The sequence below is a fragment of the Melitaea cinxia genome, chromosome 27 (genome assembly GCF_905220565.1).
Source record: "Melitaea cinxia chromosome 27, ilMelCinx1.1, whole genome shotgun sequence".
NCBI lineage: Eukaryota > Metazoa > Arthropoda > Insecta > Lepidoptera > Nymphalidae > Melitaea > Melitaea cinxia.
In genome coordinates this window covers 3,659,547-3,780,155 of record NC_059420.1, presented here as the reverse complement: position 1 = coordinate 3,780,155, position 120,609 = coordinate 3,659,547, and the positions used below count along the sequence as shown (strand labels likewise).

The window sequence follows — 120,609 nt, the reverse complement described above, 5'->3', positions numbered from 1 at the left end:
AAATAGAGGAATATACAGACTACATCTTATACCAAAAAGGAAAAATAGCTGGGCAGTATGGAGTTGGTTTCCTAATTAAACGTCACCTGAAACAATATATCCAAGAAATAATAGGAATTTCTGATAGACTAGCAGTACTCAATGTGAAACTACCAAAGTATAAAAAGCCGTGGTCGATAATACAAGTCTACGCTCCTACTGAACAATCAGAACAATCTACATTAGATCTATTTTACGACGACCTATCTATAACAATACGTAATTATATGCAGAACCACATTATCTTAATGGGTGATTTTAATGCACAAGTAGGGGCAAGACTAAACCTCGACGAATACGTACTGGGGGCGTTTGGTCACGGGAAAAGAAGTCGCAACGGACAGAGACTGGTCGAATTTCTAATGGAACACAATTTAATAATACTTAATTCCATATTTAAGAAAAAACCAAACAATAAATGGACCTGGATGTCTCCTGATGGATCATACAAAAATGAGATAGACTACATAATAACCAACCACCCAAAAGTTTTTACAGACACAAATATCATATCTAGGCTGAACTTCAACACCAACCACCGCATGGTGCGAAGTTCATTCAGGAAAGCTCCAGAAAAACTATCACGGAAACATATAAAAGTAAATGTACACAATCAATCAATGGTACCCTACAAACAAGATGAAGCCAACTACCAAGAGATTTTAAAACAAATAAACAAAACGATAGATCCGTTACAGAAGTATGAAATCCTGGAAAAACACCTAAAAAATTACTGCACTGCAAACAAAAACCAGAAGACTCAGAAATACCAGCTAAGCGATCAAACCCTGCAACTTATAAATAAGAGAAAAGAGTACATAACACAACAAGCTAAAAAAGAAAACATCAAGAGAATAGCAGAAATCAGCAAGAAAATCAGAGAAAGTATTAGAACGGATCGCAAAACCAAACGACTCAAAACACTCGAAACCCACATACAAAGAACTGGAGGTACTAAAAAGGCTTTAAAGGAACTACGCGAAGCAGGAAAGCAATGGATACCAAAACTAAAACGAAGAGAAAAACTAATTACAAATCGGACGAATATCAACGAATTAGCCACCCAATTTTTTACCCAACTTTACACAGACCAGGGCAAAAACACAAACAAATATACCGCGAATACCCACAATCTAACAACTCTCAGAACCACAACTGACCCTGTCCCAGATATTTTACCATGTGAGGTCGAAAAAGCAATAAATAGTCAAAAAATGGAGAAATCATCAGGACCAGACAATATTACTAATGAGCTGATTAAAGGAACAATGGCGGAGCTAATTCCCATTCTTACAAACGTATTTAACAACATTCTAACAAGCGGCAGCATCCCGAAACAATGGGCGAAATCCCACATCATCTTATTACACAAAAAAGGCAATAAAGAAGACATCGAAAACTATAGGCCAATAAGCCTCATGTCAAACGTTTACAAAGTATTCGCAAAAATCATACTTGACAGGATGAGTCCCATGTTAGACGAACAGCAACCAGTGGAGCAAGCTGGCTTCAGGAGGGGCTTTTCAACAATAGACCACATCCATACTATTAAACAAATACTTGAAAAATATAATGAATATAACAAGAATATCTATATAGCTTTTATTGATTACACCAAAGCCTTTGACAGCTCGAGCCACAACTACATATGGGACACACTAGAACGCCAAGGGATACCCGCTATCTACACTAACATAATCAAGAATATCTACGCGCACAGTCAGGCCAGCATACAGCTCGAAACAGTGGGAAAGAATTTCTCAATCAAAAGAGGCGTCCGACAAGGAGACCCATTATCACCAAAACTGTTCTCAGCAGTCCTTGAAAACATCTTCCGTGAGCTGAACTGGGGAGGCTTTGGTCTGAATATAAACGGATCTAGACTGAGCCATCTTAGATTTGCGGATGACTTAGTCCTTTTTGAGGAAAAGCCTGAAACCCTAGAGCAAATGATACAAAGCCTTAACAGGGAAAGTGAGAATGTAGGACTGAGAATGAATCTTACTAAGACCAAAGTAATGACTAATTCAACAAAGGTGGACATAACCGTGAACGGAGCGACCCTAGAATTTGTTGACGAATATACCTACCTGGGCCAGCTTATCTCTCCAAAAGACCTAATAGCAAAGGAAATAAATACAAGGATAGCCAAAGGTTGGAAGAAGTTCTGGTCACTTAAGGAAATAATGAAGTCACAGGACCTGGGCATGGCATTGAAAAGAAAAACTTTCAACACATGCATCCTTCCATGCTTAACTTACGGATGTGAAACATGGGCACTAACCAAATCTCTAAGAGACAAACTTGCCAAATGTCAAAGAGCAATGGAGCGCAGTATAGTAGGGACAAAACTTCGAGATAGAGTCACAAATACCGACATCAGGATGAAAACTAAGTTAACTGATATCCTACTACGCATCGACCAACAAAAGTGGAGGTGGACCGGACATATGATGCGCGACAAAAAAGGAAAATGGTGTAAGGCAGTTTCAGAGTGGTACCCAAGAGATGGGAAGAGAAGCCGTGGAAGACAGTGCTTAAGATGGGAGGATGACCTCAAAATGACAGCTGGCCCAAGGTGGAGACGGGTAACTCAGGACAAACCACAGTGGAGGTTATTAGAGGAGGCCTATGTCAAGAGGCACGCTGTGATTAGAGATATTATATAAGTTATAACTGATGCAAACGCGTACATCATCTTTAATCTCAGAATAAAGGGCTTTATTATTATTATTATTATTATTATAATTAATTTGATTAAATTCTACAACAACCAAAACAGGTTTCAACTTCATAAATCCCAATCCGCAGTTTCCTGCCACAGTGCATGTAATGGTTTTAAGTTTGAATACCATATGACATTGTTAAAATTAAAGATGTGTTCAAGGTTGATAATATTTTTATAGAAGTTAAGTTGTTAGCTTTTTTTAAACAAAAACAGATAAGTTTGCATTTTATATTATAATTCCAGATCACTGGGACGTCATTTTCATGACTTGGAACTGTATTGAGCCGTAACATTTAAATGTTTTTTCCTTAAATAAGGTCTTTGGGTCTTACGAGGATAATTTATTTATATGAGCATATCCTTACCTCGATGGGGCACACAAGGGGCGACCCACCGTCTCCCTTGCACGTGTCCTGCCCCAGTCCTCCCGCACACATGAACGATGAATGCAGTTCGAAGAAGTGCCCCAGACGTGTCTTACGGAGGGCTGATTGGCACTTACGTTTCTCGACGACTGGTAATTCCACCTGACCATAAAATTTACTTATTATTAGCGTTTATTTGACGCCGCGTTGGCGCAACGGTTACAGCCATGGATTGTGCTTGTTGCGCTGGCGGTTGCAGGTTCGATCCTCGCACATGACAAACATTTGTATTGGCCATACAGGTGTTTGCCGTGGTCTGGGTGTTTGTGCAGTCCTTGTGGGTCTCCCCACCGTGCCTCGGAGAGCACGTTAAGCCGTCGGTCCCGGTTGTTATCATGTACACCTGATAGCGATCGTTACTCATAGTAGGGAATATATCCGCCAACCCGCATTGGAGCAGCGTGGTGGATTAAGTTTTGATAAGGATCACCCCATGTAAGAGAAGGCTCCTACATGGGGAAAGAAGGGCTGAAGCGTAGCGTTTATTTGAATTGAAATATTAGTGCTGTGTTTTTTTTTACTTTAAGATTGATTTTATAATGAATTAGTTACATAAGTAGCTTATTTAACTACTTACTCACTGACTTACTCATATTTTTTAATAAAAATAAAGAATACCAAATGAGACAAAATCATTTTTTTTTATATGGAAATAATTTTTACTGTTTTTTATTTTTTATTTTATTTTTATTTATTTATTTTGCGAGGAACAACAGCTGAGAAATACAATGTACAGAATTATATAGAAATAAACAGCTACCAATAGTTCCCCACTGGTAGTCACAGAATATTAAAAAGAAAACTTACGCTACATATAAGCCGTAGTAATAAAAACACGTATAGATTACAAAATGTGGTTAGAGAAATGATGTAAGCAAACAGAGCTAGGTGCAGTCAAACTTTAGATACAATTATAAAACTATACATATAAAAAAACTATAAAACTATACAATTACTTATTAAAGAAAGAATTACTGGTTACGTTTCTTGCAGCCGCACAACTAGTGTTAAATAGATCTAAGTCAATTTTTGTAGAATATGCATTAAATTTACTACCCGCCCGCCAGACAAATGAGTACTTATCTCTTACTCAAACAAATTATTAAATTATATTTGTTTCATATATTTTACATATAAGTGTTCGACTCCTAACTCCTTTCCTTCAAATGGGGGTTCTGTAGGTGTCACGATCACGTTTCGCGTGAAAATAAATAGTTCGTTAAATAGATTGTTAGTATATTTGTTAAAGCTACATAATTTTTTCTATAAACATATATACAGATTATATATTATACGGAAATTGAACCCACAATCCCCTGAGCAGAACGCAGAGTCACCACAAACTGCGCCAACGATATATACTGACCTTTTTAAGAATAACTTGGTAGCGACCTTCCTTGCCGAACTTGTCTTTGCCCCAACCTGACGCAAGGCACGGTAGCCCGTCGCGCGGAATATCGCGAGACGGCGGGAGACACGCTAACCCTACGTTGGGCGCCATTTCCATGGGTTTTGCCAGGAATAGCAGGGCGATGTCGTAGAAGAGATTGTCTGGTAACAAATTTATCATTAAATAAATTAATAAATGCACGCGTCACGTTCAGCGACCCCAACGCTAGGGTTTACTTCTCTTTCAGAGGTCCGGCCTCACAAACCGCACAACCGCCGGGACCAAGACAATCATCTGTATGACCAATTCAAATGTATGACATGTGGAGGTTTCGAACCCGCGACCGCGAGCACAACAGCCACAAGCCAGTGCTGTGACCGTTGCGCTAACGAGTAGTTTTGTTATCCATTAGTAAAAAACAATTTTTTTTTTAATAAAATTAGTTGCAGAGCTCATGTGTTGCAAAGAGCTAAACTAATATGCGGGTATATAATTGATAAATAATAACGTTATGTATAGAGCATGAATCATGAAAAAAATACTATAATCGTATATACCTATCCCTAATCATTAGCCTACATACATATATACACACACACACACGCACACACACACACACACACACATATATATATATATATATAAACCCGGAATGGGGTCTCCGTCAAGCATTCGTGGAATAGCTCTAAAATGCGAAAGACTCCTGCAGCCGAACTGGCTCCACACGTATCGACTCGTCGTTCCTGTGGGCCTAGCCAGTGAGGTCGAGAGGGCGGCGCAGAGCTTAGGCAAATCTGCGTTTTCCTGAAGAGTGGCTTAGGCGACACAGTGTCTGTCTGACACTGTTTAAATCGTCTGCAATAGACGGACTAAGGCCAATGATGATGATGATAAATAAATGAATCAGTGAAGTGTATGGAGGCGCATTACTAACCACAACAGTACAATAAGCATATGAGCACTATGTACTATGGATACTGTATATTTAACCCATTTATTATTTCAATAAAGTAGACTACGGCAACAGTTCTCTGATTCACTCGTCTCCTGGACTTGTTTTTTTTTTTTGTGGTCGTTGAAGTCAGGACTACGTTATAAAATATATATATTCACAACAGAAAATATAATTCAACTGAGGTATCTGCATTGCAGGAAATATTCTGCTTAAGATCTGGACCAACCCGACTAGGGAAGCACCTAGACCTTACAAATGATCACAGCAAAATAACCTGCTCTCAAATAGTTGTGTTACTATGATGAGTAAGGTGACCAGAGCATCTGGTGAGGTTAGGGGTAGGGTCAGCAATGCGTTTGCTATGCTTCTGGTGTTGCCAAAGCTACGATAATCGATTACCATTATTTGAGCCGTACGCTTGTTTACCGACCTAGTTGTAAAAAAAAAGTTATAATAAAATATCTTACTCTTATTGAAGTCCTTGTGAATAACGACGGATTCTACATCCCTATCCTGGTAAGGGTAGATTTCGTTCGAAGTCTGGGTGTCCCACTCTCCCGCCCTGACCCTCAGGGTCTTGCTGACGGCCACGTAGTGGGCGGCAGTGAGGACCACGCTAGGGTGGATCAGGGAGCCCCCTCCCACGTAAACGTTCAGCTTCTGACCCTCGGGATCATCGTCGTTCACGGGCTCGATCCTGGGATCGACATAGTTCATGCTTCGTGTAAGTTTAATAGGAAGATCTAAAACTGAGTTGGAGTATTTGCAAATTTTTTTGTCTGGTTATCTGTCTGTTTTTATATACTAAATGGATCTGGGTAATTTAAGATTCAAAATGTGTGTATTAACTTTTTGGTATTTATTATTGTGGGGGTTTTAAGTTTAAAAATTTTATTTCGAAAAAAATATATTAGAATTTGAAAATAAAATATAATGATATACAGAAAGCTCAAACGAAGTCCTTCGAGCCGGATAATCAATAAAATTTCGACAATAAAATGATCAGAAAAACAATTTCATTAATTTACTTTGATTACACAGTGTATAATTTAGGATCGAAAATTATTATTTTTTAAATAAATTATATTTACTAGAATATAATATAACTTAAAATATATAACTAAAAATGAGCTAAAACTACTATCATGCTCATAAATGCATATTATATCATGCTAAACAATGCTTACTTTATAAATTCTACTTCTACAGCGTAACGATGTAATTTTCCAGGACATGCTTAAAGAAATATGCCCGAGATTATACCCATATGCTTAGTGAAATAACCAAAACTTAAAACCTTATGAAATCACATAAAATCGTGCTTAGTTTTCTAACTTTTAAATAACAATATTCCCTTTTTAGGTGTGTGAAAAATTGTGCCTTGCTTAATTGGTGCTCAGTTTTTGCGCTTCGAGGCATAAAGTGCATTTTTGGTGCTTAATGTGGTAACTCCCGTTAAAAATTGCAAAGTCCCGATAAGCGTATGTATAACTTATGGTAATAATACTTACTTAAGTATGGCTACCATCCATGGGAATTCACCGAATTTCGCCTCGTTGTCAGTGTCGCCTGTGATACGGAATCCTACACCATCGGGGTTCCTCCAGCCGCAGCCTTCGTGCTGGAATTCGATTATTGTAAGTAAATCAGCTCCAATCCTATGTGGAGCAAAAGGTCTATGACCAACAGCGGAATGTTACTGGCTAAATCGATCGATCGATCGATTGATTGAAATTACAGTATTGAGGTAGGGGGCACGTCTCGAAATATCCTGGTCCAAATTTGCAGTAGCCTGACTGAGAGAGTACCTCGACCTTTCAGAAGATCACAGCTAAATAATAATTCTTTCAAACAGTGTTGTGTTCCTGTGGTGAGTAAAGCGATCAGAGCTCCAAGATTAGAGATTGGGGGTAGGGCAACGCGCTTTTAATGCTTCTGATATTGCAGGCGTCTATAAACTACGATATACCATCATATAGGCCGTAAGTTTGTTTGCCGACCTACTCGTATAAAAAAATGAAATAAAATATTTATTTCGCCATAGGGTTATTATATACACTTAAGGGAAGACAAGAAATGTAAATTTGTAAAAATAAAATTAAGTATGTCATGGTAGTAAATCAAGTAACAATTTCCAAATTTCTACAAATGTACATTAGGTACATTACAAACTTAGGTAATGTACCCAGTTGTTATGCAGTAATATTAAGTAAGGCGACCGCTCTGGAGTAATGGTGCGTGTCGGCGACGCGTAAACGCCGACGGTAACGGGTTTGATTCCCGCTCGGAGTGGATGTTTGTGTTTATACAAATATTTATTTCTGGTCTAGTTGTGAGCTCTGATCCTTCTCCTACATGGGGAGAGGCCTATGCCCAGCTGTGGGATATTAGAGGCTAAAGCGTAATCTTAAGTAAAAAATAATGTATATTAAGTATATTCTCTATCTCTCTATTCTGTAGTGTCTCTGTAGAAATGAATACATTTTCTTACTGAATATATTTATGTGCTAAATATTTGTATTTGAAACATAAAACTTAATTTTATCAAGAAGGTTATTTCACTACTTACTGATAAGTTATTGCTACTTCTCAAATCATGCTAAGTTGTAAATAAACTAAGGTGTCGTCTCCTGTCAAAGATTTTCATTGTAATATGAAACTTTAAATAGTTACGGGTTTCTGTAAAGAGCTCACTATAGACGGCGCCACGGTCGCTTGGACCGAATATAAAATCATCATATCAAAAATTTCGATCTAGCGGGTACATCGTTCCATAGCTTGATTGGCTAGAGCGCCGACACGGTCAGTCGGTAAGATGCAGGTTCGATCCCCGCTGGAACGGTCGATTTTTGATATGATATTAAAAAATGATAAGTTGCAAAGTTCAGTTTAAGTTGTAAACTCGATTTGATACAGACAGACGACAGGCAGAAGTGCCTTAAACAAAGGTAATCAAAAATTATTTCAATTTACCGAATTGAACCTGTTATATTAATATTATTAATAGCTAGCTGGTCCCGCGGTTTCATCTGCGTCTATTTGAGGAACAAAATAGCTTTCCTTCTTCTTAAAGCATACGTAAGCTTCCTTTTTAAATAGTTTAAAATTTTCCAGTTGTTGTATCTATAAAATGATATATATCTAAGTGGAGTAACTGTGTGGTTTTATTTAAAAAGGTAGGCAAACATCTTAATCTTAGCGTATTTATATGATGATAGCTAACCCGGTAGATGTTGCTATGTTTTGCAAATTGTCGAAAGCGTGAAGTTGAAATAATCGTTAGAAAATTCTAAAATATTTCGAATTTCCGAGCAATATATCTTAAACTACCGTAAGAATTGTTTACAAAGTATTAGAAGACATTAACAAACACATCTGTTAGGAATTGCTTGAGACATTCTCGAGTTTAGCGCTTAGCCATAATTTAGTCATTCATTATTATTTCCAGAGAGGTTGCCACCGAGCCGTGCCCTGCGATTTTATCCGTGATAATTTGAGAAAAAAATGTACTAAACATTATATATCCTTAGCTTTCTTCGTTAAATAAACTTCATCACATCATCATCACAGCAGCCATTCGCAGTCCACTACTGGACATAGGCCTCCACAAGTTCACGCCAAAAATGACATATATCCTTAGCTTTCTTCATTAAATAAACTTCATCACTACCGGACATAGGCCTTCACAAGTTCACGCCAAAAATGGCGTGAACTCGTGTGTTTTGCCCATAGTCACCACGCTGGGCAGACGTGTTGGTGACCACAGGTCTGGCTTTGTCGCACCGAAGACGTTGCTGCCCGTCTTCGGCCTGTGTATTTCACAGCCAGCAGATGGATGGTTATCCCGCCATCGGTCGGCTTTTTAAGTTCCAAGGTGGTAGTGGAACTGTGTTATCCCTTAGTCGCCTCGTATGACATTCACGGGAAGAGAGGGGGTGGCTATATTCTTTGAGACCGTAACCACCCAGCATAAATAAACTTACCAACAAAAAAATAATGTTTCAATTCGAACCAGCACTTCCTAAGAATAGCACGTTCGAACAAACGAATACTTAAGTTATTTGATAAGTTTAGTTATAAACTTAAAAGTTTCATCGACCCAATACCTGAGGTAGCTTGTCTGGTGATGGGGTGATGGGGTTGTCGGGAGTTCTCGTGTCTGGTGGGATACAGCACACGTCCAAGTAGTTAGTGCATTCGCCTTCTTGTACCCTGAAATATAATAAATTGAAGAATATACCACCAAGGTTTTCTTTTTGCAGTTGAACAATCTTCGTTTGAATATTATATGGGGTCTTAGATCTTTAATTTTAGGAATGTATGTACGTATATATTTTAAAAATTAATGTATATACATATACCACATATAAATAATACACCACGGCTCAGGGTGAGAAACGAAATCGCAACACTGTACCGGAGTCGTGAGGAGTTACCTAAGCATTAAGTTGCTAATCTTATAAACAGACGACCGTGTGTATGTGTCAAAGATATTTATTTATTACTAACTGTGCCCGCGACTTCGTCCGCGTGGAATTTATCAAAAAAGTTATTGTTCAGTTTGCAGAGTTATAAAATAAATAAATTTCGAAATAAAAGTAGCCAAGTTAATCCTTACTATATCAGCTATCTGCCAGTGAAAGTTCCGTCAAAATCGGTCCAGCCATTTCAAGGCTTAGCCGGAAGAAACAGATCGATAAGACAGACAAAAATTATAAAATATATTATTTTGGTATATGTACCGTATATACATCCATATGCATTTAATAAAAAGCGGTTATTTTAATATTACAATCAGACACTCCAATTTTATTTGTTTGTTTAGATGTACAGACTAATATTACCTTATATCAATGAGGGTGGAACCGTCAGTGATTATTGAGTTATTGGTGTTACACAAGTAGTAATGTGTGCACACACCATCGACACCTTCGGCCGTCTTGCAGGATAAATCAACTTCGTCAGAATTTTCTGAAAAACCAATCATAGAAATAAACGTCTGGACAAAATTTTATAATACAGGTTGTAATCAAACTGTGTCGGGTCATTAAGAACGTAATGTTTTATAGGGGCTTCCCTAACCTGTTGGTGATATATCGCGATGTTTAGACTACCCCCGCCCTATACCAAAAAATCGCATGTATTTCTTTTTTTGAAAAGTATAATGTAAAGTTTTGAAGTTCTCAGAATTTTATCTTTTAATGCAGGTAAAATCGGAATTACTTTTTTTTTAATTTAAGCATCGTGATACAATTATCCAGGCATTAAGATTGCTGGTTATTTGTTTTGGGTCTGTTGTTTATTTGGTTCAGAAAACGCGCATTCAAAGAAAAATAACGCGATGTCATTACAAACTCCCGCCACCCCCCCACCCCCGTAGCGTGCATTTCATATAGCCAGAAAGGCACTGCCTACCTTGGCATGTTACTAAAAATGATATATAAAACATGAACATTACAATTATTTTTGAATACATATTTTTTAAAAAGACATACTTCATAATAATTCAATTTAAATCCGCTTTAAAAAAAACCCGCAGTCATATATGCGATATCTTAGTTTTCTAATAGCGTTATCGATTGTAGATTGTCAACTTGGCTAAGCCCGCAGCGCTTCGTGCGTATCGACGACGGGCCTTTTATGAAACTTCTGCCTATAATCGCATAACAAATGTTAGCAATGACAGTAAGACATTATAGAATCATATATATCAATAGTTTACTTGTCTGTTCTTGAAATTATCTAAAAGCCTCTATTCCCAATAAAATTGAAATACATTAGGAAAAAATTGCGAGTAAGTGCAGTATGAATGTTCATTTTTTTTTTTGACTGCCTACCCTGTCTAAAAACTTTATGCACGCCACTGCTCACCCTCCCCCCCCTCCTATCCTCCTTGTGATATTTCGTGATTTTCCGGAACCCCTACCCTTTCTAGACACATGATCAATGAACGACCCCTTGACAGTTTAGCGAATTTTTAAATTACAGCTAAATATAACTGCTCTCAAGCTCTTTGGCTTTTAGGTTCTTGTGATGAGTATGGTAGTCAGAGCTTTTGGACAGAGCCAGTCAAGGGTCAGCAACGCGTTGTGATACTTTTGGAATTGCAGACGTCTATAGGCTACGGTACCTTACCATCAGGTGTGTTGTACGCTTGTTTGCCACCCTGGTAGTATAAAAAATAGTATTTAACTTACTGTTAACAGGCGGAACAATCGTCGAGGGTCTAATCGTAGTCGTCATCACAGTGGTCACCACAGTTGACTGTCCAGTCGTGTCTTGGTTCGGCTTGCCGAAGATCTGCTCAATGATCGAGTCCAGATCACCTGATGCAGCTTGGGGTGCGGCCCACGCCAGCGAGACGATAGACAGACATATTATTAACTTCTGCATCTGGAAATAATATATGGAATGGGTGGATTAATTATATTATCAATCTTATATTAAAATACATTTTTTTAAGAGTAACTTCGAAGTTTCTTTTTAATCGATTCGAAAGTGATTCGAAGGTGATTTTGAGGCCTATTTGAGTAAAATAATTTGTAGGTCTATCGAGTAATATTTTTTATTTTGAATTTGGTTCCGTGAGTTTTTGGTCGACAGTATTAATATACAATAGACAAATATTGTACTGCTAAAGAATAGATAATTGTTTTTGTTTTTGATGTTTATTTTCAAACGCTAATTGGACTTTCTTAATTAATTTTGAAACAACTTCGTTAACTTTTATGATGTATTCTCCGTTATAAAGATACTATGGGGTTAACTTAAAGAAATAGCTTATTGGCCATAATTCCGCACATTATGTAACTAACCTTACCTTAACCTTCGAATCGTGTTGTGGTGCAATAAAGAACTAAATTATGTAAATTCGTGCAACGCGAATGCTTAAGTTTACTGTGAGTTGTTTACGAATTTGGTAATTAAGCTTGAGATTTTTTTTTCTATTTTAATTGCATGTATAATATGTATCTGCTCAAGAATTAATTTCTTATACTACTTTTATTAAAGATTGCCTGGAAGAGATCGCTGTGAGCGATAAGGCCGCCTTTGCATACATTATTTGTTTTTGTATCAAATCGTTCTAAAATGTATCTTCTTTTTTGTGTGTGCAATAAATTTTGATAAATAAATAAATAAATGTTTGGTTAATTTGTCAAAAAATTTGAATATATTAATGTGTAGCACAATTATTGTTTTGTAAATAATGTTTGTTTTCGGAATAAAAATAAAAATAAATGTCTTTTAGCCAGATACTCGTATAATCATTTTGTTTTATTATCATACTAGTGACTTCACTAGTTTATAGTAACTGGCTTAAACTTGTTAGTAAGAGTTATCCAACCGTGTTATGGCGATATGACGATTGTTTACTTCATTAGCAAGATGAACTAAGTAAATACACAAATACTGTACAAGAGATATCTTTAGATGAGCTCATCGTACAATCTAAGACAAATGTCTTTACTTGGAAAAAAAAATTAAAGCCTACAGTTAAGATTTTTTTTTTTAATAATCACTGGTCTATTACAAAATTCCGAAATCATTTAATCAATCATTACTTTTCTGAAGTACGGCCCCGCGGGAAATATTTTGCTCGTAATATGGATCAGCCCACATGGTGAAGAAGGTACCTTAACCTCACAGAAGACCTTTTTTTACGTGGGGAAAATCTATCATGGATACTCCTCCCGAACCCTCCAGCGCGGGGACGCCAGAGGGTTATGTCAGACTCCTACCGACTAAAAACCACCACGTGTGAGCAGTCGTCCGCCTGGGTGGGGCGAGATGGGGTCGCGCTAGCATTCGCCACCTCGCCCCGGAACCTCACAGAAGACCTAACCTAACCGAACAGACAAATAATACTGTTCAAGTAGTACTATTTTTGTGGTAAGTAAGGGAGCCAAAGCTCCTGGAGAGGCGCTGTATCGACAGCGGAAGTTGGGACCAAGTGTTGCAAACCTCAACCGACTTTTTAAAAAATATATAACTAGGTCGGTAAACAAACGTACGGCTCTGATTATAAGCTATTACCGTAGCTTACAGACGTCTGCAACGCCAGAAGCATCGCAAGCGCGTTGCCAGCCCTATCCCCAATTCCCCCCAGGAGTTCTGGTCATCTTACTCACCAACAGAACCACAACACTGCTTGAAAGCAGTATCATTTAGCAGTGATCTTCTGTAGCTGTCTCTTCTGGTCGAAGTACTTTTTTTTTTTTTTTTTTGATATCGCAGGGTAACCCATTTACGGGTGATATCCAGGATGCCCGGGTAGGCATTCCTAGACCGTATGTCGGCTTAGCACTTGGGGGTGCACTACCGACCAAAACCCCTGCGGGAGCCTTCAGCCGCTTTAATTGGAGGGTCCCGGAACTGCAAGCAACAGGATCCCTCCAGCGACAGGCTGGCCTCGGCGAAAAGACCAGACTTCTCCTCCATGGGACTGTCCGGCTCACCTCTGAACAATCCCGACGACGCCATGTCTAGCTGGACCGGGTTCCCATCCCGGCCCGACATGGGCACAGGGGCGTTACTGGAGACGCATTAAGTAGCGCCTCCTACGCACCCCCGTTCGTCGCCTGCGGACGGAGGCCTCGTCGGCGGCCCCCTCTCTCATCCGCTCGTCGTTCTCCTTCTGGGACATTACTGTCTCGCAGAAGGAGACCATCGCCTTCCAGGACTCGTCGTCACCGAGCATCGCGGTGATAACGCTCGGCAGTGACAAGTCCCCTCCGAGGACTGTCGTCAGATCGCGACGTAGCGCCGCCCATCTCGGGCACACCTCGAGGGTGTGCTGGGCAGAGTCCACCGCCGCGCCACAATCGTGACATTCAGTCGTCGGCTCCCTTTGGGCCGTCCGACACAAGTATTCACCAAAGCAGCCGTGCCCGGTGAGAACCTGCGTCAGACGGAAGGTGAGGGGTTTGCGCTTACGGCGCATCCACCGCTCAAGGACCGGGCGCAAGGCAGCCGTTACGCGTGTGCCATACGGCTGCTCCACCAGGTCCTCCCCCCACCTCCACATTAATGCTTCTTGCCCCATCCGGCGCACCCGTAGGATCCCGTCCAACGTGAGGTTCTCACCGAGAGCCCTCCTACCCGAGACGTATGAGTAGGTCTCGGCAAGGACCTCCGCCACGAGCTCCCACGGGGGGTCGCCAGCTAGAGCAGTAGCTGCAGCCCACGATACCGTACGATACCCCCGAATCACCCTCACCGCGATGATCTTCTGCGCCGACCGCAGTGCGGCCTTATTCTTCGCAGTGAGGCGATCCGCCCAAACCGGGGCACCGTACGTCGCCGTACTCCGGCAGACTCCGGAATATAGCTGCCTGCAGGCGGCGCTGGGTCCTCCGAGGTTCGGGCTGGTCGAGGTACTACCCCAGTCGGTCTGCTCCATATTTTGAGCAGGAAATTCCTGCTGTGCCCTACCTCTGTTATACAATGTGCACTTAAATTAAAGGTTTGCACAACATTCTTCGAACGCTACTATAATCAGACATTAATCATATTTGGGTAAATTACCGAAAAAATAACATTTATTACAATAAAAAATAGAGAGAAAGAAAAAACAATACTATTACAATTAGACATCAAAGTCCATCAACACTTTAATTATTTTTCTCTTAAATTGGCTTAATGAATCTGCGAAGATGTCTGTCTATGTTAAGTATATAACAACCAATAAAAAACTAACGTTAATTACATTTAAAATATTTATCAAGAAATATTAAAATTTAATTTTAATTGTACAAAAACAACTTAAAATAACATACATTGATTTTTGACATCATTGACACAAAGTGTAAATATTGTTTCATTGATTCTGAGAATTCATACACTTACATACATAAACAATGTATGTGAATATGCAAACAGAATAACATTATAAGGTACTTTAAATAATAATTACTTGCAAATATACTATTTGTAGTAGTAGTTTAGTGTCTGTCTGTTTGAAGTTTGAACAAGTACAAAAGCCAATCTATACAAAAATATAAAATTGGAGTGTCTGTTTGTAATATTAAAATAATCGCTTTTTACTTAATGGATGTTTACACCATACATACATATACCAAAATAACATTTTTGTATGATATTTGTCCGTCTATCTATCTGTCTGTCTGTTTGTCTGTTCCGGCTAATCTCTGAAACGGCTGGACAGATTTTGATTGGACTTTCTGGATGGGGATACAGCCATAATTTACATTTTAAAATATTAAGTTAACAGAGATAAATTGAAAAATTTATAACAAAATATTTTTTTTCTTCAACTTAACTAACTTCTTAGTAAAACTTCTTAACGTGCGCTTGACTTGGGGAGTTAGCTGTTGAATTCATGACGAGAGCGTTACGAAAAGTATGACCAGGCGAGGCGAACGGAAGTTGTGAGGGAGATTACGAGAGAAAGAGAGAGAGTTACGTTTCGTAAGTTTCACTTCAGTCTTGTGGTCTAAAGCACACTCGTTTTTTTTTTTTTTTTTGTATGATTTTCTCTTCGTTTATTATATCTTTGGTCCTTAGTGTATGCCGTTGTTAGTAGTATAACCAAAGTACCCGTTACGATTTCATATAGTTTTATAAAATGAGTTTTCCTGGAATTTGTCATGCTATAACTTGAATAGTTATACGTCAAGTTCTAGGGACGTAATCAAACTGATAGGGGCATCAATTTTTGAGGCCCCTGATCTATAGGGCTGTCGAAGTTTTATAATTTCCTAATTTCTAATTTCCCTTATGAAAAATGACGGTACACTTAAAAAAATACAGACAAATTGACATTCTTCTCTATTTTAAATTTGCTCTCAATTGAAATATATTTATTTATATTTTATTCATATAATACTTATCGAAACTTATAATGAATCAATACTTTCACTTATAACGCATCATCATTGCAGATGTAGGTATTAAAATAATTTTTGCATTGGTATTGTATAATAAGTAGTGATACTTAAATTACATTCGTTTTCATTTTTATCTGTCTATCTATCTGTACCTTGGACGTATCACATCGAAACCACTTAATAGATTTGAATGAAATTTGAAATTGTTTTATATAGAAACAAGAAGCTTCGTTTTATCCCAAAATTCTTTACGGTATACGGAGGGTAGATGAAAAATAAAACATGTCTTCGCTAAGCCGGTATGGCTTGCTGTACAATATGTAAATGAGGAGACTCCAAAAAAGTTAGCAGAAACCTAATTACGAACTATCTAAGCCACTAAAGGAACGTACCCATTCTACGTGACCCGTTTTTATAGTCCCTCCCCCCTGGTCCACCCGTCGTATTTACTAGGACTCTCCCCTCGAGTTTTCACTTAGTAATTCAGAAGTGATTTTTTTTGGAAACAAACTATAATAACGTCAATATACAGAAATACAAATCGCAATAGTATCACTTAACCAAAAATAGTTTCCGATATTTAAAAAGAACATATAACAAAGTTCAGAAGAGATGCTTAACATTAACAGTTCCGAATAAAAAGCTTAATTAATAATAATAATAAAAACATTACCTACTACAAAAATAATTAACAGCCAGAGAGAAAAAAAGTAAGCAATAAAGAAATTCTAAAATAAATAAAGCTACAAGGAACAAAAAAAATAAAAAAAAGTTAAAACATCACAATTATAAAAATTAATAAAAATGACACAATCAAAATCATAGTTAAAATAAAAATCGAAAAATTAAATTAAATTAAAAAATACATCACTAATTTACTCATATTTGTTTGAAAATGTAATATAGCTTATGTCACCCGCGGATAGTGTAGCTTCCCAACAGTGAAAGAATTTTTAAAATCGGTTCAGTAGTTTCGGATTCAATGCAAACCAACAAACAATCAAATCTTTCCTCTTTACAATATTAGCATAGATTAAGTTTTTTATCGACTACCTACGTCTTATTACTTGTCTATGTAATTAAAGTCGGTTTTATTTTCGTTTGTGAGTAGACACAATTAGAATTAAATAATTCATAATTCGAACCACGCCATGATTCATTTATCGAGTGTTATAGTACTCATTACTTATTTTTTAACGTCATTATTTTTTCAATTTAAGCTTCTTTCCCTTCCTTGTTTTGAATAATATACCCAACCGCATTTACAGACAGTTACAAAAGATTAATTTAATTCATACATTTTATTTTAAACATTCCGCGCTAGTCGATTCAAATAATAATGATTATAAAAAGCCATTTAGCGGCATTCAAGGTTAAGCGAATAATACTATTATAGCTTATTTTATATGAATACTACATCCTGTGTCCTCTTGTATTCTATAGTAGCTGTGCTCCGCGGTTTCATCCGCGTTAATTTGAGGAAAAAAGAAAATAGTCTGATTGGGTAAATGGGCTATTAAAAAAAAATTTGAACCAGAACTTCCTGAGATTAAAAAAAAAATCTTTAGCTTTATAATAATAAATGTAGGCACATAGTAGCCATAGTGCCCAGGAGGAATATTGTTTATATGTTTTTTTTATTCAATTAGGTCGGTGAACAAGCGTACGGCTCATCTGATGGTAAGCGATTACCGTAGCTTATAGACACATGCACCACCAGAAGCATTGCAAGCGCGTTGCCGACCCTACCCCCAACCCCCCCCCCCCCCCAGGCGCTCTGGTCACCTTACTCACCAACAAGAACACAACACTGCTTGAAAACTATTATTTAGCTGTGATCCTCTGTAAGGTCGAGATACTGTAAGAAAATAAGACTACCGACATCTAGCGCTATTTTGATTTATACTCCGTTCTTATTGGTCGTAATGTTATGGGATATAGTACCAGAAGTGCTGACCCTAACCCCGGTGCTACTCATCAGCTCTGATGGACTCATCACAACTGGAACGCATTACTATTTGAGAGCAGCTATTATATCTATACAAATAAAATTGGAGTCTGTTTGTAATATTAAAATAACCGCTTTTTAATAAATGCATATGGATGTATACGCGGTACATATACCAAAATAGCATTTTTACAATTTTTGTCTGTCTGTCCTTTTGTTGCGGCTAATCTCTGAAACGGCTGGACCGATTTTGATGGGACTTTCAGTGGCAGATAGCTGATGTAGTAAGGAGTAACTTAGGCTATTTTTATTTTATAAATTTATTTATTTTATAACTCTGCAAACTGAACAATAACTTTTTGTTAAATTCCACGCGGACGATGTCAGCGGGCACAGCTAGTTTAATTGATAAATATCTTTGTCATTCACACACAGTCGTCTGGTGTGTTATATGTAACAGATGACTCATATAGGTACAAATTATTCGTTTTTGATAAATTTATACAAATAATTTGTTCCTTTAAAAATAAAAACATGTATTATACCCAGACTTGATACGGCAAACAAACCCACAACCCCCTGAGCAGAAAAGAGGGATACTGCAAACTGCGCCAACGGTCACTGTCATTGTATCTGACAACTGATATTAACGACATCGATGTGTGTGTTGTGACGTGACGCAGAATGTCATACAAGACATGACTAAACTTAATTCTACGTGACATTGGCGATATCATCTGTGCTGATTTGGCACTGTTGGAAGCCATTAATCTAAATGAATGAATGTCTAAACTAACAATGATAGTTCAATGTATATTAGATTCTTCTCATCAGAATCTGCATTCCGAATTGGTGGTTGCTACAAACACAATTAATTTTTAATAATTAATATAAAGATAATTTTAAAAAGCGTAACTGAGGTACAGCATAGAATTTAAGCAGCTCGACTGGGGTAGTTCCTCAACCTTACAGAAGATCACAGCTAAATAATACTGCTTTCAAGCAGTGTTGTGTTTCTATTGGTGAGTAAGGTGACCAGAGCTTTTGGGGAAAACTAGGGATGCGGTCGGTAACGCGCTTGCGGTACTTCTGGTGTTGCAGATGTCTATAAACTACGGTAATCACTTATCTTCAGGTGAGCCGTACGCTGGTTACCGATATAGTTACATAAAAAAAGCAATCTTGAAGCCTACTTGAGTAAAAAGATTTTTTGAATTCATTAGATTTATAGAAATAAAACTTCGTGAATTAACTAAATGACCTCTTTAAAAAAAATCGGTAAAGTCCCCTGTTACCACCCAGTAACTAATAGTGAAGTTGTTTAAACATTTATCACAATTATACCTCAAGAACCGGTCTAGATGAGACGGTTTAACGAAGGTCAATCTAGCCAGTTTAGTTTTTAAGCAATAAAAATATATATATTAAGAACCTGTTCATATTTAGTTTTCTATGTTTTACTTTTGTATTTATGGTGTTAAATCAATAAGTCTTAAGAGCCATTTCACAATTTTACGCTCTGCAAGTTTAGGTAAATTTGGTCGCATCGCGCGAGTCGTACGAGCCGCGCGATCTTTGTGCTAGTACGTATAGTGTGACAACCAAAAGACCATCGTGATCATTTTCTGATGTATAATAAAAATTATAACTATGGTATAAAATGTTTTTTACATAATTAATTTGTTAAAAATTTCAAGTATGTTATATAACAACAGTCAATAAATTTAAAATAAAATAAAAAAAAATCAATTTTATGAAACAATTTTTTTAAATTGATTTAGTTTTTTCAGTTTACGAATGAATCTAATATTTACGATATGAATAAAAAAGCATTTAATGACATCGACACGGACAATCATATTAATTAACAAATAACAAGACAAACAGATTGAAATGCCTATTTGTATTGATAGTGTGAGAAAAGAAAATTAAATTATACATTTGTTTACAGAAATTATCATTATATTATTTTACAGTCATTTTCGTAATATGTTTATTTTATTATGAAAGTATCAAATGCGTTTTATCCGCTATAACAACAGGCGCTTGACGCGTGTGAGCGAAAGAGACGGCTGCGCAGAATTTGGCGTGGACCTTACCTCTAAGAGCGCTAGCGCTCGACTGATTTACCGGGCTTGATGCGTGGCAATATATACTATCTTTTTATTATTTAATATAAAATGTATTAAAAATAATTACATCTTTTAATTATTTTTTTTGTATTCCTTAATGATGTAAGTTTACTTTGATGAAGATAGTTCGTTAAAATTTCTTAGTTTTCTAAGAGAAATATCGCTTTTAAAATTGTACTTATTTGGAAAATATTCGTAACTTTAAATTTTTTTTATCGTTTAATAGAGATACAAATGGAATAAAAATCTATGATAGTGGACAACAAAATTATATTCCACATATTATGATATTTTTTTAAAATGGTTTCAACGTAGAGGTTATTGAAAAGTAGGACTTCAAAGTATACATTGCGACCGTTTACCCAGGGAGAAGGCTGATGAAAAGGTTAATAATTTTATACACATAATATAAATCAAAATTCTGATCTGACTATGGACTACAACAAAGGTTGCTCTATTATATTTCAAGAATATAAATTACATTATTGCATCCAACACTGAGATTAACGACGTCAAAATATTACAATTTCGCGGATTGTTACCGTTTTTTGTGAAATGGCTCTTAAACTCACGTGAACTCTCAACGACGTGTAATTTTACCGGATTGAATCGCTTTGTCAGATATAGTTTTTTTTTTTTTTTTAATAATCAATACTACCAATATTTATTTATTTCTCCATACATACGGTATTTAAAAATCGAGACTTCAAGTAACACTAATCCTAAAAACTTAATTGATGAATACTATTTGTAGAAAGATACAATTTATTTGACTACAACTTTGACAATCAATAAAAGAGTATAATATGCATGTGTTTGTTAAACACATGGTAGTGTGTGTAATGTTTTTTTTATTGATTTAATTTATTTTGTGCAAATAAATTAATTTAATTATTATTAATTTATTTTAATTCATTACATCGAATAATAATAACTCTTGCCTTTGAAATAAGACAACTTTTTCGGATTTTATCGCGGTTTATTAACTTTTTTAGATGCCCGACCTTTCGGATACTTTCCAGCAACTATGGTCACGGGAGGACTACCCTTTTTTTGTCAAATGAGTTAAACGGAACGTTATTTATACAACTTACTCATAAGTTGAATCGATCCCATGATCGATGTTGTGATATGATAATCGATGTCCCAATCAAAGGTAGATCGGTAAATTTTTATACCACTAATGTGTCAAAACAAGCGCACACATGATGATAAGTTGTTACCGTAGCATATAGAATCAAAATCAAAAATAGCTTTATTCAAATAGGCTCCAAGAGCACTTTCGAATCGTCATTTTACAAATTAAAACTTTAAAAATAAATTATTATTTTTGTAAAAGTGAATCTACCACCCATTCGGAATGTAGATTCTGCAGAAAAGAATCGGCAAGAAACTCCGCAGTTACTCTTTTGAAAATAATATATAAACTGTGTTTTAGTACAAAATTAGAGACATGTTGAATGCATGAAATACAGCGTCACTAAGTCCACACATCTTTATCAACTATGTAATCCTGCTATCAGCTATGTAATATAGATGCTTGTAATACCGGCAGCTTCGCAAACGCGTTGCCGACCCCCTTTTTTTGGTATCGCAGGGGAACCCATTTACGGGTGATATCCAGGATGCCCGGTTAGGCATTCCTAGACCGTATGTCGACTTCAGCACTTGGGGGTGCAATACCGACCAAAACCCCTGCAGGAGCCTTCAGCCCTTTTAATTGGAGGGTCCCGGATCCGCAGGAAACAGGATCCCTCCAGCGACAGGCTGGCCTCGGCGAAAAGGCCAGACTTCTCCTCCATGGGGACTGTCAGGCTCAACGCGTTGCCGACCCTACCCCGACCCTGTCCAGGAGCTCTCTACCTTACTGAACACAATACAGCTTAAGAGCAGTGCTATTTAGCTGTGACCTTCAATAAGGTTGAGATACTTCCTCAGACGAGATGCTCCAGATTTTGAACAGGATGTTCAAAATCTGGTTTGCCCTATCTCACAAACTTATCACAAGACTATATTTTATAATATTTAACAATATTAGCCAGCGCTATCATTCGTTTTATATTAGTTTATAAAATATATTAAATTTGTATCGTTCCTGAGAAGACCTCTGAGAAGTTGCCCTATTATACAAAGCCTGAGCTGACTCGGCAAACGTTGTCTTGCCGCTAAACGCTATTTTAAAAAAGGGGTTGGTGGTAGAAGGGCGAAAATTTAGGGTTGTATGTATTTTTCAACGCCAAATCATAATAAAATAAAAAATAAATATTTTATCTAAAAATTAAAAAAGGGGTGGACTACCCTTAACATTTAGGGGGATAAAAAATAGACGTTGTTCGATTCTCAGACCTACCAAATATGCACACAAAATTTCATGAGAATCGGTCAAGCCGTTTCGGAGGAGTTTAACTACAGACACCACGACACGAGCAATTTATATATCTATTAGATGATTATATGATTGTAAAGAAACATTTTCAATATCTCTCAAGAGATCGTTATATGAATATTTTGATACGTCAGTTGTTAGTTTAGTTTTTATTGAAAAATTTAATAGGCTATAAAATATCACGTTACGACTCATTGAAGCAGATCTTTAAATAATAATAGTAACGTGAATAAAACTAACACATATTTTGAACACAAGGACCGCCTTGTATTGTTATTACTAATCGACTTCCTATTGCCATTATTGGAAAATAAATTACTTTGATTGTAGTTGAAACAAAAAATTAATTACAATATCTGCTCCTATAATTAGAATGTACATATATAACTGATGAAAATGCACTTTTAAACTGAGGTAGGGCACAGCAGAAATTTCCTGCTCAAAGAGCTCAAGGAGCAGCCCGACTGGGGTAGTACCTCGACCTTACAGAAGATCACAGCAAAATAATACTGTTTTCAAGCAGTATTGTGTTCCTGTTGGTGAGTAAGGTGACCAGAGCTCCTGGGGGGATTGGGGATTGGGTCGGCAACGCGCTTCTGATGCTTCTGGTGTTGCAGGTGTCTATAAGCTACGGTAATCGCTTACCATCAGGTGAGCCGTACGCTTGTTTGCCGACCTTGTGACATAAAAAAAGAAAACTTTTTAAGTTGACTATACCTGAGACCACCCAAATCAGGTATACGATTTAGCTTGTGATATTCCACTGCTGGACATAAGCATCTTTCCCTATGTTGGAGAAGGATCAGAGCTTAATCCATAACGCTGCTTCAATGCGGGTTGGCGGATATATTCTCTATTATGAGTAACGATCGCTATCAGGTGTACATGATAACAACCGGGACTGATGGCTTAACGTGCTCTTCAAGGCACGGTTGGGAGAGCCACAAGGACTATACAAACACCTAGACCACGGCAAATATCTGTATGGCCAACACAAATGTTTGTCATGTGCAGGAATCGAACCCGCAACCGCCAGCGCAACAGCCACAAACCAGTGCTGTGACCGTTGAGCCAACCCGTCAATCATGCCTGATTGACGACGGGTGTTTCCATAATAATATTATAAAATGAAATTAGTTTACGTTATTTTTGGCGTAAACTTGTGGAGGCCTATGTCCAGCAGTGGACTGTATAGGCTGTAATGATGATGATGATGATGAATATTATAAAACTGAGTTCGTCTTTCGTGTATTCTCCATTCTACGTGACATTGGCGAAATCATCTGTGCTCATTTGGCACTATTGAAAGCTATTTTAATCTGAAGAAGAAACTGAGTTCGTTTGAAACATACTTTATTGTACAAAAAAGAATGTGCAGAAAATTACATGTAGCGTTAATAACTACGGCGGACATATCCCTAAAACAGATCTCTTCCAATCGACCAATAGTCATGAAAGTGTGTCATGTCAGTGGGGTGGTTCGCGTATTAATATGCAGAAGATTCCTTCTTTTGAAAATCTCACTCCACTAACACGCAATACAGCGAAGGTTACAAAGCTTATGGCATTAGACGTTAGTATTAAATGCCTTCAGCGTCAGACCACGTTCTAGTTGTATTAGGCAGTCACAGGACTGTCGATTTGCAGTCTTAAGTAAAATCGCCTATAGGATAAGCGTAACGTACTAGATCGTTCAATAAGTCCCGAGACTAACCTGGAAATGGCGCATATATTAAAAACTCTTTTGATTTTTAAAAAGTACTGGCTATTAATACAAGAATATGTGTCAAATTTTTAAAAATGGAACAATAAAATTATTGATTTTGAAACATTTAAGTGACGCTACGGTTGTAATTTCGATACAATGGAAAAAAAACGAGTTTCGCGTGTTGATAAAACATTGTTTTTTAATGGGAAAAAATACCGTTGAAGCACAGCAATGGCTTATAAAATGTTATGCAGGATCTGCTCCCTCTAAAGCAACCATTTGTCGGTGGTATTCCGACTTCAAACGCGGTCGCATGGACACCAATGATGGGGAACGCTCAGGTCGTCCAAATGAAGCAGTGACTCAACAAAATATTAACCAAGTCCTCAAAATCGTATTGGAAGATCGGAAGATAAAAGTGCGAGAGATAGCCGAGATAGTGAAGATTTCAGCTGGTAGTGTTTTCACTATTTTACATAAAAATTTGGCCATGAAAAAGCTTTTTTCTAAGTGGGTGCCGCGTATGCTTACAACTAATCAAAAGGAGCAACGTATCAATGATTCAGAGCGATGTTTGGCGCTGATGAATCATAATAAAAAGGATTTTTTACGTCGGTATGTAACAATGGATGAAACCTGGATATACCATTTCACTCCGGAATCCAATCGACAGGCAGTGGAGTGGAGAGCGGCTGGTGAAAGCCGCCCGAAGCGTCCAAAGACTCAGAAATCGGCCGGTAAGGTTATGGCGTCTATATTTTGGGATGCGCATGGAATACTTTTCATCGACTACCTTGAAAAGGGGCAAAATATAAATAGTGACTATTACATGTGCTTATTGGAGCGATTGAAGTACGAAATTGCGGATAAACGGCCTCACATGAACAAAAAGAAAGTGGTGTTTCACCAAGACAACGCGCCTTGTCACAAGTCCCTGAGAACGATGGCCAAAATTAACGAATTGGGCTTCGGATTGCTTCCTCATCCCCCTTATTCGCCAGACTTGGCCCCCACTGGATGGCCCCGATTACTGGCTGTTTGCAGACCTCAAAAAAATGCTTCAGGGTAAGAAATTTGACTCAAACAGTGAAGTTATCGCAGCAACGGAGGCTTATTTTGAAGCCAAAGACAAATCGTTCTACACACATGGGATAGAAAAGTTAGAAAAGCGTTGGAGGGACTGTATCGCTCTTGGAGGAGACTATGTTGATGAATAAAAATTAATTTTATAAAAAAGACCTTTTTTTAGTACTTAGTCTCGGGACTTATTGAACCAAGTGTTATAATGTTTGCAAATAGGGATGGGAAATTTCGATGTCATTTATTTGAATAAAAACGAATAGCCCAAAATGTATGTACGCGTACAACTGTACAACGACTGCACTCTTAAGAATCAATTTTCATATAAGGCCCCCGGTTAACCATCCTTGGTTTCTTGGTGTCAATATGAGCAGAACCGAAATTGTAATTGTCTTCAGGCTACGATCTGGATATGTCCCGCTATACAACTTTGCCGCATTAATGGGCAAAGTTTCGTCACCAACTTGTTCAGAATGCAACAAATAGATGTATTTCACATAATGGCTGAATACGTCCGGAACGAAGCAGAAAGGGCAGAATTTCTTATTCGAATAAATGTAAATTCTTCCGACACAGGAATATGGAATAGTATTCTTGCCTTTCCGACGTCTGGAGAGGCAAGGATGCGATATATGGACGTCGATATATGTAATAAATAGATTATTTTAGAGATTAATTGTATAGAAGCTCCTATAGGGGTGACATGATCATTTCGTGATCAAACTCCTTAATTAAATAAAGATTTAAAATAAATATATAAGGCCCCCGGTTTAAAAAAAAAAAGAGTAAAATCTACTGAACGAATGATTTCGTTACGTTTTTGTAACACTCGCGTAATCAAATAACGCATGGCTTTATTTGATTTGTTTATATATCATTTAATATGGTATTATTCTTTTTCTTAGCCTAGTAAACCGTTTTGTGCCTATTTAGACAGTCGATCAAAGGAGTAAACTCCAGCCGTGCGTCGGAGTTGAACACACCCCCTTTTTTATATTCGTTACTATTAGGATTTGTATAAAATTAAATGAAAAATTACGCATTACATTCACTTTGCAGCGATAAGGCCGCCCTTTTTCACCTTATGATACTTAGTTAAAATCAATCTGATATGTATTATTTCTGTTTTAGTGTCAATAAAGCGTAATTTTATGTTATGTTGTTGTTATATTCAAAAAAAAAAAAAATATGGGAGTGCGATATAAATTATAAAAAAATATATTTATTTTCATTATAGCTGTGCTAAAAGAAACTATAAATTCATTGATTTTGACATATTAGCGTTTAACCTTCTGATTGTTTGACATTGGTGATGATGTTGTGCAAACTCATCATTGAGATTTGACATTAAGTACGACATAAAACGCATTCAGTTTTTCGCCGTATTTTCCTCATTATATCGGCATTACGTTTATTTATTTTTTATATAACTAGGTCGGCAAACGAACGGCTCACCTGATGTAAGCTTTTACTGAGCTCATAGACGTCTGCGATGGCAGAAATGTCGCAAGCGTTGCCGACCCTATTCCCAATTCCCCCAGGAGCTCTGGTCACCTTACTTATCAACAGGAACACAACACTGCTTGAAAACAGTTTTATGTAGCTGTGATCTTCTGTAAGATCGAGGTACTACCCCAGTCGGGCTGCTCCATATTTTAAACAGGAAATTTCCTGCTGTGCCATACCTCAGTTAAAAATGAAATCATTTGATAATGATAAATTAAATTATTTATTTGCAATAAACATTAACACTTATGAAGTAGCAAGAAACGTATAAGATTTATTATGGCCTGTTACATAAACAAAATGAAATACGATGGTGAAACAGAGAAATATGTCATAAACTTTTATTTGCTGTACTAGCTGCTGCCCGCGACGTCGTCTGCGTGAACGCTATACAGCACCAAAAATACCTACGATTATACCTTTTAAAATAACATTCATTTACCCGTTTCTTCTTTACATTTCATATCTACAGAAAAATTCTAAAGACTATATTTTTGGCTTCGGTATCGTTTGTAGATCACGCCCAAAGTATTCTTTTAAAAACATATTCAATGTACAGTTTTGACTTTCCTACCATTTTATTATATGTATAGATACTGTTGTGTCAAATAGGTTAAACTTTTATGGGAATCGTTGAATTTGGTTTTTAGTGCCCTTGGTATTTTTAAATAATCTATATAAATAACTAGCGACCCGCCCCGGCTTCGCACGGGTGCAATGCTGATACTAAATATACTACAGAATGTCTTTATTTATAGTGTGAAGCTAGCTTATAGCATTAACATAATAACAACAACATTCAAATATGCGTCGTTAGATTTACAACTTTTGACATAACGAAGTTTGTACGGGCAGCTAGTAACGAATATTTGAAGCAGACGTTAACGTGAAAGAAAGTTTTAAAACATTCGAGTTTTAACTTTGTAACATACTCGTAGTACAGAGAGATTAGATAGATTTAGGACAGTTGCAGTATCCGAATGTAAAAGTTTTTGATTCATTATTCTTTTTTATAGATATTTCTATTTTTTTATTTATTTAAATTCTTTATTATACAATAAATACATTAATGTACACAAGCCGGACTTAACGCTAATGCATTTTCAACCAGCCAACCTTGGTGTGTGCAAGAAAGTATAGTGTGTAGGTGTAAAATAAAAAATAAAAAAAAAAAAAACAAATAATATAATATAAAATTATATATTAATCTTAAAGCTGTAGTTTACTATCGCTTCAGCCTGTAATATCCCACTACTGGGCAGGGCATAGGCCTATTTCCCCATGTAGGAGAAGGATCGAGCTTAATCTACCACGCTGCTCCAATGCGGGTTGGCAGATATATTACCTACTATGAGTAACGAACGCTATCAGGTGTATATGTAGTTTTTTAATTGACGAGTAACAGGTCCTATTGGCCTATCCCACTGTCAGTTTATTTGTATCGTTATCCGTCAAATAGCGTTATCCACAACTGGTCAAACAGGGCCTTTTATATGTTTTATAAAGAGTAATTGCGGAACTTCTTCCTGATTTTTATCGATAGAGTCTACATTAGGAATCTGTGGAAGCTTCACATCAACTATACCAGCTCGTTGACGCAGTTTGTATTGGCCCAGCTTTCTATTCCGCGGGTTAAAGGGTTCGTATTCCGTATGAGTAGTGATTTATATATTTTTATATGTAATATTTCTATGTATATTTAACAAAAAAAAAAATGGCTAGAACAGTCGGCTGTTACCTGCAACACGGACATTAAGTTGCATACCATAGGAGTGGGGGACTCTGTGTTTCGTAAAACATTTATATATTTATTTTATTAATTTATTCAGACTAAATAAATTATTACTTTTAAAATGAAAATTTAAATGTGTATTTAAGCCTAGTTGAATAAGTAATTTTTTATACCTATACGCTTCAGCCTGCAATAACCCACTACTGGGCATAGGCTTCTTTCCTTATGTAAGAGAAGGATCAGAGCTTAATCCACCACGCTGCTCCAATGCGGGTTGGCAGATATATTCCTTACTATGAGTAACGATCGCTATCAGGTGTATATGATAACAACCGGGACCGACGGCTTAACGTGCTCTCCGAGGCACGGTGGGGAGACCCACAAGGACTGCACAAACACCCAGACCACGGCAAACGCCTGCATGGCCAATAAAAATGTTTGTCGTGTGCGGAGATCGAACTCGCAACCGCCAGCGCAACAGGTACAATCCACGGCTGTAACCGCTGCGCCAACGCGGCTTTACGTTTTATACCTATTTTGCTTATATTTGACTTTTTTTAAATATAAAAATAGTGCGTAGTAGGTATATCCCTACTTTATTTATTTATTTTAGGACAACTTACAAAACATACACTAATACAGATTTTACAAAAATGTTTACAATAATTTGCTGAGTGTTGTTTTATTTATATTATAAAATAATGTGAATGTAAGTTTTTTTTGTTACGTTTTTACGCGAAAACTACTAAACCGATCATCATGAAATTTTGTAGACATATTTTTGGATGTGTTAGAAGTAGGATACCTTTAAAAAAAATCAATGCTAGCGAAGCCTCGGGTAAAAGCTAGTGTGATATATTTGAATGCCTCTCGCTTATATACATATACATTGTTTATATGTGTAGGTATATCTACTTATAAAAACAATTTAATTGTCTACATTATAGAAATGCATCAATCATTATTTTAACCGACTTCAAAAAAAAGGAGGAGATATATATATATATATATATATATATATATATATATATATATATTTAATGTATATTCGGGGATAACTTCGTCGTTTATGAACCGATTATTATAATTCTTTTTTTACTGGAAAGGAGATAAGGAAACTAGGATCTGATAGAATCCCAGAGAAATCGAAGGAAACCCTCGAAAATCGTAGTGACGACTATTGCGTTTGTTAATTTTTTTTTCGTCTACTTACGTTGTACTTGTCGATGTAATTGAAGTCGTTTTTTTTTTGTTTGCGAGCATAACCAATTTTTTATAATCACTTATCATTATTGTATTATTTAATTATTTATGTACATTATTGTATCTTCTAAATAATTCAACGTGGAATTGTGCCGCTCGTGCTCGCGGTATTTCCCCCGTTGCGTCGCAGTTCTAACTATCTGAGTAAATAATGGGCCAGCCCTGCCACCAGTGATGACTGAATCTTTGAACTAAATTCTGTTACTTTACCGCAAGGTTATTTCTGACTGAAAATGATACAATTATAATAAGCTGTGACGAATATTAATGTATATAAGGAAATTCCTTGTTAATTTAAATAAAATAAATTAATATAATTAGCCCGTTGTATGTCTTTACAATGTTGTAGCTGTGTTGTTTTTCGTCGTTGAAATATAGTCTACTAGCCTTCCTGGGGAACTTCGTAATGACTTTTATCAAATATAATAATTATTTACATCGAAATAAAATATAGCGTATCTTTGAAGTTGGATCAAACTGCACACGGTGTGCAAATTTGATTAAAATCGGTTAAGTAGTTTAGGAGTCTACCGCGGACAAACAACGTGAAGCGTAATTTATATATATTAAGATATTACTCAGTGACCACGTAGCATTTTACTAGTGAAAAAATTTTGTAATCGATTTTGAATTTTTTTAATTTATCCATTACGAAAAACAAAAAATTAATTTTTCCTCTTTGTAACATTACTATAGATCAGTGTCTCCCAAAGTGGGCGATAACGCCCCCTTGTGGGCGCTGCAGTACTAAAGGGCGGTAGGAGACCTAGAAAAAAATGGTACCGTTGTGTGGGGCTTGGGGGGTACAATTTAAAATTATATGAATTTTTGATAAATTAGTTATAGTTAAAGTGAAGCAACCACCGGACTCTGAAATAGATTTTGCAGAGTAGAAAATGACAAGAAAGTCTGCAGTTTCTTTTATGTAAAATGTATGCAAGAAAGACAATGTATGAGGCTATGAGGAATAGAACTGCGAGAGGCATGAAAGAGTAAAGTAGCTAAAGTCTCCGTGTTTGTTGGAGGGCTAAAAGAAACACATGTCACAGGAACTATGACGAATGTGATGATAGCTGACCATATATGGTACCTTTAAACCAATAAATCGTGTCAAAACACAAAATAATTTCCTCTATTCGGCCTTCCTTATCACGGAGCCATTTAATGTTCCTATACGTCACGTGAAATTTTCCCGTTTTGACCCCACCTAAAAATTTATTAATTATAAATTTCTCGATATTGAAAGTAAAAGTTCGGCGAGGTAATATTAGATAATATTTCTGGTGTTGTAATATATTAAAATAAATGAACATAATTGTGTTTGCAGGCAAACGAAGAAAAACCGACTTCAATTATATCGCCAAGTCATACAACGTAGGTAGACGAAAAAATAGTCAAGAAAATATTCATTATCAAAGATTACTCCAAAAGTTGTAATCAGATCTCGGTGAAATTTAAAATTTAAATGTGACCCACATGATAAACATCGTCTTTCGATTAAATTAAAAATCATCAAAATCGGTACACCCAGTAAAAGAGAAGGAGACCCCCCCCCCCCTTTAGTGCCTCACGTTATTAACGGACAATCCCTAATTAACATACATAGTAGACTCGTCTATAAAAATAATTAAATATGCATAGTAATGTTTATTACGCGTTTGTTTTAGGAAAAGACCCTTCGACAAGGTATGGCGCTTGCCATAATTACTAGTATTATAGCCTATGAGGTTTACAGTTTATGAGGTTTGAGGTAACAAACTATAGCTCGCTTTTCTGCTCGCTTCAGTCTGTAATATCCCACTGCTGGGCATAGGCCTTTTTCCTCATGTAGGAGAAGGATCAGAGCTTGATCCCCTACGCTGCACCAATGCGGATTGGAGGATATGTTACCTACTATGAGTAACGATCGCTATCAGACGTACACGATAACAACCGGGACCGACGGCTTAACACAAGGACAGACGCCCCGACTACGGCATACATCTGTATGGTCAATACATAATATGTTTGTTATGTGCGGGAAACGAACCCGCAATTTACTATAGTTAGTCTAACATAAATTACATGTCTACATAAATTAGTAGACACAAAAAAAAGTACAGTTGAATTAAGATACTCGGCCTTTTTTGTAGTCGTTGAAAAATAAACAAGAAGTATCTATAATATAAAAATGAGTTGCTGAATGTGTTGCTAAGCGCAAAAATCGAGAACGGTTGGACCGATTTCGCTAATTCTTTTTTTAAAATATTCCTTGAAGTACGAGGATGGTTCTAACGGAGAGAAAAATTATAAAAAAAAAAAATAATAATAAAATTAAAGAATCGACTGTTAGGCGATACGAAGTTCGCCGGGTCAGCTAGTCTATAATCTATATCTATAATCTATAATATATATAAAAGCGAAAGGTCACTCACTCATCACGAAATCTCCGAAACTATAACACCTACAGACTTGAAATTTGGCAGGTAGGCTTCTTATAGGACGTAAACATCCGCTAAGAACGGATTTTACGAAACTCGACCCCAAAGGGGGCTAAACGGGGGTTGAAAGTTTGTATGAAAGTCCTATGTTTTTGAAGTAAGAGACTTGAAATTTCAAATGTAAGCTCTATAGATGGTGAGAAGGTGTCTAAATAATGTATCTTTAGAAATCAACCCCCTTTTGGGGTTAAAACGGGGGATAGTATGTTGGCTCACTGATCACGAAATCTCCGAAACTATAACAGTTACAAACTTGAAACTTGGCAAAAAGGCTCCTTATAGGGCGTAGACATCCGCTAAGAACAAATTTTACGTAATTCGACCCTTAAGGTGGTAAAACGGCGTTGGGAGTTTGTATGAAAGTCCTATGTTTTTGAAGTAAGAGACTTGAAATTTAAAATTTATGCTCTATAGATGGTGAGAAGGTGTCTAAATAATGTTTCTTTAGAAAGCAACTCCTTTTTGGGGTTAAAACGGGGGATGGTAGATTGACTCACTCATCACGAAATCTCCGAAACTATAACAGCTACAAACTTGAAATTTGGCAGGTAGGTTTCATATAGGGCGTAGACATCCGCTAAGAACTAATTTTACGAAACTCAACCCCTAAGGAGATAAAACGGGGGTTGGAAGTTTGTATGAAAGTCCTGTTTTTGAAGTCAGACTTAAAATTTAAAATGTTTGCTCTTTAGATGGTGAGAAGGTGTTCAAATAATGTATCTTTAGAAATCAACTCCTTTTTGGGGCTAAAACGGGGGATGGTAGGTTGACTCCCTCATCATGAAATCTTCGAAACTATAACAGCTACGAACTTGAAATTTTGCAGATATGTTCCTTATAGGGCATTAAAATCCACTGAGAACGGATTTTACAAAACTCGACCCTTAAGGGGATAAAACGGGGCTTGGAAGTTTGTATGAAAGTCCTGTTATTAAGGTAAGAGACTTGAAATTTTTATAATGTATGCTCTATAGATGGTGAAGAAGTGTCCAAATAATACATCGTAATCTATATATATATATATATATAAAAGAGAAAGGTCACTGACTCACTCATCACGAGAACTCAAAAACCGCTGGATGGTCCATCCATTCAAGATGGATCCATTCAAGGTGGAAGGTAGATTATAGTTAGTAGACGTCCGTAAAAACGGATTTTGCGATATTCTACCGCTAAGGGGGCTTAATTGGGATTGATAGTTTGTATGAAACATATACAGCAGCTATAAGTTCGCCTGATAGGTTATTAATACTGCAGCCTGAAAATAAAACTAAAAATGTGGTGTATAGAGGTTTTTAAAAATAACTATTAAATTATACTAAATTGTGCCTTTTAAAAAGTAACTCAGTTTGATAAGCATTTCAAGTGACTGAAATAAAAAAATAATTTGCGTTAAACATCTTAACAGTAATGCATATCTGCATAACCACGCGGACGTAATCGCGGGCAACAGTTAGTGTATTATAAAACAAAGTCTCCAAAAGTGTATGTGATCGATTCGCTCAAAATCTACTGAACGGATTTTCATGCGGTTTCACCATTGGAGAGAGGGCTCCACCATTGGCAAGAGGAAGGTTTACGGAACGGCTATGCCGATTTTGATGAGAGTTTCACTGGAAGTTTGCCGGGAAAGCTTTGTGACACACTAATTTTAAAGCGGGCGAAGCCGCGGGCACAGCTAGTTTATTATATAAAGACTATTGTGTTGATTGGGGAAATCTTTATTGACGGGATAATGTAATGATTTCAGAGAAATCGTAGCAATATTGTGTTTTATCTTAGTGATTAGTGTTTTGTAAACAATATGATTAATGTTTTTATAAAGGAAATAAAACGCTTATTATTATTATTATTTTAGTTTTTTATACTAACTTACAGATAAACCCTGTTTACTAGTTTATGTTAGCGCAAAGCGTCCATGTTATTGTTATTTGATTTTATTTTTTTGAGATTTGTTAAAAAAAAGTATTTTATTGGTAGGACAACTTTTACAATTAAGGTGGTCTAAAGAAATGTATTTACAATTAAAGTGCACGTGTTATCTCTGAACTAGTTAGATAATTGTATCTCAGAAACAGGGTTCTCCCCTCCAGGAATCTATATTTAATTACAATATACGCGCGTGTTTTATTTAACCGACTTCAAAAAAGGAGGAGGTTACTCAATTCGACCGTATGTATATATTTTTTTTTCAATGTATGTTCGGGGATAACTCCGTCGTTTATGAACCGATTTTGATAATTCTTTTTTTGTTGGAAAGGAGGTATCCCTAGTTTGGTACAATGATAAGGAAACCAGGATCTGATGATGGGATCCTAGAGAAATCTAGTGAAACTCTCGAAAATCCGCATACCTTTCCACTGGATGTACCGATTTTAGTGATTTTTAATTTAATAGAAAGCCGATGTTTCTCATGTGGTCACATTTAAATTTCAACGAGATCTGATAACAACTTTTGGAGTAATCTTTGATAATGCGTATTTACATGACTATTTTTCGTCTACCTATGTTGTATATATTACTTGTCGATATAATTGAAGTCGGTTTTTCTTCGTTTGCCTGCAAACACAATTATCATTGCGTACATTAAGCTTTAACTCAACATCAATGAGATCCTGCTTAAAATATGGAGAGCACGACTGGGGAAATACCTCGACCTAACAGAAGATCACAGCTAAATAATACTGCTTTCAAGCGGTGTTGTGTTTCTATTGGTGAGTAAGGTGACCAGGGCTCCTGGGGAGAATTGGGGATAGGGTTGGCAACGCGCTTGCAATGCTTCTGGTGTTGCAAACGGCGATTACCATCAGGTGAGCCGTATGCTTGTTTGCCGACCAAGTTATATAAAAAAAGATGATCATCGCTTCTCAGATACCACTGGCCTCTCACCTGGAATATCTAGATTCATTATGCTTGAGAGGTTGTCGAACCGACCGCTATAACAACAATCTAGTTGTGACTACGTCAAACCATCATTAAAGGGGATTTCCATACAACAAACTTGGTTTTAGAAATGTTTACGTAGACATTAAATTTGTAATTAAATCTATTTATATCTTTCTCCTAATGCGTCATTCCTATAAATTCGTTAGTATTCCTTAAAATTTATATTAGATCAGTTTTATTATTATATGTTTAAACAAAAAAAAAACAACTAGGTTTTTATTTATTTTCGTATGTTAAATTTCGTAATATTTTACTGGCTGTACCGATTTTGATGATTCTATTTTTTATCGAAAGCTGAAGCTTGGCATGAGATCGTACGAGTATTTTTATGTGTTATCCTATACACCTATACTACGTTGTATTACTTGTCTATGTCAACAATTAAAGTCGCTTTTTTTTGTTTGCAAGCAAACACAATTATTTATATGTTTAGGATACACACACTCGTCTGTTTCTAAAGTAGCTTAATGCTTGCGGTATAGGTATAGCTAAATATAAGAATAACACCCAGATTCGAGACGGGAATAGAACCGAAAACCCTGTAGAAAAAAGTTGGCATCTACACCGCTTCGCCAGTAACTAAATGAGTGGCCAATCTGACTATAGTAATCAAATAGATTATTAAATTCTAATAACTTGTTTCTATATGTCACTATACAGACCATCATAAAAAATTAAGTTTATTAATTTTATTTACGTGTTCGATAAAAACAAGTTTTCATTTGTTAAACAAGATATCCCGGGAATCAAATTATTTTTTCTTTACTTCAAGTAGGCTTTAAAGGTACTTCTAAATCGTCATTTTACAATACACACAAAATATTTTATTTATTATAGTTATCGTGAAGGTAGCACCGATTCGGAATGTAGACTGCACTTAGAAGAATCAACAAGGAAATCCACAGTCAGTCTTAAAAAAAATACTTAATTATTATAAATTCAGTCAGGCCTTGAGTGAAATATAACGCTCACTAAATCAGTAATTCGTTGTCATTTATATACTCCAGTACAGAGTTATATGCTTCGGATATTATATACTTAAATATAAGAAACATATTATAATTAATTACCATTTGTTACATAGATAACTAGCTGACCCGGTAAACGTTGTTTTGTCATAAACATTATAAAAATATTTAGGGTTGTACCTACGTATTTTTCAATGCCAAATGATAATAAAATAAAAAAAATGCCTAAAACTTAAGGATTTAAAACCAATTTACGATCGATTCTCGGACGTTACAAAATATGCACAAAATTTTTTATAAGAATCGATCAAGCAGTGTCGGAGGAACTTGGCTCCTAATACTATGACACGAACTTTATAGGTATATTAGAGAGATACATATAGAAGCAAAGGTCACTGATTTACGGACTAAACAAGAAATCTCGAAAACTAGTGGATTTACATATTTGCAATTTGTGTGAAGGTAGAATATCGGTACGGGTTGTCACCCGAGAAAGGATTTTGGGAAATCTAAAAGGGATTGAATGGGGAGAGGGGGTTAAAGCTTGTCTGTTTGTAAAGTTAAGTTTGTATACAACACTTTAATTGTGTTATTTAGAAATAATATTGTAAGGAAGTAGAATAGAGTAAGTGATGTCAGCTAAAAAAGGATTTTAGGAAACCTCTCTGATGATGGTGGGGGGAAAAAAACATTGTATTAATAACAATGTAATTTACCAATGAAAATTAGTTTTAAAACATTTGAACTGAAGGAGGTTATAAAGCCTACATGGGAAGGTATAAACCATATATATTATCATTTGTATGGTTTTAATGTTACGATTTAGATGTTGTAGGGTTAATCGAAAATTGGAATAAGCCGTTGTCCCGATGAAGGGTAAGAAATACAGTAAGATAAGAAAGACAGATAGGTAACGACAAGATGCTTGAAACGTCATTAAAAAATCTATTAAGTTTTTATTTCTATATAAAAAAAAAAAATAAAACTTGATGTACGTTATAGCTTTGAATTATTACATCGCATTTATATTAAATTTACGATAAATTTAATCAACAATGAGAGTGCAAAAGTTCAAAATTATATAAAAAAATAACCACTAACCTTTGTATGTCGTAATTTATACGTATAACTTATTTAATATTTAATAACATAACAACAAAAATCAAAATTACAAACGCGTATTTACGGCGAGGGCCGTTGTTCGACTGGCGTTCTGTAGGTGACACAAGATTCAAGATGGCTAGTTCATATTTTTTAAATAATTTTTCCTTATTCACACGGCGCAAGGTCCGGTTGTGGATTAGTGTAAATATATTTTGCTATTAACTTGTTATAAGAATGATTTATTATAATACTTTACTGTTCATGAAGATTATGAATTGACAGATTAAGAAAAATCTAATTATTTTTTTAACACCAAATGGATTTGATATACAAACCATTGAATTGATTTTCTAATTACAATTAATGACAACACATACAAACAAAGTAGCATGCAAACCTAAAATTTAAAATCCGAATCGTCCTGGACCAATTACAGAACATATTAAAATTACATCAAAAACACGTTTAAAAGTAGTTCAATGACACACACACACACACACACACATAAGAATTATATATTATGTTAATCTTATATACATATAAAATTCTCGTGTCACAATGTTGGTTAATATACTCCTCCGAAACGACTGGAACGATTTTTATAAAATTTTGTGTGCATGCGGGTAGGTCTGAGAATTGACCAACATCTATTTTTCATACCCCTAAGTTATAAGGGGGGAGGGATTAAGGGGGTTAATAACATATATGGCAAAACAATGTCTGCGGGGTCAGCTAGTAATAATATGTATTTGTTTAACAGGACCTACAAGGCTGGTTTTACTGACGACCGCTCTGATGTAATGGTGTGCCGTGTCGGCGGCGCCAAAACACCGATGTTCGCGGGGTCGATTCCCGCTTGGAGTGGGTGTTTGTGTTTATACAAATATTTATTTCCGGTCTAATTGTTAGTCCTTGTGCGTCCCCTCACCGTACCTCGGAGAGCAATTAGAAATTAATACAGGCGTAGATATATACTTTATGAATGTTATATGTGATTATGTGTACGACTACATCTCATGAGTTATAATAATTTTTAAACCCAGCCTTACGCTTACGCTTCAGCCCATAATATCCCGCCGCTGTGCATAGGCCTCTTTCTCCATGTAGGGGAAGGATTGAAGCTTAATCTACCACGCCGTTCCTCTGCGGATTGGCGGATATATTCCCTACTATGAGTACCGATCGCTATCAGGTATTTATGATAACAACCGGGACCGTTGGCTTAACGTGCTCTAAGGACGGTTGGGAGACCCACAAGAACAGACATCCAAACTGAAAAGTAATATTTGTAGAAATACAAATATCCATCCCGAGCAGAAATTGAACCCGCGAACCTTCGGTGTTTTAGGCAACTACTAGCACCACTAAAGGTGAGCGGCTGTTGTAAATATCCTCGTATTGTAACTATACAAATTTATTATTAAAAACGAATAGTAAAATATATTTCTAATAATTTCATTTTTGCATTATTGCAACTAAAAGTGAATTCTCAATTTTAGTACTCTCCTCCTGATCAATGTCTGTTTTAATCATAACAATAATAAAATTAACCTCGATAAGAAGTCTTGAGGTCAAACTCGATGATATATTATGATTTATGATGTTTTAGAAGTTATCAACCATAATAATAGTTTGTTTAATTTTATATTCAAATCTATATATTAATACGTGAAGCAAAAACTTTGTACTACTTTTTACGAAAATTGCGCGAACGGAATTGGGAAAGGGAAAAGGAATGCTAATATATATTTTTTAATTATGTTTAAAAAATAGGTTAAATATATAAAAAAAAAAAAATACACACACTACCATATATTTGACACACACACATATGTACTCTTTTTGTTTAATGTTCAAACATATAATTAAAAAAATTACTTATGATCGAATTCCGACTACTAGGTTGCCACTAGGCGACCACTGGTATATTTCTCATGTCTAATAAAAGTAATAAATATTCATATATATAAAAAAATTAATGAACGACTCAAACACTAGGATTCTGGGCCTTAACTAGTATTTAGGTACCTACTCCTATCCCAGAGATTTGGAAATATACACAATGCACAAACACAAACACCCAGACCATGAAAAACGTCTCAACAAACATCTTAATATATATAAATCTCGTGTCACAATGTTTGTCCTCAATGGACTCCTAAACCACTTAACCGATTATAATAAAATTCGCACACCATGTGCAGTTCGATCCAACTTAAAAGATAGGCTATATTTTATTTTGATATATTATGTTATTATTATATTTCAGAAAAAAATAAGGTGATACGAAGTTCGCCAGGTCAGCTAGTATATTTATATATCATATCTATCCTTATTAAAAAAAGAATTGGCAAGCTGAGTTTAGAGATTAATTGAGATTGGGCACAGCATTGCTGTGGTTACGGCAGTAAGAATATAGCCACCCCCTCTCTTCCCGTGGGTGTCTTAAGAGGCGACTAAGGTATAACTTCCACTACCACCTTGGAACTTAAAAAGCCGACCGATGACGAGATAACCATCCAACTGCTGGCTTTGAAATACACAGGCCGAAGACGGGCAGCAGCGTCTTCGGTGCGACAAAGCCAGCCCTGCGGTCACCAACCCGCCTGCCCAGCGTGGTGACTATGGTCAAAACACATGAGGTCACGCCATTTTTAGCGCAAACTTTGGAGGTCTACGTCCAGCAGTGGACTGTATTAGGTTGAAGTGAAGGGCACATCAGGAAACATCTACCTACCAGCAAATTAAGAGCAATATTATGTGGCTGTGATCTTCGTTAAGGGTTACTTCGCCAGTCGGGCTGCTCCGGATTTCATGGAATATTTTTCGAAATGGGCCCTGTCTCAATAATGTTTTTTCTCGTGACGACGTCCGATTTCAATGAAATTACATGTATAGACCAAAATAATGTGTTATACATCATTACAGCCTATACAGTCCACTGCTGGACATAGGCCTCCACAAGTTTACGCCAAAAATAACGTGAACTCATGTGTTTTGCCCATAGTCACCACGCTGGGCAGGCGGGTTGGTGACCGCAGTACTGGCTTTGTCGCACCGAAGACGCTGCTGCCCGTCTTCGGCCTGTGTATTTCAAAGCCAGCAGTTGGATGGTTATCCCGCCATCGGTTCTTGTTATCCCTTAGTCGCCTCTTACGACACCCACGGGAAGAGGGGGTGGCTAAATTCTTTAGTGCCGTAGCCACACAGCACAATGTTATACAAATGTGTAATATAAAGCTATTTAGGGATCATCCACAGAATACATTCGCAACTAGGGAGGAGGGGTCTTTATGTGATGAAATGTGATATTGGAGGGAAGGGGGTGGAAGAAAATATGAAAAAAAAGTTCTCGCCTCACTAATTTTTTTCATGACAATAAAATGTCATTCATAGGGGGAAGGAGGGCTATAAGTAAAAGTGTTGATTGCGTATTGTATATAAATTATTTACACTCATGGGGTAATATTTGGCACAATCATTAATATATATGCGTATGAGTATTATGTGCACAATACATATTTAAAAAAAAAGGAAGCAAAAATCAAACGACAAAATAAAACTTATTCAAAAGATTTAATTTTTTAAAACGATGCTGTATATTTTTTAACCTATCCTCATTCTGACTAATGAGGCTCTTGTTTTTATGATATCTGTGCTTCTGCCTGAATTTTAGTGTTCGCATCACTAATTTCAACACAAAATACTTCTTTCCGCAGTTATCACACGGATACCTCACACCTAACTTATCATCGGTTTCACCTTTAAAATAATACTTCAAATTTGACTGACTCTTGAGAAACGAGTAACACAAATCACACACTCTTATAATCTTCGTTTTGATAACATCTTTGTACATCTGATCCACATTTTGCTTATAATGATTCACGTCTTGCTTGCAATGATTCACATCTTGCTTGCAATGATTCACATTTTGCTCACAATGATCCACATGTTGCTTGCCGTTATAAGCTTGTTGCTCGATGTGATCCGCGTCCTGCTTGGCGTTAGTAAAATCAATGCCACATTTGTGGCATTCATGTGCGTGGTAATTTCTCACGTGGCGTTTATACTTTCTAAATCTCAAGTGACATCGCTTGCATGTCCGAGTGTGCCAAGTACGTGATACTTCATCATTTTTATGAAATTTAGCTCTATGCCTATTTGAAACGTCCGTACCGCTCATGATGTACTTGTCACATTGTAGGCACAGTGAGAATGAACATCGATTTACTATTTTCAGGTGGGACGTTTCATGTTTTATTAATGAGAATCTGCAAAATAAAATACATTCCATTAATCTACTGTTACATCTATTGATCTACAACCGAAAATAAAAATCATCATATCAAGAATTTCGCTCTGGCGGCATCGTTCCATAGCTTAATTGGCTAGAGCGCTGACACGGTCAGTCGGAGACGCGGGTTCGAATCCCGCTGGAGCGGTCAATTTTTGATATGATATTCAAAAAATGTTTAGAATCCCTAATGTGTGGGTAACACAAAAATAAAATCGTACATATTGGAGTGTCTATTTGTAATATTAAAAAAACTGCTTTTTATTAATTGTATATGGATGTATAATATGTATGATGTATAATATGTACGATGTATAATGTAATATAGGGTACATATACCAAAATTACATTTTTTTACAATTTTTGTCTGTCTGTCTGTTTGTGCCGGCTAAACTCTGAAACAGCGGGACCGATTTTGACAGAATTTTCACTAACAGATAGCTGATGTCATAAGGGGTGGGGCTTGGACTTGGGCTACTTTAATATTAGAAATTTATATATTTTATAACTCTGCGAATTGAACTGTTTGCTTGAACGCGCTAATCTCAGGAACTACTGGTCCGATGTGAAAAATTCTTTCAGTGGTATATAGCCCATTTATCGAGGAAGGCTTATAGGCTATATAATATTTTAGTAGCTATTTTTTCTTAAATTCACGTGGGTGAAACTGTATATCCTACCAATATTATAATTGTATTTCACGAAAAATTAGTGAACAATTTGAAATTAATCTTGATACATAGATAGCTGGAGAGCTACAATACCACATCAGCTACATTTTCCTATAATATTCCCACGGGATTGGGAAGTACTCGGGTGAAGCTGAGAGGCCCAGCTAGATTTTTTTTATATCACTAAGTTGGCAAACAAGCATATGCCAGGAGCTCTGGTCACCTTACTCGCCAACAGGAACACAATACTGCTTAAAAACAGTATTATTTAGCTGTGGTCTTCTGTAAGGTCGAGGTACTACCCCAGTTAGGCTGCTCCATATTTTGAGCAGGAAATTCCTGCTGTGCCCTACCTCAGTTAATAAGATAAGAAATAAAAGATAAGAAAAATTTGAAAACATTAGAGGACACTATATCATCATTACTGAAAACAAAACTATATTTTATTTTCGCCTGCCTTCTTTATACAACCAGTATAATAATAATAATAATAATAAAGACGTTTATTCACCAAGCATAAAAAAACAAAAGATTTCTTAGTCTAATTTACAGAGATTTTATAAAAAAAAATGCTGGTGAAAAGGTCGTAGACTCAGCTTATAGCTGCTTTTCAGTCCGCACCTTTACAAATGCTGCCAGCACAGGACGTTAGATTTACATTTAAAAACTAGATTAATTTACATATTTAGCATTAACAAAGTATATGAAAATGGTATTTGATAATAAAAAAAACCAGGATTAATAAATGAAGTAGACCAAACTCTATTTACCATCCCAGTGGAAAAAAAATAAATAAAATCAAACTCACCGATTAGGGTACGAGGTAGAACAGTATTTACAACTAAATATTCCAGGTTTCATTAACGATGAATAACTAACGCTTGCCGGAACGGATTTATCGATTACATCTTTCTTAATGTTATCTTTATTATCTGATCCATCCTTATTATTAACTAAGTAATCCGCTTTGTACTTAGAAAGCGACCACAGCGGATTGCAGACTTGTTCACTGACTTGAAAGGTGTTCACAAGTTCATCGTTAAAGGAATCATTTTCAAACTTGATCCTGTGTTTTATTGATTCATCTTCGAGTTTTACATTCATTTCAATTTCATTTTCAATTTTCACATGACATTCATTTACTTTATCTTTACTTTTATCGTTATTTTTATATTCTTTTATACTAGTTTCATTTTTAATTAAATGAATTCCGTTTATAGCATGTTTAGTTTTAGTTAAGTGATGGGTGGATTTGTGATTTTCATAATCTTCGACCGACGTCCAATATATGTTACATATATCACATTTGTGAAATGATTGTATCCAAAGAGGTATTATAATGTGTGATGCGTTGTGTACTATACTCTCAAACCTGGAACAGAAAATAATCGATGAACACAATAATCTTTAAGCTTTTTTACCCAAGATGCCATAGGCAGTAAAAAATTTCAATAACCTATCACACAACAGGACCTAAGGGTGGCATCGTCAGACTTACGAAATCCTACATAAATAATGAAGATTAAAAAAAAATCACACAACAGCCTTTGAGAGGACAAAGCCCCCACAGGACATAAGACACTTATTCCTAGACATCACCGTCATCATCATCATCACTTCAGCCTATCGCAGTTCACTGCTGGACATAGGCCTACACAAGTTTGTGCCAAAAATGGCGTGAACTCATATGTGTTGCCCACAGTCACGACACTGGGTAGGCGGGTTGGTGGCAGGGCTGGCTTTGTCGCACCGAAGACGCTGCTGCCCGTCTTCGGCCTGTGTATTTCAAAGCCAGCAGTTGGGTGGTTATCCCGCCATCGGTCGGCTTTTGAAGTTCCAAGGTGGTAGTGGAACTGTGTTATCCCTTAGTCGCCTCTTACGACACCCACGGAAAGAGAGGGGTTGGCTATATTCTTTATTGCTGTACCTAGACATAGTAAAAATTATTACTGTAGGGCTAATACTGCAGTAGTTGGTTTGTACCAATCCTGGCTCACGAGTCGGAACGTCTCACCTGATGGTAAGCGACTACCATAGCTTATAAACGGCTGTAACACCGTAAGCATAGCAAGCTTGTTTCCAAACCTACCCCTGACTCCCACAAGAGCTCTGATCCCCTTACTCACCACAGAAACAAAACACACAATCGAAATAAATTTTCTTACCTATTCTTAAATTCTTTATCACACAAATCACACACTACATGGTTAGGTCTCCGCAGTTCTTTATACGAGTTGTCTTTATTGCTTAGATTCATTTTACTTTTTGTTATTCTGAAAACGATAAAAATGGTTATTGTTATATGAAAACAATTTTTTATAATCTTTTCTTCCTTTTCTTTGAAATCTTTAGTAACTTTTTATTAAAGGATACTACTTTTAATATGTACGATTTTATTTTTGTGTTACCCACACATTAGGAATTCTAATGTGTGGGTAAGGTCAGCGGGGTTCGAACCCGCGTCTCCAACTGACCGTGTCGGCGCTCTAGCCAATTAAGCTATGGAACGATGTACCCGCTAGATCAAAATTTTTGATATGATGATTTTATTTTCGGTTTAAGCGAACCGTGGCGCCGTCTATAGTGAGTTCTTTACAGAGACCCGTAACTATTCAGTTTCATATTACAATGAAAATCTTTGATAGGAGACGACAACATGCTATTTTTTTTAATATGTACGATTTTTATTTTTGTGTTACCCACACATTAGGAATTCTAAACATTTTTGAATATCATATCAAAAATTGACCGCTCCAGCGGGGTTCGAACCCACGTCTCCGACTGACCGTGTCGGCGCTCTAGCCAATTAAGCTATGGAAATTTTAGATATGATATTTTAAAAAATGTTTAGAATTTATAAAGTGTATAACTGTATCCTGCGTTTTACCATAGTTAATTTGAGAAAAAAAACATAATAAATTATTTAATATTAGCGACCCGCCCCGGCTTCGCTCGTTTGTAAAAACTATCAGCTTTCCTCTATTATATTATGCATGTATATCTATTAAAAAATCGCATCAAAATCCGTTGCGTAGTTTTAAAGATTTAAGCATACATAGGGACAGAGAAAGCGACTTTGTTTTATACTATGTAGTGATTAGCCTATAGCTTGAATCGGTAAATAAACCAGTAGTCCCTAAAATTTGCAAATTCAAATAAACAAACAAACTTCTCTGCTTTATAATATTGGTAATTTAGTAAGATATATTTATTTTCATATCAATTTAGATGAAGATTGCAAACATTTTGACGCGATATAAAAATTATCCCATTTCTTACAATACTATTTTTTATCAATAACTGGATGACCCGGTGAACTTCGTATCACATATATTTGTGAAAAATATGGACAAAAGACTTTCTGAATGCACCTATAAATATTTGAGAACCAAGTGATAATTTTTTTGGAAAAAGACATCAAATGTTTAACAGCTAGGAACATTTTGTATTGGAAAATTAAATTGTCGTTTTTAGTATTTTCCGTTAATTATTATTATGTTATTAAACTATTTAAACCTTCCCTGAACTTCTGCAAATATTTCAAGCTCAAAATCCATTCTCGAATTTAGTGCTACAAACGAACAGCTATTGTAAAGTATCCTAAATTCGGGCATTTAAAAAACTTAATAAGCCGCGATAAAATCCGAAATAGATTTGGATAGGCTTTAGATTAAGAGCCGCAGTTTGAAGTTGTGGCTATTAAATACATTACAGGTAGATTTTTTTATGGGAGGTTAAATTTTTGTTATTTCTGACTCTACCTTAATTCTGATGCTGCGGGACGTGTACTCATGCTCCGTTCTGCGACTATCACGCGTTATTTTCCAACAAATTTACGTAAAAACGATCTTTACTGCAAAATCAAAATACGATACGAACTGACCTTTTTTGCAACCAAATTATATCAATGTCAGTAAACAGTCTAATTTGGTAGATAGGTTAGGGTTATTTTTTTTTTTTGTAACGAAATTATTCCGATAAACGGTCAAAATTTGAGCTTAGATAATTCGAATTTCGACGGTTCTTAATCCCAAGCCTAACCAAAGTTTTTTTTATTATAATGAGTGAAATTCGCGGAAGAATTAAGAAAGAAAGCAAATAATTGATTTATATTACGCATCAAAAACTTTTACATTAACATATATTTACAGACAGTAGGTTATTTTATATTTATTAGATTTATTTGAACATTATATTGAAATATAATTAGATTTATTTGAACATTATATTGAAATATTTATTAGATTTATTTGAACATTATATTGAAATATTTATAATATTTAAATGCGTACTCCTTCTTTATAACATAGAACACGTAATTTCTTTTATATCATAAATCGACAACTATAAAGATAACCAGTTACTTCAAAAGCATTATCATATTTTACGGAGATTACTTACCACGTAATTATATAGACATGATTATATATTGTTTTGTCACGTAAAGTTCGTTTTAACTTTTTATTTCTCCATTCCACCCATCTCCATTTTTATTGGCTTCTGACAAGCAAAGAGTATAATATTATATAGGGAAACTGACAATTTCTTGACATAAAGTAAAGTGTCCATTTTTGAATTTTCTATACAGATATTTTAAATATGAAATTAAAATTACAGAATAAAAAACCACGAAGTATAGAATTTTAACATGTCTACATTGAAATCACCACTTACTAAACCATATTTAGAACTTTTAAATAACTTTTTGAGAATGTCTTCCATAGTAAATTGTATCAAATATTGTAAAATCACACGCGGTGGCCTGTAAATTGTTCTTCTTACTCTCTACTACTCTCCATAGTTAAAAAAAATTAACTATCGAAAAGATTTACGACTGAATAGGCTTTGCTTTCATATAAAAAATTAAACTGAAAAGAAACACGACTGAATAGGCTGTATAGTCTTAGAACTTCGCCTGTTCAGAAATGGGACAAAATCTTAGATATAGGTTTCTTTGTCTAGGGACAAAATGAAAAACAACAACAACAACAACATTTAAAAAAAAAAAACTACACGTCAAACTTATCAGCTGTTTGTTGACATAACCAAAGAGTATAATTATAAGCAGTAATATGTCATCAATGTTAATTTTTTTGCTAAATTTGGAAATGTAGAAAAAAAATGGTAAATAAATAAAATAATATATATTGATCATAAGTAAACAATATCAAAATATCCAAATGGTAATTCTTACATAGATAAAAGCGACGTTATTTTAAAGTAACTTTTCATTTTTATTTACATGTTTTTACTTGTAGGATCTAAAAACGTTTGCTGACAATGAATTCGATCCAAAGAAATGGATTAATAAAGCTTGGAGTACTACTGGGAATCAGGAAAAGGAGGTTGATATTTTTTTATATATACACCAAATTGGATAATTCTGTTCATGAAAGATGAAAAAGGTTGTATTCGGTCAGCTAGTTAATAATAGATAAAAATTAGCCAAAAGTCACTCACAGGATCGCTGAAAACTATGGCTACGGCTTAATTCAAATTATAAATCGAAAAGGAACGCATTCTTCTTAAACAATTTCATATTGTATCTACATTTAATTAATATGATCATGATGATTTAAAAAATAATAATTGTAGCATGATTATCACTTCAGCCTATCGCAGTCCACCACTAGACATAGGCCTTCACAATATCGCGCCAAAAATGGCGTGAACTCATGTATTTATAATTGTAGGGTATTTTAAAAAGTAATCATTGTATAAATAATAACATGTATAATGTAACAAAGGCAATATTTTCAGATATTCGTGGCAAACACAGTGACCCGACTTCAGTTATACATGAAACAACTAAGTAATTCACTCGACGAGACAACCACACAGGTAAAACACTTAGAGCAATAGTTTTAAACTTTTACAGGTTTTTTAACATTTGGATTAATATGTAATACATGTTATTGGTCATTTTTGCACTATTGTAAGGGCCATGGATGCAAGCGAACCGCAACCATGGAGATTATTTTTAAATACTACTAGGGACTAGGGGGGAGGGAGAAGGAAGAGGGACTAAAATAGAGTAGGACTTAGAGTAGAGTTCATCAAATATTGTGACAAAGTTAAGGTTGCTGGACACCATTGGATATCTTAACTTTGTGTGTAATGTACCTAATGTTCAGATGCAGCAATTTCTATATTAACCGTTGTTGTTGCTATCTTCACATTTTGTTTTTGTTACTTGAAAAATATAGTATTTTTTTTTTTACATTATTTAAGTTTGTATAATTACTGTATGTTGAAATATTTTCATTTCATTTCATGTTTATATAAATATATCAAAATTTTCAATTGTTAATTAAATATGTATGTATTTACTTATATATTATAGTGAGTATGTATATGTTTATGTATATGTATAAGTATTTGTATTTTGGTATGTATCTTTATATGTATGTAGTATGTTACAATTTTAAATATATATAAATTTATTGTGTTTCTGTATTTTTTTTGGGGTTTTTTCTTCTTAAATAAATATTTCTTGCACTGTTTGTCTCACTATGTGAAAGGAAGAAATCTCTTTTAGAGATAAGTCCACCTTTGCCATAAATCTTACTATTATTTAATGTTACTAGATGTAATTTTTGAGTGCAATAAATTATATAATATATAAATTGCTAATCTGTCCGCACAAGTTCAAATATATATTTTTAAAGTTGTAACAGATGATACATATTATCACAGAATGTTAATACAGGTTTTTTTTTTAATACTAGTGCATTTATTTAATTTATTTAATTAATTTTAGTTTTATATGTCAGAAATTGACCTAAGTAGGAAATTTAATTTTTTAACTGTGATGACGTGTTGCGGTTGCTGTGCAATCCCCGCTTATTACAAAGATTTGTACAGGCCATATAGATGTTTGTCATGGTTTGGGTAATGTGCTTGATTATTGTGTGTTTCTGGACCCCTGAAACAGGAGAAAATCCTACTGGGGATCATTGAGTATAAAACAGTTATTTTTATATATATTACTTATTTATCTTCAGATTGTAACATCAATACCTCGTCTACTCCAAGATGCGTCCGAGCTCCAACTCGAAGGTGCCCTGCTCCAGCAGAAGCTGGAGACCCTGGAGCAACAGGTCCAAGGTGTGGAGGAGCAGACCGGACACTCTATCAAGAGTTTGCAGAAGATAGATCAGCTCAAGAGTCGGTTGGAGGTGAGGCTTTATTTAAAAAATATTTCTTTAAGGAAAAGAGATCTAAAAAGATAAGAAACAAACAGATAATATGGTACAAGAAGTGTACCGAAATAGGATGAATAACCTTATATAACTTATCCGTGTTAAAATTGATTAATGAGCATTGATGCTACATTTTCTAATATCTCTTAAAAGATCAACTCTTTTTTTTTTCTATATAACTAGGTCGACAAAGCCAGCCCCGCGGTCACAAACCCGCCTGCCTAGCGTGGTGGACTGTGGTGTGGTGGTAGTGGACTATGGGCAATACAAATTAGTTCACGGCATTTTTGGCACAAACTTGTGTAGGCCTATGTCCAGCAGTGGACTGCGATAGGCTGAAGTGATGATGATATGCACCATTTCCTAGTTAGTTATTATTTTAATGTCCCGAACAAAATATTTCAGCAATTCGTTATTATTAACCTAAATTAATTATCATTCATCGTAAAGTTGTTTTTTAATTTATTTTAATTAATATCGTTTGTTATAATAATCTTTATGTATACGTGCTTAAATTAATAGAATGAGTGTAACACCTATAATTAAGATAACGCTTACCTTTTAAGATACTTTGTTTATGATTATATGTGTCTATTGTTAGTGTCTATCTTGTTGGTGTTAAATAAATAAATAAAGGCAAGAGAAAAGCGCGGACCAGTGTTTTAAAATTGTTTTAAATTTTTCAAAAACTCAACATATTCAGTACACTGGACATCTCAACATTTATTAAAACTTTTTGCAATAAAAAAAAAAATTCAGAACGCAGCTGCAACTCTCCGAGAGGCAGATAAATGGGTTGCCCTCGCGACATCACTAGAGGATATTCTAGAAGCAGGCGTGCCGACGCAGAAGGAAAAGTTGGCAGAATTAGCAGAACAAGTCACATCTATGACTGCTAGCTTGGAGGTAAGGAACTTAGATTAATGGTTAATTCTAATATATACAAATAAATAAAATTGGAGTGTCTGTTTGTAATATTAAAATAACCGCTTTTTACTAAATGCATATGGATGTATGCACGGTACATATACCAAAATTTTTTTTTTTTACAATTTTTGTCTGTTTGTCTGTCTGTCTGTTTGATGCGGTCAATCTCTAAAATGGCTGGACCGTTTTTGATGGGACTTTTACTGGCAGATAGCTGACATAATAAGGAATAACATAGGCTAATTTTTTAGAGATTTACTTATTTTGTAACTCTGCGAACTGAAAAATAATTATTTTTAAATTCCACGTGGACGAAGTCGCGGGCACAGCTGCTAGTAATAATAATTATATTATTTACTAGCCGACCCGTGCCCACTTCGTTGAGCGTTAATTATTATGTTTGTGATTCAATTATGTTGTGTTTCAATTTCGTCGACGTCTCTACGTAGGGAGCCGCGCGGCATCCTATCGTATAGATGAAACAACAATAAAACGGTCATGCGGTGCGCGGTACGTGATGCACAGTGTCAAATTGTCCCGCCGCGCAACAGCGGCTTACGAGTTACGGCAGCGGGCGCCTACAGCGATGAATAAAGTCGTGTATTTATTATTTTAAATGACAGAACCAAATAACATACTTTAAAGAACAAATTTTATAGCACTTAAATAAATAATAAGTTGCTCCAACGCCATCTATCAAAAATCGAGAAAACGTCGTCGATAGACTAAAATAAGACTAAATAATTAACGTCGAAAGACTAATAAATTGTTTTCTAATAGCGATAGATGGCGCTAGTTTATATACCATTTTGATATTATATTTTAATATTTTTCTTATTTACTGAATTTTTTGTTCAATTACAATAAAATATAGCTTATAGCACTCCTAAATAGTGTAGCTTTCTGTTAGTGAAAGAATTTTCTTGATCGAATCAGTATTTGCGAAGATTACCCCCTACATACAAACAAAGTTATAAACTTTACCTCTTTATTATATTAGTATAGATAGAGGAAGATGTACAAAGGCGGTCTTATCGCTAAAAGAGGGGCTACATGGGGAAAGAGGCCTATGCCCAGTAGTGGGATATTACAGGCTGTAGCGTATGTTAAAAATGGGCTAGGAATTTTTTTTTTCACGTGGAACGTGATCTTACTCCTACAGAACCCCCATTTAAAGGAACAGAGTTAGGAGTCGAGCATCCTGTATATTGTTAAGGATATTTTTTTATTATTATTAGAAATAACCGGTATCAGTAAAATTATAGTTACGAGTATTTTTGTGTGAGTAAGGATATGAGAAAGAAAGGAGTAAGCGCTGAAGTGACGAATAATAGATAGGAATGGAAGTGGAAAAAACGTTGTGCCGACCCGACATAAGTGGGATAAAGACAGGAATTTAAGTATAATTATAGTTATTTTCAGACTTTTTTAAACGGTTTTATTTAGCTCACCCCGTTTGTTTTATTTTTTAATCTTGGGTCAAATTTAGTAATTCAAATTTCACCCTCTTCCTGTCAACCGATTAATCTGAAATTTTGTATACACTTTGGATTTTGGTGACAATACAATTATGTTTATTCATTATCATTATAAATTCAAGATGGCCGCCGCTACAAAATGGCGGATAATTTATGTTTTATTAATCCCATCAATATGGGTATCAAATGAAAGGACTCAACAAGCAGAATACAATATACTATAAAAAATTGAAATCCAAGATGGCGGCCGCTACAAAATGGCGGATAACGTAGGTTTTATCAATCCCACCAATATGGGTATCAAATGAAAGGGCTCAACAAGCAGAATACAATATACTATAAAAAATTGAAATACAAGATGGCGGCCGCTACAAAATAGCGGATAACGTAGGTTTTATCGATCCCATCAATATGGGTATCAAATGAAAGTGCTCAACCAGTATAATCAATGTACTATATAAAATTAAAATCCAAGATGGCGGCCTCTACAAAATGGCGGATAACTTAGGTTTTATCAATCCCATCAACATGGGTATCAAATGAAAGGTCTCAACAAGTAGAATACAATTTACTATGCAAAATTGAAATCTAAGCTGGCCGCCGCTACCAAATGTCTGATAACAATTTTTTATCAATCCCACCAATATGGGTATCAAATAAAAGGGCTTGACAAGAAGAATACAGTGCACTATACAACCTCAATATTTAAGATGGGCCTTGCAATAATGAAGCACTAAATGAATTAAACAGAATGCGAAATAAAAACTAAAAACTAGAAAATAAAAATAGGTAAAAAAACTTTTTAAGTTAAACGGTTTTATGTTAAACATACAGTGCAATGTTTAAGATAAATGTACTAAAAACCAAAAAATAATAAAATAGATACAGTCGTGGGAATTATAAACATATGCATAGACTAGACTAAAATAAAACCGTGGGGCACGTCAATTGTCTAAAAATTATCGACTTAATGTGCGATAGAAGAATCGTTTAATTCGTCGTTAAAATAGGCAGTTGGCCCGCAGACGGTGAGGAAATTACTTACTATTTTCTTGCTCATGGAAATTCCAATAGTTATACACTCCATGTAAATAAAAGAGATGTTTCAACTAGTTTATCGTTGGACATTCACACTGCTGGCTGGCGAGGAATCGTTTCACTGCTCGTAGTTTGTCTTTAATCGACAAAACATATGATAAAAGTACTACTCGCTACCACTATGAAACCCTAAAACTCGCTTATAATCGAGCTTGCTAGCTTGTTTCCACATTCTAGCCCTACTTATCACACGTCCATCGTTGTCGGTTGAACAACTGCCTAATTATAGTGTAACATTACAAAACAAACATTTTAATCAACGATTGTAGACAATTGACGTGCCCCACGGTTTTATTTTAGCCTAGTCTATGCATATGTTTATAATTCCCACGACTGTATCTATTTTATTATTTTTTGGTTTTTAGTACATTTATCTTAAACATTGCACTGTATGTTTAACATAAAACCGTTTAACTTAAAAAGTTTTTTTACCTATTTTTATTTAATTATTATCTTCATTGTTACAGGCACTAAGTGACTCATCCGACTACGAAATGAAGCGGATGCAGCTTGAGACATTATATAACAGACTTGAAGCGGCGATAAGTCCACCTCTTATTGAAGCTCTGACGCAGATGGATGCTGGTAAATACGATACAAATATAATTCGGATTTTCTATATCTTTATTGGAATTATCCCTACAATAAAATTGTGAGGAACTTGTCAGTCAGTCAGTCAAATTCGCGCCAGACATCCCTGTTTTCCGTAATCCTCATCCAGGAACTTGAATTTGCCGTAAATTGCCATAAAACCTCCTTGACGTGCAGTGGATATTCTTACTTTTTTACCATTGTAGTATCGTTTTTGGCTAATTTAATCATTTATATACATAAAGTTGTCCTTGACCAGTGTAATCGTCTTCGTCCTCGCGAGTTTAATTTTTTGATAACCCTAGAAATGTCTTCGTATACCCTGTAATCCTCTACCCAAACTGAAAGTACATTTTCCTCATTATTTTTACATTACTTTGGACATTTTGATTGTGGTTGGGGTACAATAGGACTGATATTTTCACCCTTACTGTAAAAATTTCTAAATCAAAACAAAAAAGAAGCATACACAGCTCGGTTTGAATGTTACAAAAAAAAAAAGAAATAACGTCTTTTACTCGTGATACAAATTAATCGTAAACGTGTGCGAATCAAATCGTTTTCCGAATACAGGAACCGTGTTTAAAGTGCCCCGCGTTTCACAGAGCGCACTCGCGGCTACGTGTCGGTGTTCCGAGGCATGTGTCGCGGCGTGTCGGCGGCGCGCTGCTGGCGCCGCGCGGCCGCCGGGGCGCTGGCGGCCAGCTGGGGGCGCCGCGAGCACTCCCTCCGGGCGCTCACGAGCATCGTGGCCGAGGACGCCGGGAGACAGGTGCGCGCTCTCACTACTGTTGTCGTGTGCCAGCTGGGGGCGCCGCGAGCACTCCCTCCGGGCGCTCACGAGCATCGTGGCCGAGGACGCCGGGAGACAGGTGCGCGCTCTCACTACTGTTGTCGTGTGCCAGCTGGGGGCGCCGCGAGCACTCCCTCCGGGCGCTCACGAGCATCGTGGCCGAGGACGCCGGGAGACAGGTGCGCGCTCTCACTACTGTTGTCGTGTGCCAGCTGGGGGCGCCGCGAGCACTCCCTCCGGGCGCTCACGAGCATCGTGGCCGAGGACGCCGGGAGACAGGTGCGCGCTCTCACTACTGTTGTCGTGTGCCAGCTGGGGGCGCCGCGAGCACTCCCTCCGGGCGCTCACGAGCATCGTGGCCGAGGACGCCGGGAGACAGGTGCGCGCTCTCACTACTGTTGTCGTGTGCCAGCTGGGGGCGCCGCGAGCACTCCCTCCGGGCGCTCACGAGCATCGTGGCCGAGGACGCCGGGAGACAGGTGCGCGCTCTCACTACTGTTGTCGTGTGCCAGCTGGGGGCGCCGCGAGCACTCCCTCCGGGCGCTCACGAGCATCGTGGCCGAGGACGCCGGGAGACAGGTGCGCGCTCTCACTACTGTTGTCGTGTGCCAGCTGGGGGCGCCGCGAGCACTCCCTCCGGGCGCTCACGAGCATCGTGGCCGAGGACGCCGGGAGACAGGTGCGCGCTCTCACTACTGTTGTCGTGTGCCAGCTGGGGGCGCCGCGAGCACTCCCTCCGGGCGCTCACGAGCATCGTGGCCGAGGACGCCGGGAGACAGGTGCGCGCTCTCACTACTGTTGTCGTGTGCCAGCTGGGGGCGCCGCGAGCACTCCCTCCGGGCGCTCACGAGCATCGTGGCCGAGGACGCCGGGAGACAGGTGCGCGCTCTCACTACTGTTGTCGTGTGCCAGCTGGGGGCGCCGCGAGCACTCCCTCCGGGCGCTCACGAGCATCGTGGCCGAGGACGCCGGGAGACAGGTGCGCGCTCTCACTACTGTTGTCGTGTGCCAGCTGGGGGCGCCGCGAGCACTCCCTCCGGGCGCTCACGAGCATCGTGGCCGAGGACGCCGGGAGACAGGTGCGCGCTCTCACTACTGTTGTCGTGTGCCAGCTGGGGGCGCCGCGAGCACTCCCTCCGGGCGCTCACGAGCATCGTGGCCGAGGACGCCGGGAGACAGGTGCGCGCTCTCACTACTGTTGTCGTGTGCCAGCTGGGGGCGCCGCGAGCACTCCCTCCGGGCGCTCACGAGCATCGTGGCCGAGGACGCCGGGAGACAGGTGCGCGCTCTCACTACTGTTGTCGTGTGCCAGCTGGGGGCGCCGCGAGCACTCCCTCCGGGCGCTCACGAGCATCGTGGCCGAGGACGCCGGGAGACAGGTGCGCGCTCTCACTACTGTTGTCGTGTGCCAGCTGGGGGCGCCGCGAGCACTCCCTCCGGGCGCTCACGAGCATCGTGGCCGAGGACGCCGGGAGACAGGTGCGCGCTCTCACTACTGTTGTCGTGTGCCAGCTGGGGGCGCCGCGAGCACTCCCTCCGGGCGCTCACGAGCATCGTGGCCGAGGACGCCGGGAGACAGGTGCGCGCTCTCACTACTGTTGTCGTGTGCCAGCTGGGGGCGCCGCGAGCACTCCCTCCGGGCGCTCACGAGCATCGTGGCCGAGGACGCCGGGAGACAGGTGCGCGCTCTCACTACTGTTGTCGTGTGCCAGCTGGGGGCGCCGCGAGCACTCCCTCCGGGCGCTCACGAGCATCGTGGCCGAGGACGCCGGGAGACAGGTGCGCGCTCTCACTACTGTTGTCGTGTGCCAGCTGGGGGCGCCGCGAGCACTCCCTCCGGGCGCTCACGAGCATCGTGGCCGAGGACGCCGGGAGACAGGTGCGCGCTCTCACTACTGTTGTCGTGTGCCAGCTGGGGGCGCCGCGAGCACTCCCTCCGGGCGCTCACGAGCATCGTGGCCGAGGACGCCGGGAGACAGGTGCGCGCTCTCACTACTGTTGTCGTGTGCCAGCTGGGGGCGCCGCGAGCACTCCCTCCGGGCGCTCACGAGCATCGTGGCCGAGGACGCCGGGAGACAGGTGCGCGCTCTCACTACTGTTGTCGTGTGCCAGCTGGGGGCGCCGCGAGCACTCCCTCCGGGCGCTCACGAGCATCGTGGCCGAGGACGCCGGGAGACAGGTGCGCGCTCTCACTACTGTTGTCGTGTGCCAGCTGGGGGCGCCGCGAGCACTCCCTCCGGGCGCTCACGAGCAATTTTATGTTGCAATTTTAAGTCTCCCGTGAGCAAAGTGTCGATAAAGTCGCCGAAATATCGGAAGTTTCAAAAATTACAATCGTAATTCATATAAAAATAATAACCTTTTTTATGGCTGTGTCTATAAATGTTGGTACATAAAATTCATATTTAATATTTTTTGTAGTGAATGTACACATTTGCCTTACAGATGGATTGGCTGACAACAGTTTTGAAGACGGATCAACCGCTTGCCGAGCTAGTGAGGCTGTACACTGATTTGTTGCTGTCATTGGATCCATCTCCTACGAAGGTTTCTATAGTACATGTCTTCTGGTCGGTCTGGTCGATGTTGTTCGGATATAAACACTTGTGGACGAAGATATATTTATTTAAGAATGGATAGAAGCTTTTACAAGTGACTTAATCGTAAACGTGATCGCAGCGACGGTTACTAGACTACTCACAATATGCCTTACACTAATAATATTTAAATTTTACCAACATACAGATTTGTATCACATTACAGATTATGTATACATGGATCACAGATAATCTTGCGTCGCTTACATTATCAGTTTATTTGCGTTAAGAAAATATTAACTCATCGCTGTCACTCAGCTTTGTTGAAAATTATTTGTTTAAATTTACTAGTCGAGGAAAGTTCGGATAGGTTCTTAATGACTAAGATTTAACTGGTCAAGGGGCGTAGCTGAACTAGGTGATAGTGATGAATCACTAATTCCTTACTTGAGGAGTAAGCTGGTGAATGCGTGACGAGAGCGTTATGAAAAGTGTGATCGGGTGAGGTGAATAGAAATTGAGAAGGAGATAAGTTAGTGAAGATAGTGGGAAAGAGAGTTACGTTTCGTGTATTACTGTAGGATCAATAGAGAGAGAGGTGCGAGCACACATTTTCTTTCTCCCTTCCCCTCATATATCTAATATATAAAATTCTCGTGTCGCGATGTTTGTAGTTAAAACTCCTCCGAAACGGCTTGACCGATTCTCATGAAATATTGTGTGCGCATTGAGTAGGTCTGAGAATCGAACATGTATTTTTTCATACCCCTAAGTTATAATGGGGGAGAGGGAGGTTAAGAGGGTTATTATATACTAGCGACCCGCCCCGACTTCGCACGGGTGCAATGCTTTTACTAAAAATACTACAGAATGTCTTTATTTATAGTGTGAAGCTAGCTTATATGGTTATTAACATAATAACAACAACATTCAAATATGCGTCGTTAGATTACACGTTGTTACAGAATGCGTTGAGGAAATAAAGGTTCACTGCTCGTTCCCCATAGGTGATAGCGTGATAATATGTAGCCTATATGTTGACCCGACTTCTTAATAATATTCGTGCCAAATTTGAAGTAAATCCATGCAGTACTTTTTGAGTTTATCCCGGACATACATACAGACATACAGACAAACAGACAAAAATTCAAAAAACTATATTTTTGGCATCGGTATCGATTGTAGATCACACCCCAAGTATTCTTTTAAAAAAATATTCAATGTACAGTTTTGACTTTCCTACCATTTTATTATATGTAGGTATATAGATTATGAAATTCTGTGTACATATCGGGTAGGTCTGAGAATCGGCCAACATCTATTTTTCGTTCCCCTAAGTTATGGGGGAGGGGGGGTTTGAGAAGGTTAATAAAATAAATGGCAAGACAACGTTTGCGGGGTCAGCTAGTACATACATATAGATGGAGCTAAAGAACTTATACTTCTGTCGTGTGGTCTAAAGCGCACTCGTTATTTATTTTCCATACGAAGCCCTTCTTATATTGTTTCTGAAGCAGTAAATTTCAATCATCGATTTACAGATAGTGACGGCAAAATTCAAGATGTGTCAGACGGCCGAGGAGGGGATCACGCTGCTGATCGATCTCAAGACCGATTTCGATGAGTTTATCGACTGTATAAGAAATGTTATTGAGGCGCCCAGACCTAATAAAGGTGACTTTTTTTTTTAAATACAACTGGGTCGGCAAACAAGCGTACGGCTCACCTGATGGTAAGCGGTTACCGTAGCTTATAGACGCTTGCAACACCAGAAGCATCCCCTATCCCCAATTCCCCCCAGGAGCTCTGGTCACCTCACTCACCACAGGAACACAACACTGCTTGAAAGCAGTATTATTTAGCTGTGGTCTTCTGTAAGCTCGAGGTACTTCCCCAGTCGGGCTGCTCCATATTTTGAGCACGAAATTTCCTGCTGTGCCATACCTCAGTTATTTTCTTGTGATTTTAGACATTTACATCTTCCAATAGTGGTTTATCGTCAAATTTATTTGTCGAAAGTAAACGTTGTTGACAAGTACCTCTTACAACCGAGACTTTAGGTAGCTTAACGAAGAGACCAACACGGTCTTGAACCTACGACCGACATAGTCAATATTTAACTTTCCCTTGCCGCCAGAATCCTTGCGTTAAATATGTTTTTTTATTTTATTAATGATAGTATATTTAAATTTCCTAAGACGAAGTGCCACAGTCCGCACTGCGCGAGTTGGGTCGCGCGGCGGGCGCTCCGCTTAGAGCCCTACTGCCCAAGTATACGGATTTGCAGACTACCCTCTTTTTAAGCTATTTGGAGGAACCTCAGGTCAAACAGGTGAGATTTAATCTGTACATCTTTACAAATAAATAAAATTGAAATGTCTGTTTGTAATATTATTATAACCGCTTTTTACTAAATGCATAATTATATATGTATTACGCGGTACATATACGAAAATAACATTTTTTACGATTTTTGTCTCTCTGCCTTTTTGTTCCGGCTAATCTCTGAAACGGCTGGATCGATTTTGACGGTACTCCAATATAGATTTAATGGCAACTTGGAAGCACTAATTAGGATATTTTGTTTTAAATATATAAAATGGTCGTATTCTTTACTCCAAGGAGGATCTTCTAGAACAATCCAGAGCTCTTCTCTCCGTGGCTGAGAGAAGCGATACGTGGCTAAGTACAGCATACAGCAGAGGAAAGAAGATAGCTGGCTCTTCTATATATCCATACTACGCTCCTTCTGTCGAGGTACCGTTCTAGAAGTTTTATCAAAATATGCTTAGGGGCCATCTATAAATTATGTTAAACGAATTTGATGAATTATTGACCCCTTACCGTTGTCACAGTTGGCTTCATTTCTGAGACCCACCTAGTGTGACGTCATATATTATGTAACTTTACTTGAAATTATTAATTTAAAAATTTATATCATAATCGGTAATAGACATGTAGTTCAAATATGCTAAACATATGCAACTACACATATTTTGAAATGTGATGTCATAAATTTGGACCCTTCCTCGTCCTTTGTTAAGTGTCATTCAAGTATTACGTAAACACCGAAGGGGGTAGCTTATTTTTGATGACATGGGAGCCGTGGGGTAGATGGTGATTACGTCATCGCACGTTGCGATCAAAAACAATAATTTCTCTTTTCACTTCTAGGCGTTCACCTCAGCAGTACTAAATCTAATAACATCCCACACACGCCGTATCGAAAGCCAGTTCCTTTCATCAGTGACCTCTGGCAAGGTCACCGGTGTTCTCAGCGACACTTTCCCAGCGTCATTGATCCTGGAGAACGCGACCGCTGTACTGCTGGATACTCTTGCTGGACAGCAGGAGGACGAAGGTAGGATGTGGCTTTATGGAATTAGTTGTGACAGTTTTTTATACTATACAGGTGGCAATCAAGCTTACGGCCTACCTGATTGTAAGTGATTACCGTAGCTTATAGACGCCTGCATAGGGTTGCCAGATGGCTGGATAATCCGGGATTGTCCCGGAATTACGTGTCTTCTCCCGTGTCCAGGAATTATAGTTGATTGTCCCGGATTTCGAATACTACTAGTTTTCGAATCCAATTTTCGTATATTTTTCAACCAACCGAATTCGAGATCCTCGAATTGTCCCGAAAATGACGCGCTTGAATCTGTCAACCCTAATGCGACACCAGAAGCATGGCAAGCGTGTCGCCGACCTTACCCCCAATCCCCCCAGGAGCTCTGGGTCACCTTACTCACCACAGGAACACAGCACTGCTTGATAGCAGTGTTATTTAGTTGTGATTCTCCGTAAGGTTGGGGTACCTCGCCAGTTGGGTTGCTCTACGTTCTAAAATTGTAAACTATACAGTAGTTTTTTAACCGACTTTACAAAAATAGGAGGTTCTCGATTCGACGGTATATTTTTATATAGGTACAAAAGAGTTTTTTTTAGCCATTTACTAAAGTCGTACTTGAATAACGTACGTTGAGTAGAAATAAATTTAAATAAATTATTTTCCTTTATAGATCCCAAACCAGATAATCCACTGCTGGACTTACAAATGATACTACTGGACGCGGAAATGAGACGAGTGGCTAGGGCTTCGCCCCCCAGCGTCGCAGGGCTTCGTAGGGCTCGAGATGTGCTCAAAACTCTCGCGAGATCCATACTACGGAACCCTATTGATGTGCAGTTAAGTAAGTTCCCGCTGCTGTCTTTTTTTAATTTTTTTGTATTCTACCCGCATTATTGTTAGTAGATTAGATTGTATGTTTTGAATGATAACTAAATATCTTTCAAACCTTTTTTTTGCTGACACGGTGAACTTAGTACCGATATTTTTTTGTCTAATTTTCTTACACACGAATTTACTCCCTACAATAATATACACATAAAGATAATTGTTCTATTCGGCGCAAGCGTTCGAAGTGGTGCGCGTACATACATTTTTGTTAAACTGTGCTCCATCTTAGACCGCATTTTCACTTATCATCAGAGTGCCTAGTGCGAGTTTTGTTTAATCCGTCTCGCAATAACGGGCGTAAATTTTAACTTCATTTTGTATGGGAAATTCGGCGTTTCAACCTAGTTCTCGCGTTTGCCGCTAGATGGCTCTGTATCGATTGTATCGTATATTCTTTATCGTCTAGGCTGCAGTGTTTTAATTCCCATGCAAAATAATCTTCACGTATAAACTCGTTTCTCTCATGTTTCTGTGAATAAAACTCGCATTAGGCAGTCAGGTGAAATAGTGGACAAACGCAAGCCTATCAAAGCCTAAAAAAAACCTAATAGTATCATTTAATTATACTCTCTATACTCTCATTAAATAACAAAGTTTTGTAAGATAACAATATCTTCAAGTAATTGGCCGAAATAATGGACATTTTTTTTTCTTGTTATTTGAATGTATTTACATAACATTATTCCATTGTACTACTTTTAAACTGTCAAATGAAATGAAAAAACAAAAACAAACAAAATTACATTACATTAGAAATTATGTTTTTTTTTATGTCACTAGGTCGGCGAACAAGCGTACGGCTCACTGATGGTAAGCGATTACCGTAGCTTATAGACGCCTGCAACACCAGAAGCATCGCAAGCGCGTTGCCGACCCAATCCCCAATCCCCCCAGGAGCTCTGGTCACCTTACTCACCAACAGGAACACAATACTGTACACATAAATATCCAATGGTTTCAGATAAAATCTCCCAGTTGTCAGTGTGGCACAACAACGACGCTCTCACAACAGACCTACCTGACTTCGCGCTGTCGCCCCAGGAATATATCACTGAGGTAAGACCAGTTGTATTAACTCGTGCTTCATATCTAATTAGACGATGCTCGCCCCGAGTCTGAATGTAACAAATAATATATTGCTTATCTTAGGAATGTTATGTTTGCATATTAAAAATATTTATTTTTACATATATAGCTATTTACTAATTATATACCTATTTATACGAGCTGACTTCGCACGTTGTCTTGCCGCTAAACGCTATTTAAGAAAAGGGGTTGGTAGTAGAAGGGTGAAAATTTAGGGTTTATTTTATTTTTATTTATTTGGGAAACAAACAATATAAACATCACATACAATTAATATTCTTACAAAAACACATTTTTCAATAAAGTTTCCACTAACAATATGTTGGTTTGTATATATTTTTCAACGCCAAATCATATCATATATAAAATAAAAAATAAATAATTTATCTAAAAATTAAAAAAAAATGAAATATATATAAAAAAATAAATATATAGGGGTGGACTACCCTTAACATTTAAGGGGATGAAAAATAAATGTTTTTCGGTTCTCAGACCTACCCAATATGCACACAATATTTCATGAGAATCGGTCAAGTCGTTTGGGAGGAGTTTAACTACAAACACCGCGACACGAGAATTTTATATATTAGATGGACATTCGTCTATTATATCCATCCCATCCAAAATAAATAAATCTTATTATTATTATCCCTATATAAGTGGCGCCCTCTCTAATCTCAGTTCCGACAGAATAAAAACTATTGAAACCTCATAAAACTAACTGTTGATATAACCAAAATAACTATCGATAGTACTCTGTATTATTTTCCAGATCGGTCAGTACCTGATGACGCTGCCTCAACACCTTGAGATGCACCTTTCGGAGAAACAGGCGCCCTGGCAGTTTCTCACTGAAGTACGTATTTTGGTAGATTACTCCTATGTTGTGGTATTTTACCACTGTATAAAAATGTCACGGTCACCAACCCGCCTGCCCAGCGTGGTGACTATGGGCAAAACACATGAGTTCACGTTATTTTTGGCTTAAACTTGTAGAGGCCTATGTCCAGCAGTGGACTGTATAGGCTGTAATGATGATGATGATGATGATGATAAAAATGTAGAAAAAATCGAATAAAACAAGGACAAATGCATGCCAAATTCTTATACCGAGTTATAAGAATCTATCAGGTCTCATAGACTCTCATAACCCTGAATGAGAATTTGGTCTGCATTTGTCCATTTTCTATGATTTTTCCATAGGGATGTGAATAGCACGGGTCGAGCTTAGGATACAATTGAGCATAGTTTCAGATAGTTAGTTTTTAATTATTGTTCTATTTAAGTATAAATTGGGTACAGAATATATATCTTAAAAATGATAAACAAACAAGTCTCATTGTTGTAAAAATAAATTTTAATTGAAAAAAAAAAACAAAATAAAGTTTATGAGATATATTTGATTGTACAAAAACGTTTTATTATTAAATCGTGTTTTTAGCTTTGCACTCACACGTGCGAGGTGTATGCTGAAAAAATATTGAACATACATAATATGGATGCGCTTGGGACGAAGCGTTGTCTTACTGATATTGGTGAGTTTTCAATATTATAGTATGCAATAACATGATAAATATGACAGTTTGTACAGTGTAACTGAGGTAGGGCACAGCAGGAATTTCCCGCTCAAAATATGGAGCAGCCCGACTGGAGTAGTACCTCGACCTTACAGAAGACCACAGCTAAATAATACTGTTTTCAAGCAGTATTGTGTTCCTGTTGGTGAGTAAGGTGACCAGAGCTCCTGCGGGGATTGGGGATTGGGTCGGCAACGCGCTTTCGATGCTTCTGGTATTGTAGGCGTCAATAAGCTACGGTAACCTCTTACCATCAGGTGAGCCGTACGCTTGTTTGCCGAACTAGTGATATAAAAAAAAAAAGTCATTACAGCCGACAGTAGACTACAGCCTAATATTACTTGCAAGTGTTGCTGTTCTTCCCCTGTATGAGAAAGGTGGTTAGAGCCGCTAGGAATTGGGCACGGACTAAGCACTAATCTCTCAAAAATGATTTAAAAATAAAACTCCTTGCGTGAAGGAAACATAAATATTAATGAGTAACAATAGAGTAATATCTTTTTTTTTTTAATACAAATCTGTAATTTGTTCTCAAAAATGCTTAACAATGAACAAAATAGTATATTTGTTTTTATGTATATGTACATTTTAAATGGTTCAAATAAAATGGAAAGAATATTATATTGAGGTAGCACCAGCAGTAAATATTTACTCTATCTACCCTCAAGTAGTGTTGTGCTCTGTGGTGAGTAAGGTAGAGAGTTTCTGGGGTAGTTTCTGTTGCAGGCGTCTACAGCCTACGGTAACCGCTTACCATCAGGTGTGCCGTTCGTTTGTTTGCCACTTTTACGTTATGAATAATATATTATTTCAGTGTACTTGTCAAGCGTCGTCGAAGACTTAGGAAGCAATATCACGCCGGCTCTGAAGAACTTGGAGAAGTCGCTCAGAGCAGCCACGCCTAGCCAGAATGAATAAATAAAATATTTATATCGAATTGTTTTTTTTTTGCTTTTTATGGAAATGTGCGTCTGTGATTAGTTACCTATTCGGCTATTGGAGACACTCTAGCAATTACTAACTAGGTATCGAAATAAAAAAAATTTAGATGGTAGATATTCTATGAAATTTAATGTTTGTTTCATAATAAAAAATATTTTAATAATACTTTTATGGCCCGTTTCCCCAATCGTGGATAAAGTTTATCCAGCAAGGTCATTAAGACGTGTTACGCTACAATTAAGAAACTACAACTTTTAGATGAACATTTTTGAATAGAAATATGCAATAAATATAGTGAAATTCCTTCATAAAAAAGGATAATAAATCAAACTCTGATCCAATTATCTACACCAGGTGAACTGGCCCTTAATATCCTTACATTAATCTTGTAGTTAAAATAATACAATGGACAGCCAAATCATTCAAAACATCAATGTATTTACTCTTACTAACTTATAAAATAAATAAAGCTTACATCTATGTATTCTAATCAAATAAAAATCATTTTCAAGTTACTTGTTCAGTTTCTTATCATTATCACTTCTCTGAATTGAGGCTCATTAAGAGATATGATTAACAAATAATTATACAAAATAAACTTTTAAAGTGCCTCTGAGCATTAGAAGCATAACTTATTACAAAATTATTGAATAACATATGTATTTAGTTCCTTCAGAACAAACAGCATCTATACAAGTGAAAGGCATCAAGTTAAATCACATATACGTAAAATATATTTTAAAAATTTTTAGGAAACAATACTACTTTCAAGCACTCTAGTGTTCCTGTGAGTAAGGTGACCACAGCTGGGAGAGTCGGCAATGCGCTTGCAATGCTTCTCGTAATGCAGGCTAGGTTATGGTAATCGCTTACCATCAGTTAGGCTGTACACTTGTTTGTCAACCTATTGTTATATCTATAATATAAAAATGAGTCGCTGAATGTGTTGCTAAGCGCAAAACTCGAGAACGGTTGGACCGATTTCGCTAATTCTTTTTTTAAAATATTCCTTGAAGTACGAGGATGGTTCTTACGGAGAGAAAAATTCAAAAAAAAAAAAAATTAAAATTTCCTGATAAAGTCTAAAAACAACACTTTTCTATACTCCCATACAAAAGATTTGTGATAATACTTAAAAGTCAATTTGAACTTTAATACCATACGATAAAGTTTGTGTTAGGCGATACGAAGTTCACCTGGGTCAGATAGTATATAAATAGAAATAACAGTTTGAGCAGACAGATTTTAAGTTTTATGCAAGTAAAACACTTGATAGACATCTAAAACCATATCGCAAAACTGAATATCTATCTTTTATAAGTATCTGTACAGGTATTGAGCGCTCAGCCTAAGAGCGAGATTGTGTTGCGTATCTAACAGCAGTTGCAAACAGAAAATAATTTCGTTCAGTACCAAAATAAAATAAATAATATACAAAAGTAATAATACTCTTTATTGCACACAACAAAAATCAAAACAATAACCTTATTACAAATAAAGAGTGTACAAAGGCAGTCTTTTCGCTAGAAGAGCGATCTCTTCCAGACAACTGTTGGACCACTTATTTATTTATTTAGTAAGAACCATCAACCACCAAGAATTCCATGTTTAAAAAAAATTACAATCAGTTATATTATGCCAAGGTATTAAATATTATTATTATTATTATTATTTTATAATGCACTAGCAGCTCTTGGAGCTGATGCGTGCATATCACTGCACTTATGTTCTCTCTACTTTAGTTTTAAAATATATACATATAATTCCTATTAAAGGTAGTTACAGCATGCGCTTTAGACAAATACAATTGACAAACAACCTTTGCGCATATGGGACACAGCATAGTGAAAGCGGTAGAGTAGTGTACAAAGAGAAGTGACAAATAGTGCCACCTATCAGTACAGCCTATACAGTCCACTGCTGGACATAGGCCTCCACAAGTTTACGCCAAAAATAACGTGAACTCATGTGTTTTGCCAATAGTCACCACGCTGGGCAGGCGGGTTGGTGACCGCAGTACTGGCTTTGTCGCACCGAAGACGCTGCTGCCCGTCTTCGGCCTGTGTATTTCAAAGCCAGCAGTTGGATGGTTATCCCGCCATCGGTCGGCTTCTTAAGTTCCAAGGTGGTTGTGGAACCTTGTTATCCCTTAGTCGCCTCTTACGGCACCCACGGGAAGAGAGGGGGTGGCTAAATTCTTTAGTGCCGTAGCCACACAGCACAGTGTGCTACGGCCCTAGTGCCACCTAGGACGATATCAATTGCAGAGTAAAAACAAACGTACATATACAACATAATACATACATATATACAATTACTTCATATATACAAAGTACTTTGTACTTGTTCAATATCTATATTAAAATGTTGAATTAAAATTGAAGGCTCAATATCTATTGATAACCTTACCTAAGCTGCTGCTGTTTAACTGATATTTTGTTTACAGCTTAGAATGCATGTTGTTTCATTGAATGCCCTTCGTTAAATGCTTTCTTTTTTAAAATTAACTTAGGGCCTATGTCCAGCAGTGGACTGCGATAGGTTGGATAGATAGAGAGAGACCGTTTTTAAATTAACGAGAACATTTAATCATCCCATATTTCGTGATTAGGATCAGTCTCTGGCAGATATTCCCTCTGCAAGATAGGCGTAGGTGATGTCAACTTCGCTACAATCTTCGTCGGTGGGGTTTCCGGAAACATAGCTGCTCTCGACGGGCAGTTTTTTACATGATGAGTCATTTCTGAATGTGGTAAGCGGTGTGTAGCGTTGTAAGGACAGATGGCAAGTTCTGGGTGTTTAACTTGACATTTGACAATGTGACCTTGGATACGTGAACGTGGAACACGATGTGCGGGGTCATAGGGGCAGGAGACGAATGGGTCGTCCATTTTTTCTGTTGACAAATGTATATTTGTATATAAAAATTAAATAAATAAAGTTTTTAATTTTTATTTTTTCATAAATACATTTTAGATTTCTATTCAAAGATTTAAATCGTAATCTTTGTTTCCGTTAATATCCGTGTTTTAGGTTGGTTCTAGGTTAAGTGTTATTTTTCTAGAAATAAATGCATAAATGAAATTAATTAACTTTCAGTATAACATATGTATTCCGTGGTTAACGATGTTGGTGTTACGCTAAGTACTTATTGTGAATATACGGACAGTTTTTATACCTAGTGTAATACTGTTTGTTTACCAAAAAAAAGAGTAAAAAAAAAACAACAAATTCTTACCACTATAAGGCAGAAACTCACTAAATTTAGAAATAAATACTTCTAAGCAGATGAGTTAAAAATTAGCTGCGACTATGAGATAGTGTAAAACAAAAATTACGTTTAAATTATAACTTATTACTTTTTAAAAAAAGTACCTCAAGCGAAATTGAAAGTACTACCTAGACGTTATAGTTTTTTTTTAATTTATTGAGAGCTGGATACAAGTCTTTCGCTCTAAACTGTACAAACTACAAATGTTTACACCTTAAACTAAAACAATAATATTATAACAAAATCTTCTTAATTTTTATTTTTATATTTTTCCTTTGTTATATTTTTTCTACTGACGAACATATAAACTTGAATAATGGTTTAAAAAATCTTCGATTGGCTAATTTTTTTTTTCTGGGCGGCGGGTAATATTTATTTTATTTTCTGAGCAACTGTTATTTATATCCAAAGCCAGGATTAATCTATGTAGTTTCAATGCTCGCTCGCTTCAACTCGCATTTAAAAAAATGTGGTGTAAGTCAGCGTACGGCTCATTGAATTTAGTGCGTCTATTCAAAGTCTATTTAATCCCGTCTTTGATGATTGGAAAGTAATCTGAGAAAGGTGTTTTAACAATATCTCTGTGGTCCTCATCATATACATTTTTTTGCAACTTGATCAGCTATTTCGTTACCTGATATTCTTTTGTGGGAGGGTACCCAGACTAGCTCAACGTAAACACTTATCGCATTTAAATTGTATAGTAAATTTCTAATTATAAATACTAAATAATTTATTTTAAAGGTTAATTTACAACTGTTTATGGCTAATAAAGCGCTTTTAAAATCGACTTAGCCGTTCCGAAAACCTTCCTCTTTAACCGCATGAAAATCCGTTCAGTAGATTTTGAGGGAATCGATCACATATGTATGTACACTTTTAGGGACTTTGTTTCATAATACACTAACTGTCCCTCGCGACTACGTCCGCGTGGTTATGAAGATATGCATTACTATTAAGATGTTTAACGCAAATTGTTTTTCATTCACTTGAAATACTTATTACACTGAGTAACTTTTTAAAAGGCATAATTTAGTATAATTTAATATATTTTTTTATAAAACCTCTCTATACACCACATTCCTAGTTTTATTTTGCAGGCTGCAGTATAAATATCCTATCAGGCGAACTTATAGCTGCTGTATATGTTTCATACAAACTATCAACCACAATTAAACGCCCTTAGCGGTGAATATCGCAAATCCGTTCTTAGCGGACGTCTACTAACTATAATCTACCTCCCTACCAAATTGCATCTTTGTCCATCCTGGATGGGTGGACCGTTCAGCGGTTTTTGAGTTCTCGTGATGAGTGAGTCAGTGAACTTTCTTTCTTAATTATATACTAGATCGTTCAATAAGTCCCGAGACTAACCTGGAAATGGCGCATATATTAAAAACTCTTTTGATTTTTAAAAAGTACTGGCTATCAATACAAGAATATGTGTCAAATTTTTAAAAATGGAACAATAAAATTATTGATTTTGAAACATTTAAGTGACGCTACGGTTGTAATTTCGATACCATGGAAAAAAACGAGTTTCGCGTGTTGATAAAACATTGTTTTTTAATGGGAAAAAATACCGTTGAAGCACAGCAATGGCTTCCTCCCTCTAAAGCAACCATTTGTCAGTGGTATGCCGACTTCAAACGCGGTCGCATGGACACCAATGATGGGGAACGCTCAGGTCGTCCAAATGAAGCAGTGACTCAACAAAATATTAACCAAGTCCTTAAAATCGTATTGGAAGATCGGAAGGTAAAAGTGCGAGAGATAGCCGAGATAGTGAAGATATCAGCTTTTAGTGTTTTCACTATTTTACATAAAAATTTGGCCATGAAAAAGCTTTTTTCTAAGTGGGTGCCGCATTTGCTTACAACTAATCAAAAGGAACAACGTATCAATGATTCAGAGCGATGTTTGGCGCTGATGAATCATAATAAAAAGGATTTTTTACGTCGGTATGTAACAATGGATGAAACCTGGATATACCATTTCACTCCGGAATCCAATCGGCAGGCAGTGGAGTGGAGAGCGGCTGGTGAAAGCCGCCCGAAGCGTCCAAAGTCTCAGAAATCGGCCGGTAAGGTTATGGCGTCTATATTTTGGGATGCGCATGGAATACTTTTCATCGACTACCTTGAAAAGGGGCAAAATATAAATAGTGACTATTACATGTGCTTATTGGAGCGATTGAAGTACGAAATTGCGGATAAACGGCCACACATGAACAAAAAGAAAGTGGTGTTTCACCAGGACAACGCGCCTTGTCACAAGTCCCTGAGAACGATGGCCAAAATTAACGAATTGGGCTTCGGATTGCTTCCTCATCCCCCTTATTCGCCAGACTTGGCCCCCACTGGATGGCCCCGATTACTGGCTGTTTGCAGACCTCAAAAAAATGCTTCAGGGTAAGAAATTTGACTCAAACAGTGAAGTTATCGCAGCAACGGAGGCTTATTTTGAAGCCAAAGACAAATCGTTCTACACACATGGGATAGAAAAGTTAGAAAAGCGTTGGAGGGACTGTATCGCTCTTGGAGGAGACTATGTTGATGAATAAAAATTAATTTTATAAAAAAGACCTTGTAGTCGATAAAAAAATCAAACCACAAAAATGTTTTGTATAATAATGTTTTTTATAGTTTTATTGACAAAGAAGAATAATAATAATAATAATTCGATAATCGAAAGTTCATTTCTTTTTAAATCTAATTTTTTAATAATCAAAATTGACAGTTCACAGATAACGAGCCGGTAACCTCCGTGGTCTCTGGCAAGCTTGCGGTGTCGCTCGTGTTGCCCGCGTTACATTGACACAAATTAATTATTGAAAGAGTCTAGGTTAAGCTACTAGCAGGATACAACAAGTGCACCGCGCCAAGCCAGAGCCTTAGCCGCGGTTGCTCCGAACGTTTTATACACGCCAGAATGACTCGAATTATAGAATAAATGAGGGTAGGTGAGTGTCGAACGATGTACTAGGTGGCGTGATCGGTGCATCTGTTGTTTATAAATGTCTTGCTAATTACCTACGACTACGACGAGGTGCCGACATACATAATAAAATTTATCTTATTTATATTATAGTACTATAGTATTAGAAATCAATCATTGGTTCAATAATTGTTTTTTTTAGAGTACATTGTCATGAAAGATAACATATACACATAACAAACACTACTTGAAGTTAATCTATTTCTTGTCTTGATTTCGCGAGTTTTTGAGTAATTAACCCCTTAACCGGTAACACCGTAATATTACGAGTACATCCAGCTAATTGTAAATAATTTTATGGTTTTTACCAAAACCGAAAAAAATCGAATGTCGATTTGCAAGGGTGAAATGTGGGTGAAATATTGTTTCACTGAATAGATTCAGTACAACATATCGATTTAAAAATGGATTTATTTGGTCCGAGGAACCGAGTCTTCGATTAATCGATTCATTTATCTGTAGTCTGTACTAACGTCTATATTTTATGTCTTGTCAAGTATTATAGTAGTCAAGTCAAAGAGTAATATAAGCATACAGAGTCAAGTATAAACAAAATATGAATACAATACTTTCTGCCAGCTGTATAGTAGAAAGTTAGAATAAAAATAATAAATTTAGATGTTCTTTTATTTTATATTGTAATAAAATTAAAAGTATGAATCCATCTAATAAGCGTATGAATAATATGAATGGTAGTTTTTCTTTTTAACTTTTCTTTTAAATTATTCTTAGTCGAACCTTAATATACCTGTGATATTTTTTTAGATAATCAAAACGTTAAGCGTGTTAAAAAAGAATGTACTTACGGAGAAAAATGCTATAGATTAAATCCTGCACATTTCAGGGAATTTAGTCATCCACATTGTAAGTTTTTTTGATCATTATTATTTAGATAGTAAAGATTAAAAAGTTACCTCTTAATGCTGGCACATAAAAAAAAAAAACAAATAATTCAATTTTATTAGAATTTGATTATGAGAAAGTAAAAGAAAAACTAGTTTTTTATTTCTAAAGTTGCAAACCACTTTTTTTAATTAATAAATGATTTCAGAAATATTTGTATAAATAAAAATTAATTGAAATATCATTTGAACATTATGATAATGATTATTAAGCTAAGTGTAGAGAACTGGTAGAATGTAAATTAGCGTTAAGCCTGCCTTTCACAAATATACACAATAAGAAAGTATTTTATACACTTATTGCTTCAGCCTGTAATATCCCATTGGACATCTACTGGCTCTTTCCCCATGTAGCAGAAAGATCAGAGCTTAATTCACCACGCTTCTCTAATACGGGTTAGCGAATATATTCTTTACTACGAGTAACAATTGCTTCAGGGGTATGTGATAATAACCAGGACCGACAGCTTAACATTCTCATATATGACTTATCTACATACAAATCTAACACAGACATATCCACCATAGGAATAGACCACCGTTTGAGTATTTAGATATTTATTTATTTATCCACAGTGGAGTCAATATTGGATAACTATAAAGGTCCCGGAGACTATGATATACCAGAAAAATACAGTTTACAAAAGAATATGTTTGTTGATCAATTGAATATAATTGTTGAGAAGAACCTATATGAGCCTAAGTCTAAAATTAATGAGGGGTTAGTACTGTAATAATTTTTAATCTGTAATTTAAAGATGATCTTAATAAATAATTTAATATTTTAAGTAAAAAGGTTTTTTAGAATTGAATGTTCTAAAATTGATTTATTAAGTGAAAAAAAAAATAAAAATAAAAATAAAAAACGCAATGAGACACTGGTTGGAACCTTTCGCTTTTTGGTAGACATTTGATTTGGTAGACATTGCTAAAAATAAGTCTAACATTAATAAGTATACGACATCGCGGTTGCGTGACCATGTGTTGCCTACTCAAGAAGTTGGTCAACGCTGGTGTTCTCGAACCAGATCGCCATGTCGTGGTAGCGAGGTGGATGCGTCGTTGCATTCTGCCATTACCTATAGTATTGTAGATGCGATTCATTTCATTAATAACGCGGGTAGATTTAGCCAACATTTTTACGTTTTCAATTTTGATCCCGATTTACACAACATTGACGATTGGTTTGCGGAGGTAAATTGAACTAGAATCCTCAATAACTGGAATGATTTTAAATGTCTTTCGCGAATCGGTAATTGTTTGAAAGGTGATACACGATTTGTGTTTGAACGAGTGGGTAATCACTGATCGTACATGGAGTAATTTTAAGAAGGAATTTAGGCCATTGTGTCCGAATACACCTGATACCGCGAGTATTTTGGCGGAGGTAATTGACACAAACTCCGATAAGTACCATACATACGCGGACTAGGCCTGTCCTTCCTTGCTTTGTTTACGTATAGTACGTGGATTGAAGCATTGTAAGTAAAACCTGGGTTTTGAGCGCATTAACTAAAGCCGGTTTTTCAATAAACTTGAAAAGGTGTTCTTTCTGAACAACCCAGATTGAATACTTAAGGTGTACAATTTGCAAAGGTCTGGTTAGGCCGAGTCACGAGAAAGTTAGGGCTTCGACTGATACACCTGAACCGTAAAATACCAAACAGGTTCGTCAGTTCATGGGTTTAGCCAGCTATTTTAGATGTTATATAGCTGATTTTGCCCAGAAAACCGCTTGTATTACCGCGTTAACTAAACATGGAGTTAACTTTAACTGGGGATTAGAACAACGAGCTGCTCGAAAGTATATTGTCGAATGTCTCACGAGTGAGCTTGCCATATATAATCCAATGTTGCCAATAGAGGTCCATACAGACGCGAGCTCTTTTGGTTATGGAGCTATTTTATTACAAGTACATGTGGCCGCTTGTATTGTGGAAGTTGCAGTTGATCCTCAACATCGCCAAGCATAGTACAACTCTGAATTCAGTTCTAAATTTCTTCATTAAGCAAATAATTTTTACTTGTATTATGAGACCGTTTTTTTGACAAAATTTTATTTATTTTCACACAGTAAGTAAATATGAATATTACTAATATTACAATTGTAATTAATCCAAGTAATATTTCAGTGTCACAAATTTGAAAACAACAAATCAATCGGAATCCAGTAAAAATAATGACAACTCAACGAGTCAGACACACACAAAAACTTCACAGATAGACTCCGATAAAAGTTTAAAAGAGACTAAAACGGAAAAATTACATTTAAATATGAAGATAAACACAAGAGCTGAGGAGAACGTGTCACAGGATAGAAGTAAACATGATAATACTTCTAGCAGTAGTAGTTCTAAGACTGATAATTGTGTGTTGAAGGGAGAAAAAGTCAGAGGTATGTTTATATATTTGTTATTCAGTTTGTAACATCCCACTGCTGTCATGCTTCATCATTACAGCCTATAAAGTCCACTGCTGGACATAGGCCTCCACAAGTTTACGCCAAAAATAACGTGAACTCGTGTGTTTTGCCCATAGTCACCACGCTGGGCAGGCGGGTTGGTGACCGCAGGGCTGGCTTTGTCGCACCGAAGACGCTGCTGCCCGTCTACGGCCTGTGTATTTCAAAGCCAGCAGTTAGATGGTTATCCCGCCACCAGTCGGCTTTTTAAGTTCCAAGGTAGTAGCGAAACTGTGTTATCCCTTAGTCGCCTCTTACGACACCAACGGGAAGAGAGGGGATGGCTATATTCTTTAGTACCGTAGCCACACAGTACATCATCGTAGCCATACTGTCATGCTTAGGTATTGTAAAATACAGACACATGCAGGGATGTTAGATGGCCACTTTAAAATCCTTGTACTGAGCTAACTGAAAGCTGGTATTGAAAACGAAAAACTGGTGCCAGTGCAAAGTAAGTGTTGATAGTGACTGTAAAAGCTTGAAAACTTAACCTTTTTTTTATTTTATATTTTGTAGATTCAGACTACCGTCCAATAGTGCCTCCAAAGAAGAGAGCGGAGGATTTCTTAAAAGTGGTACTACCACGTGGTAACATGGCAGCCAAGCATGCAGCTTCCGCTCCCTACCACGTCTTCTACACCACCATCACTGATGCGCCCCATACCCACCACCAGCCCTACTCCATCACATTCCAGGGTAAGTTTATTTATTTAAAAATGATGGTTGCTAACAGGGCATACAATAAAAATTATCCAATAATGTACAAATATTTGCTTAATGAGTAATTGCTGTTCTAATTAACTAAGGCAGGGCACAGCAAGAAATATTCTACTTAAAATCTGGAGCAGCCCGACTGGGTAGTACCTCGACCTTACAGAAGATCACAGATAAATCATACTGCTCCCAAGCAGTGTTGTGTTCCTGTGGTGATTAAGGCGACTAGAGCTCCTGAAGTGGATTGGGGGTAGGGTCGGCAACGCTCTTGAGTAGAGCCTGTAACTTCCCACTACTGGGCATAGGCCTCTTTCTCCATGTAGGAGAAGGATCTGAGCTTAATCCATTACGCTGCGGGTTGTCAGTAATATACATTATGAGTAACAATCGATATCAGGTGTATATGATTACAACCGGGACTTAATGTGCTCTCCAAGGTGGGCGAGACCCACAAGGACTAATTGCCGGACTAGACTAGACCAGACAAGGGTTGGCGGATATATTCCCTACTATGTGTAGCGATCGCTATCTCGTATTTATGATAACAACCGGCACCAACAGCTTAACGTGTTCTCCGAGGCACGGTGGGGAGACCTATAAGAATGTATGATGTATTTTTTATGTGATTTAATTTAATGTTTCTTGCTTGTATCGACACTATACGTATATATGTATCTATATATATGTTCCAACAGAGATCCTCGACAGCAGTCTGGGCGAATTGAAATGTTCGCTACAGATAAATTTTATGGTGGAAATCAGCTGGCTACTGGCGCAGTACTACTTCGCAGGGTACAGGTAAACAGGTACATGATATTTACATGCGTGGTCTCAAACTGAACTAATACATCCTAAACATTTTTGAATGTCATATCAAAAATTGACCGCTCCAGCGGGGATCGAACCCGCGTCTCCGACTGACCGTGTCGGCGCTCTAGCCAATTAAGCTATGGAACGATGTACCCGTTAGATCGAAATTCTTGATATGATGATTTTATTTTCGGTTTAAGCGAACCGTGGCGCCGTCTATTGTGAGTTCTTTACGGAAACCCGTAACTATTCAAAGTTTCATATTACAATAAAAAACTTTGACAGGAGATGACACAGGATTTTATTTTTGTGTCTCCGACTGACCGTGTCGGCGCTCTAGCACGCTCTAGACGCAGATTCGATCCCCGCTGGAACGGTCAATTTTTGATATGATATTCAAAAATGTTTAAAATTCCTAATGTGTGGGTAACAAAAAATAAAAACGTACATACTAATACATCCTATTCATCCCACTGCTGGGTAAAAATCTTTTCTCCGTATAGTAGGGTCTACCTGGTGGTAAGCAATGTAATGGTAATTCATGGACGCCTGAAATATCAAGACCCTACTCTCGATGTTCACACAGTGTATGCCAAGGAGCTCTAGTCACCATGCACACACAGGAACACAACATGGCTTAAGAGCAGTGTTATTTAGCTGTGATCTTTCGGTAAGGTCGAGGTACTTTCCTCAGTCAAGCCCCAGATTTAAACCAGGATATTCCCTGCTGTGCCCCAAACTTTCGATTAATGCTTATGAATTTAATTTTTTTTTCAGCGCGAAAAAGTTGACAATATTGTACGGCGATGACTGTTCGGATATGAAAGATATTAATAAGAAGAAACCGAACGTCGATGCGCATTACGTTAACATGGCAACACCGTTTGGAAAACATCATACGTAAGCAAAACTTTAAACAACCATTCTATACTGATTAGGGATTGCAGTACGGTCTCACCAAAGTTGCCTTAAATCCTAATACGCTTCAGCCTGTAATAAGCCACTACTGGATATAGGCCTCTTTCCCCATATAGGAGAAGGATCAGAGCTTAATCCACCACGCTGCTCCACTGTGGATTGGTGGATATATTCCCTACTATGAGTAACGATCGCTATCAAGGTGTACATGATAACAACCGGGACCGACGGCTTAACGTGCTCTCCGAGGCACGGTGGGGAGACCCACAAGGACTGCACAAACACCCAGACCACGGCAAACACCTGTATGGCCGATACAAATGTTCGATCCCCGCACATGACAAACATTTCATCCTTAAATTCTAATACTAATTCTAAAATAATTTTGTTAATTTCTAGTAAAATGATGATACTATGCTACGAAGATGGTTCGATGAGGGTAGTTGTATCAACAGCTAATTTATACATTGACGACTGGGAGAACAGGACTCAGGGGTAAGTTATTAGAAATATTATAACTAAAAATATTTTTATAGTCTGTTTGCGTTGAGAAAATGTATTTAAACGCTGTCAAGGGGGCGTGGCTAAGCAAAGTGACAGTTATGAGTCATTATTTTTTAATGAAAATACAAAGTAGTAGGGTACGATGTTTAAGAATAATAATAATAAAAAAACTATGAATAATACATATCCTATACTATATCATTTATCAATACATTTAATAAAAATGTAACTGAAAACTGTCTATTACATTGAAGATATATGAGAAAAAATATTATCGTGGCCTTTATTAACGCAAATAGCACCCAAAACAATGAATGTTAGAACTTTTGTCTGTTTATCTGTGCGTTTGTGCACGCTAATCTCAGAAACGACTTATTTGATGTAAATGTGGTGCTCACTATTATATTGTTGTAAGCTTTACTTAAAATTTAGTGTTTGTTTCACGTCAATCGGTTCATAAGTAAAAAGTTTATGCCAATTTAAAGAATCACGTTGAACATGTAAATACCCAAACGGCGGTAGTTATAATCCAAAATAAACGAAAACATATGTAGCGACATCTATCTCGCACCATACGACTTAGAATTGATGTATCCTACATCGCGATGTTAAAGTTGTCAGAGCGATTATCTCTTAATTTTGTAATGTATTATAGTTTATTCTGAGATTTTAGATATTTGTTCTTGTTGTTTATTGTTTTGTTACTAATCGAATAACTACAGTTGTTCATTTATTGACTATGTTGCACTTTGGATCTTTTCTGTGTTCTCTATTTGTTATAATTATTATTACTATTTTTTTTTTAAATCATTGTCTTAAAGACCTAAGAAATTGTTAAATTATTAAGTTAGCCCAACTGCAAATTCTTTTTAATGTAGAATAATTTTATTGTACTAATATAATTAACAAATGCGACTTTTGATACTTTGCTAACATTATTATACAATCGTAATCAAATGTGACTGATTGTAAAAATATGTATTACTATTTGATTGATTATTCGAGTGTCATTATTGTAAATGCTGTGCCCATCTGTAATTGCGGGTACACGAACATTTAAACATGATGAACGTACGCTAGATAGATAGTTTGTTGTGTACCTTGCGTTGATGAGCCTTGAATAAATAAAATAAAAACCCGAAAAGAAAAAAGAAAAAGAACCCGACAATAACCATCGGGGACAGTAGCCCAAGACACATCACCTGTCTGGTCGAAGGATCCTCTTTTTTCGATGGGGGATGAGGACCTTTACACCCTGTTCATCGCACCCCCGAAGATATATCCAAAAAATGCTGTTCAAAGTCACTATTCCATGCGAACGAAGTCGCGAGCACACCTAGTGTATATATATATTTTTTTGTTTTTTCTAGTCTATGGTTCAGCCCCCGTTGTCCAGAACTCCCCGCAGACGCGATGCCCCATGACGGTGAATCCCCGACTATGTTCAAAAAGAGCCTATTACGCTACCTCGGTCACTACCACCTACCGCAACTAGTTTACTACCTAGATAGGGTCAAGAGATGCGACTTCAGCCATATCAAGTAAGTTTATCTCGTTGATAAGTCATTGATAGATTATCAGATACTTTATCAGTCGGACGTATAACATGAGAACTAACAAGTACTGCTTTTGATTTTCCTGGTAGTGGGTAGAAAATATCTGACAGATAAAAATTAAGACAAAAAAAAAACTTTTTGGTGTTAATACTATTGTTATTGTAATAATATCTCTCACAATATATGTAATAATAATATAAATGATAATGTATCTTTGCTATTTTTTGGTCTAATTAACAATCAACTCCTTTTTCTTTCACTTGGTTAAAGACACCCTATTTGTTATTTTTAAGTGTATTTCTCGTCTCATCTGCCCCTGGGTCACATTTCGACCAAGATTGGGGCATGAATCGCGTGGGGACACTTCTGAGGCAACATTGTGAGATACCGGCTTCTGAAAACCGTTTGTGGCCGCTTCTAGCCCAAGCCAGTAGTTTGGGAAGCTATGGCAATGATCCTAAGGTGATACTTCTAGACACTTTTCTATACATTTAGACACTTCTTCTGGACTTTTCTAGTAAAAGTTGAATGGTTATTTAATTATTTCGAATATTTTTAGTATTAATATATATTATGTGAAAATTAAGTTTTTCTTTTTTTTTCATTGTTTAATTTCTTTATTTTTCTAGCTATGGTTGACCGGCGACTTTCTTCACAGTTTTACAAAAATAAAGAATCAGCCGCAGATGTTGTCACAACCGCCGCCTTTGAAGATTATCTATCCGTCGTTAGGTAACTTTTTGTTATAATAATAATATTATGAGATATTTGATATTTATTATTTTATATATTATTATACTCGTATTTCGATATTTTAACCTGTTATTACATTTTTAGACATATTTTATGAAAAGACGAACAAAAATATTAAAAAAAAAAGTGTTCTTTAGATCATTGAACACGACTGAAGTAAAACTTACAAAACGTAATCTCCCTCTCAATTTCCGTTCGCCTCGCCCGATCACACTTTTCGTAACGCTCTCGTCACGCATTCACCAGATTATTCCGCAAGTTAAGCGTGCTTGAAGAAGTTTTACTTCAAAAATATATAATTCTGATTACATAATATATAATTTAATGTTACAAAATCATATAAACAATATAGTTTAGACTAGCCCGTTGGCGCAGTTTGTAGTGGCCCTGCTTTCTGCTCTGCAGGTTGCGGGTTCGATTCCTAAGTCTGGGTGTATTATTTGTATTTATATATCTATACTAGCTGACCCCGCAAACGTTGTTTTGCCATAGCACAAAATTTCAAATATTTTTCTCAATTTGATCGCAGCAGACCAAATTGTGAATCTAAACCATCCTCGAATCCCCTTGAACTCACACATAAAATTTCATCAAAATCGGTCCAGCCGTCTAGGAGGAGTTCAGTGACATACACACGCACACAAGAAATATATATATAAAGATATGTATAATTTTTATATACATTTATCAGAAAAAAAAAAAAAAAAAAAATTAAATATAGCAAGTCTTCTGTTACTTGTAACACAAGCATTAAGTTGCTTAACATAGGAACAGACGACCGTGTGTGTATGTTATAAAATTAGAAAAAAAGCATACAATATCAACATTTAAAAAAAAATAAATTTAGAAGTTTATAACCAATAATAACGTTTTTCAACATTATGTAACATTTGGTATCGCTTTAAAATATTTTGTATGTAAGGTATATTTATTATCTATTTAAATTATTTATTGTACAACTAGCTTACCTGGCGAACTTTGTACCGCCTTCTTTATTTTTTTCTTAAATATAATAATTAATATATCAAAATAAAATATAGCCTATCTTTCAAGTTGGATCGAACTGCACATGGTGTGCGAATTTTATTATAATCGGTTAAGTGGTTTAGGAGTCCATTGAGGACAAACATTGTGACACGAGATTTATATATATTAAGATAAATACACTAATACAAGTGTGTACAAAAGGCGGGCTTAACGCTAATGCATTTTCTACCAGCCAACCTTGGTATGTGCAAGAAAGTATAGTGTGTAGGTGTACAATAAAAAAAAATAATATAACATTACATATCATAACATAATACTAATAATATAATATAATATAATAAAATAATACAATATAATGTATATGTATATATTTGTACTAGCTGACCCGGCCACGCGTTGCTGTGGCTAAAGTTTTTGTTATATTACATTATAGTAAACAATCTAAGAGGAACAATAAGAGAACATCAGTCACGGAGTTCACTATGCTTTTTCACACAGATGGTATTACATGTTCGTAGATTTACCATAGCAGCGCCATCTATTGATTACTTACTCAACCCAGTCGAAAGGTATCGACATCTGTTAGAATTATTTGGAGTTAACAGATAATTGTGACTGTCAAATAATAACAGACAAATAATTAGCAATAAATTAAAATTGCGACTATAATTTGAGATTTAAACTATCCTATCTCTCAAGTTGGATCGAACTGCACATGGTGTGCGAATTTTATTATAATCGGTTAAGTGGTTTAGGAGTCCATTGAGGACAAACATTGTGACACAAGATTTATATATATTAAGATGATTATCTGTGAAAAATGTAATTGTACAAAACACATAGACAAACTACCCACTATAATTTATTTTTAATATTAATATTTTTGAACAGAGAACGTGAAACAATCTCACGATGACTTATTGGGGGGAGGCTGCCTGCCTTACGCGGCCGAGGCTCACAGGAAACAACCCTGGCTGAATGATTTCTTGCAGTGAGTAGATTTAAGTATCTTTTTATATACAACTGGGTCAGCAAACAAGCGTACAGCTCACCTGATGGTAAGCGATTACCGTAGCTTATAGACGCTTGCAACACCAGAAGCATCCCCTATTCCCAATTCCCCCCGGGAGCTCTGGTCACCTTACTCACCAACAGGAACACAATACTGCTTGAAAACAGTATTATTTAGCTGTGGTCATCTATAAGTTAGAGGTACTGCCCCAGTCGGGTTGCTCCATATTTGGAGCAGGATATTTCCCGCTTGTGCCCTACCTGAGTTGTGAAAGGGAATTTTCGTTAATGTTTAATTCGTTAATTATTTGATAAGCTTCATTTCGTTTTCTTCTAATGTATTTGAATACAAAAATAAAATAGATTTTTTTTATCACGTTATACACCGCAAAATAAGACAAAAAAAGGTGGTAAAAGTTATGTAAAAGAATTTGTAAAAATCAAATTGGCTTTTGTACAATGTTTCACTTATACTCCGCTCCCGTTGATCGTAGCGGGATTTTATATAGCCTATTAGCTTTCCTTGCTATTTTTAGAAATGACCAATAAAAAAATCTTTCAGATTGAAAACAAACTTCAGTTTTATTATATATGCACAGATTTTTCACTTAAAAATATGAAAACATCGTTATTTAATAATTATGTGTATTATAAATTATATATTTTTAATTTCAGCCAATGGCTAGCAACGCACACAGGCCGTAATAAAGCAATGCCGCACATAAAGTCCTACACTCGAATATCGCCGGACAACAAGAGGGCGGCGTTCTACCTTCTGACATCGGGCAACATCAGCAAGGCGGCCTGGGGCTCCCTCAACAAGGGCAACAGAGCCCTGCGGATCATGAGCTACGAGTGTGGGGTCCTATTGCTGCCGAGGTTTGTGGTAAGTTATGGGTGAAGAACTGCGCTACGCGGTTTCATCCGCGTAATTCTAAATTCCGTGGGAACGTCGGGATAAAAAATAGTCCACGTGTTATTCAAGATCTCCAGCTATTTCCCTGCTAAGTTTCATTAAAATCGGTCCAGTAGTTTGTGCGTGAAATAGTAAAAAACACATACATCCCGCACCATCATTCTCACAAATTGGCATTTTTCAGAAGTTTCACTTCTGAGAAGTCGTAGGTAGGTAGTTGCGATTGGTTCTATCGACGATGATCACGCTCTCGTGATAAAGGTCGTAAGCGCCTTACACAACGCGTCGCTTACGTTTCGAGCAGCAATGCATTCTATCTCATTCTCTCCTGTACATTTATGTGTTACTTTCTTTATCATGACGCATCGAGTTTTAAATCACAACGGTTCTAATGCTGTTTTACTTCAAAAAAAATTGGAAATAAGTATCTACAAAAAGCGACCTTATTGCTAAAGATCTTAGAGGAAATGGTATATTAATTAATAATATAATATTCTGACTTCCACTTGTTCCAGATAAACGAAGATTCCTTCCCTCTGCAGGAGGGCGCTAAGAACCGTCTGATAATACCGTACGATATACCTCCGATTAAATATACCGGGAGCATGTCGCCCTGGGTGTCTGATTATTTGTATTGATGTTATGTTATTATGTTAATAAATTTGTTTTAATTATGTGTTTTTTATTACTCTTTTACCGACTTAAAAAGGACGAGGTTCTAAACTTGTTCTTTTGTATGTTACCTTATAAAGGCTGATGTAATATGAATAATATATTTCATTTTATAATTTGTATTCAACGTAAAGATAATCGCATAATTTACCTCACTCTATCGTACAATATCCATTAAAATTATGTTTATAACATTAAAAGCTTTATAGAGCTCGGAAATCAGTCTCCTGCATGTCACAAAACAGTCCCCTTAACAATCGCTAACAAAAATATCAAAATTATTATTTTTTCATAGTTTTAATATTAAAATAAAATGTACTTTTTACTAACAAAATCAGAGAAAATAATTATTTAATAAAATAAATCACATAAAAAAAATTAGGTTATTACTAATTTTGTCGCCAATTTTACGCACTATCCCCAGGCTCTTAATTAAAAATAATTCAATAACATTTGATATACTTACTTAACCTTCATCATTATCATTATATCCACGATAAAATTAATATTGTAATGATGTATCATTAATAAATAAATAACAACATTTTTTAATTAATATTACTAAGGGAAATAGCGTTTGTCATATTATGAAACGATTTTATTTGATAGAATAACATTTTTTTTTACTAAAACCTTTTCATAGATAAGTAATAATGGGTAGTTAATCAATTCAGTACCTGTCCGAATCGGTCAAGGTAAACACATGTAATACATTCCACTCTACTTCACGCAACTTATGTTACAAACTGAATAGTTCGAAAGAAAATCACGATACTGGTTTCTGTATTGAAATTGTTGATTGTTGAATGAAATGATTGATTTTTTGAAGGAAAATTACTTTTAACCGTCCACTTATCATTATCATTTACCGAGGTAGGGCAAAGCAGGAATTTCCTGCTCAAAATATGGAGCAGCCCGACTGGGGTAGTTACCTCGACCTTACAGAAGATCACAGCAAAATAATACTGTTTTCAAGCAGTATTGTGTTCCTGTCGGTGAGTAAGGTGACCAGAGCTCCTATGGGGATTGGGGATTGGGTCGGCAACGCGCTTGCGATGCTTCTGGTGTTGCAGGTGTCTATAAGCTACGGTAATCGCTTACCATCAGGTGAGCCGTACGCTTGTTTGCCGACCTAGTGACATAAAAAAAAATCATATTTTAATACGCTAAGGTTAATCTGTTTGCCTCCCTTTTTAGAAAAAAAACCTCACAATTACTCCACATAAATTATATATCATTTTATACATAATTGCTTGCTCTACCGATATCGACAACTAAAAAAATTATTGATATTTTTATTTTTTTAACAAAATTAATTATTAATATTATATATATGACGGATTTAATTTTGTAACAACGTCAACATGATTGATAACATAGTTTGTAATATTTTTGTTCATTAACAAATCTACTCACGTATAAATATTTTTTTGTAATTTTGGAAAGTGATAATTATTATACTTATTTAGTGCGAATTATTCTTACTAAATAGCTAGTTATATACTTTAATGTACTTAATACATGTAAAAACATAACATAATAATAAGGTTTATGGCAAAGGTGGATTTACCTCTGAAAGAGATTTCTTGCAGTCAACCCTTAGTGATGAGTATTTTCTATCTATACTAATAAATGGAAAGCCGGTTTTTGTTCGTTTATACTGCGAAAACTACTGAACCGATCGGAATAATACTTATACCATAAGATGCAGCGTGTTTTAGAGAAAGTTTTAGTATATATGTTGGTGATTGCTTTTTGTGTAAAAAAAAAATATAGACGGATTAAGATCGCTAGTTTGTAATATTTTGTTTGGTAATGTAATTTCACAATTTCAATATATTTAAGTGATTATTATTATATTCCGAAATCTAAAATATGAATTAAAAACTCGTAATTTATTAATTGAGGAGGAACAGTTTCTAACGGCCTCTTCATTCTACCTCCTGCCGTTAAAGTCTATTCGTAACTTATTTGATAGATAAAATTATCCATAGTTAGTGAAACTGGCCCTGTTGTATGTATATCCGATAAAAAGTTCATATTCAGGGGTAAAAATTAATAGATAAAGCTTATTACTCGGTGCAGGATTACATAGTTGATAAAGATGTGTGGACTTGGTGACGCTGTATTTCATGCAACATGTTTCTGATTTTGTTCTAAAACACAGTTTATATATTATTTTCAAAAGAGTAACTGCGGAGTTTCTTGCCGATTCTTCTCTGCAGAATCTACTTTCCGAATCGGTGGTAGCTTCACTTTTACAAAAATAATAATTAATTTCTAGTTTTCATTTGTAAAATGACGATTCGAAAGTGCTCTTGGAGCCTAATTGAATAAAGCTATTTTTGATTTTGATTTTGAATTATACGTCAAATAGCAGACGGCAATTGATGAATAGTTATAAAGAATTTCGACCCAAGTTAACACATCCTCGGTAGTATAGTGGTAAGTATCCCCGCCTGTCACGCGGGAGACCGGGGTTCGATTCCCCGCCGGGGAGAGTAAATTTTTACTTTTTTATTTTAAAATCATAAATGTATTTTAAATTTTTAAGCATAAAAACTTGCGTGATAAGTCAGTCGAGTGACGATGGAAAAAGAAGTTGTAACGTATTTCGCTCAGTTTATTTTGCTTTCATTTATTTCTAACGACCGCTCAGGTGTAGTGGTGTAAGTAGTCACCCAAAACACCGACGGTTCGCGGGTTCAATTCCCGCTCGGGATGGATATTTGTATGTACACAAATATGTCTACTCAGTTTCGACTTCTGTCCTTGTGGGTCTTCCTACCGTGCCTCGGAGAGCACGTTAAACTGTCGGTTCCCGTTGTTTTCATATATTGATAGCGATCGTTACTCATAGTAGGGAACATATCCGCCAACCCGCAGTGGAGCAGCGTGGTGGATTAACCTTCAATCCTCTTCCTTCATGGAGAAAGAGGTCTATGCCCAACAGTGGGATGCTACACGCTTAATCGAATGAAATTATTTGATTATTAGTTATAGTTAAAGTAAAGCTAAGCTAAGATTCGGAATTTAGATTCTACTGAAAAGATCCAGGAAAAAACTCGTCAGAAATTTACAAATTAATTTTAAATTTAGTTCATTAGCTAACAATTAACAACTTCCGCTTATTTAACCTAATAAACGTTAAGGTTTTTAACAGACTTTAAAGAAGGGACGAGATTCTCAATTCGACTGTATTTTTATTATATTAATGTGTGTTTCCTCATAACTTTTTACTAGTTGTACCGATTTTGATGGTTCTTTTTAAATTCGAAAAATGATGCTTGTCGCCTGGTGCCATTTAAATTTGATTGAGATGTGCATTTAATTGGCTATTTTTTTAATACGTTGTACCTATTTATCGATGTCAATTGAGTTCAGTTTTTTCTTGCAAGCAAAAACAATTATTTTCATTTTGTATATCTAAAACTTTAGATTAAGGTTACGGAGCTCCATAACATCCCTTATCAACAAAATACCGTTGCCAAACAATTCCTAAGGTTTTTATAATATAATTAAAACAGTGCATAAGTCACGAAAAGTGCAACATATTTCATACGAAGCTAATTACCGCGGTCACTGATTGCCGACCAGTTACTTCTCGGTCCATCGCCTTAGAAACATCTATATATACATGTTGGTTTTCTAAGTGGAGCACACTGTATATCCGTTCGTTGAAAAGTTACATACTTAATTATGAGGGTGAGTTTATTATAAGTTTACATTTCATTTCAATGTAGTTATTGCGACGAACTATAATAATAATAATAACATTTATTTCAAGACTAGCCCATATAGTGTTAGTAACAATGTTTCTTATAACCTAGTGTTAGTACAGAAAATTTAAAATAATAACATTGAACTAACCGCCATATTTTTTTTTTGGTGAAAATATCGAATTTTTGAAGTTATTACTTCTTTTGACGCGATATTGAATAATTATGAGAGTGTACGACGCGCGCGCTAGCTAGTTAACGAAGAAGTTAGCAACGTGAAGATATGAAGTATAGCTTTTTGCATACGTACATAATTACACACACTTTTTTTAATTTTTACTTTATAAAAATCTTGTTTTGACTATAAAGAACACAAAAAAAAAATACAATTCGGTGCAGTTCGGAAGTTACGCTTGTACGTACCGATATTTTAGTGATTAATTTTTATTTACATACATTGAGGGATATTCTTAAATTAACTAACAGAAATACATGACACTAAGTAATCAACAGTCGACAACAGGGCGTCAATCCTAGGTACCTAGGAGTGTAATGAAATCAAGAATGCCATAATATACAAACATTAGACGTATACAGTAAACAAATTAAACATTTATCATATGCGGGAACGAACCCGCAACATGAAGTAACATTATGTCGATAGTTTTATCAAAACGAAAAAGTGTCATTAAGTGTGTTTAAATATTTATTATCAAAAGTTAAGAAAAATCTTGTTGAAGGTAAATAAGTTGGCTAAAATTGCTTTTAATCTTACTTTGATCCTACTTGATTCTCGTCTCAATTTTGTGTGTAGTGTTTACATTTGAGTTACATACATTTAATACAACGTACATCGACGAAAAAATAGTCAAGTAACTACGCGTTATCAAAGATTACTCAAAAAGTAGTAATCAGATCTCAATAAAATTTATATGTGACCACGTGACAAACATCAGCTTTCGGTTAAATTAAAAATTATCAAAATCGGTACACCCAGTAAAAAGTTATTGCGGATTTTCAAGAGTTTCCCAAGATTTCTCTGGGATCCCATCATCAGATCCTGGTTTCCTTATCATAGTACTAAACTAGGGATATCTTCTTTCCAACAAAAAAAGAATTATCGAAATCGGTACATCCATTAAAAAGTTATGCGGTATAATACAACGTAGGTCGACGAAAAAAGCGTCAAGTAAAAACGCATTATTAGATACAGCTCGAAAAGTAATTGTTAGATCTCAAATAAATTTAAATGGGACCAATTGGCACACACCACCTTTCGATTAAAACAAAATTTGTCGAAATCGGTCTACCCGGTCAAAAGTTCTGATGTAACATACATAAAAAAAAAACAGTCGAATTGAGAATCTCCTCCTTTTTTGGAAGTCGGTTAAAAATAACATGTAATTCATTATAATTAGTAATAGATTTTAAGTACATTAAGCATAATTAATTTAATTAATGTTTACATTACAGTGTTATTATGCTACAATTATAATTGTTAGTAAAAGGAACCATAGCAGCTTTTCAAATGAAATAATAACTTTTCCTATCAACTTATAAATGATGAATATTTGAAGTAACAAAGTAAAAGAATAGAATTATTGAAAACTTACTTTTTTAGGTCAGCTAAAAAAATCGTTTTACTCATGGAAAAAATTTTACTTCAAGATTTTTGATCATCCTCCATTTCAATTTTGATCAGCAATTTGCATTTCAAATCAATCTATTTTTTTTTAATTTAAAATTATGAATTGATTTCAGTTAATTTGCTTTTGGTGCGCCGTCGTAGTGACAGCTGCGCGGGCGCAAGAAGATGAATTTTACGCACCACAGACATTCAGACAAGTAAGGATATAATTTTGACTAAAACTCCCCCCCAATGGAAATCGAACACTGATCGCATGATGGGGGTGAATACTTACCCCTATTCTACGACATTGATACGAAAAGCATCTATATGTTGCCTTATACGATAATTGCCTTTCAAAATTTTTAATGACTTCGTGGATATGACGTCTACCCTATCCGAAATTTTCCGAACTTTTATTTCGGATAGATTTTTATATTGGACTTGCAGCGCGCCCCGGCTTCGCACGAGCATATAATAGAGCTTATGTCACTCGCGGATAGTGTAAGCACCCAACAGTGAAAGAAATTTGCAAATCGGATCTGTAGTTTCGGAACCTATTGAATGCAAACAAACAAACAATCAAATCTTTGGACTCCGAAAAATCCCAAGTAAAGTCTTATTGTTTTATTCAGCCTGTGATATCCCATAGGCTTCTATCTCCACGTAGGAGAAGAGTCGAAGCTTAATCGAATAACATCGCTGTCAGGTGCTTATGACAACAACCGGTACCGACAGATAATAAGCGACAAAAAGAGAGCCAGACAAAGACAGAGCCTTCTAAATTCTAATTTTATATTAGAACAATGGACGGAATTGGATAAATTATTGTTTGTTATAAGATGTTATTTTATAGGTACCTCGTGCAGCCATGTTTCAACCTCTGGACACACCGTGGGCGTCATCACAGAGAACATCCGATGTAGTAAGTAGACAGTAGTATAAAAGAGGAAGTTTGGATAAAGTCTAATACTTTATGTTTGAGTTTGTCATTGTCCTAGATTATATTTACAGCAAAGATGCGGGCTTAGTGGCGTTGTCATGCAATACGTGACTAAATGTATGATGATCATTAGTTTTATTTTATAATTGTGTTTGCTCACAAACGAAAATAACCGACTTCAATTACATTGACAAGTAATAAAACGTAGGCGGACGAAAATATAGTCAAGGCAATCGCTTTATTAGAAATAGCTCAAAAAGTCGTAATTAGATCTCAATAAAATTTAAATGTGATGACATCATAAACATCGGCTTTCGATTAAATTAAAAATTATTAAATCGGTATACCCAGTAAAAAGTTATGTGGATTTTCAAGGGTTTCCCTCTTTCCCTCGATTTCTCTGGGATCCCATCATCAGATCCTGGTTTTCTTATAATATTACCACACCTGGGATATATCCTTTCCAACAAAAAAAGAATTATCAAAATCGGCTCATAAACGACGAAGTTATCCCCGAACATACTTAAAAAAAATATACGGCCGAATTGAGTAAATCCTTCTATTTTAAAGTCGGTTAAAGAAGTCGGTTAAAAAAGGAATCATCAAAATCGGTATACCCGATATGAAGTTATGATTTAACAAACATAAAATATAGTTGCATTGACAATCTCATCCTTTTTTAAAAGACGGTTGAAAAGGGTAACTGTAAAATTTCTAGCCTGGATCTTATAGAATACTTACCTGGCGTAGGAGATACCGTGATCATGAAGGCGGTTCTCCAGAGCGAGGCCTCACCATTGCGCTGCGGTGGAGTCGACCTCTGCGATTATCCCTTTGCCCAGACCAACATGTCGCTCGAGGGATCCTGTTGCCTGCAGATCCGGAACCCTCCAATTAAAGCGGCTGAAGGCTCCCGCGGGGGTTTTGGTCGGTATTAGTCTAGGAATGCCTATCCGGGCATCCTGGATATCACCCGTAAATGGGTTCCCCTGCGATAACAAAACAAAAAACTCTTATAGAACTTTAGTAGAAATTAATAGAATTTAAACTTGTAAATGACGATTCACAAGTGATTTTTGCCGTGATTTTGTCCATTGGTAAACGTAGGCCTCATTATAGCAATAAAGAACTTAGTCCTGAATTCATGAAATGTTTCAAATCTGTTAATTATAAAATCAATTATGTTCATCTGTACAAAGATTTTTAGCGACATCTAATAATTTGATTTGCAGGTGGACCCATACCGCGCCACTCAGCCGCAGAAGCTTTTCAACCCGGCAGAAGACGTCACTCCTCAAGGGTCAACTCCTCACTCCTGGCGACCCAATCCAGCGCCCGTATATGAGAACTATAATCGAGGTATACTTGTCAACCATTTTAATACTATTTATGTACGGTATTCACGTACTGATGTAATGCTTTTCGAATTTATAATTTTCGTCAGTTTTTCACTGTCCACAAAAATTGGACAAAGTTTAACGACATTTTCTTATCATATTATTTGGAACAAGTAAAGATTTCACAATTAAATGGTTATGTCCGAGAATTGGGTAAAATTAAAACAGCGACTCCTGCAGCTAAGACATTTAATGGAGCAAGAATACTGGAATAATTAAAACTACAAATGTTATTAAATTGTTCTTTGCTTTGAAAGTTTTTTGTTCATATACGTAGTTTCCTCATCCTTAGGTTCTGAAGGTCCAAGAGCAGAACCCTGGCGTATGCCCTATGGCATCTCAAAGGAGCAGCAAGCAGCCATCTTGCACCACAAGCAGTCCTTAAGTTCAGGTTTGTAACAAAATAGATTAGAAAGACATTTTTAAGAAAAAGAACCGATTGCATTTAGACATACATTAGTAGCAACAGTTATGTCTAGTATATTGTAGTTTTAAGCAAAAGATGGGTTTTTAAAATAGCTTTTTGCATAATCTTTGGTAGGAGATCCAAGCTAGAGACCGAACTTCACCCATCTGCTTAATGGATGAAAATTATATTATATTTATCTTAGTATATTAGAAAAACAATCGTACAAGGATTGTCTGAAGAATCCTCATCACATCATCACATCAGCCTTTCGCAGTCCACTACTAGACATAGGACATAAGTTCGCGCCAAAAATGGCGTGAACTCATGTGTTTTGCCCATAGTCACCGCGCTTGGCTGGCGGGTTGGTGACCGCAGGGCTGGCTTTGTCGCACCGAAGACGCTGTTGCCCGTTTTCGGTCTGTGTATTACAAAGCCAGCAGTTGGATGGCTATCCCGCCATCGGTCGGCTTTTTAAGTTCCAAGGTAGTAGTGGAACTGTGTTATCTCTTAGTCGCCTTTTACGACACCTACGGGAAGAGATGGGGAGGCTATATTCTTTAATGCTGTAACCACACAGTATAGAATCCTAGCCAGATTATATTTCATTCAAAATTGAGAAATTTATTTTTATTAAAAAATGCACCTACGAGTTTAAATGATAAATTTAATACATTTCGACTGTATGAAACCTTACAGAAAATACAAACATTGCTTTGTTTATTATTTTTCTCATATAACTACTGGGTTGGCAGGTATAAACAGGCTTATTAATACACTAGCGACCTCTATCCGTCCATATATTTTTACACGATAAGTGATCACCAATATATCATATCATAAAACACGCTGCATCTTATGGTGTAAGCATTATTCCGATCGGTTCAGTAGTTTTTCCGTATAACCGAACGAAAAAACCGACACACCATTTATTTGTAAATAGATAGATATCGTTCTAATTACTTTCACCCGCGTTTGATAAATGAATCTTACATTAAAATAAGCGCTGTTTCAATGCGAATACGATGACATAGGGTTGCATGCTAAAAGTCTGGTTTGAATGGCGGTCGCCGAATATATATATAGCCTGGATAGGAATTTTCCAGCTAATTTTCGTGATTTATCTTTAACGTACTAAGGAAGATAACTATTTAATTTTGAAACTAATTTAGTAAGTAGTCGTAAAACATATTATAAATCAAATCCCAATAAGCTTGGCATTTTTTAGACATCAAAAGATAATGAGGTTGTAGACGCCAAACCAACTCCTCCATAATAAACTCTTCTCCACAGTAAATCACATAAATTTTAATGTCTTATTAGTAGTAAATTACATAAAATATACTATATACGTACAGAGGGTGCCTTCCGCTTCGAATACGCGTCAGACAATGGTCTGGCAGCCGGCGAGGTGATAGAACCAGATGGCTCCAGGGTTGGAGCCTACCAGTACAAGGATCCGAGTGGTCAACTTGTGAAGCTGAAGTACAGGGCTGGGAAGGAAGGTTTCCAAGTTAGTTCCTTATATAATTTATTATATAAGTTTGTTTGAATTTTTATAACTGTAAATTATTGTGATAAACGTAAAAAAGGGATGAAAAGTACGAGTATTTTGATTGTATAGACTTTAGTTTTTATTATTTAGGTCTGTGATACATTATTACATTCCTATGAGCTACTTGCCATGCTTCTGCATTGCTCATGGTGTTGCAGGCGTACATTAGTTACGCCGCTAGCCGTTATGGCTTATTTACGCGCGTTTTTCACAATAACACTGTAAAAAAAAACTCAAGGCAGATCAAAGGTCTAAAAGAGTAGTTGTTTTGTACGACTTCAAGTTTACTACGTAACAATTGTTGAAATAATATGTTTTAACTTTATTTCAGATCCTAGAAGGTAGTCATATACCCAAAAGTCCCGAGCCAGTACCACCATCAGCGCCAAGTAATTTATTTCTATTGTTTTATTTTGTATTAATCACACACAAACACACACACACACACACACACATCTTCACACTTTGTATTAATCAAAACGAAATAATCATTTTTTATTCAAATCTATTCAATATCTATTCAAGTGTACTCGTTTTATATAATAATTGGTTTTCTCGTGTTATTTATCTATATACTTATCCATACATAATTTCGTTTCATACTACTTAATATAAAACAAAAAGTTAAATAAAATGTTGGTAGCTGTAGTAATAAGTAACTTTTTGTTAAATAATAATATTGGATTCCTTCCGTCTACACGTATGTATGTTATTATTAATTTTATTTGTTTCGTTGCATTAGTTTTTTCTTACAAAGTTTTTACTTACAATTTACTGACATAACAATTATACTTGAAAAAAGATAATCATTACAATATTGACTTGGGATGTGACTGTTTTCTGACACAATTTGTCATTATTTATTGATCAGGTAACTATTACTCACAAGCATATGAGCAGCAACGTCATCAATACGATTTGCAGCAACAGTACAACCAGCAACCGGTACCACAGTGGCAGAGTCAGGTATTAATGATAATTTCAATTCATCAAGAGTTAATGATCAATTATTAAATGATTAATTTTATCACACAGTTATTATGATTGATAATTTGTTTAGTGTGGTAATTAAGTTTTATTTGCTTTCCTGTGAACTTGTTTTTAAATTATATTTGTTTTATATTGATTCTTAATACAAATATAGCGAAAATTATTTTATTAAAAATCATTTTGAATTAAAAAAAAATAAGAATTGTTTTGTAAAAAATAAAACGAACATTAGTTATTATATGAAGATTATCAAAAGCTATTTAATTTTTATTAAACTTAAATAAACTTAGCTTTAACTTTAAAGTTTATTGAAATAATAAAATGCAAAAACGCAAGATATAATTACATTTCGAAATGTATTTGATGATTATATTTTTGATGCAGGCCGCTGAGCCCCAGCGAAGTAGTGGAGCTGCTAGTGGGGTAGCCGGTGCAGGCAGTCAGTATTACAACCAGAACTGGAGAGCTGATGGTCGTGATGATGGTCAGGTACATACTACACAATATTTTCTTTAGAAAATTTGCATTTACAATCATAATAAACTGCTGTCCATTGAAAATTATCCATAGAAAAGTCTTAACTTCATTAATAACTTATCAGAAGAAACGTAGAAAATTACTTCCTATTGATGGAGCGTTATAATATGGTCAGAAATTTAGGCAACGAGAAATGATTGGGTTTGTGGTGTTGTTTTTGATTACTACGAAAGAGCTTGTACTTACTTCATATAAATAAGTAGAGAGTAACGCGTATTTTCTTGCCGATTTTTCTCTGCAGTATCTACCTCCCGAAACGATATTAGGTTGACAATAACTTTAATTAATTTATCAAAATGTAATATAATTTAATTTGTCTTTTTTATTTGATTTGATTTATTGTCTTTTCAGTACCGATATAACGACATCGAGGAACAGAACCGAGGACCTCACTCCTTTGGGGAGGGATATGCGTTCGCTTTCAAGGGTTAAATTGTAGAAGGGAGGACAAAATAAGAGAGTTACCACTTGGATGATTGTTTACAGAACAAAATATGTTTTAATAAATTTTATATAAAATAATGTGCTTTATTCCAATGAAAAAAACGAATGCCTTTTTTTTCTACAATAAAGTAGTTTAATAAATATTTTTCACCAATTTTATTAGAAAAATCATGTTCAGCAATGGATAACTTTTTATATGCCAGTTTTTTAACGAACAGTTAGATTAAATAAAACAATAATATAGTTCATATACCCACACTTTATTAAAACAACATTACATAACACAAACTTGATCACAGAAAACTGATACAATAATATAATGACTACATATAAGCAAGATTGCATTTAAAACAGATATCAAAAAACATAATCATTAAAACATGACTAGGACAACAATGATAAAACTAAACAATCATTATTATAATATAAACAGTTAATTTATTTTTTATTTCAAAATAGATACAAAAAAATTAAAATTAAACAATATATAATAATAAAGTATCTAATATGCATGTCACTTACAAAAGTACATAACAATGAAACACAATAATTAAAAACATAAAAAAATCACAAATAATTAAAATATTTGAACTTTAAATATACATTAATACAGCGTAACACTTATAATATAAAAAAAGTGAAACATCATCTTAACCAAAATAATCAAAATCAAAAATAAGGAACAATTATCATAATCATTATTTATCGACACGAAATCATTATATCATGATATCATATAAGCATCAAAATATCACTAATGACTATCACAATAACATTTTATATATTATTAATATCATAAAATATCTAATATTATATATTGTATATTTTACAAATGTTTCTAATTATTACTAACATACACTTTTAGCCATGCCATGAACCATGAGGCTTTGTCTTTAAAACTACAATAATTATATTCTGTACAGCATTAAATGAAATTATATGTATTTTAAACAATTACGAAGAAAGACAGTTTATTTAAATAATTCTATATTATTTTAAATAATCAACATTTATTCCATGTTGTAACTAATCCAAGACATGAAAGGACCCCATTCCAGCTATTGATTAATTTAGCTACATCATATTTTGTACATCGAAATTAAGCATCAAATATGAATGATTTATCAAAAATTATAATAAAACAATAAAAAAAAGTTACTACTTGTGTACCTGCTAAACTATAACTACTGATATTTTGATTATATTCCTATCATCTATATAAGAAATGCTAAATATATAATAGCAATGATTATTATTATTATTAATGATTGAAGAGAAAGTCGAATTAATATTGTTCAAAATACATACATATCTTGTAACTATGTGAAACGTTATGCATATATATGAAATGTTAGACATCTAATATTGGAAGTTTATGTGATTATATTCCTTTTATCCCTTAAATATTATTACGAATAAAATCATTTATTATATTTCAAAAGCTCTATCAATATTTGAATTATTATTGTAATATAATACATGTATAGATTACTAAAATATGTTTATCATTGCTTAAGTCACACTACATATGGAAAGCGAAGTTTATTCTGAATTTAAAAAATATCTTAATACAATAGGATTTTTTTATTAAATTTTATCACATACGCAGCCATACGCATTTTGATAAAATTTTCCATATTTTTTAACCCCGACGCAAAAAGAGGGCTGTTCTAAGTTTGACGTGTCTATCTGTCTGTCTGTGGCTTCGTAGCTCGCGAACGGATGAAGCGATTTGAATTTAGTTTTTTTTTGTTTGAAATGTGAGTTACGGGCGAGTGTTTTTAGATATGTTTTTCTTTCAAACGGTACACACTTTTTATTAACTGTTTTCCAAACTTGTGTAATTATTGCATCTTAAACCATATACTTTCATATATTTCTATGAGAATATATTAATTGAGTAATTATTTAATGAAGACATTTTTGTAGGCGTATATTTAATCTTTTATTGATCAAAAGAAAATATTTTTCACAGTAGTGTAAAATACCCATTGCATTAAAATTATTAATTAAATGTCAAAATTGCCTACACCATTTAGTAAGTTAATGATTAATTTGTTAGCATAGTTTAATAATAATTATGATTCTACGAAATCTACTTGATTTTCAAACATGGGGTTATGTATTTCGATACTTATTATTAGTAACTACAATTCTTTAAATTACAATAATAATAGAATAAATAATTTAATAATATTTTACTATTTACTACGATTATCTAAAACACGAATCTAAGATATGAAACTGTTGAATTCAACTAACGTTAAAATATTAGAGCATGCGATTATTATTTATTACCTAATTCCCTAAAATATATGATTATATCATTCATATTTGATGGGAAAAAGTATATATATACGAGTATAACATCGTAATACATATTATACAGTAATGAAAACTGAATTTGCAAAATATACTTGTAATGATTTTATGTACGACGAATGATCTTTAAATCAAAGTTTAACGATTAAATGTTAATGAAATGATGCGTCAAGAGTTAATGAGAGCAGTGAAAGGTTTTATTAAGTATAATGATATTGTTGTGATGAGGTTTTGTGTCAGTGATGACTTATAAAAATATATCTTAGAATTTTTAAAATTATATATTTGGTCCATAATTAAATAAATGTGCTCAAATAACACGTGCATTTTAATATTTTATTGTATTTTATTGTCGAATAGAAAATAAATATTATAAATTTTGTATATATTTAAAAAAAATCGATGTACTGTCAAATCTATAAGTATAAAATCCAAATTTATTTCTATTTGGTGAAAATTTTATTACAAAATTATAGATTTCATTTAAAATAAAAATAGCTTTCGGTTTTGAAAAAATCTTATTGCCTAATCGTGTTTTTAAAAATTTAATCAAAAATATTGTCAAAGTCACCATCGCGAAATATTTTAACAAAAAAATTTAATAAATCATTTTTACGATTTATATATATTATTAAAATATATATTTGTATATATATAAAATACATTTTTATCTATAGACACCCTGACTATACGGTAATATTTTAGATACTAAAGCCTACAAAGATCGCAGAAAATACAGACAAATGAATGGTCAAAGATATAAATTGGTCATTATCGTCTAAACTATGTCGTAGGTATATATATTAATATTGTATTAAACATAAACATTTATAAATATCGGTACTACAGTATATTAGAAAATATTATTTTTTATATATAATAATATGATATTTTAAAATCGTAAGAGTACTATTAAATGTATTAATATATGTAAAGATATCTTAATTATAAATTTTTAGTAAATATCAGCTTTTTACAGCCACTTCGACGTAACTACATTTTTTTTAATTTTTTTTTCTTTTCATTTGAAGCAATATATTTATTGGCAAAGTCTAATAAAGTTAGAATCGGGCGGGTCTCAAGATGGTGGCGTTGTCAAAATGGCGGGCTTATTCTTCTTCCTCGTTTTGGTAGCTCACATAGCGAACTGATGACTTTTCGCTTATAATTAGGCTCTGTCGGAAATAATAATTAGTCATTGTTTAATGAATATTTAAAAACGGAATCTATACCCAATAAAATACTGCTATATAATAGGACCACAAATTAAAATAATTCAAACTTCTATTGTATGTAGTTATGTATCTTACAAAATTAAAAAAAAAATACTTAAACTAACATAAGGAAAAGATTCAATACTGAGACCTTTACTATTTATTCATCATCATCATCATCATTTCAGACTATCACAGTCCACTGCTGGACACAGGCCTCCACAAGTTCACGTCAAAAATAGCGCGAACTCATGTTCATTGCCCATAGTCACCACGTTGGGCAGGCGGGTTGGTGACCGCAGGGCTGGCTTTGTCGCACCGAAGACGCTGCTGCCCGTCTTAGGTCTGTGTATTTCAAAGCCAGTAGTTGGATGGGTATCCCGCCATCGGTCGGCTTTATAAGTTCCAAGGTGGTAGTGAAACTGTGTTATACCTTAGTCGCCTCTTACGACACCCACGGGAAGAGAGGGGGTGGCTATATTCTTCACTTAGGCATACCGTAGCCATCATATAAACTGATTTCAATACAATTATATAGGATATGTAAGAATTTAAAAGAGTCAAACTTCAAAAATATCCTTACAATAAATAAGTGTCTATGCCTACTCACTGGGAATACTCAAGATTCAAAATCAGTAAAACTTTTAATCGTTTTTTATTTTATTGTCTACAACTCTCTGTAGCAGTGCCACTTCATAACGTATGTGAAAAAAGTAACATCCGTTTAAAAAAAAGATAAAAATACCTGTTTTTCGTCCCTGGCTGGTGGTGAGCGCAGCAGCAACAGGAACGGTGCGTATGCGAAGTTTAGGATCGCGATGATGACTAGCATCCATTCAAAGCCAATGCTGTTTACCAGGGCTCCTGAGAACGCTGGACCTACACAGCGAATACTAGATATGATATGGTGTTGCTATTTAAGGTATTTTATTTGTGGCGATGCTTATGTAAATAACTACAAATAGGCACTAAATAGGCACAAAAAGGCTTACTAGTCTAAGAAAAAGATTAATACCATATTAAATGGTAAATAAGCGAATCAGATAACGCCATCTATCGATAATAAGTTACGACGATATTTCGTTATTAGAAAACGTCGTTAAGCCTTTAGACTTTACGCGATAGATGGCGTTGCGAGAAACGTAACGAGGTTATTCGCGCAGTAGATTTTACTCATATTTTTTTCATACCGAGGGCTTTAAATGAAAATCGATACTTAAGGGGTAAATTCTAAAAGCACGTTACAAAAAGGGAAAGCCTAACATAACTACACGACTTTTAAATAACAGTTTTAAAAGTATTCGTTATTAGATGTCCACAGCTTTGCTCTCTACGATAGACTACACTAACTTAGCTGTTTAATTTTCTTCCATTAAGATATAGCCTATATTATTTGATGATAACAGCATTATAATACGTGTAATTAACGTCATTATTTTTCTTTTCTTTTCTTTTTTATCTAAACTTTGTATGTATTTTTTTTTTGCGTGGAATAAAAGGCTTTATTATTATTATTATTATTTTAACAGCATTATACTGCTGAAAGAAATTTCAAAATTTTAACAATCAAACAAAACCCAAATATATATCGATTCTAGACTTTGTACTATCACTAATTTAGAAGTCCTTACCAACAGCATAGCCCAAACAGAAGGCAGTGTCTCCAATAGCGTAGACGGAACCGTAAACAGCGGCGTGGCGGATGTCCACCAGGAAACCGAGTTCAGGCATCATGGATGAGTCCACCATGCCGATGGCAAAGCCGAGCCCAGCGTTGGGAATGATCAGGTGCTCCAGTTTACGTGCCATTGGGATCTGTTTAAAATATTATTTTTATATATCACACGGGAATAATTATTTTAATATATTTTAGGGAAGGTGGTTTTAAGATGAGAAATGACATTTTTAGAACGAAATCAAAGAAAATTTGAAAACTATTTCACATTTAGATGGACTAAACGACGCCACTACAATTTGTTTTGAAAAATTTGCTGCATTATGCTATTTTTTTAAAGTAATATTTAATTGTTAAATTTAATGTTAAAGATCGAAATTGATTTTAATTTCATTAATATATATGTACTAATTTGTGTTATTATTATTGATTGTTTGTTTTTATGAATTTTGTAAGTGTATTTATTTAATTAGATAGACTTTAAATTATTATTATTTTTTAATTGATTTTATTGAATTGCTTAAATTATTTGGTAAATTTAATATTATTCGTATACAAACATCTGTAGATAGATGTAGAATTTGTGATCAACTTAACTAACGCATCGGGTTCACTGTAATGTTAGTTTTAAGTTTTTTATGTATAAATAAATAAATAAGAATAAAAATATATTTTATTATTTAGTTTTTTTATTTTTAATTATTGTGTAAATGGAAGAGAAAATATATCTAACTAGCGACCCGCCCCGACTACGCACGGGCGCAATGCTGATAATAAACAAAATATAAAATTGATATATGTAATGTAAGCGTTAAAAAATTTGTTTATTCACTACATCACATTAGAAACCTCTAAAACTATCAGTGTTCCTCTACTATATTATGCATGTATATACACATAAACCTTCCTCTGGAATCACTCCGTCCGTAAAAAAATCCGTTGCCTAGCTTTAAAGATCTAAGCATATAGACCGCGGGAAGCGACTTTGTTTTATACTATGCAGTGATTTTTCTACTTTTTTTTCTATAGACGTAATGTGATTTCCCTGTCATATTGGTCGTGGCATTACCAATTAATTTAAATATTGGTTAAATGTGTGATGTAAAACAAACTTTCTTTGGAATTCCGTCTTAAATATTACTGTACTGACTGTCATTATTGATTCGTTAGTTAATAACTTAACTCACCAAGATAAGACATATGCCGATTATGACTAGTCCAGAGCAGGCGGCCAGCCAGCGGCCCATCTTGTGGCCGAGTGGACCGAAGAGATTTGTACCTAGTAGATTTGATAGTATTAGATATACACAAGGAATCAAAAATGATTTTTTGAATTTGTATCATAAGTGTCTGAAATTCTATGAGGACTTGATATCAAACAGACTAAGAATTTAAAGCTATAAGTACACCGCAATGTTAAATATACTAGTATTAGTGTTTTTATATAAATCGTATATCACTTTCTCAAGAAACTACTGAAATATCATTCAAAAACTATGGCATTAAGGTGTTATAAAATCATATTTGACGGAACTTTGATATTCAACTTAGACCACTGCAGTGTGTACCCGAAATTAAAAATTGTCATTAACAAGTGACCCGAAAGCCCGTATCTAAATGGTATAGAGCTATTAGAATTTTTATTTCAACACCCAACACCCAATTATATAATTATGTAGACATTTAAGTACTATTCTCAAAGTTTTGATATATATTCTGGCAATAAATGGTACATTACCAATGAGATAGCAAATGCTAGCCGGCAGGAAGGCGACACCCTGTTGCCAGCGCCGCGCTTCCATCGTATCTGCCATCCAGATCGGCAAACTTGGCTCCAACATAGCTATACCAACGTTGGCGAATGTTATCGCTCCTGGAAAAAAGTGTATATTGTATCACTCAAAGATAAAAAAATTATATTTGTTGATATGTTCATAGTCCTTTAAAAGGTGCAATGGAAGTCTACTACTCTACAAAGATATAAAAAAATTATAAATAATTGTTGTTAAAAAGTTTAGCACACCCACGTTCCCCACAAACAGATATAGACCGGTTACAATTTTATATTTTACCAGCAGCCACAATGATGTAAGGGTCAGTGACAAGAGCACGAAGGGACGGAGGTTCCGTCTCCTGCCGCACCACGCCCGGCTGCAAGATCATGAGCTGAAGCACTGTAAATAAGATATTTATTAACAGAAATATTCATAAATCGAATGAGCTGCGTGCGACAAAGCCAGCCCTACGGTCACCAACCCGCCTGCCCAGCGTGGTGACTATGGGCAAAACACACGAGTTCACGCCATTTTTGGTGTGAACGAGTAAAGGCCTATGTCCAGTAGAGAACTGCGAAAGGCTGATGTGATGTGGTGATGTGATGAATGAGCTTAAAAAAGAAAGACGAGAGGGAGACACGGTGAGAGAGTCAGAGAAAAAGCATTTTGGTAAATAATATTTTATAGAAATTCATGATTAACAAAGAGATAGAGCTTGCTAGTACATAGGCTTGTGGACCCACATAATTAATAGTTTGAAATGACGCGTTTGCGCAGCGGTCACAGCACTGGTTTGTGGCTGTTGCGCTGGCAGTTGCGGGTTCGATCCCCGCACATGACAAAAATTTGTGTTGGTCATACAGATGTTTGCCGTGGTCTGGGTATTTTTGCAGTCCTTGCGTGTCTCTCCACCGTGCCTCGGAGAGCACGTAAAGCCGTCGGTCCCGGTTGTTATCATGTACACCTAATAGCAATCATTACTCATAGTGGGAAATATATCCGGCAACCCGCATTGGAGCAGCGTGGTGGATTAAGCTCCAATTCTTCTCCTACAATGAGAAAGAGGCCTATGCCCAGCAGTGGGATGTTACAGGCTGAAGCGATAATTAATAATTTAAATATGACTGTTATTACGTCTGGTACTTACATCCATCACCAAGGGCCAGTGCAGATAGCATGAGGAACGGTGCAGTTTTTCCTACAAATTCGTACATCAGACCACCAAAAGGAGGTCCGATGAGGACTCCAAGTGCTAGACCTCCTAATGCTATTCCCATCGCGTTGCCTCTTTCCTGTAATCAATTTTTAGTTATAGACACGCCTAGTTGTTCAAAGTTCTTAAAGCAGTTAAATAGCTTTGCAGCTTAAGGACATAAAATAAAGAATTATTTTATCATATCGAAATGAGTATTGGTCATTTTTTAACCGACTTAAAAAAAGGAGGAGGTTACTCAATTCGACCGTATATATATATTTTTATGTATGTTCGGGGATAATTCCGTGGTTTATGAACTGATTTTTATAATTCTTTTTTTGTTGGAAAGAAGATATCCCTAGTTTGGTACCATGATAAGGAAACCAGGATCTGATGTTGAGATCCTAGAGAAATCGAGGGGAACTCTCACAAATCCGCATAACTTTTTACTGGGTGTACCGATTTTAATGATTTTTAATTTAATCGAAAGCCGATGTTTATCATGTGGTCACATTTATATTTCATTGAGATCTGTTTGCAACTTTTGGAGTAATCTTTGATAATGCGTATTTACTTGACTATTTTTTTTTCATCTACCTACATTGTATTATTTGTCAATATAATTGAAGTCGGTTTTTCTTTGTTTGCAACAAGCTTATGATCCGACCTGTTGGTAAGCGGACGCCGTAGACTATGGAAGTCTGCGACACCAGAAATGTTGTAGTCGCATTGCCGATCCTACCCAGAGCTCTGGCTGTCTCACTCACCACAGGAAGCCAAAACTACTTGGAAGCAGTGTTATATAACTGTGATCTTAAGGTTAAGGTACTTCCCCGGTGTGGTTGCTCCAGATTTGGAGAAAGATATATCCTGCTCAGCCCTGTCTCAATGAAACTCTATGTGTGCTTCTATTATTCCCATAAAAACCCTATAATTTATTTTTAAAATACAGACAAGAACTATTCATTATTATTTTAGCGTCTATGCTTTCACGAACACCATTATATAGACATATACAGGCATTGGCCGGTTACAATACGTGTATTATATTACACATTGTATTAGCGCTGTATTTTTTTGAAATGTAGGCCTAGCCAGTGAAGTCGAGAGGGTGGCGCAGAGCTTAGAAAACTCTGCGTTTTCCTGAAGAGTGTCCTTAGCAACACAGTGTCTTTCTGAGATTGTCTAAATCGTCTGCAATAGACGGATTAAGGCCAATAATTTTTTCGTGGATATTTTGATTTTTTAAAATTTGTATTTGTAAATTTGTCTTGATATTAACGAAACAAAATCCCGCTATGCCTTTACTCAATCAAATTTAATACGTCTTAAATAATCATGTGGTATACTGGTATGAGTGATTTGTATCGAGAAGCGCAAGTGCTATTACAGAATATTACATTCATTATAATGAAATAACTTTTTCGGATTTTATCGCGGTTTATTAGGTTTTCTAAATGCTCGACGTTTCGGATACTTTACAGCAACCATGGTCACGGAATGACTCCCGTGCTGCACGATAAAATCCGAAAAATTTGTTATATTATAATGACTGAAATTCGCTTAAACATTAGAAAACAGTGTAGTACATTGTTCAATAGGTGATTACCGACTTCATAATGTTTTTTTTAACGAAAGTACAAATGACTGACTATACTTCTACAGTTCAATTGGAAGATCATTAATTTAGTAGAGAAATGTAGGTAGAATTATGATGTTACTATGGAAGATTATGTCTTTAGGCTTACCTTGTCGTCAGGGTATCGCTCAGCAAGCATTCCCATACCGGATACGGAAGAGCAAGATGATCCGATGCCTTGCAGCGCTCTCGCGACGAACAGTACTCCATAAGATCTTCCGAACGCGAATACTGATAATAAAAATGATTTTATATTGCCATAGTATTTATAGATAACTAGCTATGTCTGTGATTTCGTCCGCGTGGAATTTAACAAAAAATTTATTGTTCAGTTCGCAGAGTTATAAGATAAATAAACTAAAATAAACGTAGCCTAAGTTACTCATTATTACATCAGCTCATCAGAAAGTTCTGTCAAAATCAGTCCAGCCATTTTAGAGATTAGCCGAAATAAACAAACAGACAGACAGAGAGACAGAAATTGTAAAAAATGTTGTTTTGGTACGGTACATATGTGCCGTGTATACATGCATTTAGTAAAAGCGGTTATTTTAATGTTACAAACAGCCGCTCCAATCATATTTATTTATACGTATTATATAATATCTAGTTAGCTATATATATTATATATATATAGCTAACGTATTTAAATCGATAAGGGTTAATACTGAAAAAATAAAAATAAAAACTGTTTAGAATACATCTGAATGTATTTAAATTTTTCAATTAATATTTAATACTCAAAAAAATATTTTGTTGGCAGTACTCGCTTTGATAACGTCGCGCGCATGCAAGTCTAAGACTTTTTTATTTAAAATATCCTCCTCTTTGAGGAACTTTTTTTAAAACCTTAAATGTTAACAGTTTCAAAGTTATTAACAACTAGCATCCCGCCCCGGCTTCGCATCTATAGCATAACCTATACCTATGTCATCCGCGCATAGTGTAGCTTCTCAGCAGTGAAAGAATTTTCATATCGGTTCAGTAGTTTCGGAGCCTATTCAATGTTCAACAAACAGACAATCAAATCTTTCCTCTTTATAATATTAATATAGAAAAACGAAATTCCCTTTGTTGCAACTTAATTTTTTAATCACTTTTCTAATTCCATTCATTGAACCATACCCGATTCCAGATCGAATGGGGTATGGGTCATATTCTTAGGAGCTTTGACTCTACTTAACACGTTTTTGAACTTGTTGACTAAACTATATACTTGTCAATGTAAAATGAAGACGGTATTTTTTTATTTTAAATCAAACACAATTATTTATTACTTACTCAGTGTTGAGAGGAACATCAAGATGAAACCGGTGAACATTGGAACGCTGTAGCCGATTCTGTAATGCATAATTGTAACATATATATACATGATCAAAGCACCTCTTTCTAAATGCTTCTTGCCTGGTACTTCAAACATGGGTTTGTTAGTTTTAACTATTTTTTTTTTCATTTGGTTTTTAGTATTTACTTATAAACCTTGTGGAAAATCCATTATGGATACCCTCCAGCGCGGGGGCGGCAGATGGTTATGTCAGACTCCTACTGGCTAAAAAACCACCACGTGTGAGCAGTCGTCCGCCTGGGTGGGGCGAGATAGGGTTGCGCTAGCATTCTCCACCTCGCCCCGTACTTTTACATAACCTACCATAGGCAACAACTAGGCAAATGTAGTTTCTCCTTCTCTAACATTCTGTTTGTATAGAAGAGAAAAAAGTTTGTAATTCAAATCGCTATAATATTTAGTTGTTACATTGTTCTAATTTTTTTACGAAATAAAAATTGCACCTTTTAATGTATAGCGTACTGTTAAAAATGGCTTCTGTTTTAACAATACATAATGCTTAGTTTTATAATTATTCTAGGCAGTATAGTTTTTCACGTTGACACAAATTTTGAGATATCCGAATACAAACGATTAGAGGTCAATTCAAGAGACGAAATTTTTAATTTAACTTTTTAATGTAAAGAAGTAAAAATATCTCATTCACTACCTATCTCCTAATCCTATCTCTCATCACTACTTACTACTTTTACTTTTGTTAAAAAACAGCGTTTCTTTGGCCAAATCGATTAACTTTTACTACCCTAGTGTTTGATGTTATTTTAAAATACATTACTTACTTGTGCGTCAAGGGTCCGACGAAGGGATTAGCTAGTAGTTGCACTATGGCTTTGCTCGCGAACATCACACCAACGGCTACGGTTTCGTGGATGAGTTCCTTGTGCCGTTCCTCTTTCTCCGCAGTCAGGTTCATTGGTACTGTGGGAAAGTAAGCGATAATAATATTCAAATTTTACACAACAACTAAATGTGCAGAGTAAAAGTAAGAACAAGAATTTTTTTAAACATGCTTTAATTTGAAAGTAAAAAGCATAAAATAAAGTTTCCATTTAAAACGTTTACTGTCAACATGTAGCGTCATTAAATAATTTATATGATACTAGGTGTGCCCGTGACTTTGTCCGCGTGGAATTTAACATAAAAATTATTGTTCAGTTCTCGGAGGTATAAAATAAATAAATTTCTAAAATAAAAATAGCCTAAGTTACTCCTTATTACATAAGCTATCTGCCAGTGAAAGTCCCATCAAAATCGGTCCAGCTGTTTCAGAGATTAGCCGGAACAAACAGACAGACAGATACAGACACTTCAGTTTTATTTGTTTGTGTAGATAAAATAATTTAAGATAAGAACTAGACGCGATCTTCAACCTTCTGCTTAATGGATAAAAATTAAACAATTATCTTCAATATAAATAGCGAAAAAGTTGGTTAGAAAATCCTGGCCAGGCTATATTATATTCGACAACCGTCATTCAAACCAGACTTCCAGCAGACAACCCTATATCATCGTATTCGCAATGACACAGCGATCATTTTGTTGTAAAATTTATTTATTAAATATGTGGTTGTACTGTGTGGCTACGGTACTAAAGAATATAGCCACCCCCTCTCTTCCCGTGGGTGTCGTAAGAGGCGACTAAGGGATAACACAGTTCCGCTACCACTTTGGAACTTAAAAAGCCGATCGGTGGCGGGATAACCATCCAACTGCTGGCAAATACACAGGCCGAAGACGGGCAACAGCGTCTTCGTTGCGACAAAGCAAATACTGCGGTCACCAACCCGCCTGCCCAGCGTGGTGAATATGGGTAAATCACATGAGTTCATGCTATTTTTAGCGTGAACTTTTGGAGGCCTATGTCCAGCAGTGGGCTGTGATAGGCTGAAATTATTAAACGTGTGGTTAAAGGTAACTAGAACAATATACCTGTTTATATCTGCCACCCAGTAGTTATGCTAGGAAAGCAATAGATAACTCAACGCTTACATTTTGCGGGCTACATACTGTCATCATTATCATTTCAGCCTATTGCAGTCCACTGCTGGACATAGGCCTCCTAGTTTGCGCCAAAAATGGTGTAAACTCATACTGTCAGTAGGTATTAAATTTGTTCTTAAAACTCGTAGTTCCATTTTTTTTTATAAAAATAACTTTTTCAATTTTGAATTAATTATAGCCTGGGTAGGATTTTTCAGTCAACCCTTTCACGATATTTTTGTAATATTCTAAAAATAATATAAAATAATTTCATCCATTCAGCAGAGAGGTGAAGTTCATCTCTAGTGCGTATCTCCTACTAAAAGCTTGTCGCGAGATTTCAGTACTCGTATTTACTTACTTTGAAAATTTAAAATCTATCAGATCAAGTTATTAAATTTCCTCGTTTATCCTAGATCTATACTAATATTATATATTTTTTTCTTTTTAAAATAATTATGTAAGTCTATCATATCTTAGTTTTTGTCTATTTATTTATAATTGATTTTTCCTCCTTAATTTGTGCACACCTTAACCGCTGCTAATGTATCGTGTCCAGTACCTAAAGGTTACCTGGAAGAAATCGCTATTTAGCGATAAGGTCGCCTTTGTACATCTTGAATTGTATCTTTCGTTATGTGTCTGTATTTCGGTGTACATTAAGAATAAATAAATAAATAAATAAATAAAATTATAAAGCTGAAGAGTTTGTTTGTTTGAACGCGCTAATCTCAGTGACTACTGGTCCGATTTCAAAAATTCTTTTAGTTTTAGATAGCCTATTTATCGAGAAAGGCTAAGTTACCGCTAACGTTATGACCAATAGGAGCGGAGCACCAATGAAGAATGTTTCAAAATCGGGTTTGTTTTTCCTTTTGAGAGCTTCCGCTGCGTGCCCTGCGCAAACAGTAAAAGTTTTGCAAAAATCATGTAGCACAGAATTGTTCCTATTCCACGCGGACGTAGTCGCAGGCAGAAGCTAGTAGGTAATAAATCTCGTAAAACTTAGTAAATGTATCTTAAGGTACGAAATGTAAGGTATCTAAATGTATCTTAGGTATTATACCGAACACTAAAATACAAATATACCTACACATATATAGTAAAATACATCCCACCAAAAACATTTTCATGTAAAATGTTGCCAAGACGAGATCATATGGCTCGCACTGTCAAAAAGTTATCAGATCTCACGTAGAACCAAGCTTCTAACTCTACACGCCCTAACTCTACAAGCCCTAATTTCACAAACTCTACACCTTAGTCAAAATATGTGGCTTGGCCGTTTCGTTACTACCGGCCGATGTTGTAGATTACAACTGCTGGTGAGGTGGACTACTGCTGCTGGCAATTCTGCCCCCTGCCTCTTCATTTTGGCCCCGTCGCGGGACAGCATGGATGGTAAGTTGGTAACGGCCAAGCCACATATTTTGACTAAGGTGTAGAGTTTGTGAAATTAGGGCTTGTAGAGTTAGGGCGTGTAGAGTTAGAAGCTTGGTTCTACGTGAGATCTGATAACTTTTTGACAGTGCGAGCCATATGATCTCGTCTTGGCAACATTTTACATGAAAATGTTTTTGGTGGGATTTCACTTCTTTTTGTAAGTTTGCTTATGACAATATTATAGCTGCATTTTACCTCCGACACATTTTATACCATAAATATCATCCAATCTTCACAATATTCTGTTTAAGCACGCTGTTTTTGATTTTATGTTGAACTGATATGCAAACGGTGACCTCCGCCAAAACTTAAATACCAAAATTACAAAATGTAAATTTTCGACACAAACTAATAACCGATTTTTATTTTTTATGTATTTTATTATTATTACAAGGAGTCCCTATATCAATTTTCAGACCTCTAGCATCAAAATTTGCGGAAGTCTCATACAAACTTCCATCTCCTAGTTTAAGGGGTTGGGGGGTAAAAGTTCCAAGTTTTAGAATTTTTTTGTTGTTTGTGTACTAATACTAGCTTACGTACCAAATTTCAGCTTTCTGGGACTTCAGGAAGTACTCTATGAATTTTGATGATCATCAGTGAGTGACGAAATCGGGGTTTTTTAGGTATCAATAAAATCTAAAGTATAAGAGCTATGCAATTGAAACTTTATATGTTTAATAAGTCCGCTATTCACATCATATCCCCAGAATTTTGTTTATCTGGTATAATCCAAACCCAAGTTATGAGGGTTCAAAAAAACGACGAAGCGCTTCGAGAAAAGATAGGTAGTGCTTTTCGTTTTTTTTTTTTTTTTTTTTTTTGCTCGTCTTGGCGGGGGCACTACCGTGCCCCCAGATCTATAGATTTTTTTTACCGTCGTATTTACGAATATTATATTAAATTTTAAATCATGAATATTTTAATTATTTGATAATAAATTGTATAACAGTTTTTTTTGTTTTTACGATAAAAAAAATAACAAATACTGTTTGCGATACTTTTATCTGTTGGATACTATACGTCACATAATCTTATATTATTTATCTGAGACTTATCAGCAGTCACTAAAATTGGTCATTTTATTTTTATGAGGTATACAAACATATTTTTATACAAAAATATAAAATATTATATTTAAGTTATATACTAACAATTAAATTTTTTTTGCAAAATAAATGGACAAGATAATTAATTGTAAGATTATTTACAATACATTAATAATTCTAATTTAAATTAACAGGGAAAATATAAAACATCAAATACACGTAATAATCGCCTAATGGATTGTTACAGGATCTAATGAAATTACTTGAAATGTCCAAATTACACATCAATCATCATTTTGACCTCAACACGGCTAGAGGTCACAATCATTATGTCATTAGAATCAGTGGCGTAGCTATCATAGGGCCAGGTGGTGCAGTGCACCAGGGCCCCGGAGCTCAGGGGGCCCTCTAACCTCAGCTTTGAAAAAAAAAAATAATAAAATAAAATAAATTAAAAAAAAAATCTTGTGAGCAGGCTCGAGCCTCGAGTCAAGATTTTTTTTATTTTATTTTTTCAAATCAACATCACCAATTATAGAACTCCTTATTCAACATTTTCAACACATGCGCCAAGCGTCCTCGATAAGCATGTGCTGTTTGTTATCGTTATTTCAGTTATTTGGTAGTTTGGATGAGTACGCCCGTAGCACATTGGATCAGCGATAAGCTCACATGCTTGACGGTCGTGAGATCAATTCGCCAATTCCACCCATCAACTTTTTAGGGAAGTTTTCATTCGCTCTTGCCTTGCATCAGTTCTCATTTATGATATTTGTGGCGATGTTTTCAACTTTCTGGGATCTGGGACTGGGACGTACTACAATAGTTGACGCTAGGCGTGTCGCTGACTGTTGTAATTCGTAATTCCCTACTATCAACCTTATTTCATCAAGTATCACCACTAATGCTATGATTTCTATTCCACACATCCATTCATCTGGCATCAAATTCTGCTAGAACTCATTTTCGCTAAAAAAATTTCCGATGACAAAATATGTATGATACAGGTTGCAGCACAACGGTAACCGTATAATCTATGATAGCTCTCAACATGATCGACAACAAAAAATAAACAACGTTTTTCTAAACTCAAGTGCAAATTAAGAAATGAGCTACTATAGAAAAACTATAATATCTTCTTATTAAAGCGCGTAATACTTCGTCGACAAGTTCGTGCATGCGCGCCGCGCAAGTTCAAACAACGCGGAAAGAGGGGAGGAGGGCCTGATTTCCTATGCACCAGGGCCCTTGTCCCCCTAGCTACGCCACTGATTAGAATCGTTTTATAGCGGAACAGGTAACAAGCGTATTTGACGTTTAAAGCATAAAATTAGCAGCTATAGGTCCTGTTTACATAAATTTATCCGATAGATAGCAACTGTTCTAAGTAAAAATATATTTTTTAACAGGCTTCAAAAAAGGAGGAGGTTACTCAGTTACCGGTGTCCACTACTACGGTGTACTGTTCCATTTAGTGATTTCCGATCCCGTGTGATTATCAGGATTAAAAGTAGATTATGTGTTACTGTGGTTCGTCAACTATCTGCATACCGAGTTTCATTACAATCAATCAATTAGTTGTTGCGTGGTAGAGTAACAAAGATCCATCCCCAAAAACTTTGCATTTATAACATTGGGGTTATACTAAGAATACAAACTTAACTTCCAATTAAGAAAGATAAAATTTAACATTTAAATGAACATTTTAATATCCATTTAAATTATAATTAAACGTTTCAATAAGCCTTTGAATAATGTAGATATAAATCTTTGAATTGGTCGGATTAAAGTAATGAGAAATTCTAACAATGGCTCGAGACCTCTGGGAGTGGTTCTCGGAAAAATATCCTATAAATATAAATTACTTCATTTATTACTTCAATCTGTTAGCGCTTTGAAGAATTTGTTTCATCGTGGTATTCTATACTTACGTTAAGCCGTGACTTCGTTCGCATAATTTGTGATATATTAAGATACACGATAGACGTCCTGTCTACCTAGTTATATAAAAAAATGCGTGTGCTTTAGACCACACAACTGAAGTAAAACTTCTGCACAAGTCCTGCACTGTGTTTTAGATATACGAAACGTAACTGGCTATGAGAGAAAGACAGAATGAAACTGTGTGCTCGCACGTCTCTCTCTTGCTCCGTTCGCCTCGTCCGATAACACTTTTCGTAACGCTTTCATCACGCTTTCACCAGCTTACTTCTCAACTCAAGCGTGCGTTAAGAAGTTTTACTTCAAAAGTTAGCAAATAGTAATGATTTTCAAAAAATGTACTGAATATTACGAGTTTATGACTGATAAAAATGGGTTATTTTATTATTAAAAATACATATTCAGTTTTATGACTTTGTATATATATATAGAATAAGATTTAAATTTTTGTCTGTAATTTCAACGCTACAGCCTGTAATATCCCACTACTGGGCATCTCTCCCCCATGAAGGAAAAGGATCAGAGCTTAATCCACCGCGCTACTCCAATGCGGGTTAGCGGATAGATTTCCTACTATGAGTAACGATCGCTATCAGGTATACATGATAACAACCGGGATCGACGGCTTAACGTGCTCTCCGAGGCACGGTGGGGAGACCCACAAGGCCTGCACAAACACCTAGACCACGGCAAACACCTGTATGGCCAATACAAATGTTTGTCATGTGCGGGGATCGAACCCGCAACCGCCAGCGCAACAGGTACAATCCATGGCTGTAACCGTTGCGCCAACGCGGCGTCTGTAATTTCAAAGTAATTAATTATTGTTTTTGTCTGTTTGTGTATCTTTAATAGATGAATCATTAGGAAAGGTGTAATTTGCTCATCGCACGTTAATTATTATTAACTTTTTCCATCGAAAGCAGAAAAAATATATGTTTTATATTTAAATGTTCACACGGGGATTAACGCGAACAAAAATTTTTTAAGGTAAAATATATTACCTTGAGGCCTGACGTTTCGGCCAGGTTACACCAGCCGTGGTCGCAGGCAGACTCTGCCTCAAGGTAATATATTTTACCTTAAAAAATTTTTGTTCGCGTTAATCCCCGTGTGAACATTAAAATATAATAATGCAACGCGAAAGTTTAAAAGTAAATATATGTTTTGCCTGTAGAGACCATATACAAATTTATAGTCTGGGCGTTTGCGTTTAGTTTGGTTTTGTCTGAACCCCAGACACAGGACTGTCATCCCACTGGAGAGTCGTTTGATATTATTCTTTTATTTGTAATACTTACCCTGGGTGTTCTCGACGAGAGTCTTGTTCAGACACGGGCAGTAGGGGGTTGGTGATGGCAGCGGAGTCGTGATGTCTTCCAAAGAGACGGACAGGGGCGCGTCGGGATGCCGGATGTCGTAGAGGAACTCGGGGATGATCGGCACTGTTGACGAAAATGTTTTTAATTTTTTTTTTTTTTTTTTTTTATTTATAAATTTTGATCCACGGGCTCAAAATGCCCGTGCCTTTGTTTATCATGCATGCATTATAATACTACAGGCGATTTTTCTACTTATTATACTACAGATCGACAGTCCTGTGACTGCCTAGTAAAACTAGGACGTGATCCGACGCCGACGGTTTTTTTTTTTTTTTTTTTTTTTTTTTCCTTACTAAATACTGTTTATGCAGAAGTATACACATAATTGCTTTCTAATTTCTAACATTATTATTTTTCTTATCTATGTCTATATTTACACTTATTTGCCTAGTTATCATATATGTACACTTATTTCCTAGTTACCATATATGTACACTTATGTTCTACTTACAATGTACACTTAACCTATGTTACTGTTAGTAAGGTTTTTTTTTTTTTTTTCTTATATATATATATTATTTTTTATATAGTTATTAGTTGTTTATCTATGTATAAGTTATCTATTTCTGTTATTTACTTAAATTTCACTACATAACTATTTATTTATCTATTTTTTTATTTTATTTTATAGGTACATCCACAAAATACATATGGAACATTATATATAATTCACTATGACATTATTATCTAATATGTATCCCATCACGGGGTACACAACATTCCACAATATATTAATGCCGTGTAGCGTGTAAAAGTAAAGATACTACTTGTTAATAATAAAATTCATTTAAAAAGGTCATCAATCAAATTTATATAAAGTGTAAAGTTGAGATAATATTAATAATCAAACTTAGCTTAACTAAAATTTAAATAAATATATCAACATGCAAAATAACTGCTATTTGTAACTATTTGTTAAACCAAAAAGATATAAGAATTTATATATCTATATATCTACTTTCTTATTTCTATATCATGAGCCACGCCAGATCCCAGCATCTTGAGCAGAGCCCTTGCCAACGACATATCACGCTTGTGGGTGGTTCTTTTAAGGTTGTGCTCCAAGATTGTTTTTGTCGAGGCACCCAGCGCTCGGCTAACGAACCTGCCGATTGCGTCGTCACCGTCGTCAGTGTAGTAGAAACAGGTGTTAGTGTGTCTTGTTAACGCTACTACCGCATGAGGCACACTATCGTGGATTTGTAGCCTCTCGGTCTTTGTCTGGACGATGATGACCTCGCTGTAGGTTTGCCCTTGTGCTTCATGAATGGTCATGACGCGCGATCCCTCTCCAGCACCGTATCCCTGGTCCATCAGGAATTTTTTCTCTTCCTGCGTATAGACCAAGTATAGGGTGTCCTTTTGAAGTTTTGGTATTGGCGCGCCAGTGTATCCATTCATTCTGAGGGAGTGGATGGTGGGATTTGACGAGTACATGTTTATATATACCTCGCAGATGGCATATACAACGTCCATGGGACTCCGGTATGTGCAGGACAACTCACGTGAGATGTTGATTGTCAGGTAAGGTCTACAGTACCTTATTTCGAACAGATTTTCTCTGTCTATATAAGGCAACTGGTTGACATCTCCGATGAGAACAACTTCGTTTGCCCCCGAAAGCCGAGCCGCCATTACTATAGCTCCAAAATGGTTCATAAGGGCTTCGTCCACCGTTAAACGGTTACATTTCGTGCCCTTTTTGAATCCATTTGTTAAAATGGAGGCCATAGTACGTACCCTAGACCTGATTTTGTCGCCAAAGCGGCGGGCTAGTTTCTCTTTAAGATCTTTGGCAGCTTCGACCGTCGTGGTAACTACTATTTCTACATTCTCATCGAAGTTCCTAACTATGTGTGTCGTTTTTCCGCACCCAGGTACCCAGTTTATCCACTCCAGCTTCGGCAATTGCCAGCCCACGAGGCCCGCGTCGACATCAAGATCAACTGAAATGGATTTTGCCATCTCAAGCATCCTGTCATCCAGCATTACTCTCGTGCACTTGGCAACCACCAAAACCGGGTCCCTCGCAGGTGTTAAAAATTTTGGTGACGTGTTTTCCCGCCCCGCAGCCTCGACCGTGCCCACAAAACCACCCGTGCCGCTATAGGCTGCCATATATTTTCCTGACATGTGTCCTTTGATAACCTGGGACGTGTCGTTATTATATATGGCTGCCTCTGCCTCATCGAGCAGCACCATTAGCAGACCTTCGCTGCCTCGCTGATGGGCCTCCAAGATCATTTTGCATGTGGCCAAGTTGACTTCTCGATTGGCTTTTACTATGGCTAGGAATTCAACCATTGCGTTAACAGCATGGTCTAGCGGGTTCGATGCCGGTTTTAGCCTGGGCGGGGTTACTTGTCCCTTATCGGCCCTAGTTCGGTGAGTTTTCGGCTTAACCGGTTTTCCTAGATGGTCAACCCTCAGAAACTCCCTTAGAGCCATAGCCTGTCGGTCCGTCGATGTTGAAGGCCGAGGCGCGCGGCGAGACGAATTAAACGTCGTCTTTATTGGAGAGACCAATCTGTGGATGGAATTCTGCAGTGCCACCAAGCGGGCATCCAAAGTCCGCTCACTGTTATTGGTCATGGAAGTGGTGTGTGATCTCTGTGCTGCTATTTTCAGTTGTAGGCGTTCGGATTCACTCAGTGGTGGCTCACTGAGAACCGGCCCCTCAACTGGGGACGATGGCTTAATTTCTGCTTTCAGGAAACTCAGATCTTCCCCCCTGTCTTCATATACTATGATCTCGTGCTTTTCTGATGCTATTAGGCATCCATAGTAATTTGTTATGTCCCCTTTAAAGAAGCCGGTCCTCATGGCATCCACACTAATTTTTCGTGGGCCATTGTCTTGGTCTTCTCCGCAGAGTTTTGAGAGTATTGTGCATGCCCACGCGAATGGGGTCTCCTCGCCCCATTCGAACAGTACGATAAGCTTTTCTTGCAGCTGTACGCATCGATAGTCCGAGCCACTCACCATCCGCAAGTCCAGAGCATCAATCTTGTCACGCTTAATGCTCGTTTTTGCGGTACTCCCTTTTAAGAGCAGGGCGAGTCCCGGCGACACCGTCACTCGATCCGAACTCTCCGAGCGACAGAAACTGATACCTATTTTTTCTGCGGTGTCACTCATGAAAAGGGCTACACCCCGCGTCCTTATACTTTGGTCGCCACGTTCTCCTCTTTCTCTAATTAGCTCTTCAAACGTGGCGTACAGGGTGGTGTGTTGAAACGTTGTCGGTGTTTTTGCCCTCCCAAGAAGTCTCCGCAGCAGTTTAGGGACAGCTTGCAGTGACCTCGCAATTGGATTTTTTGGAATGCTGGATTGTGCAACTGCTGCATTCTGTAATGTGGGCTGTGTTGTATGGACGACAGATAGTGCAGCGACCGAACCATTTGCCCTGGCAGCCATTTGAGCCACCGTTCTCGCGAATTTGAGAAAAGGCGATCTTGTAGTCTCTTTCTCCAAGATAGTGTTTAGAGAAATTTGGTCTAGTTTTATCTGTAGCTGGGTTTCCAACTCCAGTCTCCTTTGGCTAAACCGTGAACATTCTAAAAGAATATGGATCACCGTTTCCTCGCACTCCGAGTCGCACACACATGAGGGACTACTTTTAAGGCCGAAGCGATGCAGGTACGCCGAGAAGCCCCCGTGACCGGTTAGAATTTGGACATCGACTGGTGTTAGTGTCATATTCTTGATTATAGTCCTGGCGGTTTTTACGCACGGTAAAAATACCTTCGTGACCGAACCAGCCACAGACGACTCATAGCGCCGCTGCCATCTCCTCACCGTCTCCTCACGTATACGCCTCCTAACGTACGATATTGGGACTTGATCGTAGTCGGGGGCCATCTTATTCATTAGTGCTGCCTTCTTAGCTAGTTCGTCCGCTCGCTCATTGCCCGGCGTTCCTCAGAGAAACACCTCACAATTCTGCCGTCCTCTTGCAAATCACGTATGCACTTTTTCATATCGAGAGCGAGGTGGTGTGTCACTGATGGGCTTCTTAATAGGTCGAGCGAGGATCTTGAGTCGCTTAGGATGTTGATCGAGGTCCAATTTGACCGCTTTGCCATAATTACCGCTCTGTAGAGTGCATACATTTCTGACTGAAAAACAGTATTGTGGGGCTCAAGTTGAAACGTAGAATACCCGGACTCCCTATCCCCCTCCCACCATGTTAGGGCAGCTCCGACTCTTCCCTCTATCTTGCTGCCGTCTGTGAATATAAGGGGACCGATTATTCGGTGATCTTTAAGAGTTTGGTGATCCAGGCTCTCCAAGCACTCATACTCGGTTGTTATGAGTAGAGATGGGTGGGGATTTTGTAAATATCCCACCCTGCGCTCCACTTCTTTTCCTGGTGGAACGAAGTCCACGCAGTGCCCTTTTTTGATTTTAAATAGGGTAGCAGCCTCCTGGACTCGAAGATCAAGGGGTAATAGACCCGAGAGGACCAAGGCCGATGCCAGAGATACAGTTCTGTACGCTTTGCATAACTTTATAGCGAAACCTCTCTGAAGCGAGCCCAACTGTCTTATAGTCATCAGTTTTTCGGCTGCCGGAGACCATGCGCTTGCTGCATAGAGAACTATAGGCTCTATTACCGCCACATATATGGTCCTCACTATCTCACCATTCAGACCCCACGTAACCCTCACCGCGCGTGCTAGTTGTTTATATATATCTGCGGCTTTTTTACATATAGCAGACACATGCGCGTTAAAGGTCAATTTAGAGTCTATGACCAAGCCCAGCAATTTGATTTCGTTTACAAAGCCCAGCCGAGTGCCGGCCATATGAATTGTGGGGAGGTCATATTTGAGCTTTCTTGTAAGTAGCATCGCTTTGGTCTTGTGCGGTGCGAAGCTCAACTTATTAAGGGTGCCCCAATCATGAACGGCAGCAAGGATCGTATCAGCTTGGGATTGCAATACGCTAGTCTGGTGGTGAGAGAACATAAGGACCACGTCATCTGCAAATGCTTGACAATAAATCCCTGACATTGCCATTTTTTGGAGTAGTGGGTCCAGGATTAGGTTCCAGAAGGTTGGTCCACCAACTGATCCTTGGACGCAGCCTTTCGATGTACCCTTTTCACTTGTCGCTCTCGCATAGTTGATTCTGATCTTCCTGTCCGTTAAGTAGGACACTACTAGGGCATATAAGTTTCTGGGGCATTGTTTTTCTATCATCCGTTTCTTAAGGGCTGGCCACCATGCGTTGTCGAACGCGCCCTCTATATCAAGCGAGATTAGAAGAACTATCTTTTTAGACTTTATTTCCGCTCGTATATGTTCAACCAAGTCGTATAGCGCGTCCTCAGTTCCACGCTGCAGCACAAATCCATACTGGCTTGGGTGAAGAGTTGGAAAGAAACGCCACTGAAGTCTACCCACGAGGAGCTTTTCTACTATTTTTCCTAAGATTGACAGTAGACCTATTGGTCTATATGATTTTGGGTGGGTGTAGTCTTCCTTTCCTGGCTTGCGGAGAATACGCACGTGGGCGACCTTCCACTGTTTGGGAAAATATGACAATGATAGACATCTATTGGCTAATGCCAAGAATAATTCCCTGTCACAGTTAATGGCCGCGGTGCAGATGTCCGATGTAAGCCCATCTGGACCCGGAGCTTTTTTAGGACTGAGATTCGTAAGAATCTTTTCCAATTCTGGTATTGTAAAGGGGGGGTCATCATCTGATAGGTCTTGAATCTCCGCAGGAGCTATGCCTTCCGTAATCGCTCTAATCGCTTTATGTTGTTCGGTTTCGGCTTCCACAGAATCATCAGGATAAAACGACTCTGCCAGGAGGTTAGCCGACTGCTCCGGCGATAGTGTCTCACCATTTGCGTCTCTTAATAGCATATCGTCCTGCCTCCCCGAGGTCCCTCTAATGATTCTGTAAATTCCATCCCAAACGCTCTCGCGGTTTTGAGTTGTGCAAAACTCTTTCCAGTTTTGTGTGGCCGCTTCGTTCGCACTATTTTGGTATATTTCTCGAGCCCGTATATACTCTTCGACTGTGAATTGCCTCCTAGTGGGTGCAGCATTTCGTATTCGACGTTTCTTCCTCAGAACGTCCTTTTTCAATAGCTCCAGTTCAGCCGACCACCAAGGCGGTTTGTTTACATCTTTCCACTCCTTCTTTTTTGGAATCGCTCTTATGCAAGAATCCTGAATGGCAGATGTATAGGTGTTCAACATCTCCTCTAATTCCTCCGACGTCGAGAGACTCGAAATTCTATCTAATGTAATGCTGTGCTCAGCCAATGCGGTCATGAAGTGTGCAGAGAAGGCCGACCAGTTTGCCTTCTTTGTATTGTATATGCGCGTTGAGATAGGCCTTAAGGGTTCCAAAGCTTTTTCTAAGCGCAATGCAAAGGTAATAGCATTGTGATCTGAAGTTGTAAGGCTTCTCTCCACTCTCCAGTTTTCCATTTTGCCAAGTAAAGAGTGACTCGAAAGT

The 120,609-nt window shown here is 36.4% G+C and overlaps 7 protein-coding genes, 1 long non-coding RNA gene, 1 other non-coding gene and 1 pseudogene across 9 annotated transcripts in view; 6 read left to right on the top strand and 4 right to left on the bottom strand.

Moving 5' to 3' along the window:
- Positions 1–11,930, bottom strand: part of LOC123666753 (phenoloxidase-activating factor 2) — a 19,408-nt gene extending 7,478 nt beyond the window's left edge. The window contains exons 1-7 of the mRNA XM_045600808.1: positions 11,735–11,930; positions 10,382–10,508; positions 9,644–9,749; positions 7,049–7,158; positions 6,005–6,234; positions 4,559–4,743; positions 3,133–3,294 (exon numbers count right to left, since the gene is read on the bottom strand). Of these exons, the coding sequence (XP_045456764.1) occupies positions 3,133–3,294; positions 4,559–4,743; positions 6,005–6,234; positions 7,049–7,158; positions 9,644–9,749; positions 10,382–10,508; positions 11,735–11,930 (1,116 nt within the window). The remainder of the gene's footprint in view (positions 1–3,132; positions 3,295–4,558; positions 4,744–6,004; positions 6,235–7,048; positions 7,159–9,643; positions 9,750–10,381; positions 10,509–11,734) is intronic.
- A 29,236-nt stretch (positions 11,931–41,166) lies between these two features.
- LOC123666754 (zinc finger protein 286A-like) lies at positions 41,167–47,157 on the bottom strand. The gene is made up of 4 exons (XM_045600809.1): positions 47,007–47,157; positions 44,771–44,878; positions 43,414–43,977; positions 41,167–41,911 (listed from the first exon to the last, which is right to left on the bottom strand). Exons 2-4 carry the CDS (start codon positions 44,860–44,862, stop codon positions 41,182–41,184), a joined length of 1,386 nt encoding a protein of 461 aa, XP_045456765.1. The 5' UTR covers positions 44,863–44,878; positions 47,007–47,157; the 3' UTR covers positions 41,167–41,181.
- Positions 47,158–47,253: 96 nt separating this feature from the next.
- On the top strand, positions 47,254–54,396 carry LOC123667296 (conserved oligomeric Golgi complex subunit 7). Its single transcript, XM_045601249.1, has 6 exons — positions 47,254–47,328; positions 47,864–47,950; positions 48,366–48,446; positions 49,610–49,783; positions 50,567–50,713; positions 53,778–54,396. Exons 1-6 carry the CDS (start codon positions 47,254–47,256, stop codon positions 53,964–53,966), a joined length of 753 nt encoding a protein of 250 aa, XP_045457205.1. The 3' UTR covers positions 53,967–54,396.
- Positions 54,397–67,661: 13,265 nt separating this feature from the next.
- LOC123667295 (gametocyte-specific factor 1-like) lies at positions 67,662–67,967 on the bottom strand. Its single transcript, XM_045601248.1, has one exon. It carries the CDS (start codon positions 67,965–67,967, stop codon positions 67,662–67,664), a length of 306 nt encoding a protein of 101 aa, XP_045457204.1.
- Positions 67,968–71,860: 3,893 nt separating this feature from the next.
- Positions 71,861–83,554, top strand: LOC123667294 (probable tyrosyl-DNA phosphodiesterase). The gene is made up of 14 exons (XM_045601247.1): positions 71,861–72,036; positions 72,110–72,208; positions 72,823–72,967; positions 74,379–74,641; positions 75,227–75,406; positions 76,120–76,222; positions 77,012–77,134; positions 77,552–77,647; positions 79,027–79,197; positions 79,506–79,674; positions 79,842–79,944; positions 81,844–81,943; positions 82,639–82,849; positions 83,395–83,554. The coding sequence occupies exons 1-14, from the start codon at positions 72,000–72,002 to the stop codon at positions 83,515–83,517; spliced, it is 1,923 nt and encodes a 640-aa protein (XP_045457203.1). The 5' UTR covers positions 71,861–71,999; the 3' UTR covers positions 83,518–83,554.
- A 2,425-nt stretch (positions 83,555–85,979) lies between these two features.
- On the top strand, positions 85,980–86,051 carry Trnad-guc. Its single transcript has one exon. It is a non-coding gene; the product is annotated as a tRNA-Asp (tRNA).
- Positions 86,052–89,768: 3,717 nt separating this feature from the next.
- LOC123667292 lies at positions 89,769–95,247 on the top strand. Its single transcript, XM_045601246.1, has 8 exons — positions 89,769–89,822; positions 91,073–91,173; positions 91,546–91,628; positions 93,002–93,156; positions 93,530–93,587; positions 94,070–94,164; positions 94,573–94,677; positions 95,077–95,247. The coding sequence occupies exons 1-8, from the start codon at positions 89,769–89,771 to the stop codon at positions 95,155–95,157; spliced, it is 732 nt and encodes a 243-aa protein (XP_045457202.1). The 3' UTR covers positions 95,158–95,247.
- LOC123667330 lies at positions 90,574–90,721 on the top strand (annotated as a pseudogene).
- A 3,074-nt stretch (positions 95,248–98,321) lies between the features above and the next one.
- LOC123666757 lies at positions 98,322–111,239 on the top strand. Its single transcript, XR_006745323.1, has 3 exons — positions 98,322–98,331; positions 101,942–101,944; positions 111,146–111,239. It is a non-coding gene; the product is annotated as an uncharacterized LOC123666757 (long non-coding RNA).
- LOC123666756 (synaptic vesicular amine transporter) lies at positions 98,500–106,310 on the bottom strand. Its single transcript, XM_045600811.1, has 9 exons — positions 106,271–106,310; positions 105,099–105,220; positions 103,303–103,447; positions 102,453–102,554; positions 102,119–102,253; positions 101,568–101,659; positions 100,337–100,520; positions 99,451–99,584; positions 98,500–98,666 (listed from the first exon to the last, which is right to left on the bottom strand). The coding sequence occupies exons 1-9, from the start codon at positions 106,308–106,310 to the stop codon at positions 98,601–98,603; spliced, it is 1,020 nt and encodes a 339-aa protein (XP_045456767.1). The 3' UTR covers positions 98,500–98,600.
- Positions 111,240–120,609: the final 9,370 nt, after the last annotated feature.

Coding starts and splice junctions, on each gene's coding strand:
- LOC123666754 (XM_045600809.1), bottom strand. CDS start 44,862: ATGAATCTAAGCAATAAAGACAACTCGTATAAAGAACTGCGGAGACCT. Junction 43,978..44,770: donor GATAAAGAATTTAAGAATAG/GTAAGAAAATTT, acceptor TTTCTGTTCCAG/GTTTGAGAGTATAGTACACA. Junction 41,912..43,413: donor TCTACCTCGTACCCTAATCG/GTGAGTTTGATT, acceptor TTTATTTTGCAG/ATTCTCATTAATAAAACATG.
- LOC123667296 (XM_045601249.1), top strand. CDS start 47,254: ATGTCTACATTGAAATCACCACTTACTAAACCATATTTAGAACTTTTA. Junction 47,329..47,863: donor TTTTGAGAATGTCTTCCATA/GTAAATTGTATC, acceptor TTTTACTTGTAG/GATCTAAAAACGTTTGCTGA. Junction 49,784..50,566: donor AGCTCAAGAGTCGGTTGGAG/GTGAGGCTTTAT, acceptor AAAAAAATTCAG/AACGCAGCTGCAACTCTCCG.
- LOC123667295 (XM_045601248.1), bottom strand. CDS start 67,967: ATGGACGACCCATTCGTCTCCTGCCCCTATGACCCCGCACATCGTGTT.
- LOC123667294 (XM_045601247.1), top strand. CDS start 72,000: ATGAATCCATCTAATAAGCGTATGAATAATATGAATG. Junction 75,407..76,119: donor CTACTCCATCACATTCCAGG/GTAAGTTTATTT, acceptor ATGTTCCAACAG/AGATCCTCGACAGCAGTCTG. Junction 81,944..82,638: donor TGGCTGAATGATTTCTTGCA/GTGAGTAGATTT, acceptor TTTTAATTTCAG/CCAATGGCTAGCAACGCACA.
- LOC123667292 (XM_045601246.1), top strand. CDS start 89,769: ATGTTTCAACCTCTGGACACACCGTGGGCGTCATCACAGAGAACATCC. Junction 91,174..91,545: donor TCCTGGCGACCCAATCCAGC/GCCCGTATATGA, acceptor TGAAGGTCCAAG/AGCAGAACCCTGGCGTATGC. Junction 93,157..93,529: donor CTGGGAAGGAAGGTTTCCAA/GTTAGTTCCTTA, acceptor ACTTTATTTCAG/ATCCTAGAAGGTAGTCATAT.
- LOC123666756 (XM_045600811.1), bottom strand. CDS start 106,310: ATGTTCACCGGTTTCATCTTGATGTTCCTCTCAACACTGA. Junction 102,254..102,452: donor TTACATCATTGTGGCTGCTG/GTAAAATATAAA, acceptor ACTTTTTTCCAG/GAGCGATAACATTCGCCAAC. Junction 98,667..99,450: donor CAGCCAGGGACGAAAAACAG/GTATTTTTATCT, acceptor TATTTCCGACAG/AGCCTAATTATAAGCGAAAA.